At 34.6% G+C, this 112,956-nt stretch overlaps 4 protein-coding genes and 1 long non-coding RNA gene across 7 annotated transcripts; 4 read left to right on the top strand and 1 right to left on the bottom strand.

The window, feature by feature from the left end:
• Positions 1-5,147: 5,147 nt before the first annotated feature.
• Positions 5,148-6,131, top strand: LOC122292434. Its single transcript, XM_043100792.1, has 2 exons — positions 5,148-5,563; positions 5,656-6,131. The coding sequence occupies exons 1-2, from the start codon at positions 5,244-5,246 to the stop codon at positions 5,759-5,761; spliced, it is 426 nt and encodes a 141-aa protein (XP_042956726.1). The 5' UTR covers positions 5,148-5,243; the 3' UTR covers positions 5,762-6,131.
• A 22,633-nt stretch (positions 6,132-28,764) lies between these two features.
• On the top strand, positions 28,765-65,517 carry LOC122292847 (structural maintenance of chromosomes protein 3). Of its 2 annotated transcripts, none has more exons than XM_043101392.1 (30): positions 28,765-29,146; positions 30,180-30,220; positions 30,320-30,395; positions 34,192-34,230; positions 34,335-34,402; positions 34,507-34,578; positions 37,237-37,316; positions 37,434-37,512; positions 37,643-37,760; positions 37,837-38,012; positions 38,835-39,080; positions 39,272-39,393; positions 42,753-42,897; positions 46,802-46,974; positions 47,052-47,151; positions 49,606-49,742; positions 49,917-50,118; positions 57,349-57,436; positions 57,514-57,663; positions 58,132-58,283; positions 58,397-58,588; positions 58,732-58,915; positions 58,989-59,059; positions 59,163-59,314; positions 60,729-60,897; positions 61,365-61,511; positions 62,275-62,370; positions 63,566-63,740; positions 64,588-64,779; positions 65,205-65,517. In XM_043101392.1, exons 2-29 carry the CDS (start codon positions 30,206-30,208, stop codon positions 64,776-64,778), a joined length of 3,615 nt encoding a protein of 1,204 aa, XP_042957326.1. In that variant the 5' UTR covers positions 28,765-29,146; positions 30,180-30,205; the 3' UTR covers position 64,779; positions 65,205-65,517. The 2 variants fall into 2 exon arrangements, with proteins under 2 accessions (XP_042957326.1, XP_042957327.1); XM_043101393.1 differs by having other exon boundaries at positions 30,145-30,220.
• LOC122292849 lies at positions 65,456-66,309 on the bottom strand. Its single transcript, XR_006237044.1, has 2 exons — positions 65,968-66,309; positions 65,456-65,740 (listed from the first exon to the last, which is right to left on the bottom strand). It is a non-coding gene; the product is annotated as an uncharacterized LOC122292849 (long non-coding RNA).
• A 16,237-nt stretch (positions 66,310-82,546) lies between these two features.
• Positions 82,547-87,407, top strand: LOC122292476 (beta-glucosidase BoGH3B-like). Its single transcript, XM_043100855.1, has 10 exons — positions 82,547-82,704; positions 83,001-83,255; positions 83,398-83,602; positions 84,121-84,211; positions 84,308-84,453; positions 85,589-85,832; positions 85,920-86,024; positions 86,125-86,307; positions 86,407-86,611; positions 86,756-87,407. The coding sequence occupies exons 2-10, from the start codon at positions 83,036-83,038 to the stop codon at positions 87,238-87,240; spliced, it is 1,884 nt and encodes a 627-aa protein (XP_042956789.1). The 5' UTR covers positions 82,547-82,704; positions 83,001-83,035; the 3' UTR covers positions 87,241-87,407.
• Positions 87,408-97,116: 9,709 nt separating this feature from the next.
• Positions 97,117-101,496, top strand: LOC122290764 (beta-glucosidase BoGH3B-like). 2 transcript variants are annotated; one of them, XM_043098394.1, is made up of 10 exons: positions 97,117-97,239; positions 97,582-97,836; positions 97,972-98,176; positions 99,076-99,166; positions 99,252-99,397; positions 99,780-100,023; positions 100,111-100,203; positions 100,303-100,485; positions 100,588-100,792; positions 100,941-101,496. In XM_043098394.1, exons 2-10 carry the CDS (start codon positions 97,617-97,619, stop codon positions 101,423-101,425), a joined length of 1,872 nt encoding a protein of 623 aa, XP_042954328.1. In that variant the 5' UTR covers positions 97,117-97,239; positions 97,582-97,616; the 3' UTR covers positions 101,426-101,496. The 2 variants fall into 2 exon arrangements, with proteins under 2 accessions (XP_042954328.1, XP_042954330.1); XM_043098396.1 differs by lacking the exon at positions 97,117-97,239 and adding an exon at positions 97,253-97,422.
• The last annotated feature ends 11,460 nt before the right edge of the window (positions 101,497-112,956 follow it).

Below are 112,956 nucleotides of genomic sequence, written 5' to 3'. Positions count from 1 at the left end.
TCATAAAACTAGAAAGAGGTTATATCCAAACAAAATATTATGAATATTTAGAAAGCTTACAAATTAATATACATTTTTTCACTTGGTTTGAAATATATAAATCAAACCAATCATCAACAATAAATAAAACTACTAATCAATGGATTAAAGAAGATAATAATCAAATTATTCATGAAGAATACCATATATTAATAGACTAATAGTATTAGTGTATTACTAATTTATATACATACATAACTAATATTACTAATATAATGTAGCTATACTAAATTACTAATAGTCTAATACTTATACAATTATATAGTTATACTATTCATAAATTCATAGTAACTAAATCATTATAAGTCTATAACTATATATATTTAGTATCAATGTATTATTATATTCTTTCATGTATAACTATTAACTATAATATATAGTACTAGTATATATATATATATATATTAATATATTAACATATTATAAAAGTTATAATATAAATTATAATATAACATATATGTATATATATTAAATATATCATAATATAATTATATAAGAATTAAACAAAACGCCCTTAGATATTAAAAACAAAAAATCTAGGGCGGACCGAACTGACCGAGGGGACCGAACCAGTCCTTAGGGAGTTTGGTCTAGTCCAGGGTGGGAAAACCCTGGATTGAATAGATCCGGTCCGGTCCATAAAACCTCTCTCGACGTTTTATGGACCGGACCAAACTCTCCCATTGTTTTAAGTACATGTGTATCAAATAGTAAACAACTTTTTAATAGTAAAATTTTTTCAATGAAGGTTGGATATGACCGGACTAAAGAATGGCCTAATAAGAAATTTTTTTCAATGAATGGGTGGAGAAATGAAGGAAGAACAAAGCCAAAAATCTTTAGATTTGAAGCCATTTGGGCAAGGTCAGTGGAGTATGAGGATGCAGTGAATAAAAGTTGGTCTTGTTGTGATGGTGATGAATTAATCCAGGGTGATAAAAAAAAAAAAAAGTTGATGAATTCTCTCTTAAAAGTGCATATAGAAGAGTAGTAATGAGTTTGTGTACTAAAAGCAGTGGCGAATGCTCAAACATAGGAGATTGCAGAAAGCTCTAGAAAGAAACTTGGAATTGCATGTTCCAAATAAAACAAAAACTTTGTTTGGAAGGTCTATAATGATATCCTTCCTACAAAGAATTTACTAGTTCATAGAAAAGTATTACATAGTGATGTTTGTAGCTTTCTGCAAGGAGAAAGCATCGATGTCATGCTATAACTGACTGAATTGAGATCAAAGCAGTGTGGCATGCTTACTTCCCAAAAATGATTCCAGAAGGACATGCTGGACAAAGCTTTTGGAAGTTTTGTTTTGATACTAAAGCAAAATTATTCCATGTTAGATTTGGGAGAGTTCTTTGCAATAGCATGAAGCTTGTGGTATAGGAGAAATGTTTTTGTCCATCAAGATAAAATTGATAAAGCTTCGAAGTCTGTTGACGGAGCTCTCAGTCTTGTTCATAATTTTAGGAAAGGAAAATGATACTATGCCCCTTCAATTTGACTATTCATGTATTTTATTTTAATTTTTAATATATATTTTTACTTAATAGTTAAGAAAATGACTATTAGTATAGTGATATATTTTTTTAAATGTTTAAACATGTTTAAAAAATATTTGAAATAAAAAGTGAAAAGAAAAATTACAATTTGCACAAGAGGGTACACCAAGTGGGCAAATTGAGGAGGCATAGTAGCACTATCCAGTAGAAAATTGCATGCACAGACAAATAATGTGGAGAGGAAAATACTTGGTGCGGCAGATTCCTCCTGCAGGTCTTGTTAAAATAAATGGAGATGGTGCTATATTTAAGTTACGTTTGGATGTTAAGCTGAGTTATTTATGAATAGTAATAAGTTGAGATGGTTGAGTGAGATCTGTGGAGTCTACTTAAGATGAGTTTAGACGTATTTGGATGTTAAGATAAGTTTAGATATATTTATAAGAAATTGAAAAAAATATAGGTACCACCAATAAAAGTAATGTTCACTTGAAGCTGATGGGATCAATTTGTTGGCAAGGAAACAAAATAAATATCATGTGAGTTATTTATAGATGCAAACTCATCCAGTATTTGGATGTTAGAAGAGGCTAAAATTTTAACCGAACTCTTGTTCATTCAAGTTCTTAAGCATTTTACTTTGTTCTTGAGTGTTCATTATTTTGTTTTTGGTGTTCATGCTTCCATTGCTCATTGGATCCTTCCATACTCTCATTCTCAACCACTAAAGTGTTTGCCACTTTCCATAATTCCTTCCCTCCACAAAATCTTTCCTTCTAGGAGTCTTGACTCCCTCCCATTTCAAATCTCATAATTTAAGGAATTGACAATCACATTCAATCCCTTAAATCATTCTTCCTAAAATCTCACTAGTCAACTATTGACTTGCCATCCTAATCCAAATTCAAATTCCCCTCATCCATCAAAGATTCCCTCCATCTTGCAAACCTTCCATATCCATTTCCAAATCCCTAAAATCTAGGAACAACCCTAGACTCATTCAAACACTATCCAACCTAATCCTCTAACAATATCCAAATCCTACCTTCTTCATCTTACCTTAGCCAATCCCTAAAGTCAAGGGGCAATCTATCCTACACTCCAACCCTAATCCATCAATTCCCAATTTCGTAATCCCCTTAGCCACCACCCAAAACCCTAGCTACACTTCACCATACCCACCCTAAGCATCATCCAAGTGGCACCAATATCAAGGGCAACCATCAATTAATCATGTGTGGGTTTATGCATTGTGTATTTTTCTAATTTTCTTACATGTCTTTGTGTTATTGGAAGGTTGTTTTTCTCCCATTACCAGTTGGTTTGATCCAAAGCGTTTCACGGGTTTATATCCTGGGATCCAGGAGTTTGTCCAAATTTTGATCAATTTCCCATCACCTACTCACCACTAACATCCCTGATAGAGATCCTGCTTAGCATTCCATATTTTGAACAAAATGATTCATGAAAAAACATATTTTGAACCTAGATATGTGATTACTCATGATTGTCTTTGTAGAAATTTCACAAAGAGTTAGTGACTATACCTAGCTCAAACCCTGACACTGTAGTTGGAACCCTCCTCCTCATATTTTCCTCAAACTTAATGTCAATGGAGATATGTACTTTAATCAACATAAAGTAAGGGTGGGGGTAATACTCAGAGATGAGAAATATAATGTTGCTATGGCAGTTAGTAAAGCTGGATATGATGTTGTTGATTCTGAAACAATTAAACACTTATTTATGTTAACAGGATTTCGATTTTGCTTGCATGGTGGTATTTCTCAAATTATTATTGAAAGTGATTGCTTGATGATAATCAAAGAGCTACAAGCAGTTGCTGCTAGTTCTTTTTCAATGCTAGGGAATCTACTTAAAGAAACACAAAGACTAATGCAGTTGTTTAGTGTGTGCAAAGTTAAACATGTTCACGGGGTTAGGTAATGTTGATGATATTGTAATGTGGGGGCCTAATGTTCCAATGCTTGTTTCCCAAGTTGTCTGGGTTGATAAAAATTCTTTGTAATTCTTCTTACATTAATGCATGCAGTTTTCATATAAAAACAGAACACATATCTCAACCTATTTATATTCAATCATATTTCAATAGGACTCACAAAATATCACTATTCACATTATTAACTAAGATCATCTCAACATCTAAACACAGCCTGTTTCAGTATCTAATTTTAGGGTTGGTCAAGCAGTTGGACAATGGTACTATATGTAATAATTTGCAAGTTTTTAATTATGACTTAATTTTTCTAGGATGGACTTAGGCCTGATTTGGATAATAAATTGAAATAAGATAAATTGAGATGGTTTATAAAAAATAGTGAGATATTTGAGTTAAGATGGAATGAGTTATAAATTATTTGAGTTAAAATGTTTTATAAGATTTTTAGAAATGAAAGAGAAAATATTGAATAAAAATATTATAAAATTAAAATATTCACATTTCGGTTACGATTACATTTATGACCTAGAAACATGTTAGGTACATACTTTATAAATTTAGAATTGAAAGGCCGTGTAACTATGGGTTGCATGTTTGAAGCCATGACATCAAGTTCACGTTGGTAATGGGGAATTGGAGGCCTCATAGTAATCTTTCGCTATAAGTGAGACATCCTCAATAAAATACAAAAACTTTTGAGTATTAATATTCTAAATGACATATCACTTGACAATCTTTTTGACCGAAACAATAAAAATTATTAAATTTTTTTAATTTCAATACATGAATTTTAAAAAAATATATATAATAATTTGTATTCAATTGCATAAAAGAGAATGTCAAGTTGGATGCTAACTAGAATTTCTATTATTACCCCATCTAGTTTCCATCATTGTCGGGGGGACAAAAAGGGGGAAAGGAGTGCAAGAGTTATATAAAACGTACTTGATTGGAAAAAAAAATGTAAATGAAAGATCCCTTATTATTAATTTCAGTTACCATATATTATCACTATGTGGTTGAAGTCGTTAATGGCAAGATGGTGTCCACGGGTTGAAGCAAGCTTTTGAATACCGTTCTGTATCAGTTGGTATGCCCAGTATTTATCGTGTCGAAGTAATAACCGGTACAGTGGAGATATGTGTTTTATATTGGATTAAATACTGATCGTACATGTGCGTTTCGATTAATACTGGCAGATTTTCGATATACCGGCCAGTTTTTGATATACCGACTAAGATTGATATATTTTTATAATTAATTTAAAAATCTTTACTTTTTTATTATTTTCACTCAAATTCTTACATCTGAAAATTATTTTCTTAACTTTTTTGAATCCCCATTTCTCGAAGAATGGAAATTAAATTCCTAGCTACTCCCTTTTTCTTGACGAAGATAAGTGATTATTTTTTTTAATATTTAGATTCATAACTTAGAAGTATTATTAAGTTTCACTTACCAAAAAAATAAATATTATTAAATTTTATAAAAATGTATTTTAATTTTTTAAGACTTGCATTGATGTTATTTTAAAATATAATTTATGTATATATAATTAATTAATTTATATATAAACTATTCTAAAATGATACCAGTACTGTTATTTCTTCGTAAATAAAACTCCGGTAGAAAGTATAAAAAGGGTAAACCAACCCAAAGAACTTCGAAGTCGGGAGCCACACAAACAATATCCTTATTTCTAATACAGTACGTACGACAGTTAAGATCAGTACTACTGCTCGATCATGGCATCATATCTCTCTTCTACTACAAGAATTCCCTGCTTCTCCTCCTCCATCTCTCGTGGCACTACTCCTTCAACCTCGGTACCGTTAATCCGCCTAAGCATTCAGACTAGAATTCCAACATGTACGGTTACAGTGAAATGTGAATCGAAAGAGCCTCCAGCTGAGATAGGGTTACCTGCGGCAAAGAGTTCAAACTCAAAGCTTGAGATAGGGTCCCCCGTTATTGTCATCGAGGCTCCCCAAATGATAAAGACCGCAGCATCAGTTCCATGCCTTAGAGTGAATTCTGGGTTAGTCAAGCCTGGAGATGTGGGAAGGTACGTAATCCAACCTTCATCCATCTTAATTTCTCCATCCCCTTGCATATACATTGATTACATACTCGTACGTGTTGCAATTAATGGTGCAGAATTGTGTCGAGAAAGCCCAAGGATGTATGGGCAGTTCGTCTTGCCATTGGTACCTATCTCATAGATGGGAAATATTTCAAGCCTTTGGAGCTTGGTGATAAATGATTCGATCGGGAGGCTGTATATGGAGCTTTAATGGAGGGAGGACCATACACTATCTTCTTCAAAGCTTTACTATAAGAAAAATATTTATTTGTGATCAATTATTTCTTGAAAAATAATTTTTTTTTTTTTTAAATGAATCTGTCTTCTTTACAAATTGTATCATCGTTGCAAATAATCTATCACAAATACTCGTTTTTCTTCTAGCGTATAAGCTGTGAGATTTGAGATTTCTCAAAGACTGCATTTGGAAGTACTTTTGTATGTATTGTTTTCTTTAAGGCAACTTACATAATTTGTAGTATTTGCAAACAAATGGAGATCTACTTCTTACTCTCCACAAGCAGAAAAAGTTGGTTACTTTTCCAAGTAATTGTGGCTGATTTCACAAATATTGGAAAGGGAAATGCTTTTCGATTCCAGCTAACTAGCATTAGAATTTGAGCTAAGTACTCGACGACCGAACTTCGGCTCAGTAGGCAAAAGTCATCAACAATTACATATTCGCCAAAATTGGCACTGCCACCACAAAATTTGTTCCCCCAGCCTAAAAATAAGGAGGAGGTGGAACAGTGATAGAGATAAAAGTATTGGTAATGGTTTAGCCGTTATCAAATCTAAAGTTTGGCTAAAAGTTGAGGTTTTAGCTCCATTGAAAAAATTAGTACACATTTGACTATTCATCATAAAGTCAAAATAATAATATAATATTATATATTTTAATAATAAATTTTTTTATATATTTTACAAATACACTCTATATATTAATTAAGAATTTAATTTTTACTTAAAATTATTGTTTCCTAATTATTTTTTTTTCTCAACCAAATTATCTAACATAATATAGCAATTTTTACAAAAAATACATTTCCTCGACATAAATTTGGACTACATCTGTCCATTGTCAATAATTTCAACTTGTGAATAAAATTTGTGAATAATAAGGGACACAATCATTGTTGATTATTTGTGAATAAAATATAGATTTGATGGGTGAATAATAACTCTCCAAATTTGAAAATTCTTTTTAGAGTTACTGTAACTCAAAATCAAAGTTAAAAGATTTTAACTAATCTAATGCAGGTTATTTATACAAAATTTAACTATATTTTATATTTTACTAATATTTGACTAGTCTAATGCCAATGCTCTAGGGGATCTGAAGGGCTAGAGCACTAGCAAGCCCCTTTGAAAAATGATAAAATAGGCCAGGGATTTTGGGCTGGCCACTCTAAATTTATAGAAATATAAAAAAAACAAATTTATATGTTGTAGCCTCTTGCTTTTAATCATAATTAAAGGTAATCTTAGGCTACTTATAAGATAACTAAAGATTTTTATTCTTTTAGATATATTTTCTTTGCTTGCCATTTCAAAAGAAGAAAAAGTCTTTTTTTTTTTTTTTTTTCTCACAAAATAGGTCGGCAGTTTTGTTGAAGGGGAACAATTGAGTCACATGTAGAGCGTTAAAGAGAGAAATTCTTTTGATCTTTTAGATTATTTTAGAAATAAAAATAAAATAAAATAAAATAAAAGTTGCGACATCTTCTATTTGTAAAAAGATATAACTCTTTTTCTTCTTCTTCTTCATTTCTTTTTGAAATAATTCTTTAGAGCATTACATCCGCCTCTCCATAATTGCTCCTTAGCCAAATTATAAGAAGAAAAAAACAAGAAAAGTTGGCTACATTCGGCTCTCCAAACCAACTTGATTTTAAGAGAAAATATTTTAAAAAAAAATAGTTAAAATTTAGGAGAAAATTTACTCATTGGATGTGGAGACTTATTGACTTTTTATTTTTGGATTTTCTTCGACAGTAGTGGGAGTGCACGTGCAAGGCACGTCTCGATTTCCCTATACAGATTATTTAAAGTTTGAAGAAAAAAAAACTTATATTTTCAAAATGCAGACTGAAATTAAATCACCTATATGGCGAGTAGAAGTAGTACAAGTACAACCATGAGTTACATCAATATATACATACCAACAGTTTTCACACTTATTCTAGCCTAAGTTATATGTTACACTAATATTATTATAAAAATACACAATATTTTCTAAACATTAATTCAAGCCTTTTAATGTGAGTGTACAATAAAATTGTGATAAAAATAAAAAAATACCTTTATTAAATGTGCCTAGCTTTATTGGTTATATAGTTGTTTGCATAAACATGCTATTTTCTACAAATTGTTGCAATATCGTCGGCAAGCATAGTACAAAGGGAAAGTACTTGAAACTAGGGGGAGCACCTTAGATGAAACGCAATGCTCCTCATTGTGGCAAGTTTCATCCTTAATCATGAATGAGCATGAAACTTGCCACCTTGGCTCATAGAAAGGATTGAACTCAAACCCGAGGCCAACACCACAGAGAGCAAAAAGTGTTCTGCCTCTGAGTGAGTACTATGGAGAGCAAAAGTACTCACACCCGAAATAGACAGCATGGAGAGCAAAGCCTCTCACTATCCAAGCGAGCATCGTTGAAGCAAAAATGCTCATCACCTCAATGAGCATAATAGACAAAAGAAATGTTTCGAAAAGTCTAAACACAGGCATACGGGAGGAAGGCCCCATGAACAGTATCCTATGTGGAGAGAAACGCACCATTTTGGAGTAAATAAAACAGTGCATTTGATTGAAGTTGAAATTGTGAAAAGGCCAAGACGAAATAGTGCATTTCACATTTTGTTTCTCTCCCCATGCTCTCCCTCCCCTTCCCTCTCCCTGTGCGATCCCGTTCCCAACCCTAATCTTAGCAAAAACAGACCATTTCTCCTATATGCTGGAGGACTTTGCCCTTTCTTCGACGCCATCCTAGGTAACTCACAACTTCAATCTCATCTCATATGGCTTCTTTATTTTCAAATATTTTTCCCTTCATTTCATTTGATGCTTCGATGACTATGTATGTATTCTTATATGCATCTATGGTTGCTTGAAAATGGGGAGGGGATCTTGGAATCCTCTACTTAAGCATAGTCATAATAGTACCCATATCTGCTAGGAAACCTGCTTGTAATAGGCTTTTAAAGCAGGGTTGAATGACAGATTAATGATTATTGCTTCTACATTTTATGCATATATACTCAGCCATTAGGTTATTTGGAAACTTTTTAACCCCTTATAGTGCATCTCTTGTTCCAGCTATTATTTTCTTTTTATAAGTAATAATTCCACATTAATAAGCACAAAAGAAGTACACAGGAAGTATACTAAAGAGATGCCTATATAGAAGAAGATAAAGATACAAGAAAGCCACGTAGATTAGCCCATTAAAGTCTTTGGAGAAAGTGTAAGATAAAAGAGTACTGATAAAAAAATGTTTTCAGCTCAATCTGCTAATTACTGGTTAGGTGGTACAATTGTGGCATGTAGAGAGAAATCATGGGAAAATTCTTTTTTTGTTTGCACATTTGTAGTTATGTCATGTATTTTTCCTCTTTTCTGTGGTACTTCTATCTACAAGGTTTGTGGTTGGCAGTGTTGATTCGATGAAGAAGCTGTAGATCTTGGGAAGACTTGAAACACATGTTAGATATAACAATTGAACCTTAACACCTGAATGATAGAATGTTTAGATGGTTATCCACCTTAGATTTCATCATTAGTAGTCCACCTGAATGATATATTTCCACCCTTGCGATTCTGTCAATTTGGCTTGAGCAAGTCATTTGGGTGCTTTTCCCTCTTGGTTGTTCAACTAAATGTAATATTTTGATTTCTTTGCTTGTGTAGCAAAATTAGACTTCATCATTAGTTAGTAATATAAATGTCGTTCCTTATTAAGTTTTTGGTTTCATTATCATAGTTATTGTGTCACATACCCACGACCCCACGTCCTTATGAACATTAGTGGCAAGATCAAATAGTTACTTGCTTACAAATAAGCATAGGCATAAAATGCATCCCCCCACTTGACAACATATTCAATATGTCTTACTTCTTTTACCATATCATCAATTGTAATTGAATGTCACAGCTTCATATTTGTACGAATATATTCTATAATATGCATTGATGAATATGTAACACAACACACACCTACCCATACAGATAAAACTCTAACATTCATTGATAACACATCACAAAGGGTAAATAGCTTGTAACTGTTGTATGGTTTATTATTGACATTCATTTCAAATTTTATAAATTTCTTTCACCCATAACCAAGGCTCGTGGGACACTTTTTCTATTGGCTATTACAGTCTATCAAATTCGACTAGTTGTACTCGAGATATTGTACTAGTCTATAAACCGGCATTTTCACTCTATGAAGATGCTTTTGTATTTCGTTGACAGATTTAGAATGTCATTATCAGTTACTTCAACATCGCTCGTTAATCATATATTGAGTATCGATCTAATGTGCAGCTGTGGGAAAGAAGTTATACTTAGAATATTAAATGCTCCATGAAATCTAGGACGAGCATTCTATAGGTGTCCACTATACAACAAAAAGGTAGATACAATTAATTGTACTTGTGTGTTTTTGTTTACATATTAATGTTTTATTCAAAATTCTGACATCAAACATATTTGATTATTTATGTATAATCAGGGGTTACCACACTACAAATATTTCAAGCGGGCAGATAGTAATGAATACAGAGATCAAGCCTTTGTAAAGAGAGAAACGAAAATATTAAGAAAAGAGGACGAACTTCAAAAGAGAGAAAAATAGATTGGGAAGAAGGAGTTGGCACTCCACAATGATCAATCAATGCTTCGTAGGCAAAAAGTTGACTTGCAGCATGTATGCACACTACTTCGTGTGTGCTGGCTAATACCCATAGTTATTTATTTGAATTTGATACACTTAAAATAATGAGTACTTTGTATTTGTATTTGCTAGGAACTTAGAGTTTGTAAGTCGAGACTTTAAAATTATGTACTTGAGACTTTATTTTCGATTAGTGATCTTCAATCTCAAGACTTTATTGTACTTTAATGTGCCACTAGTTATTAACATAGTATATATATGAGTGAAATTAACTTTCCAATAACCCACCTTGGATTGATCGGAGTAGTGTTTTAGCTGAAAATAATTAGTCAAAATATTTGACAAGACTAAATTATAGGTTTATGGATTTACTTTTTTTCACTGGACAAATTGAGTAGTATCAAACTCATATTAATCACATTAAATCATAAACTCATACTAATCACATTAAATGAAATTTACATAAATTGAGTATTCGAATACAAAGTCAAATTTACATAAATAGAGTACTTGGATACAAAACGTGGGCTCAAATACTAGAATACAAAATGTGAGTTTAAACAACCTTTTATCCTTAAAACAACAATTTTTATATTCGCATTCATAAAGAAATCTTCTCGTGCTCCATGAAATGCCTCCAAGACACCCAAAACACACTTTTGTTGTACCTGATATGATCAAAAAAAAAAAAAAACTAGAGTTACATGTTTGCATAACAATTTGAACAAATTAATTCATGAGTAAATTAAAGAAGTAAAGAAAAAGCAATATTCCAAACCACAACACAGCATCTCAAACTACCATTAATACATAACATACTCCAACATACCACACCACTAACACGCAAATTCCAACAATCACCCCAAATACACATATTCCAGCAAACCACCACCAACACATAACATACTCCAATAAATAAACACACAAATTCCAACAAACCACCACTAATGCATGACATACTCAAACAAATCACCCCCAACACACAAATTTTAAAAAACCACCACCAACACATAACATACTCAAACAAACCATCACCAACATGCAAATAACAACAAACTACCACCAACACATAACATACTCAAATAATGGATCTCAAAGTCTTGCTACAAGATGCTATCTAATAATGGATCTCAAAGTCTTGCTACAAGATGCTATCTAGCTGCATTTCATCTATCGTCTCAGACTATGTTCCATCCATCCCTAATTGCATCAGTGAATGTAATAGCAAACATAGTAAAACCCACATAAAAAACATACGAATACAATAAATGAATTAAAGTGACAAATGTACACTTTCTTGTGTCCCTGTCACTAGAGTTTGTAAACTTTCTAGTGTCCCCATCACATCTTGGCCTCTAACAACATAAAAAATAAATAATTAGAGTTCACAAATAAGTGAAAATATAGTATATTATCAAACACCCAAAGATAAATATCAAGTAATAATGACAATAACTTGCATTCCATTCTCTCACCAATTTGCTTTTCCCTTATCTTTTTTTCGCAGCCTTAGTTTTTATTTTCTTCAATTGTTCCTCCATTGTTGACATCCTCCTCTTATACCAGAGTTTTCTCTTACCTCTGACAACGTGGGAATTTAGCAACTTTTTAGAAATTCCTTCCATGGTTGCATTCATAGTACTTACTCCAACGTTAGAATCTATATTGTGGGGCTTCAAGGTGCAGTATACCTGATTCATCGCAACCAACTTCGATACCATATCCTCAGTATGCCCATCACACGACGCTGCATTTGTTATTACCTCAACATAAATTTTAATAGACGTTTATACCTAACAGTTCCGGGCTCTGATCATCAATGTCATGACTACTTGAAATAATAGTATACCTACATTTTATGTCCTTTCTCCATCTGTCCAATATAGACTTTTTCAGTAACCCACAGACTTTTCTAGCCGAAAATATGGCAATAATATGTCAACATATTATCCCTCACATCTCAAACAACCCGCAAACACACTTCGCGTCACACTCGACCTCATTAAAGTAAATATTATAAGTAACCTCCTTGATGAAATCTTCAACCTTAACTTCATCATCGACCTAGTAAGTTGCGATTTTTCCATCCATTTGCTCGAAATGTCAATGATAATATATCATTCTCATTATCTCTTATTGAACCTCCCTAAATTTTGCATTTGTGTACACTTCTTGAAACTTCCTCTCAAGAGCCAAGTTTGATATGCAATGAATGGTGAAGTTAAAAGAATGAAAGTCTACTTGATCTGTAATAATAGTATTCGGTGTTTTTCCATCCATGCAATCAAGCCAAGATTTAAATAAGCAAACAAATGATGATGTATCCTCACTTGAAATAAGGCATGTACCTAAAAGGATTAATTGTTCATAGTGGTTTACACCCCCGAAAGGTGCAAATGGCATTCCATACCTATTTATTAGGTATGTGGTATCGAATGTTACCACATCTCCAAAGTAGTTATAAGCCCCTCTACTACTAGCATCCGCCCATAACATATTCATCATCATTCAAATCCATGATACCAAAAAAGTCATTATTCTTGTATTGCATTATTTTAAAATACTCAAACATCTCTTGAGCACCACCATTACCAAGACGCAGGCATCGTGTCTTATCAATATAGTTACAAGAATCTTTTTCTCCAAATGGTTCGTTCTCAAACTCACCCTTCTCAGTCACAAGAGCATGGATACTCTCGTTCATCCATATATCAGCCTGATTATTTGTATCCAACACCCTTCTAACGGACTCATAATTTCTCTATTGCATTTGAAGAACCTGAATTTTCTTGGACGGTGCTCATGATTGTGTGTGTTAAAAACTAATGTGATACAAAGCTTCCCATCTTTTAACATCACATTCATCATTGCCTTTCAATCAGTCTTGCTTGTTAGTTAAGGCTTGGAGACATTTGACATCTCATTAATTGCCTTGCCACCACAAGCACATCCCAAAGTGACATATTTAACAATCACATCCTTCTCCCTTTTACTCATTTGTGTCATAATTAGAAAACAACATCGTTTCCCATAATGTTTATAGTAAGTCATCAACTTATTCTCCGATTCAAAGCACATCCATGTTGGCTCTTCAGTGATATCACCCCCATCAGTAGACTCGACATGAAATGACCTGGAATTGCCAGCCTCTTTGGTATCAATTGTATTACCCAAAGAGGCAATAGATTGCACTTCAACTTTTATCGAGTATAATGTGACCTCACCAACTTCTTCAACAGAGTTATTATGCTGTTTTGGATAATGTAAAAGACAAAGCATGTGAAAAATCCAACACCACCTTTTCAACAGAGTTACTTTGGTACACTTTATTTTTCTGTAAATTAAGGAAAAAAACATTATATGACAATATATATTCTACATAATGTAAGGGAAAAAGAATGTGGAAAATCCAACACATCACCTCTTCAACAGAATTACTTTTCTACACTCTATTTTCCTACAAATTTGGAGAAAAAAAAGTATTATGTGACAATATATATTCTGGATAATGTAAAAGACAAAATATGTGAAAAATCTAACCCATCACCTCACTGCCACATAGATATGAGTTGGTATTTGTTGGAGGAACAAATACTAGTAAAGCCGAACAAGAGCTAGTGGCTACACTGCCTCTGGTTTGTACACTAGAATTGGTAGCTATATTAGGACTGGCAGCTACACAAGGACTGACAACTATACTAGAGATGACACTGGTTGCAGAACTAAATATAGGAGCGATTGTAGACGTGGCAACGGAAGTATCCATTACAACAAAAGTAGAGTTCTATGGTGTTGTTGTAGTTTTCCAAAAAATAAATTAAATATAAATACTTAGATCAAATATTCAAATTCAGAAAATTAAAGCACACTAACTACAATAAATACTCAGAGAAATTATTACCTAGTTGTTCTATGGATATGGTTAGGCACTTGGAGGATGTTCCATAATTGGTATGGCGGAACTATACAAGATAGCGGAACTACTCAAGGTAGTAGTACTTGAAGTGGCAGCAGAAGTAGAGTTCCATGGGTGTTGTTGCAGTTTTCCAAAAAAAAAAAAAAGATTAAAGCATATGAACTACTTTACCATCTAACAATCACCTGATTACTACATGGATATGGGTTGCCACTTGAAGGAGGCATAAAAGGTGGTAAGCATATATGAGGCACTGAACCATAGTAACTTGGCATGTAGTTTGAAAAGTTTGGATAAAGTGGTATTGATATATACTAACATGTAACAACATAATGTTAATCAACCAAAGTGGGCAATGGCTACATATAAAATAAACACACGCCAACTGTTGCAAGAAGTTTACAATACCTGGGTTGTTGGATTAGTGATGGGAGGTGTTATGTGGGTGCGTCTTCTTTCTTTTTCTCCATCTAAACAATTCCAAATAGAACTACCTCAACAATGAAAGCAAGTGGATGATTATCAATAATTAAATCAAGATGCATGTACACACAAGTAAAGATGCATGCATGAATTTTAGAATAAAGAAATGCTCAATGTAATTAATTGCATTCATCAAGCCTACCAAAACTTTTGGTATCAAGCCTACAAAAGCAGCATCTATGCTTCAAAAAAACCAAATAACCAAGTGCAAATAACCAAGTGCATGCTTTAATAGAGAGTTTTTTTTTTTTTTTTGTCTATAACAGAGCAGCTTTTAATTTTTTTTTCTTAACTTCTAAACATACAAAATTTCTAGCTTTTAACATTTTTGCTTCTTCATTAAAATTATATTATTTTAATATAAAAACACATCAACTAATTTTTAAAAAAATTATAAAACTTTGGCATCTTCATTAAATATATACTATTTAAACATATTTTGAAGGTTAGACACAAAACTTCCACAAAAACTTATAAACTTATAGTATTGAATTGTGAAGGACTCACGATGAAAGGGATTAGCTTGATTTGATATATAGGCTTGCACCTGAGAGGAGATTTAGCTAAATGCTAGATTATTTCATAGAGAAGCGAATGAAAGAATTATTCACTACCAGCAAAGGGCCATGGCATCATGTATATAGAGGAAAACAATGGGCCATTTGCAATGTCACTCAAGACACAGGTTCATTTATCTACCATATGTGGATTCAAATAGACGAGAATTTATTGTTGCCTTTCTATCATTTCAACCATATTGTTCTATGCAGTTGCCTTATAGAAGCCAAGCCAATCAAACTTGCCATTAATTCTCCTATGCCTCTCATTTACATAGTACAAGGAAGAATTAAATTGATAAAGCAAGTTCCAATAAGATGAAAAGGGCTAAAAAGATATTTTCCTGAATATTTCATGCATCTTTAAGTTAGCTAAATAAATCCAAAATTTTAAGATCGGAATAAGATTTAGAAACTTCATAATGGTACATACCCTGGATGGACTTGCAACAACTATCCGAGAGAGTAAGAGATCTCTATAATGTGAAACTACTTACCTCTAGGTTATTTTTCTTTGCCTTTTGTCGCATTTGGTCCCCTGATGAACACCTCCCCTCTCATCTCTGCCTCTTGAACCATACTGAAGATATTTATGAGATCTGAGAGAGAGGAAAAGATCTACGAGAGGATGCATGAGATCCCGCTTCTTTTTCTCCTTCCAAGCTTGAATGAGGATTCTTCTCGCTGTATTTTCCTTTTCCTCTATTTTTTAATATAAATCTAGCAGCATTGGGAACAAAAGAGCTCGCCAATGAGGCAAGCATCACAGGAGGCAAAGTGTTCCTCACCTTGGCGATCATTATCGAAAGGAAAAAAATGCATGTCTCCTCAGCGAGCACCCTCAATGAAGCATAATGTTACTCACCCCAGAGAGCACTGTGAACAAGTGTGAAGCTCACCACTATGTTGAGTATTATGGAAAGGGAAAGTGATTGCTCCCCAAGCAAGCACCATGGATAACAAAAGTGTACAATTGAGTGAACATTTGTCAAAGATAAAGTAATCATGCACATTCATCAACCAAATGCTCTACTGAGAGAACATTTAGAATTTGGAAAAATATATGGAAAATATTGAATCATATGCCTACTTTTTCTTACGATAAATAAGTTAAAATTGTGGTAACGTCTATGCCTATTCATAACTTTATTAGAAATCACACATTGAAGGATCTTCAGTTCCAGTCATACAATGATAATATGGATTATTTACCTATTAAATACATGGATGGCGAAGAAGCAAAAGAATATTCAAGTATGCAACAATAAGAGACATCCAATGTAAATGTTATGAATTTTGAGCATAATGGTTTTGCTATTTCACTTATGAGTTGATGAATGGATTTTTTTTTTTTTTTTACATTAAAAGTATTGTACTTGGACATTTCATTTTTGGGTGAAAATCCTATTAGACATTTTTGTTTCCTACCATACAGCATTGAAATCTAGCAATGTATAATATTGAAACTTAATGAAGGTGCCAATAAAGAGAAACTTAATATATAATATTGAGAATATACATGAATATTTAATAATAATAATAAAAATAAATGATGAAACTTTCAAAGTGTTCAATACAACATAAGGGGTGTATGACAAATGTTGCAGCTCATACCTTAGCAAGATATGCTAAGCATTTAAATAATTTGATAGTTTGGTGGGACTCATTCCCTGAATGTATCTTTCAAATTGTCTAGTCTAAATCTTTGATGTAATTTATAGCTGTTAATGAATATAAAGTATTATGTTATTATAAAAAATAATAATAATACATGTTATTATTATTGTATTATTAAGTAATCACATTTTGTATCTATTATTTGATTATAAGGGTAGTTATCTTAAAAAAAAAATGATATGATATTTTTTGTCATTTTCTATCCGAAAAGGCACTTCTTTTATGTTGGTACCAAACATATGTATCTATTTGTATTAAGTATAAAAACACTTTAAACATATGGTTATTAAAAATAATTTTTTAATAATGAAACTTATTAACAAAATTAATAACAAAAATCTCTCAAGCTAAAAGTCTTTATTTTCTAGCGCAATTCCAAACAGAACTTTAGCTAGTCTAAACTTTAATATCCAAAGATAAATATTTGCAATGCATTGTTTTCAGAGTGGTTACAACTCCGCACCATTTCTATAAAAAATTTTATGACTTTACATTGTTACGCTCGAATTTATTTTTCATGGTCAACCTTTTCACCTTTATCCTCTTTTGCAGCAGAGTGAATTGTACATGTAATAAAATTTGTGGTTCTATTTCATTGGCACTAGAGGTGGGCCTTTACAATAAGATTTGTTAGTAATGATAAAGAAAAGTAAAGAAAAAAAATGAAATCAATCACACACAAACATAGGAATTATGTGATTTAATAATGTACCTACGTCTATGTACTGAGTTGCATAAAATTTTATTTTTTTAAAATTCAAATACATAGTGCAGCAAATTCATTGAGTAGCCTTATAAAAGTACAATATATATGTGGCGAAACCCTAATTATAGTTATTAGCACAATGTAATAGTTTTATTTAAAACTTATGTCGCACACATCCATATCTAATGGATTTAGAATCTTATCACTTAATTTATTGAGTTACAGTGAGACTAGGATAACTATATACCTAATCACAGTGAGACACAAAGTCTTTAAATTTCATGATGGTCGGAAATCTATAAATAGTACTGAAAGATTAAAGAATTATCACCTACAACATTATTGTACCTCTAGTCATCGGAAGACACTCAGATGTAAAGCTGCTAGGGTAATCATTCTCTTATATCTAGTATCAAACTGATGGAGAAATGTTTGTATTTAATTATTTTTATTTTTATTATTATGGATCATAGAATATCAAAGATCCAGATTAAAAAATCCTAAAACCTCTAGCAAGAGTATATTCTAAACTTTCTAATTGTAAATATAATTTAATTGGTTCTAACACTTGGATGATAAATGTTCAATTTTAAAAAGGGAAAAATTATTGTTTAGGTAATTAGGATTTACATCTTTTCGAAAGTAGTACCTAGGGTTTAAAAAGTTTATATTTAAGGAATTGCTTCTCCCATAGAAGGTGGTCATCGATGGTGGCCACCAATTGTGGGTTGTTATTTTTTTTTACTTAACAGTTAAGTAAATATTTTTAAAAAATTTATGAATTTTATTTTTTTTAAATATTTAATGAGTTTAAAAAATATTTGAAAAAAAAACAAAAAAGAGATTAAAAAAGTTTTGCCTATTTGATGAGTGTTTTTATGGTCTCCCTAGGTAGAAGTAGCACTGTCCTTAGATTTAGCACTTGTAGTTAGGGTCCACTTTCAAAATGGCCCCTCCGTTGGTATGCCATCAATCTCCTAACCAAAAAAACTAGGGTGAGCACTGACTTAGTTGGAATTCAAATCCGAATTTCAACTCCAAGTCTAACTTGTGTAGGTTCTGATTCGACTCTAACTCTAATTTGTCAGAGCAAAGTTAAGTCAGAGATAAAGTCAGATTTAAGCTTTTAGTTTTGAAATTTTTTTAGTTTCATATTTAACCCATTTTTTTAAAAAAAAAAAAAAATTGGGCTTCCAAATTTCAATTTTTCGAAAAAATTAAAAACTAAAACTAAATTAGTTCACTCATATTTACTTTTATACTAATATCTAACTTATTTTTATATTTGAATTATACTATAGTATTTAATTATATGTTATTATAGTTTAATAAATTAGTAAATGTGTTATTAACTTATTATACTAAACTTGTTTAAATACTAGTGTTTGACATATTTCTATACTTGATTATATATGGTAGTAATACTATGATATTTACATATACTAAAATATCATTAGTCTATTCATATTATATATTCATATTATAGTATAAGTATATTATTTTATATTAATTAGCTCATACTTGTATATTATTGAATTTAATTATGTGAATTCTAGTTATTTAATTACACTAATATATATATATATGATAAATATATAAATAAATAAATACTTTTATAACATATTTACAATATCGGAGCCGGAGGTGTTGAGTCGGTCTAGCGACACTTTTGACTCTAACTAACAAATTAGAAAAGAAATCTGACTCAGATTCTCGGAATTGGAGCGGAACTGAATTTAGAATAAAATTTTCAGATTTTTGCCCAATCCTATAAAAAACTAACATGGCAATTATATGACATGTCATTACAAAAATGGATACATGTCATATTTATACAATCAACACAGAATGGTAAAGATTTAAAAAACATTAAAAGAGAAAAAAAGCTTCAAAATAAAATAAAGTTATAAAATCTGCGAAAATCAATAAAATGATTGATAAAACACATAAAATTTTAAAAAATATGAAATACTTATTAAATACATAAAATTATAAATTATAAGCAAAATTAAAAATAATTTCGTTAATTTGTTTGCCTCTGAACTTTATTTTAATTTGTCTTTATGTGATTTAATATATATATTATATAATATTAGAGATACTTTTGGAGCACATTTGGAAGGCAACCAAACATTTTTCTTCTCAGTTATATGCTTTTTAAATTATAGTTACCAATGTTAAAAAAATTACAAACCCAACAGACTTGAACAAATTTAAAAGATGTCAGAGATTTTTAAGACTGTTACGAGATATTCTGACACGAACAAATTTATATAATATATTTTTTTATTGAAAGAAATTGGAAAATGATAAATTTACAGTTACTCTACAATTAATTTATAACTCTACTTCAAATGAAAGGCAATTAAGTAAAATTAAAATGATTTTTTAATGAAATATTACAATTGCATTAGTTGATTTAAATGAATTGTAAATTAGTTGTAAACTAATTGTAGGTGAATCATTATTCAAAAAATTATTAGATTTAAATTACAAGAGTTATATGAGAGAGTAGGGTATAAAAAAAAGGGTGAACTGGTAAATCGGATCGGACCGGCCAAATTGGTGAGATCAGTCCAGTCTTAAGTTTGGTTTAGTCCGATATTGGTTTTATTTTTCCTAAAACAAGAGCGGACCAATTCATATATATATATATATATTTTAATTTTTTCTATTGTATATAATTGTTATATATGATATATAATTATATATAAAATAATTTTGTATTATATGATAAATTACTAATTAATATAATATTAAATTTTAAAATCTTATATCATTTTGTTTATTATATTAATAGTTATACTAATACTATATCACTATATATTATAATATATCACTATATTATATATTATAATATATCAATATAATCTATAATACAATTATAATACAATTATACTGAAGTTTCAATAAGGAGGCTTCAGTTGACCAACTAATCAACTCAGAGACCATGCAGTGGAACCTCGGCCTAGTTCATTCAATTTTTTCAGAAGAGGAGGTAAATCTAATCTGTAACATACCTATTAGTCCCTGCAGAAGCTGAGATGTCCTATCCTGGAGGTATTCAAATAATGGTAAATTTTCTGTAAAAAGTGTCTACCACCTGCAGAGCACTATGCGAGAGGATGGTATGGGACAACCTTCCAATAGCAACACGGGTTCTAAGGTATGGGAAAGGCTGTGGAGTATCGGGGTTCCTAATGGTACCAAATCCTTCCTGTGGAGAGCAGCTAAGGAATCACTTCCTACTAATCTCAACCTGCTAAAGAAGAAGGTAGTGACATCTCCCTTATGCCCCATCTGCCTCACTGAGAAGGAGACAGCTTCCCATGCTCTTTGGTCGTGCAAGTCAGCTCAAGACGTGTGGTATTTGGGCTCGAGACAATTGCAGAAGATGAGTAGCTTTGCTAAATCCTTCAGAGAGCTTCTGGAATCTATGCTTGAAAAATTTCCCTCAAATATATTGTGTGAGATGGCAGTGATAGCCAAACTCCTGTGGCATCGAAGAAACAAGTTAGTGTTTGAGGATTCATTCTCTTCACCTGCTAATCTCTCTAAAAAGATCCAAGCAGAACTGTCTCTTATTAGATCAGAAGCTGAGCTAAGAGCTGTTAAGCAGCCAGAGCAAGTCCTGAGTCCACAAACGTGGATACCTCCCCCTCTAGGAGTGCTCAAAGCAAAATAGGATGATGCTGTTGATAAGATCAACTCAAGGGTGGGACTTGGGGTAGTCATCAGAGACTCCAAGGGCCTATCGATAGCTACTATGTGGGCATGCAAGGCCATGCACCCGAATCCTATACTCGGGGAGGCAGCAGCTGCTCTTCGAGCTACATCTCTGTGTGCTGATCTGGATCTCACTCACATTGTGTTGGAAGGTGATTCGCTGGGAGTAGTAGAGGCAGTGCAGCAAGCAGAAGAAAGTTGATCTTCAGTTGGCCTTATGGTCAGAGACATAAAGTTTCTTCTCTCCAAGTTCAGTAGCTAGTCCATTAGACATGTACCAAGGAGGGGCAATGGCGTTGCTCATGTTCTGGCCAAGCACGCTCTGTCCCATCCAAATGAATGTATTTTGTTGGGGGATTATCCCCCATGTATTCAAAACTTGTTTCATTGAATGAAAGCAGGATCTTCCTTTCAAAAAAAATATATATAATTATAATATATATTATAATATACTACAATATATTATCATTATAATATTATATAATATAAGAGAAACCCTACTCGGCAGTCGGCTTAAATTTCCTACACCTCATACGTGATGTGGCGAACTCGGTCTATGCGCCACATCACAGTTCTTAGCTTGGATGAACCAACCTTTCTCTCACTCTCTATCGTGTTCCTTTCTCCTGTGCTCCTCTCTCCCTCTGTACTCCTCTCTTTCGCGCTCCTATTCTAGGGCAAAGTCATCCCTTGCAAAATGCAAACTCTAGTCGACATCGAAGAGAAGATCGTAGTCCCTGCATCCAGATCTGTGGCCACGCCACGGTAAGTTTCCTACCGAAACTTGGTTTTTGGTTCCCCAGTACAGTGACGCGGTAAATATCTCCCCCATGTCACAGCAAATATCTCTTCTCCGATTCACTCCCAAGATCGCCGGCAACTAAGTCATGGAGAGTCATCCTTCGAATTTACAGTTCCTTTTTTGTTGAGAAATCGCAAGAAAAGAACAAGAGGATCGAATTGAATTGGCTTCTTTTATTGTTTCTAACGCTACATTTTTTTTTTTCCATTCCTTCCATTGACTTCTCAGCACTACTTAATGCGAACTTCCACTTGACTAATTATCGAAAGTGCTACTATAATTTTTGTACCCTAGAAGTTAATACATTTTTTCATATATATTAATTTTTGTGGTTAGAGCTGAAGTGATTAGGAAAAATGGGTATCATCAAGAAATCGAAGTCGAGATGGCTCAGACCCTTATTGAGATTCGTAGTAATATTTTTTTACTTGGTAAAATGTATTTTGTTCAATTTTATATGCAGAGTGTCATCTTGGTTAGCTCAAAGCGAAGATGGCCATGCTAACGACACAATTGTTGGATTGTTAATAAGTTCAAGCCAAGCTAAGGACGCAATTTTCGTATCTTTCTTTCATATTTTAAAATTTCATGTACTCACAACCTTCCCATCAGTGTAGGCTTGTTAATAAATTCAAGGTGTGGTTTTTGTTGTTAGTTTGAGCTATGAAATAGGGTCTGGTAGTGGTGGAGAGGGTTTTGAAGTTACCAAATTTGGACATGGACGTGTTGCGCTAATAAGTAATAGGATTTCCAAGGTTTCCATCTCATGAATTGGGCATGCATGTAATCTTTTAATAAAGCCTGGCTTCGTAAAAGTAATGTAGGACCAACTTGTTGCCTTGTTACTTGTTAGTTTTGGCCAAAAGCTTAGTTGCCTCCCTCCCCCTTTCTCTCATGTACATGTATATATGCAGAACTTTCTACAACTCACCAAATGCATGTATGCGGAAGATAGCCAACTTTTTTTGCTATGTTTTGGTCGCCATATGCTTCTAGTGGATCTGACAACACTCAATAGACATTTCTCTATGAACTTATAAAAAAATATATGTATGTCTGAAGAACTTTCTGTTCCTAATATGTTTGCAGTGTGGGGAAGTCACCACTTTTAACCATGTTAATGGGCACTCTTTTAGAAGCTGCTTCTTATGAGTTCGCAATGCTAACTTGCATTCGTGGGATTGTTCACTATAGTCTGTAATGAAACTAAATTTCAGTTGATCGACCTTCCTGGAATTATTGAAGGTGCATCTGAAGGAACGTGGGAGGCAGTAAAACCCTTCAACTGCTTTTTATTTTGGATAATTATGAGTCATTTGTATATGCAAGTAATCTTATAAGCTACTAGAAAATGATGTTTGATAAGCTTTGTATGGTTGTCTTTTTGTCTTAAATCAAATGTAGATGATATTTTTAATGAGCACTTGATTCTTTCATTTACAATCTTCTACTTAACATATCTTGGGGTCATGATTATTAAAGACTTTGATAAGGCTGTTTCTCTCAAGTTATTGTTGTTGCCAAGTCCTTAGACATTGAGTTGAGCTATATGGTTTAGTATGGTTCAGTCATGAAAGTTCGTCCCTAGTGGGGGATATTCAAAACCATCTATTATGAACATGGGAGAAATCCATATATGTATTGCCAAAATTTGGGGATCTATTGGTTACCCATGTGTATTCTACCGAGTCCAACATACCTTTTTTTTTTTTGTTTTTTTCTGTGTTACTTGTTCATGACAAATACGACTAAGCTATTTGGTTCTTTTTCCTGCACTATTGCACTTTCCCAGCCTTTAATAGTACTGTCTAAATTGAACCGTTTCCTATTAATTTTCTTTATTTAAATTGGTTTCTTTTCTTTACCTTGTGAGCCGTTATTAGTTATTCTATTTTGCACTTACAATTTTGGATTATGTTAAAAATAAATGTTTCTGAGTGAGGACATCGGCAACTGGAAATTGTGAAATATCTCTCTAACTGATTAAAAAAAAAAAGGATGTTTATGGAATATCAACATTCTCAAGAGCTTTCATTTGAAACTTTATACCTGCATTGATTCTTTTCTTTGATTTGTTTGTTCATCTATTGGAACCTCGGTTGGCTTTATAATTTTTATTTTATTGAAAGATATACTTCAAAAAGAAAAAAGCTGGAGTCATTTCATTCAACAGCACTCTGTGAGAGAGATAAATGCTTATAAGGTTGAGGTCAAACAAAATGCTCAGAAGGGAAAATAACACACACAGAGAGAGAGAGAGAGAGAGAGAGAGAGAGAGAGAGAGAGAGAGAGATGCTCAAAAGGTTGAGGTCGAGCAAAATTTATGAAGGGTTGAGAATAGAAATGCGAGAATATTATTGTGTTTATACTGGATTGTATTAATTGTAATAGTTTTTTGCTAGTTCAAATAAACTATAGGGCACATGTAAATTTTTAGATATATATTTTTATTTTTATTTTTCTTGTATGGATCAAGTGTGTAATGGTACTCCTTGTATTAGGCAAAGCAAAGCTTGATTTGGTTCTTGATCAGGCATTTTGTTGTATCGGGGGAGGTATTATGAAAGCTATGAAAAATCTGCTATTTTTTGTCACTTCTCTAAATCTACTATTTTTTACTCCATTTTTAAAGTCTCTTTTGAGCTTATCTAGGACATTCTTCATAATATTTTGAATCAATCAATTATAAACACATGATGATAAGTGAAACATAACTCTATATCCTATATATAGATTTTTTTTTCCAAATCTATTATACACAGGATGATACCTAAACAAAAGTGCACAAGCTATGTAGATATTTTTCTAAACTCATGCACGCACAAATAATAATAAGCCGAATTAACATTGAACTATGATTGATTTCATATACGAATACACATTGTAGGCTTTACAACAAGTACTCCATGTTCCTGAGTTAGAACCAAAATCTAAACATCTCCACTATTAAAGATCTCCACAACCTAAAATATACAAAATTCATATACCAAAATCATGTACACAAATGCAACTGGACACAATCCATAACATTTATATACATGGATCGTATACACAACTAGCCACAAATAGCATATAAACAAGCCAATATTTATATTCACAAAAAATTTTGTACAAGTCCAGTCACATGATGCTGCCAAAAAATTAGCTGTCACCTATCTAGTCACACAATGCTGCCAAGAAACATGAGCAAGTCCAGTCAATAACATCGCACACTAATAGTTGACCAGCATGCTAATAATAATGAATTTCATGCATTGTCTGATATAAGCACCTATCTCCATGGAATTACATCGCATCAATATGGTCACACACCTGAAAAAACACAAATAATATTCAATACCACATGCATAATAACTTTCAAAATGAAGGTAGACTCAATTAAAACAATAAGCAAAACCTCACACCTCCTCATTGCCTGATGGCATCAGATGTGTGACTATTAAATTGAGATTCTGGAAGGTTGAGCAAATGTGATTGATTCATCATCAAATATTTTTCTTTTGGCATCACCATAAATGTCGGGTAATATAGATTTATAGGACCATGATAGCCCTATAATATAACAATAAAAAATATGTTAACTAAATAGAAATATTGGACACTCCAAGATATCCAAATGACCAATGTCTAACATACTTGGGTTGGTGAAATCGAAAATGGGCATTGGGCTCACATAGCTCATCAAAGAAAGGGTGTGCACATGCTTCTAACTTCAATATAAAAAACCAGCAAGACGGAAAATGATAGGTCAGATGTACATAGGACGTCAATAGGTTGCTACCAAAGAATATTGTAAGGAATAGATAGAATGGAACTTTGAATTGTAACAGCAACCTGTAGAAGTTGCAGCTCACACTATAGAAGACAGCAAACCAACATGGCTTAATTAAAAAAATTTTCCAAAAGCAAATGAAATAAAACTATTTCTTATGTCATTAGTCTTTATCTCGATGCTACAATTAATTTTCATTGAAAGATGTCCAACTCACCGACATGCATCGAAGGCTTGGTGAATATTGAAAAAGCCATGAATCAAGGTCAATTGCTTCAAGAGGCATTCGTTTGTGGAAAACCTAAACAAACCCAAGTCAGCATTACATAAATGGATCAAATCCAAGTATACTAAACCTCATACTCAACAGCAATTGATGACTATGCAAGAATACGTATACAGACAGACCGCTTGATTCGACCATTAGAAACAAGATGTTTTAAGAAAATAAAGCCAAAAGCTTTTAGAAAAATTGAAAAATAACAATAATGAAATAAAAATTATGCACTAAAAAAAAAAAAAACCAAACAGGCTCTTGGCTAGTCTCACATAAGAACAAAGGCATCTACCAAAAACAACTTCACAAATCTGAAAAATATCAATTTTATCTATAAACCTAGCATAAGCTTTTAAATTTTTAAATAACCAAACCATCCCTACAATAAATTCTGTTACAAACATAGCATTCAACCCGTAATTGGCAGATAAAGAACAGAGAGTGGAATAACAAGAAAAGAGAGGAGAATCACCTAAAGAAGGAGCAAAAGGAAGGAATTTAGAGAAATGAAAAAGAAGCTCAAAATTGACGCCAAACCCAATTCAGAAGGAAGGAAAAGAGCGAAGAAAACATACCCTTAAAAAAGGCTCTGGCATATATAGGGATTAAACTGTGCTTTATGAGAAACTCGTCGTTGGCTCATTACGAAAGGAAAAAAAAAAAAAAAGATTTTGAATCAAAAGCTAACAAAAGTAGATTTTGGACAATACCTTAAGAGAGAAAGCTGGGCTACAGATGCATTTTCAATCTGTAAAAAGTGAATAAAGAGCAACTCATTGGTGGCGATGAAGCTTTCGTCGGTGGTTTAGAGAGAACTCGAAAGGGGACATCGACACGACTGAGCACACATGAAGGGTGCTGACTCGCGTTGAAAGGTGCTGGGGGTAGGAGGAATTTCGAATGGGGGCTGGAATACAACACATGTTTTAGTGTTTTAGTTATATATATATTAAAAACAAAAAAAAAAAAGAAGAAGAGAAAAGCCATGTAAAGTGTGCGGTGTAGGATACCATATAGAAGAACTCATAATATAATATACTATATTATATATTATATAATAATTAATATACTACATTAAAACCAGAAAACTGGATTGAACCGGACCAGAAACCTAAAAGATCAGAGTATCGGTTTAAAAGGATAATTGGTGCATAATTGGTTTTAAAAAATAAAAAAGCGGTGCATACCAGTTCAGTTCTAAATTTTGTTCAAAACTGGATTAAATTAGACCAGTTACACTCCTATGAGAGAGAACCCAACCCACAACCCCCGGAACGAGAGAGAATGGTCCAACAACGAAATACTATGGCTTTGTTTGTTAATACAACTATTTTTGAGATGCGGATTGGATAATGAGATGAAATGAGATACTTTTAAATAAAAGTCGAAAATCGAATAAAATATTATTAGAATATTATTTTTTACTATTATTAATGTTTTGAGATTTAAAAAAGTTAAATTGTTTATTATATTTTATGTGAAAAATTAGGAAATTTGTAATGATGAGTTAATAAATTAAATTGGTCAAACTTTAAAACTCTAATACGACATATTTAAATAACGGGTCATGTTGTGTTATATGTTTTGATCTGTTTAATAATTAGTTAGAAACATTTCAACACTACACGACTTATTTCAATCCGTTTCAAATAACTAGGTTGAATTAATCCGCACAATTTATTCAACTTGATTAACATAATTTTATATAAAAATTAAAATATATATTTATTAGTTGGACAATATCTATACTAACAAAAAATATCAATATTTTTCAAATATTAACCAATAATAAAACTAATATTATAAGCTCAACAATAATAAATACGAGTATAGGTCCATAATTATGATTCCAACAAAAAAATCATAAACGTTTTGAGAAATATCAATATTATAATCCAATAATAATATAATTTTAATTTTAAAATAAAATTTGAACGAAATATTGTGTATTGATTTTGAATTAAGTGGATTAATTTACTATTGATTCGTTTATTAATCATGTCTAAAGACTTCAAATCCATTTAACTCGAAGTTATTTATATTAAGACCTCATTTGGTTATACAATACAAGTTATTTCATCTCATCTTATTATTATAATTTTTTAAACCTTCATACAAAAGATAATAAAAAATTTATTTTATTTTAATTTTAAAATAATAATAATATTAAAAACTTATACTTTAATAATATTTTATTTAATTTTTAAATTTTATTTGCATAACTAAACAAGTATGTTTTTTTCTAAGTAAAATAGAACTATAGAAGTCAATGGTGACCCACATAATAATCCTCTTTGAGCGTGACAACAGGTAACTTCTATCCCGATTCAAACTCCCGATGTGAAAGTCATCAAATGTCAAGTCGTAGCAACTGAGGTACCATCTCGGTGGTTAAACCAAACGAGGCATAAATTCAAATCCGAATTTCGTGTTGGTTTGGATTGGGATCTGTTCCGTATTGGCAAACCTTGCAAAATGGCGATACTTCCCGCATACCCCGTGTGTTTTTTAAGGCCAATGCAAAATCTATCGTTCTGTTTTGCCGCCTTTACATCCAACTCCAACCCTGCATTATCTGAATCTTTGGCGTTCTAATCCGCACCTACCTCTTAACTTTCCTTACCTTCCTGTTTTCGGAAGCTTCCTCAGAAGTCAGAACACTTGCCCTTCTTTCGACTCGGGTCCTTCATTTCTCTGTCTATTTCCCTCTCTCTCTGGAGTAGATGTGTTACGTTTCCAGCTTCATCTGGTAAGCATTTTCTGACATATTCCACTTCTACTACGAGTTTTAGCTTCAACTGTGCTCGGAAAAACTTAATAGAAATTTTGCTGTTAGTAAAACCCTAGAGTCAACTCCGACCAAGGTTTTCTCTCACTTCTGCGCCTTTGCCCTTTAATTTCGGACGCATACTTTGTTTTCAGCACGAGAAGTAGGCTAGCCTCGGAGCTCAATTAACCAGCTCTTGCTTTGAATTCAGTTATCCTACTGTGATTTTTACCTTCAAGTGTGCAAAGAAAAATATAATAGACATTTTGCAGTTTGTGAAACCCTAGAGTCATCTCCGACCAAGGTTTTCTCTCACTTCTGCGCCTTTGCCCTTTAATTTCGGACACGCACTTCGTTTTCAGCATGGGTAGTAGGCTAGCCTCGGAGTCCAATTAACCAGCTCTTGTTTTGGATTCAGAAACGTCACCTATGCGGGTGTTTTAGCTTTATATGGCTGTTTGTGGAGTTGGTCTTCTCGCTTCAGAAGCAGAAATCGCTTAGGTTTTAGGGTTTAGAAAGCATATGAAGTAATTCAGACACGCTGATTTGCGTAATCCTTGTTTCTTTAGCATTTAGGTAGTATGTCTGTGATTTGAATTCTATCATTGCCGTATTTTTTTTTTGTTTCAGAACAGCATGAAAAGTACTTCTGATACGCATCAGCGATTAATTTGGGCATTGCTTGGCTGGTATTTTGAAAGTACTGCACTGTATTGAAAAGAAATTTCAGTCAAATGGCATCTAAAGCCGTTGCAAAATAATTATCCCATAGTTCTTAACTTTTTTCTTGTATTTAGATAAGTAAGAAGACCTTTATTAATGAGTGCAAAGGTGCAATCCAATTCTACAGTTCTTAGCTTGGGAGTTGTTTAGTTAGCGTTTAGGAACTGCTTAACATTGTATCTTGTTTGTGGATATGCTAATTATATGGTTTATAAGGCTTGTACAATGTGTTTGACTTGTGCATTTAATATCGACAGCTGCCTGATAGTTTTTCATTCAAATTCTCATGCAGAGGTTGGATAATCTGCTAACTTCAGCATGTACATCAAGCAGGTAATAAGAAGACATTGGAAGTGTTGTCATGTGTTTTCTTGACGGTCCCTTTCAGTTAAATTACCAGATATCTTTTGACATCTGCGGTTTGAAATTTAGGTTATAATTGAAGGTTTTAAGAGCTACAGAGAACAGATTGCAACTGAGCCTTTCAGTTCTAAAATTAATTGTGTTGGTAATCCTTTTCTACCTTGGATATGATAATTTTCCTGCTTTTGCTCAATACTTTTTATTTCCTGATGAATTAGTATAAAAAATTTCATGTCTTTTCGTTTATTGCTGCTTTAGTTCCTTATGAAATGAGAAGTATAATTTCATTCTGGTTAATAGTGACAAATATCCCGTTTGAGCTTCTGAGGGTTTTGTGGGAGAAAATATGGGCGGTTCTTCCCTAAGCCTGTCAGCATACATTAGAAGTGTATGGCTGATGTTCGAAGAAATCTTTAGGTTTTCAATGAGAGAGATGGGTGCCAGGCTTATTGGGTATTATTAGAAGATGTGTTCAGTTTTTGAGAAGGGTTAGGTTCGGTTTGGTAAACAAAAATTTTCATCTCAAACTTAAAATTCTCATCTCATCATTATAACTTTCCCAAATCCCCATATAAAATATAATAAATAATTTAACTTTTTCTTAACTTTTTCAAATCCCAAAACAATAATAATATTAAAATATAATATTTTAATATTTCATCTTAAATTCAAAATTTTCATCTCACTTACCAAGCAGAACCTTAGGACTCCTAATTGATTTGAGATTGTCTCTTAGTCTCCTAATAATATTTGTAAATTGGTCAATTATTTGTACCCCAATTTTTGAGGGAGGATTGGGGATTCGTAATTTGATGAAGTTCAACCAAGCTTTGTTGGGTAAATGGTTGTGGTGGTACCAACATGAAAGGGGGACTTTATGAAAGTCTGTTATTGATTTGAAGTTTGGAGAGGCTTAGGGAGGATGGTTCTCGAATGAGGCATGCGGTCCATATGGGGTGGGTTTGTGGAAATACATTAGAAAAGGATGCGATATCTTCTTGAGACATGCACACATTGTGGTGGGTGATGGTTCTCGAGTCAAATTTTGGAACGACATATGGTGCGGTGAACAAAGCTTCCAAGACACATTCCCTACCATTTTTGAGCTTGAACGAGCAAAGGATGCAGCGATAGTTGACCTTTTGGTCTTCTCTAGTGCTCCCCTCAATGGAATGTAGACTTTATTAGGGTAGCCCAAGATTGGGAGTTGGAGGCTATCATAGAGTTCTATGCGTTACTGTAATCCGTAAACATGACCGAGGTTACCATAGATAAGATGAATTGGAGCCCCTCCAAGAAAGGTAGATTCACATTCAGATTGTTCTGCCAAGTTTTAACAAGCTTGGGAATGAACACCTTTCCATGGGAGAATATTTGGGAGATGAAAAATCCTCTAAAAGCAACTTTCTTTTGTTTGGACAACATCTTTGGGTAAGATTTTCACCATAGACAATCTAAGAAAACGACGGCTAATGGTGTTGGACTGGTGTTGCATGTGTAAGAAGAATGGTGAATCAGTAGATCATTTGTGTTTACATTGTGAGGTGGCCAGGACCATGTGGGATGGCTTTTTTGTGGGAATTGGATTATCATGGGTCATGCCTCTTAGGCCTCGTTTGGTTACACAAATGAGATGAGATAAGATGAAAAATCTGTGAATAATAGTGGAATAATTTGTGAATAGTAATAAAATGGTTTGAGTTAAGATTTTGATGGAGAAAAAGTTAAATAAAAAATTTTGTAAGTTAAAAAGATGGTTATAATATAATTTTTTAATATTATTTTTGTTTTGGGATTTTAACAAGTTGAATTGCTTTTTGTGTTTGATTTGGAAGTTTGGAAAAGTTGTAATGATTGGATGAAAAAGTTGAAAATTTGAAATTGAAAAAGTTTGGATTTGAATGGTGTTTAGACATTGAGTTGAGATGAGATGAGATAGTTTCAAAGGTTTATGAAACCAAACCACGCCTTAGGCTGGTGGATCTCCTAGCAAGCTGGAGAGGCCTCCTAGGTAATCCATAAGTGGCAGCAATCTGGAGAGCAGCTCCCATATGTATGTGTTGGTGCATTTGGCGGGAGAGAAATGATAGAAGTTTCAAGGATTGTGAGAGAACAATAGATGAGCTTAAAGTTTTATTTTGCAAAACATTGTTCTTATGGGGGGAGTCATTGACTTCAATGGACTAAATGTCTATGATTTTCTATGTTCGATTGTATACCCTAGTTAGGTACTTCTCATGTATACATCCTAAGTACTTGGGTTTGGCCTTCTATTATGAATAAAACTTCTTGATTATCGAATTGTAGTAAGTTCAAAGTAGGCTTGGCAGCTCAATTTCTTGGTGGTTCTTGGTTTTTAATTGGCTGTAGCAGCCAGGTTTTTGGGAGTCTCCTGTGGCTTCTTGGTTTCCTACTGACAGTTTTGTTGCAGGTTGATGGCAGCTTGCTGTTGAGATTCATGTTGATTGGACTTGCAATACCCAAGATTTTAATAGGACAAGTTCTTGGGATAAAGAAGGTCGGGAGCTTGGAGTTCTAAGGACTCCATTGGCTGCAGGATTCCTTGGCTTCCATGTAGATTTGGGACTCCTAACCTTTACAGAAATACCCTCCAGACTTGATCTAAGGTTTCTTGGGCCAAAATTAATAGAGCTCCTAAGCCCATAATCCACAAATGTTATACCAGCAAGGGATCATAGGTCCATGGGCTTAAAATCCAAAAATTTTAGCCCTTACGATAAGATTGAGGGCTCGGGTGTGACAAACTTGTATGATTCTTGAAGTTTGCTTTCTACATGGATTGATATTTGATTGGTTATGTTAGCATAGTAGTCAATACGTACAGTACTGCTTTTATGGTCATTACTTTATGGTAATTTTTTTTGAAAGAGGAATCTCAGAGACTATGGAAATGCAAAGTGTTTTTACCTGGTTAAATCTTGGACCTATGTAATGCTTCCCCATCACATGGATTAGGTAAATCATCAGCTTTACTCTGGTAGGATGTGGGCCTATTGATTGCACCCAAGGGTTCAAACCTTAGGCTTGGAAGGAGCATACCCACCAATACCAAGGCCCTTACCACTTGAGCCTACCCTAGGGATTAATTTTTATTGAACCATGTACTCTGTTTTGATTATGGCTGTCAAATTTCATAGATGTGTATGTAATAAAGCACAAGAGTGTTATATAACATGTTGTGTTTATATTTTTTATAATTAGTTGATTTCTTGATATTCATGTTGCGTGATACTCTAATAAATTGAGTTAATAGGGTAGGTTGTAAAACCTTTTTATTGTAGGTTATGGATGTTTGTAATTACATATCATTGTTAAAAATGTGCATTTTACTTCAATTAGGTGCGCCCTTGCACTTTACGCTCTGAGTCCTTGTGCTTTACACTTTGCACCTAGGCTCTAGACGATATTTGCACTTTTGTGTGCCTAGTGCTTTCACCAACACTGCTCTGCTTATAAAAAAAGGTCTATGCTCATTCCTTGTATGAGTGGAAACTCTACAACCATGCTTACTTTCCACATATGTAGAATCTCTGAATTCTTGTTACCCTTCCCTTAATTAGGTGTTTTCTTATTGTATGCATCCAACGTACCATGGTTGCACCCCCAGTGCTTTTGATAAAATCTGTGCCTTTACTTATAAAATTTCTATGTAAAAGACACTATGAGCTTCAACTCCAATGGTGCTTCCTACTGTTGTAAGAATAAGGTAGAGGGTGAAATTGTGGGTTCAAAACTCACTGGGGCACGTCTAACTCACCAATAAGGAGAAAAAAATATCTATATAAATAAATGTGTGTTCCTACTTAATATGGTATTGGAATATTAGTATATGCTTTAAATACTTAAAGTATTTAGCCGATCCTTATTGGTATTATTGTTATTATTGGTTTTAAATATGTTTATGACTCTGTCCTCTTCAGTTGGTGCCAATGGATCTGGAAAAACGAATTTTTTCCATGGTGAGTGACTACATGCTTTTGGTGATGTTTTTTTAATTTGATTACCGTTTATTTTTATTGCAAAAATAATAAATCTCCTTTTTGATACAAATTTGTCTTTACAGCGATTAGATTTGTACTTAGTGATCTCTTCCAGAACCTGCGTAGTGAAGATAGGCATGCCCTGCTTCATGTATGGTTCAACACATACTGTTCATTTTCAAGTAACCATGTTGAGTTGTTGTTTTGATATTACTTATTCTAGATTTAATGTTTTTTTTGTACCGTCATTAACAGGAAGGTGCAGGACATCAAGTTTTATCTGCATTCGTGGAGATTGTGTTTGACAATTCCGACAATCGCATCCCGGTAACGCATAACACTTTTTTTTTTCCCTTGATGCTTCTTTTAAATCCTAGGTAGCTTATTATTTTGTTTTTACATCAAGCTTGTGAATCAGAAAATTCTCCAAGTTTTACTACATTTATTTCCAGAAGCAGGTAGTACATGACACTGTTGCATTTATTGGATCTAGATGATTATCCTTGAGTCTGCTACTATACTTACTCTTATGCATATTGATTGGAAAATTGTTTTGGTTATTGAAATAACTTGGGGAAAAATGAAAACGATCAATGCAGGTTTAGTAAGGAAGCCATTTTTAAGGTTCTTTCTTTCCAGGGTTGTGACACAATCACATTACTTAGTGGAATGTGGGACCCTGATGGCCTCCTATAGTTTGAGTTCTACCAAAGATGAGAGTTTTTTTGTTTGCTTGAAGCCAGAATAAGGATTCCTTTGATTTCTTCACTCTCTGTTTGGGGATCGCTTATGAACAATTTAGAGTATTCTGTAGCAAATCATCATATGTCCTGGTTATTCTTTGCTAAATGATTGCGACTCTTTATTTTATTTTATTTATTTGATTTTTTATCTTGTCTTTGATTCATGGGTAAATAAAACATTGTTGGATGAAATCTTTAAATAACACTAGGCTTTTAATCCGTGTGTTGCATGTGAAATTAGAGCTTTGCATAATGAAATGAAAATTTAGTTCTAAGGCAAGTGTTGCTTCTGGTCAGAAAAAATGACAAGCTTGCATTTAAAACTTTTTGGCCATTTAAGGTGCTTCAAAAAGTGGGAAAGGTAACTTATAAAAAAAAAGGCAAAGGTAGTCTATAAAAAACTTATTCAGAAAAACATTTAAAAAAATGGAAAGGTAGTCAATCTGCTTGACTTGACGAGGATTAAAGGCACCACAGTTTTTCATCTGCCCTAAATTTTTTTTTTTTTTTGGGGCGGGGGGGGGGGGGGGGGGGGGGGGTTAGGGGAGAATGAGCGCATTTCACCTCAGCTGCCAGATGTTCATAGTACATACATTGAGCCACAAGCTATTACGGAGAGGCATAAAAGTTGGAACCAATCTGAAATTTTGGTGCATTGATTGGGTTGCTCTCCAGCCAATGCTACATGGGAAAATGAGTGCCTTGTCAAACAATTTACAGAAGCCAACCTTGAGGACAAGGGCCATGATTTGATGGGAAGAGCATTACCCTTGTATTGTGTGCGAGAAATGTGGTGAACTAGTAGTGTCGTGAACATATCTGAAGTTCGTATCCTTGTGGCAAAAAAGGAAGAGTGCTGCTGTCGTGTGTGCTTGCTGTTCAGTTTGTTTGCTAGAGAGGGGTTCTGATGTGTACCTGTTAATTTGGTATGAGGAGTGTTATTTGAAGAGTTAGAAGTAAATAAGGCTGTAAGGCCATAGGTAGGAAGTCTTATTGGAGTCAAACTTAGGAATCCTTAGAAGACTGCTGTTATTTTCTTAAGGTAGAAGTTATTTGTGGTACATGTTTTTTTTTTTATAAGTACTTTGTGGTACATGTTATGTGATTGGGATTTTGTTTTTAAACTGCTGATTTCTTTCTAAAAAGTTCATCCAGAAGTTTGATAATAAGTTTGTATCATTGGAGCTGGGATACCTCTATTACCTAAAACATCTACGAAAACAGATCCGCTAGTCTTCCTATTGACATGCCAAGTACCAGATCAATTAGTCAAGGTCATAGCATAAACATGTCTATTTTATCAATTAGCTCTCTCTCTCTCTCTCTCTCTCTCTCTCTCTCTCTCTTTTTATTTATTTAATATCAAATACACTTAAGTCATGTTGTGACTTAAATAGATGAAGCAATTTGTATAATCGAGAGCTTGGTTGCCAGACTAATGATTTGAAAGTTTAATTTCCTACCTCGCCAAGCCAAAGAGCAGAATATAGTTGATTGCTTTAATTGTCTAGTATAATTCATTGTATTATTTTCATGAGACCCAACTCTTGTATCCTTATCTTTGCATTCCATGTTTTGAATATTCGGTCAGACGCCTTGTCTTGACTTATATCTGCACTTGATACTTGTATTGGTGTCCATATAAAATGCTAGACTAGGGCATGCATGCAGGCCCTTGAAGTGATGGGATACATTTTTTTTATTTGATTGGCACCGGGTGTCTAGGAACAATGTCCCGACTAATTTCGGGATTGCACAAGCCCTCGGCAATGAGTTTTCTGCAAGTGCATGTCGAGTAATTCAAAGAGAAAATCTCACAGTCCGATGACCCCTAGAGATTGTTTGCACCTAAGGGGATTTGAACCTTAGACCTGGGGGATCATATCCCCAAGCCCAAGGCTTTTACCACTTGAGCCAACCTCTAGGGGTTAAAGTGATGAGATACATGACAAGGTTATCTTGGGGGAAGGTTTACAATCGTGGTTTTATCAGTTCTGAATTGTAGTTCGTGTATATAAAAACTATTCTCTCTCTCTCTCTCTCTCTCTCTCTCTCTATACTTTAAATAAGATAGCTTATGCCATATTTGATGGTACCATGAAATATTCCATGTCTGCAGTTGTAATCACTGGTACCCCATCCTATGTTTTTGTTCTTGAACACAAGTTGGGTATGCCGGATGCTTTCTTGTCTGGGCTGTTCTTGTTTGTCTACTATCTTAGTGCCCTTCACCACTTTTCAGGTTGACAAGGAGGAAGTTCGCTTGCGTCGAACAATTGGCTTGAAGAAGGATGAGTATTTCTTAGATGGAAAGCACATAACGTGAGTATTGACCATTGTTTGGGAAACTCATATTTTACATCATACATGGTTTTGTTTATAAGCATCTTTGACTTCCTGTTGAATGATGAAGCCTAACACGGGTAACAAGATTTGCAGGAAAACGGAAGTTATGAACTTATTGGAAAGTGCTGGGTTCTCTCGCTCAAACCCTTACTATGTTGTGCAGCAAGGAAAGGTACGAGCAATGTTTCAACTAAATTAAATCATTGTTTCTGCTGTATGATTCATGTTACACATTGTTATTTTATTTTATTATTGGATAGATTTTTTCCTTCTCTGATTGTATCTGGAACCTTCTCTTATAGATAGCATCATTGACATTGATGAAAGACTCTGAGAGATTGGATTTATTAAAGGAAATTGGTGGCACTCGAGTTTATGAGGAGAGACGACGTGAAAGTTTGAAAATTATGCAAGAAACTGGTGAGTCATTTCTTTCCTTTTTTCTTTTATGTATGTAAAGATGTATATATGACTTTATTTTATACTTGTGTATCAGGAAATAAAAGAAAGCAAATAATTCAAGTTGTTCAGTACTTGGATGAGAGATTAAAGGAGCTGGATGAAGAGAAAGAGGAACTGAGAAAATATCAGCAGCTTGACAAGCAGCGGAAATCTCTAGAGTATACTATTTATGATAAAGAACTTCATGATGCCCGACAAAAACTAGCAGAGGTCGGTTAGTTTTGGATGCTTGGATGTGGAGTATTATTGTCATTTCTGTTTTCATACTTGGATGAGCTCTAACAATTTTCTTTTTGCTGAATAATCTCCTCCTCTTTCTTCTCATCCATAAATAGCAAAAATAGATTACAAAGATATGAAATTCGAAATCTGACTTCCTACCTTAAAGGGATTCAAATCTTGGATAAGATATGTTTCCCATACTAATCTAAATTCGAAATCTGACTTCCTATCTTAAAGGGATTCAAATCTTGGATAAGATATGTTTCCCATACTTATCTACCCAATCTAAATATTCAAATTACAAATCCTATAAATCCTATACAGCTGTACAAATCTGTCTACACCCAAACTACATAGATAAACATAGGAATTAATTAGATAAACATTGGAATTAATTTAAATAAATATAATCCACTAATAGGATGAGCTCAAGAACCTTATCAACACTCTATTCCTTTGGACTGTATCTGTAGACTTTAACAGTCTCAGCTTGCATGAATGTTTAGCATCTTTTTCACCTTCTAGATAGGTGTCTCTCTTGTATCCTACTGTATACTTGGGTTGCACCTTTTGCACTTAAAATAAGTTTCTATGTCAAGGTGTAACATATGGTATTCAGTTCATTGTACTGAACATGGCTTTGCCTATTCTTTGATTAATACAACTTATTTACTTAAAAAAAAAACATATGGTATTCAGGATCTATGTTGTACAGTGAGTGAATTATTTGTTCATGTATAAATTTAAAATTTCTAAAAATTTTGTATAGCAATTGCTTTGATGCTGAAGGTTATACAATATTGGTTCCAGGTTGAAGAGGCACGGAACAAAGTTTCTGAAACATCAGCAAAGATGTATAACAGTGTGCTGGATGCCCATGAAAAGTCTAAGGACTTGGAGGAGACGTTGAAAGATCTAACAAAAGAAGTTCAAGGTTTAATCAAAGAGAAAGAAGCAGTGGAAAAGCGACGGACTGAAACAATAAAGAAGCACACAGAACTTGAGCTTGATGTCAAAGACCTACAAGAAAAGATCTCTGGAAATAACCGGGCTAAAGTATTGTTATGGTCAATTCTTCATAGTATATTAGTATATATATATACATACATATTTAAAAAAAAAAACATACCTATTTGTGTGTGTATATATATATAGGTTAGCATATATGTTGTGTAGATACATACGCATACACAATTGCATTTACATAAGAATTTGGCAAATGTTGATGCTGAAATTGTGCCCTTCAGGAGGATGCTATGAGACAGCTAGGGACTCTACAGAGAGAAATTCAGGACTCAATGGATGAGCTTGAAAAAATTCGTCCCTTTTATGAGAATCAAGTCATAATGGAAAAGGAGATAGCAAAAGGGTATGTCTATCCTGGTTGGTAGATACAAGTTTTTCATTGTGAAAAATCTATTTACAACTCCGATTAATGACACACCCAACATAGCAATGATGTAGAAGCTTTTCACATCAGCTAGCATTACAAAATATTGGTGTTTTAACTTTTTTTTTTTATAACTGTAATAGTTTCACAGCGAGTGGTGTGTTTACACAATGGCTTGTAAGTAGCCGAACTCTTTTCATTATATTTGTCAACTTTTTAATGCTGTAATCTGTGTTTTTTCTCCTTTTAGGATTCAATTTGTTTAGTTCTTTTATCTTAATATGGTGAGATATGTACACGTGTACATATATACCTATGTAATAATAAAACTACTAGTAGTAGTAGTAATAATAATAATAATATACTAAGGCAGTGGCATCCTATTGTTCAAACTGGGCTTGCTTGACCAACACATTGTATGGGAAATAAATCTCTGAACAGTTACACCACTCCCACCCATGTCACTTCTATTTCATTTATGTCATCGCCGATCATTTTGGATTGGTTTGGTTATTGCATTGCAGGTTGTTTCACTGAACAACATTTTAGATGAGTTGTGTTTACAATCACTAGAATTATTGCTTTTTTTCTTTTATCCCTTTTTATTTCTGTGGGTATTCCATTTTATTTATCTGAACTGTGTCCTGGCAATATTAACATGATAAGAGGGTTGGACAAAGATAAAGCTCCGGGACCAGATGGTTTTTTATGGCTTTTTTTCATACTTATTGGGACATTGTTCAGGAGGATGATATGAAGGTCTTTCTTGAATTCTACTCGTTTAAGAAATTTGAAAAAAGGCTTAGGCCCCGTTTGGACAGTGAAAGTGTCTCATCTCATCTCATGATTACAATTTTTTCAAATTTTCACACAAAATATAATAAAAAATTCAATTTTTTCAAATCTCAAAATCATAATAATATTAAAAAATAATATTTTAATAATATTTTATTTAATTTTCAACTTCCATATAAAATCATCTCACTATCCAACCTCACCTTAACACGACTTTTATTGCACTCATTCCCAAGAAGGCGGGTCAGTGGAAGTGAAGGATTTCCACCTCATTAATCTTGTGAATGGAGAAGATCATTTCGAAGACGCAAAATGCATTTGTAAAGGGGAGACAAATACTCGATTTAGTGCTTATTGCTAATGAATGCTTGGAAAGTAGAATCAGAGCTAGAGATCCATATTTCTTTGCAAATTGGATATGGAGAAGGTTTATGATCACGTTGATTGGGATTCTTGTTGTACTTGCACGAAAGGTATGGATTTGGGTGGAGGTGGTGGAAGTGGATGAAGTATTGTATTACCACTACTAGATTTTCAATTTTGGTGAATGGCACCCCCATGGGTTTTTTTAATAGTTCCCTTGGTTTGAGAGAAGGGGATCATTTGTCTCTTTTCCTCTTTGTTTTAATAATGGATGTTTTGAGTAGAATGTTGGAGGCGGCCGTGGATGAGAGTTTTCTTTCAGGTTTTTCGGTGGGCGTTACATCTTATTGCAGCATAAATGTATCGCATCTACTATTTGCTGATGACACATTTTTGTGAGCTGGATCATGAACAGATTCGTTCGCTATGGACCCTTTTACTTTGTTTTGAAGCTGTTTCAAGTCTAAAGGTGAATTTGACAAAATTTGAACTGGCACCTGTTGGCTCTGTACATAATATATGGGATTTGGCCAATATTCTAGGTTACAAGGTGTCATCTTTACCCATGAAGTATCTTGGTCTCCCCTTGGGGGCCCCTCATAAGTCAAAGGCGATGTGGGATGGTGTTATTGAAAATATTGAGAAGAGATTGGCAGGATAGAAAATGATGTACTTGTCTAAAGGGGGAAGAATCACCGTAATTAAGAGCACTTTATCTAACCTTCCTATATATTTTCTGTCTTTATCTCCTTCGCTGCAAGGGTGGCTAATAGAATTGAAAAGATTTTTCATGCTTTCTTGTGGGTCGGTATGGGGGATGAGAACAAGTTCCATTTATGTAATTGGGATAAGGTTTGCATCCCAATCTCAAGAGGAGGTTTAGGGGTTCAAAACCTGAGAATTTTAATAAGGCACTCCTAGGGAAATGATTATGGCGGTATCACTAAGACTGGGACGCCCTTTGGAGGGATGTAGTTGATGTCAAATATGGAAATGGGGGGGGGGGGGGGGGGGGGGACCATTTGGGGAGGTGTTCAAATGTAGCAAGGGTATGGTGTGGGTGTGTGGAAATTTATTCGAAATTGGGGGGGGGTGTTATTAGCAATTTTAGATTTGTGGTGGGTGAGGGATCTTGGATTAAATTTTGGCATGACATTTGGTGTGGCAACATTGCACTAAAGAATGCTTTTCCTTCTCTCTTTAGATCGGATTTGATCAGGGAGCTTCTGTGGCAGATTACATGGTCAACTCCAATGGCTCTTTGCAGTGGGATGTAAGGTTTGTTAGAGCTGTACATGATTGGGAGGTGGGTGACATCTAAGATTTTTTCAGCATGTTGTATGCCTTGAATATGGAACATGGTGGGGAGAATAGGTTGCTGTGGATCACCCCGGGAACAAGAAAGTTCTTGGTCAAATCTTTGTATAAGGCTATGCCATATCAACCCCCTAATGACTTTCGAAGTGCATGTGGAGGAGCAAAGTGGCTCGCAAGGTTGCTGTTTTAGGCTGGCTGGCTTCTCTTGGGGAAATTCTTACAACCGATAATTTGAGAAAGTGTGATCTCATTATTATGGATTGGTGCTTCATGTGTAAAAGGAATGGAGAATCTGTGGATCACTGACTTCTACATTGTGAAGTGGCAAAGGGTCTCTGGGACAAGATTTTTAATATGATTGGTATGGCTTGGGTGATGCCTAGGAGGGCGGTGGATCTTCTGGCTTGTTGGAGAGGAATTCAGGAATAATCGCCATATTGCTGCCATTTGGAAGATGGTTCCCCTATGTTTGATGTGGTGTATTTGGCTTGAGAGGATTGAGTGTTGTTTCGAAGATAGAGAACACTCGCTGGAAGGGATTAGAGATTTTTTCTACCATATGTTATTTCTGAGCATCGGCTATTGTATTGGATGGGACCTGTTTTCATAATTTCTTTGTTGCTTTCACTAGTTCTTAGCTTGTAACTAGGTGTTATCTCTTGTAATACCCCTATCTACTTGGGCTCTTCCTCTTTACGTGGTTTTAATAAATTTATTTTTACCTATAAAAAAAATATTATGCAAATGCATGTGTATTTTGTTTAGGGTGATATTCTTGCTAGAGTGATTGAGCTGTTTGTGTACTTTGCAGAAAACTTGCTACCAGTTGCTAATATCTGTTCCCCATCATAACTGTGCCACAGGATAATGGAGCGAGAAAAGCAGCTTAGCATTCTTTATCAAAAACAAGGCCGTGCTACCCAGTTTGCGAGTAAAGCTGCTCGTGATAAATGGCTTCAAAAGGAAATTGACGATCTTAACCGGGTGCTTTCTTCAAACTTGGCGCAGGTAGGAAATCACAACAATTTGTTTGAGGACATTGCAATATGGTTTTGGATGCAATATAGTGTTGCCTAGATATTCTATCTTGATAACACATTAGGCACTTAAATTTGTTTTGTTTGGTGAAGAACTACCTGGAAAAATACCATAGTAGAGAGGCACTTAAATTTGTTTTGTTTGGGGAAGAGCTACCTGGAAAAATACCATAGTGGAGATGTAAAGTGGAGTTCTAAAAGTTGAGAAGAGGTGTGGAAGAGGAGAAAAACAGGTGGAAATGTGAAAAAGGAGTCAGTTACCATTGACTGTCAGCGTACATGTTTTATACTAGAGTAACTATAACATAAATACAACAATACTCTTAATTTCTAAGAGTAACAAGTTCCTATATAAAATGTGACAGCTCTAACCCTACCCCTCAAGCTGGAGCATACAAATCAAATGCCCAGCTTGTTGGAGAATCACTGAAAGGAGGCATGAGATAATGGTTTGGTGAGAATATCACCCAGCTGATCTTTGGAGCGAATATAGTGAGTCACAATATGTTTCTGCATCAATAAATCTCAAATAAAATGACAACCAACTTTGATGTGGTTAGTACGATCATGTAAAGGATTGTTGGCAATAAAGATTGCAGCTTGATAGTCATAGTGAATCTGCATAGGAGTAGGAACATCAAAACCTAAGTCGCAAAGGAAGGAGCAAACCCATAACATCTTGGAACCAGTATAAGCCATAGCTCTATTATATTCAGCTTGAGCGCTAGAGCAGGCATCAACATTGTGCTTTTTACTATGCCATATAGCAAGTTACCACCAACAAAGGTACAAATAGCCAGAAGTGGACTGTCTATCAGACTGACTTCAAGCCCAATCAGCATCACTAAAACCTGTGATAGAAAATTTAATAGCTGGTTTGCATGACAAACCTCGACCAGCGGCCCCCTTTAGATAATGCAAGATATGACAAACATCATCAAATTGAGGTTGATGGGGAGCATGCATATACTGGCTAACCACTCCAACGACACAAGTAATGTTAGAGCGAGTCACAGTAAAATAAATTAACTCCCCAACCAAGTGTTGGTATCAATTGATATCTATAAACAAAGCACCTTGCTCACCAAGTTCATTAGTAGAGTTCTTAGGAGTATCGTAGGTCAAGTTCCCAAGAGACAAGTCTCAAACAAAAGATCAACAACATATTTTCATTGAGACAGAGATATCCTGAGAAGAATGAGCAACTTCAATCCGAAGAAAATAGCGAAGACCACCCAAGTCCTTGGTATGAAATTGCTTACTAAAATATCATTTCAAATTGATAAATATGTCGTCCACATAAACAATCAAGACAATGATGCCAATGGAAGAGTGTCGAACAAGGACAGAATGGTCAGCATTGGAATGCTATATTCCATAAGTACAATGGCACCGAATCTATCAAACCAGGCACAGGGAGATTGCTTAAAACCTTATGAGGCTTTCCTTAATTGACATACAAGGTGTTCACTACCATCAACAATATATTGAGGGGGTTGATTCATGTACACTTCCTCTTGGAGATCTCCATGAAGGAAGGCATTCTTATATCAAGTTGGTATAAGGGCCAAGAACGACTAATAGCAATTGAAAGTAGATTCCGAACAAAGTTGAGATGGACATTGGGGGAGAAAGTCTCTAGATAATTAATACCATATGTTTGAGTGTACTCTTTTGCAACCAATTGCGCCTTGAGGCGCTCGATAGAACCGTCAGGAAGATATTTAGTGGTATAAACCCAATGACAATGAACTGATTGCTTCCCTAGGAGAAGAGTAGCAAACTCCCAGGCCGATTCTTGTGAAGTGCACTCATTTTCTCATTCATGCATGCTTCCTTCCAGATGAAGCCAAGGCCTACTTATAAATAAGATAAGAGAATGGAGATAAAGTGTGATACTCCATACTAATTGATGAGTTTAGGTGATGTATGAGATCCTACATTGCATGAGAGGGAGAAGTTCTTGCTCTTTATAATGATCTCAATGGGCTCCAATTGTACCATTGACTAATCCTTTAGGAATATGGGCCTACATGTGGCTAGGGCCTATCGTAGTTACAAATGGTATCAAAGCCTATCCAAACTAGAAGTGTGGGACTTGAGTCGTGACACCTACGATGGATTGGCTTGATGAGAATGCAAGGAATTTAAAAGGGGGAGATTGTGGTACTTCATAGTGAGTGATTGGCATAGGTGGTGTATGGGATCCCACATTGTTTGGGAGAGAGGTTCATGCTCTTTATAAGGATCTCAATGGGGCTCCCAATTGTACCATTGACTAATAATTTTGGAATATGGGCCTAGATAGTAGATGTGGCTATGGCCTCCCATGGGTTGTTGCATAGAGGATAGGGCATATGCAAAAAACACAAGCAAGGAGAAATATGATCATATGAAACAAAATGAGCAACAGATGTTGAGTACTAGTATGCTTACGTTGTTGTAAGGCAATGGGTAATTCATTGATATCCAAGGGAGAGGAGAATGGAGCAGGGACCTCTAACAAAAAAGATGTAGTGTTTGGGGTTACAAGAAACACAAACCTATCTTGAGATTATTGATAAACCTGAAACAGAGAATCAGGACAAGAATTTGAGGGTATGGGAGGAGGAGAGGATGGTAAAGGTAACGGAAGAATTGAAGAAGATAATGAAGACTCCCCCTCATGACTAGAGATACGGTCAGAAGACAAACTCTGACCAGATGAGATTTGCCACACATGCAACATTACCTGAATCAGCTAATGTAGCAATGGAAGAAGGAAGTGCAGTGCTTAGGCGCTGAATAAGCTCACTAATTTGAGTGGTGAGTGCATCACGAATCACAAGAATCAAAGCCAGAAGGTATATTCCCAAAAAAAGTAGAAGTAGATTGTGACTAGGAGCTCCATCGATGACTTGATTTACATAATCTGGCTTGCCATACTTCACCCAAGAATATGGCTTAGTATGATTAGTACTACCACCACAATGATCACACTTCTTGTTACCATGTTCACCATGACGGGGACCATGGCCTCTATGGCCACCACAAAAACCCCAAGGTGGCTTTCACAACCACCACTATTTAAAACTAAAGCAGAAGACTCTGAGGAGGTGACAGCCGAGTTTTCCCCAAGTATGGGCACAACAATTGAGAATATGCATTAGCCGCTGTAGGTAAGGTCTGACTAGCAAGAATTTGATCTTTGAACCCATGTAGATTAGTGAATAATCTCTGTAATGAGGCTTCTGGCATCTATTTTTCCATTTGTCTATGAAATGTACGCTTTAGTCTTTTGCTTGGTTTGATAGTATAAACATGTTGTAGTTATCCAAGACCCCAGATCAAGAAGTGAGACTGCTACTTTAAATGTGCAGTGATGCTTGCTATTCTGTTCTATAACTTTTAGTATAATTTTGCATCTATAAATGTATTATGAATTTCTGAAGTAGTTGAATACGGAGAAGTAGTGGAAAGTTGCCATTTTATTTTCTGAGACAAAAGTTGGCCCATTGGTTTGTAGGGTTATTTGCAATTTTTCTATCATGGGAAATTTTCCATTTTCTGTGCAATTGTCTTAAAATTTTGATTACTACATCTTCCTGATTGCTGGTGGTCTGGTTCTTCTGCCTTTTGGTCATTTGGACTATGATAATGATGCTTTTTATTGTTTAGAGAAGCAGAGATCAGACATACGTGATTTATTAGTTTACTTCTCTATACCACCTCCCTTCCAGCTCTCAAATTGTTTCCTATCCTTGTATTTCATTTTCAAGTTCGTTTCTTTCCTAGATTAATTACTGTCATTGAAATATTTTGTAATTTATAGATGACTTTGCAATCATAGATAACTTTAAAATGTTTTATTGTTTTCTCTTTTATTTTGGCTGCAGGAGGAAAAACTTCAGGATGAAATTCATCGGCTTGACAGTGAGTTAAAAGAGCGGGATGTCTACATTGATGCTCGCAAAACTGAAATTGCTGCTGTAGAATCCCTTATCTCTCAGTCGCGTGAAGGGTTTAGTCATTATAAAGTTCAGAGAGACAAGTTGCAAAATGAGCGGAAGTATGGTCTTTTGCTCCTTTGATTTTGATTAAGGCTATTCAAATATTCCGAGATGCTTAAGGTGGTTAATTTTGTAGGAGCTTATGGGGCAAAGAGAGTGAACTTTCTGCAGAAATTGATAAGCTGAGAACAGAAGTTGAGAAGGGAGAAAAGAGCCTTGATCATGCAACTCCTGGTGTGAGTAATTGCAACTTGAGTTGTTTTACTTTCTTGTTTGTGAAACATGGTTGTCAAAATGCCTTGGGAAACCTACATAAAAGTGACACAATCAAAAGTGTACATCTTGGCTCAAATTTTATCTGCACAGTTGCGGTAGCATTGAATGATAAGTCACCATGCATTTTGCAAGTTTAAATTTCTATTTTTGATAAATAAATCTATCAAAAGCACAGATGGCCGCTACCTATGTTCATACGAAGCACACAAGATGAAACACTCAACTAGGGAGAAGAAGAGAAAGAACAAAATTAAAAAAAAAAAAAAAATTCTAGAAAATTACAGAAATGGGAGCTGTTGTGAGGAGCCAACTAACCATACAAGGGATAAAACATATGGATTTTAAGTTTTAATCCTTATCACTGTTCTTTCGCAATATTCACAGGCTTGAGCATTACAATCTTGACAAATTCAACACATTAAGCACAAAAGAATCGTCTTCCAAACTTCTAATTGCAATAACCTCCAAATGGAATTTTCCAACAAGCCATAGTTCCACCACCTGTTGAGGCACGAGCCACTTGATCCCAAACAAACAGAAAATCAATATTAGTAAGTCCCTACTTATGTCACAGTGAAGAAGAAGGCAATCAATTGTTTCACGATCTACAAATATGTACAACACCATTCTGTTATCATGAGTTGTCAAGTGATGTGAAAGTGTTGAAACTTGGATTTTGCACAATTTCAAACTATCAATGAATGATCTAATGAAGGCATGACCCAAGTACTAAGGAAGCATACAAGAGGACACCTAATTAGAAATAGAAAAAGAAATAAGAAAATCATGGAAGCTTAGCACATTAAAATCTATAATAGCTGCCCAAAGGAACAAAGTATTGAAAAAGAAAGTTCTAAGTTCTCAGTTTCCTCTTTTTACAGATTATTAACCTGTCACAGGAGATGTGAATTTCCCTGGAAAAACATTTGGAAAGTGAAAGTTCCTTGCAAGGTTGCTTTTTTCTGTTGAGTGGTTTCCTTAGGCAAAGTGTTGACTACTGAAAATCTTAGAAGGGGAGGTATGTTCATGCTGATTGGTGTGTTATGTGTAAGAAGGATGGGGAATCTGTAAATCACCTCTTTCTTCATTGTGAAGTGGCTAGGTTCTTGTGGATTGAGGTTTTGAATCGGGCTGGTTTTCTTTGGGTAATGCCCAAGGAAGTGATGGATTTATTGGTAGGGTGGAAAGGTTTGAAGGGTAGTAAGAATGCTGTTCATGTTTGGAAGATTATTCATTCTTGTCTCATGTGGTGTCTATGGCTTGAAAGGAATGGGAGATGCTTCGAAGACAAAGAACGATCATTGGGAGATCTTGGGGATTTCTTCTTTAGTACTGATAAAGTTTTTGTAATGGAAGACCTTTTCCAGTTTCTGTTTTAGTTTTCCTTTTGTTCTTGGAAAGTAGTAGGTATTTCCTTTGTATACATCCTGTGTACTTGGGCTTATGCCTCTTTCTTGGGAATAAAATCTTTTATTACTTATATAAAAAAAAGCTCCTCTATCAGCCACTCTTGATCTGCAAAATTTGTACCATTCATTTCCCTTCAAATGCACCACACTAGACAACTATCCTCTTCTACTGTGTTTCAATTTGTGGGCTGCTATATTACGCTCTCCCATTGGCAAAGAGATTTACAATTATTCTCGGCATTGCCCAAGCCAGTCCAATTAGAGTAAAAAGATCATTCCACTAGGTATTGCAATCTCACAATGGAGTAAAAGATTTTGTACATAATCCACGCTCTTTCTGCACACATATGGCATCACTATGTCATGTGATAGACTTTTCCTTAGCCACCACTGAAAGGCCAGATAGAAAACCTCCATCAACTGCAGCTGATGAAATTTTGCTGAGAGCCTCTCTGATAAAAACAAAAAGTTAGAACGACAATGGATCTCCGTCTCGAACCACATGAAATAATCTGTTGGCAATAGATAGCATTACAATGGCAGTTGACTTCAAATAGTTGAAACAAGATCCATAAAGTTGACTATGATTCCAATTGGATAAAGGTTGACAAGAGTGATCTTAGCCTTTATCCTAAAATATAATGAAATATAAATTTGTCATCTGCTTCTCAATTTTGAAAGTGATAGATTATCATAATTAAGAAAGTGACAAATAATGCCAGAGTTCCTGTAATGCTTATACTTCAGATATCATAAATTATACACAATAAGTGATGAAGGCTTTTGAGTTAATTTGTCTAATTATTTTGTAATTTTCTACAGAATGTTAATTTGTGTAATTATGTAGTAATTATGTTTTTTTTTTAATTATTCTCTCTCTCTCTCTCTCTCTCTCTCATTTGACTCTTCCAAGCGGTTAGATGAATAACTTGGAACAAAGTTCTTCATTAAGGCGGTGTTGTATCTACTCAATTGGTTTTTCAATTACACTGTATCAATGCACAGGATGTGAGGAGAGGGCTGAAAACAGTTAAATATATCTGCAAAGAGTATGACATTCGTGGGGTGTTTGGTCCAATTATTGAGTTGCTTGATTGTGATGAAAGGTTTTTCACTGCGGTTGAAGTTACTGCTGGAAACAGGTATATGCAATCTTTGGTTGTTTGTTTGTTTGTTTTTATTTCTGGCCTTTTCTTTCTTGGAGCTGCATGTACCGTAATATGCAGTTGGGCACCTAATCTAGCTAGTGGTGTCATGAGCTTCTGTTTTATTCCATGTTTGATTTATTTATTTTTACATATTTGTTGTCTCTACAGCTTATTTCACGTGGTGGTCGAAAATGATGAAATATCAACGAAGATAATTAAGCACCTTAATTCATTGAAAGGGGGACGAGTTACTTTTATACCTCTGAACAGGGTGAGGGCTCCTCATGTATCTTATCCACAGAGTTCTGATGTGGTTCCGCTGTTGAAGAAATTGAAGTTTTCTTCCAATTATACTCCAGCATTTGCACAGGTTAACATTTGCATACTTATAGACTTTGGCTACACATGGTGTATGATGCTATTTCTGAGTACACCCACGTGTATGTATACACAAGTGAAATGGAGATTGTAAAAGGAATATAATATATATTTAGTGTTTATATATCTATCAGATGTAGGAGTGCAAATATGTAGTTAAATCTTTGTATATGATGTTTATCTTTTTTTTTTTTTTATTATTTAATATTATCTGGTCCAAAGCTTCTTTCTATATCACATTCCTAATATTCATAGTCACTTGAAATCCAAGAGCCATCATGCTTTAGAAGGGGATGGGGAACTATTTCTAGCCGCACTAGATTCAAGGTGGGTGGTAGCTCTCAGACTAAATTTTGGTAAGACTTATGGTGTGGAGACAGGACATTCATGGAAGCTTTCCCAATAGTATATGTTAGAATATATTGTCTATTGTCTATAATGTGTTTGTATAGGGGTATATGTGTCTCTTGCTTTTAGGGTATATATATATGCTTGTGTGTACACTGTGGAAATAAGAAAGAGAGTAATATTTTCTCCCCATTTTCGTCTTCATGGTATCAGAGCCGATTCTCATGAATCCGAGCTCTGTATGGGTTGAGAGTATTTTTCAAGTGTAGCTCGTGTGGTGTTTGTGCTCGCCGGCGTGTTTCCGTGTGGTTTCCGTGTGGTGTTTGTGCTCGCCGGCGCCGTGTAGTGGTTGAAGCATTTTCCGGCCACTTTCCGTCATCATCTCGGGTCGTCGACACCAGGGTTGAACTCGCCGGCAGCTTCTGTGGGTACCGAGGTGGTTGTCGTCGTCTCCAGCCGCCGGAAGGGGTCACCGTCGCCGAGATCCAACTCTGTTTGGTTGCAGGTAAGCTCGTATTCCAGTTCTGGAGTAGGAATAACCCTGAACCTGTATAAGGTTTTATTCCGGGTTGGAATAAAAAGCGTTTGGTAACACGGATAGCGTAAACCTATCCTAGGTTAGGATAGGCTTATCCGAGATATACCCAAACAAGCCAGGCCTGGATTCGACCCGGTTCTGACCCGTTCCGACTTGAGACCGACCCGGATCCGAACCGGGACAGGTCCATATCGGCCGAGACAAAGCCGATCCGAGACAGAGCCGATTCCGGCCGATACAAAGCCGATTTCGGCTGAAACATTCCGGTTTCGGCCGATACAGAGCCGATTTCGGCCGAAACAGTTCGGTTCCGGCCACTTTCAGGCCGATACATACTCGTTCCAAACCGGTACAACCCTTTTTTGACCGGTTCCGACTTATTTCACCCGATACAGATCCGAGATTTGGGGTTTTAATCTGTTTCTAAGTGAAATATCTGTTTCTAAGTGGATTGTTGTGATATATTGGTATCTTTTCCATGGCAAATAAATTTGAGTCAATGTCACTTGCACCAAATATCAGTATGCCTATGACTTCGGTGAAGTTAAATGGAAAGAATTACATGTTGTGGTCAAGATCCGTTGAAATTTTTTTGAAAGGCAAGGGTCTTCGTCGTACTCATCTGATTGATCCTATTCCTGCTTCGACTAGTCCTACATTTGCTCAATGGGAGCAGGAAGATGCTCAAATATTATCCCTGATGTTGACTAGTATTGAACCTAGTATATGTTCAAGTTTAATACATTTTGACACTGCTCAAGAGGTGTGGGGGCATCTTAAACAGATGTATTCAGGTGCTGGAAACATAACTCGTATTTATGAGTTGTGTAAACAATTCTTCGTGTTGGAACATAATGCTTTGGGCCTGGAAGAATATTATTCTCAAGTGATGGGCATATGTGAAGAACTCAAAATGTATCAACCCGTCACTTCTGATGTTCCAAGTATGCTAAAACAACGAGAAGATTTTAATATTGTTCGCTTTCTTGTTGGCTTAAAACCGGAATATGAGTCATTGCGTTCTCAGATTTTGGCAAGTCCACAGCTTCCGTCATTTCCTGATGTATTCTCTCGACTTCAACGAGCTACATTATCTTCTGATCAGAGTAACGAGAGATCTGCTTTAACTGCTTCCTATGTTGCTCCTGCTGGACGTGGAGGTCAGAGTGGAAGAGGTGCACGTGGGGGTGCACGTGGGGGAAGAGATAATCGCACTCGAGGTCGTGAATTTCGTAAGTGCACCCATTGTGGTCGCACTAACCACTCAGTGGATTATTGTTGGGATCTACATGGTAGACCATCTGGGTCTGCTAATCAAGCCACTGTTCAAGATGATCCACAGTCAACGAGCTCCAACAGATCTTCAGAGATGATTAGTATATCAAAGGATGAGTATGAGCGGTTTTTGGGTCACACAGGGGCTTCATCTTCCATAGCTACTCTTACCCACTCAGGTATAGCATCTGCATGTCTTGTCTCACCCACTCAAGGTCCATGGATCATTGATTCAGGAGCTAACGAACATTTGACCGGTTTGTCTTCTGTCCTGTCTAAGTTAAATACTGTACCATCTGTAAAAAGTGTCACCCTTGCTAATGGTTCTCTTGCTAAAGTTACAGGCATGGGATCCACTAAACTCACTGATTCCATATCCTTGTCATCTGTGCTACATGCTCCGAGTTTTCCTTTTAGTTTGTTGTCTATTAGTAGGATTACTCAAAGTCTACAATGTTCAGTGACTTTTTATCCCTCTTCATGTGTTTTTCAGGATCTCAAGACGGGGAACAAGATTGGTACGGGGCATGAAGCTGGTGGTCTGTATTATCTTGATGTTCAACAGTCACCCACTCGAGCTCTTACAACCCCCTCATCATCTGCTTTTGAATGGCACTGTCGCCTGGGTCATCCCTCACTTTCTCTTTTGAAGTGTCAAATTAAGAACTTGGGGAGTGTGTCTCCCTTTTCTTGTGAAGCGTGTCAACTTAGTAAACACCATCGTGTGTCTTTTGTTCCTCGTGTTGATAAACGTGCATCGAGTCCTTTTGAATTGGTTCACTCTGATATATGGGGACCAATCAACATTGAATCAAACAAGTTTCAATATTTTGTTACATTTGTTGATGACTACTCTCGTGTGACATGGTTGTTTTTGATAAAGGCCAGATCTGAACTTCTTTCTATATTTCAAATGTTCTGGAAACAAATTAAAACTCAGTTTAATAAAAAAGTTCAGATTTTGCGTTCTGATAATGGTAGGGAATATCTATCTGGTGCCTTTGCTACTTACCTAAGTGACAAAGGAATTGTTCATCAAACATCATGTTCATATACACCCCAACAGAATGGGGTGGCAGAACGCAAAAATCGGCATTTGTTAGATGTAACCCGAGCACTATTGCTACATATGCATGTTCCTAAACGGTTTTGGAGTGATGGTGTTCTTACTGCTTGTCATCTTATTAATCGTATGCCATCATCTGTTCTTAATGGTTCATCTCCCTTCTCCGTCTTGTTTCCGTCATCTTCACCTTTTTCTCTTCCACCAAAAATCTTTGGATGTGTTTGCTTTGTTCATAACCTTGATCCAGGCTTTGATAAACTTGACCCCCGTTCTACCAAGTGTCTCTTTGTTGGTTATTCTCGGACTCAAAAAGGATATCGCTGCTATAGTCCTACTCTTAGACGCTATTTCACAAGTGCTGATGTTACCTTCTTTGAGTCCATACCTTTTTTTTCAAATACATCTTCGAGTGTTGAGTGTGACCCTCTACCATTACCTACTCTTACATTATCTCCCTCACAACCGCAGGTTTACTCACGTCGCTTGCGGCCGCCAGCTCCCATGCCCCAACCAGTCGTGCCTCCATCTTCAGATCTTGAGTTGCCCAGTACTTCAGACTCTACCTATTGCTCTTCGCAAAGGTAGTCGTTCTTGTGTTACTCAACATCCTATTAGTCAATTTGTTTCATATCATGCCTTATCCCCTTCATTCTCATGTTTTACATCTCAAGTTTCAAAACTCTCTATTCCTAAGACACTTCAGGATGCATTATCTGATCCGGGATGGAGGACAGCTATGGAAAGTGAAATGGATGCTCTTCATCATAATGGCACATGGGATCTTGTTTCACTACCACCTAGTAAACAACCTGTTGGCTGTAAATGGGTATACACTATCAAATTTCATCCTAATGGTTCTGTGGAACGTCTGAAAGCCCGCCTGGTTGCAAAGGGCTATACTCAAACCTATGGCATTGACTACGAAGAGACATTCTCTCCAGTTGCCAAAATCTCTTCTGTCCGCGTGCTAATCTCTCTTGCTGCTAATTTAGACTGGCCCTTATTTCAGCTGGATGTAAAAAATGCATTCCTCCATGGTTACTTGCATGAGGAAGTTTATATGGAGCAACCACTTGGGTTTGTTGCTCAGGGGGAGTATCGAGGTACTGTATGCAGGTTGAAAAAGGCATTATACGGCTTGAAACAATCTCCTCGAGCATGGTTTGGAAGGTTCTCTGATGCTGTATTGAACTTTGGCCTTCACAGATGCCAAACAGACCACTCGGTATTTCACTTGCATAGTGATGCAGGTCACATTTTGTTGGTTGTATATGTGGATGATATTGTAATTACTGGGAGTGAGACTGCTGGAATTATTAGACTAAAGCAATTTTTACATGATCAGTTTCAGACGAAAGACTTGGGCAAGCTTAGATATTTCCTTGGAATTGAAGTCAGTAGATCTAAAGAGGGCATCAACCTATCTCAGAGGAAATATGTACTCGATCTGTTAGAAGAAACCGGCATGTTGGGTGCACGACCTATTGACACCCCTATGGATCCCAATCGTAAATTCTTGAAAGAAGAAGGGGAGCTGTTTAGAGATCCAAGTATGTATCAAAGACTTGTTGGGAAATTGAACTATCTTACCATCACTAGACCAGACATCTCTTATGCAGTGAGTGTACTGAGTCAGTTTTTACAAACGCCTAGGATCTCACATTGGGATGCTGTAGTTCATATTCTTCGTTATCTCAAGCGAGCACCTGGTCTTGGAATACTATATCGACCAAATGGACATCTTAGAGTTGAAGCATTTTCAGATGCTGATTGGGCAGGATCTCTTTCAGATAGAAGATCTACTACTGGATATTGTACCTTTGTAGGAGGTAACTTGGTTACATGGAAGAGTAAGAAACAAACAGTAGTAGCTCGTTCTAGTGCGGAAGCGGAATACAGGGCAATGGCACATACTACTAGTGAGCTGACATGGTTACAACACTTTCTTCAAGAGATTGGGTTTCCAGCTCCTATCCCTCTCCAACTATTTTGTGATAATCAAGCTGCACTGCATATTGCCTCTAACCCGGTATTTCATGAGAGGACTAAACATATAGAGATTGATTGTCACTTCATTCGAGATAAGATACTAAGTGGTGACATTGCTACGCCTTTTGTGAAGTCCGCAGATCAACTCGCAGATGTGTTTACTAAATCCTTGTGTTGGAGTCGATTAAAACCTATTTGTTTCAAACTGGGTTTATATGATGTATATGCCCCAGCTTGAGGGGGAGTGTTAGAATATATTGTCTATTGTCTATAATGTGTTTGTATAGGGGTATATGTGTCTCTTGCTTTTAGGGTATATATATATGCTTGTGTGTACACTGTGGAAATAAGAAAGAGAGTAATATTTTCTCCCCATTTTCGTCTTCAGTATATAATTTAGCAACAATGCAACAGGCTTTATGAGTCAAATTGTTGGATTCTTCCAATGGGTCCCCTCTTTGGAATATTAGTTTCTTCAGAGCAACTCGTGACTGGGAAGTGGAAGTTTTAAAGATTTTTTGAACTCTTATGATCTACTAGATCATGTTTTGGAGGTGTAGGTAAGATCCTCTGGACCCCTTCTATGAAAGGGAAGTTTACTGCCCCTTCAAGCTATCAGGTTCTTATTTCTCTGGATAGTAACCTTTCTCCATGGAAGAATATTTGGCAGATCGAAGCACCTCTAAAAGCAGCTTTTTTGGGGTTGGACAGCTGCGTTAGGATAATCCTCACTATGGACAACTTAAGGAACACCATATCATTGTGGTTGATTTGTGCAGAATGAGTGGAGAATCTGTAGACCTTCTCTTACTCCATTGTGAGGTTGCTAGAACCTTGTGAACTTCCTTGGTAGAGTTGGGTTGTCTTTGCTAATTGGAGAGGGTTATATTGCAGTCCCGAAATTGCTACAGTTTTGAAGGTGTCTCCTATGTGCTTAGTGTGGTGTATTTGGTGGGAAAGAAATGATTGAAATTTTGAAGACCACGAGCAGATGATGGATGAGCTTAAAACCTTCGTCATCAATACTTTCTTTCTTTGGGCGTCTGTTACAGATTTTAATGGGCTGAGTCTTCATGATTTACATTCCTGTGAAAGAGTATTTGGAAGACAAAGGTTCCCCTAAAGGCAGCCTCTTTCATATGGACAGCTTCCTTGGGAAATATCTTCACTTTAGACAACTTAAGGAAATGCTGAGTCATTATCATGGATTGGTGTTGCATGTGCAAAAAGAGTGGGGAGTCCATTGATCATCTACTACTTCACTTTGAGATTGCCAAAACCTTATGGAATGAAATCTTTGCTAAGGGGGTTTGGCTTGGGTGATGCTGAGAAGGGTGCTCTTGGGGCAATTCACATATTGCAACAATATGGAATATGGTTCCTATATGCCTATGCTGGTGTGTTTGGAGGGAGAGGAATGACTGAAGCTTTGAAGATTGTGAGCAGTCAGTGGATGAGCTTAGAACTTCCCTTTTTATTACTTTATTCCATTGGACGATCATAATTGATTTTAATGGCATGAACTTTCATGAATTTCTTGTATCGCTAGATTATCATGCATAGGTGATGCTCTTGTATATGCCTATCATGATTATCAATAAATTTTTGTTTACCGATAAAAAAAAAAAAATGATTTCCTTCTATCTTTTTTTGTCGCTAATTAGGAATTTCTCATGTATATACAATGCATCTTGACAGTTTTCAGTTATAAAGAGAGATTTATCATTTATGATTATTGCATACACTTTTGGCTGAAATGTACATTGAAAGATGATGGTCTATGGTAACAGTTTTGTGTATGATCATTATCATTATAATAAGATTAAATAATTGAGAAGTTTTAATTTCTTTGTATCATTCGATAGAGTTCACTAAAAGGGTAAGTTTTTTAAGTACATTAGAATTGTTTGCTGGATAGCTTCTCTCACTGGTTCGAAAGCAGTACATGTGAGTAACATATGCAGATATATGTGGATGTATTTTGACCTTGCTTTTTTTTCACCTAGGTTTTTGCTAGGACAGTGATTTGCCGAGACTTGGATGTGGCCACCAGGGTTGCTCGTAGTGAAGGTCTGGACTGCATAACTTTGGAAGGTTAGTTAAGAAATGCTCTGTAAAAATTGTTGCCCAAACTTTGGTCAGTCTTTACAATTTAATTAATCCTATAACAGGTGATCAAGTCAGCAAGAAAGGTGGTATGACTGGTGGATTTTATGATCACAGACGCTCAAAATTGAAGTTTATGAATATAGTTGTGCAAAATAAAAAATCTATCAACGTGAAGGAAAGGGAGCTGGAAGAAGTCAGAAATATGCTTCAAGATATCCTTCTAGCATATACTTCTTCTTATTTTTAGCTGCTTTGATTTTATTCTTTCTTTTTCTTGTCTTCAATTTAATGCATGTTGCTATTATTACTCCATTTAACTTTCTATGAGTTACAATGCATTATTATGTCATGGCCTATATTCTTCTTGTGATTAAACCATAATCGGTTGAATTCTTAATGATGATGGTTGAATGCCTGTTACGTTTATAAGGAGTGGCAAGTTTCCATAAAGTTGAAGAAGAATATTAATGGAGGTTATTGTGTGTAATTTATTTATTTATATTTTTCTGCAGACATCTTATTCATAAAATATTGCTGCAAAAATTAAAGCTGTCAAATTGTAATGGTTAAAATCAGTTGGAAATCTGACTATCAGTAGATGATATTCCCAATGTTGGTGTTCTTCATGATTGTGATAATTTCCTATCTTCTATGCTTTGTTTTTGCTTAGTTAATCTTACAGATAGATCAAAAGATTACAGAACTTGTTTCTGAGCAGCAGAAGACTGATGCCAAGCGTTCTCATGACAAGTCAGAATTAGAACAGCTTAAGCAGGACATTACTAATGCCAGTAAGCAGAAACAGTTGATTTCTAAAGCTCTTGAAAATAAGGTATTTAAGACCTTTCGATTGCTTATCTGCCTTGCATTGTTTGGCACTTAATGTTTTTCCTTACATAATTTTCAGTTTGCTTTACTCAGCAGATTCCTGTAAATATTTTGTAGGAGAAGTCGCTTGCAGATGTCCGAACTCAGATTGATCAGCTTAGAGCTAGTATGGCAATGAAACGGGCTGAAATGGGCACAGAGCTTATTGATCACTTGACGCCTGAAGAAAAAGATCTTTTATCACGACTGAACCCTGAAATTGCAGATCTTAAGGAGAAGCTTATTGCCTGCAAGACAGACCGTCTTGAGGTTAGCAAAATGCATATTAATGATTTCTTATTTATTTATTTTTTCTTTTTGTTCTTTCCTTGATTGGTGGGCAGCTTTACTGGTGTCAACATGGAGCATGAATTTTGATTTAAGTCACCATCTATGTGCATTTGTATTAATAGACTGAATCGAGAAAGGCAGAGCTTGAGACTAATCTAACGACTAACCTTAAGAGGCGGAAGCAAGAGTTGGAGGCTATAATATCGTCTGCAGAAACTGAGACTTTGCTTGGCGAAGCTGAATTGAAGAGGCAGGAGTTAAGTGATGCTAAACTATTGGTCGAAGATGCCACGCAGCAGCTTAAAAGTGAGGGCTTCAAATTTCATCCTATTTCCTATCTTAATTTAGTGTTTCGTGTTTTGACTGACACTCTGCTCAGGAGTTTCGGAACGCATTGATGAACAAACAAAGCAACTCCGGATGAAAAAAGATGAAAAGAATAAGTTGAAGGTTGCCCTCTTAAGTTGATTATCGGTTAAAGTTTCAAGTTTTATTTATGAAGTGGTTATCACTTGTCTGTTCCTGTTGCTAAGATGATCACTTTTCGATGCAGACTTTGGAGGATGAGTATGAGAGAACACTTCAGGATGAAGCCAAAGAATTAGAACAACTATTAAGTAAAAGAAATATTCTTCTTGCTAAACAAGAAGAGTACTCAAAGAAGATCAGGGAATTGGGTCCATTATCATCGGATGCTTTTGAAATGTATTACTCTTGTGATTGTTCCTTTTTTTCCTTGAGCATATATTTGATCACCAAAAAAACTGAAATTTCATCTTCCTCCCTTAAGATTTGGGTCAAATTAAAAACACCTAGTCAGCAAAACAAAAGCATGCATGGAGACCAACAAAAGAAAGGAAAAAAATAAAAAATAAAAAGTGCAAGAAATATATTGTGCGGTTTTTTTTTCTGTGTTTATGTTTGCATTATATTGTCCTGTTATTCAGTCTCCAATTGCGTTTTTGTTCTAATGATTAAACTTTTAATGTTCAAAATTGAACGATATTTTTTAAAAAATAGTGATTTCAGCCAATCCCATGTCTCCAATAGACATTTAGGGGATGTAGATTGAAATGAAGCTTTTTGGAAAACATAGACCAATTTGACATGCAAGATTTTCTATGGATGAACTTAAAATTTAAGTGATTTTTCAAGGATCATAGCTTTATTTCAACATGTTTTCCCTTTCCAGCTGGTGTTATTGCTTGTGGCTTTAATTTGAGTGTTTTCTGACCCAAGATCTTTGACATTTGAAATTCAATCCTTGTCGCAGATTTTCCATCAATTTCTTGACGGAAGTTGTTGATGTGGCCGATGAGTGTCTTTTACCTTCTATGTCCTAACAAAAAAACGAAAAATGGAAAACCTTGAGGGTGGTGAGGCCATGCTGTCACCCTCATTTTCAGCCTCCGCGAGGGGTTGGCAGTAGGCCCTCTTACGAGTGGTCTGGATGTCCCTGATCAGTGGGGAGGGGATCCATCCACCACAAGACAGCTGGCACACCTGCAGAGGGGTTTTTGGCCCTGGGGGGTTAAACCCATAGTGCTGGATTGTTTTCTGAGTTTTTTTTTTTTTTTTTTGTGTCACCAATTTCCGTTTAGATGGAAAATTGGCCAAAGGTTTAAATTTCAAATGTTACAAAACTTGGGTCTTAATTTTTGAAAATGAAGTTTTTGCACTTAATGTCAGAAGATAAAAAAGAACAGTGGTTTGTTGTCATAATTTGCCCCCTTTTTTAAATTATACCTTATATTTCTTTATGATCATCTTGACCAAAAAATAGAGAGCTTGCATTTCCTTTCCAAACATGAATGTACTTAAATCATTTTACTTTTCATATTACTTTTAAATTTAACTCACATTTCTTAAATTTGAAGAGTCTTCTTTCATATTTGACTTCACTTTTTTTATCCCTATTACATCATTTTACAGTGATTGTGATATTTGTTATGTTTTGGTAAATGTTTGTTTTGCAAACTTCCATATATTTTGAGATGTGTGCAGTATGCATTATTAGAGTATGATGTTTATTGGTTGGTGCTAAGGATGTATGGGTATGCATTCAGCTAGGTGTTGGTCATGTTGGCATCTTTATTACTTTTGAAAATGATAATGATAGGTATAAGCGGAGGAGTATCAAAGAATTGCACAAGATGCTGCACAGGTGCAATGAACAGCTGCAACAGTTCAGTCATGTAAACAAGAAAGCACTTGACCAATATGTAAATTTTACTGAGCAACGAGAAGAACTCCAGAAAAGGCAAGCTGAACTGGATGCAGGTGATGAGGTATATTTTTCTGGGACTTCTATCACATGAATATCTTAAATTTGAGTGAACGGAGTTGAGTAAAGAAATGATACTCAATATGCTGACATGACATATTTGAGTAGAGAAAAATAATCCCCATGAAACAAAAAAAAGAGGAAGATTTTTCCCTCTCCTGCTACCCCTCTGAGTCTAACAATTTTCTACCCAATCTCACATCTCCCATGGCCAGCGAGCCACCCCCACCACCAGCTCCTGCCTAAAGAAGCCTGTCATGTCTTGCATGCGAAGTAACTGTTAATTTGAACAGATTATAAGGAAAGATGAGATTGAAGCAAAGTTAAAACTTAAAGCGCAACCTATTGTAATGGAATAATGGAGCAGAGTAGAGAATTTGTTGAAAGTTGGACGATCACAAGTGTACTTTACCATCTCTTTGGCTTATTTCTGTAGGTGGATTTAAGATATGCTTTTATTTACTTCTGCAGAAAATTAGAGAACTTATATCTGTTTTAGATCAGCGGAAAGATGAATCGATAGAACGTACCTTTAAAGGCGTTGCTAGGCACTTCCGAGAAGTCTTTTCTGAACTCGTGCAAGGGGGCCATGGTCATTTGGTTATGATGAAGAAAAAGGTTTGTTTGCATCTTTCAGCTCTTGCTGCTTTTATATTAACTCCATCTTTGTGCTAGGGAATTGAGTGTTGTCTTTGTCCTTGGACTTTTCTGCTTCTGGGAAGAAAATCTGCTAGGTGCTACTTGCTTTCTGATTATCAGTCTCACAAGCTTGAGCTATGCCATGCATCTCAGATTGAGCTCTACCTGACACAAAACACCACAGATCCTCACTAGTCAATTCAGAAGAGCCAGTACTCAGATGCATCGTGCTTATTTATCATCTATTTTGTATTTTGTGCTTGTTTATTACCTTTGTATTTTTTTTTCTTTTGTTTTGCAATATATTTATTTGTATATTTTCTACTTTTTTAAGCACAGGTAAATTTGATACAGTTTCAAAAGTTACTGTCGTTCCAGCTTCATTATATTGTCTCCTTGAAGTTTCCATCTATTTTGTTGGCCTGAATTGACCGTCAAAATGTGTGAAGATATATTTTAGAAAGGGTTTTTGTAGGAGTTGTCTGTGCTACAAGAGCTGTACCTTTCTTCATTCATGCCTCACCATAATTGTTACTCCCTTTTCTCTTTAGAAGACAAGAAAGTTTTTTTTTTGGTCATATTATTAGTTTTTCCCTGCCTTTTTCTAAGAATAAAAATAAGAAAATGAAGGAAACCTTGTCTATTATGATCTACTCAGTTTCCTCGTTTTCCCTTTTCTTATAACAAAAGGAGGGCATTCACTGTACTCAACATCGATTGTTATGATTATAATTTCTTATAGGATGGTGATCATGGTGATGATGATCTTGATGAGGATGGGCCTCGTGAAGCTGACTTGGAGGGAAGGGTCGAAAAATACATTGGTGTGAAAGTGAAGGCATGTATCTTCTTGCATTTATTTCCATTTCCTAGACAAATAGTAGTAGATAGATGGATTACATAAATAAATAAAATAGTGGTGCAATCTTCAAGCTTGCGGTATGCTTGAACTAGTGGCAATGTTGGTAAAAGTGTGCTTAAAGTGCCAATGCCGAAACACTTCCCTTACTAAAAGTGAAGTGCATTTACAAAACTGCGCTCTAAGAGCCCTTTTGGTGCTTTTTCTGTGAGTTTATAGCTCATAGGGGCGCACTTTTGTAATTTTCTGTAAAAATAGAAAAATATAATCAGTTCAAGACCCATACAATGATGTAAAATCATATTCTTAAGTATTTAGTTGATATTGACAAACATTTATGTGTTGTCATGTGTTGTATATGATTGGAACCCAATAAAATAGTCCGCGCTGGCTTTCTAGATGGATTAATATTTGATTGCTTATGTTAGCGTAGAATTTAATATCTACAAGTCATGGTCTCTTTAATGTACCTTGATTGAACCATGTACTTTGATAACCAATTTAGTTAGGCACAAGAGAATTAAATAAAACGTTTAGTTTAAATTTTATGTAATTAGTTTATTACTTGTTTTCATGTTGCATAATGTCCTAATAAATTGAGTTAATAAGCTAAGTATATTACCATCTTGCTTTTAAAAGCTTATTTTATATATTTCTTGGACGTTTTGTTGTTATCCATATTCAAAAATGCTTCAATCAGGCGCATGATTGTGCTTTGGTCCTAGGCTTTTGCCGGCATTTGCACTTTAAGTGCCCCTAACCAACACTGACCATTGGGTGACATTAGCTCCATGTGTAACATTCTCCCAATATGATTTATTAAGCAAATGTTGGAGATCAATTTTTGAGACTATAATCGTATTCAAATAATCCAAATAAATATTTTTTTTACCACCGTATATTAGATACAATCGTATCGAAGACTACAACTGAAGGATTTAAAATTAGGATACAATGGTACCCTTTACTTTATGCTTTAATAAGAAGTTCCTTTCCTAATTTAGGTATCTGTGTAGTGAGCGTATTAAAGAAATAACAAATGTCAAAAATAGATTTATTTGGATTATTTGAATACGATTATTTGGAAGTTAAACACCGTTGAAGGAAAAACTCATTCATGTTTATGTGATGGGCAAGGTATAATTTAAAATTATGATGCCTTTTGATTTGCCAGGTTTCTTTTACCGGGCAAGGGGAGACACAGTCAATGAAGCAATTATCGGGGGGCCAGAAAACTGTTGTTGCCCTGACACTTATATTCGCCATTCAGCGATGTGATCCCGCTCCCTTTTATCTTTTTGATGAGATAGATGCGGCATTGGATCCTCAGTATCGAACCGCAGTTGGAAGTATCCTCCTTATTATGTTAACTATATACCTCCTCGCCCTCATTTAATTGTTTAAACCCTCTGATATGATTTTTTTTTTTTAAATGGTTGGTCTCTTGAACTTGTATACGCTTTTCATTCTGCCATTAAGCTTATGTTCCTCTGCTTTGTGGTCAAAAGGATATAATCCGTGGGTCCCTCCTTGGAGAGTAATGCTTTCAGCCTCTTTTGTAGAGAGTTCTTCTTGGTATGAATAGTTTAGCTTTGCTTGTGTCTAATGGGTTGGCATGAATGCATAGCTGTGTATAAATGTGTCCAGGGAATCAGGTTTACATATGCATAAGATAAATGTATCACAACTCATGGTCTTCTAAGGTGCACCTGAAGGGAAATTTTGGGATCACTTCATCAAAGCAAATGGAACATAAATCGGTGTACTTGGTTTGACTTTTCTTTTTTTTGGGTTTCAGTAAAATCTTAAAAAAATGTGGACAAAATTGATTTCCAGATTTTATCATTGTGAAGAAAAAAGTACCCTTCAGTTTTACCCTCTTTCATTTCCTTTTTTATGGAGTTGTTGCTTCATTGGATTGAGTTTCTGTTTGTGCTATTGGATTACCAGATTGCCTCCAGAAAGCAATAACTAAACCCTTCACGCTTTCTGATTGCAGTAAGTTTCCCTTGTGGTCGGTCAATATTGTTGTCATTCCTTCTGTATAATGGCATATGGCCATGCATTTATATTAGAGAAACTAAATACTGTTTTTACATGCTCTTTGTACCTTCTCTCTTTCAGCTTGATTTTAGCCAATAATACGGTTACTTTAAGCTATTATGCTGCTAGATCCTTAAATCACTTGTTTGGTAGATATGATACGTCGTCTGGCAGACATGGCAAATACTCAATTTATAACAACAACATTTCGGCAAGAGCTTGTGAAGGTTTCTGACAAGATATATGGGGTGACACATAAAAACAGAGTAAGCCGTGTCAATGTTGTCTCCAAAGAAGACGCACTGGATTTTATCGAGCATGACCAATCTCACAATACTGATTAAGGTCTGACTGCTATTAAATTTTGCAATCTTTTTGATTCTCCATTTAAATGAGTTAGATGGAACCCCTAGGGGTTGGCTCAAGTGGTAAGGGCCTTGATCTTGGCAGAATGCTTTCAATTCGAATCCAAGGTTTAACAAGGTAAAAGACGTGGTGTTTGCACAATCTTCGGGATTCCTCATCATAAAAAAAAAGAGTTCAATGAGATGACTACCCAATATTTGCACTTAAAGAAATAATGACGATGCTATGTTTATTTGTTGCATGTGAGGTGATTGTTTTAGCTTTTTCTTTTTTCATGGAATTGACTGGTACGGTAATTTAATGAACTTATTGGGGGTAAACCAGTTTCCTAGGAGTGTCCACGTCATAAAATAATTAATTTGTGTTTGTTTGTAGCCCTTAATATAAAACTTGCATGTTGGTAGGTCAATTGGTCATAGGTGCACCAAAGTTGTATGAAGTGTAGAAGCTATATATATTTGGAAGCTACAAAGGCTATTTTTGCTGCTGACATATTCGGGACAAACAGTGGGCAGGTCGAAGCACTCCAGACTCTGATATAGATTTGCTAGTTGAGCAGCAAAAGGCTGTGTAAAGCTAAAACAAAAACTACTGACTCGCGTAGGACAGACTCTTCCAGAAGTTGTAAACCATGGAATGGTATTAGAATTTGGAGAAAAATATTTGAATGCTCTTGAGTTATTAATACTAATGTAATTATTAGTTATGGTTTTCATAGCTTTATCTTCTTGTATTAATTTTTCATTTTGTTGGAAAACTCTCAATTCATGTTCAGTTGTGATCAGTAGAACTTGTGTGATGCTCGTGGTGTTGGACGAATGTTGCTCCGGACGCTGCAAGCAGGAACCGTATATAATTGAAGGTTTAACAATTCTGCCTGTGGATGCAAAAACACTGGATTGGTGTTTGGTTTTACGTTTATGTTGACCATTCTCCATTCCTGTCGTAATATATAAATAAATAAATAATTAAAACCGCATACTAAAAAGAAACAATTGTTACTACTACATATGCGTGTGAAGAAATTATGACAAGAGCCCAGTAAATAGTGGCATATATGTACGTATTATGTGAGTATGTATGGGCGCTATTGAGATTGATACCAAGAAACTTTCATCACGCCAAAATAAGAAGCCAGCAAGCAAGATGAGATGCATATACGAGAACCTGTTTATTCGAAGCTGATCACCAGAAAATACAAATGCGTGGCTTTATACACTCTCCTGTACGAAGACAGCCCAGGTGCCATTTTATGGTTTTTGGGACACACAACGGTAGGCTCTACGAGGACTGCCACACCGCACCAGTGACACTGGTTACCCATGCGCGTAGCTGGTCGGGATCGCTCAGGAATAATCTCAGCTCACTCTCAGTCACGATACTTTCTTGTCTGGGGCTTGTGTACCCGACTGTTCAATAAATCCGTTCCTATATATATATATATATATATATATGTGAATGAAGCATTCTACGTGGGGAGGCAGGTATGATCCGCAATCATAGTAGAGAAATTAGGTAAAAGACTGAATCAATACGCTGCCCTCTGAATATCTCGGCCTGTTATGATTAGGGGGGAGATCGGTCCGGTCCGGTCCGGTTCCGGGGGGTTTGATGGACCGGACCGGACCTATTCGGTCCAGGGATTCCCTACCCTGGACCGGACCGAATCTCAATGGAACCGGGCGGTCCGGTCCCATTCGGGACGGTCCGGTCCGGTCGGTCCAATCGGTCCGACCGGACTCCAAATGGGCCAATGGCCCAATTTTTTTCTTACATCAATTTCGGCCCAACAGTTAAAATCCACTAATAATTTATCTAATTTGAAGCCCAAAATACCAAAAAAATACTTAGAAAGAAAAATAAAAATAACCATTAAAAAAAATTATCTATATACAATAAATTTGAATAAAATATTTTACTACCAAATGAAGAAAAATTTCTATATACGTTCTAAACAATTTAAAGATCAATCAATTATAGTATATACTATTTAATATTTATCATATATCTAAAAAAGGAAAGAAAGCTCTTCTAACAAGAGAAAAATATAGCAAAAATCGATTTTCATGTATCTTACTTTACATACATGATACATGGTACATCAAATTATTACAATCTGCATTCTAAAAGGCCAGAAAAATAAAAATCCATTCCCAAGCAATCTGCAAGCATATTTAAAAAATTCAAACCTGCAAGCATATTTAAAAACTAAAAATTAAAAAGTCTTAAAAAAAAGAACTATCAAAGATTAGAAGTTATATTTAATAATTTACATCAAAAGCACTGATGCACAGTGCACTATAACAGACTAACACTAGCATAAATTACGTAAAAAATAAAAAAAAGACCAACAGTAGCATCTAAAAGTTAACATAATTACATCAAAACAAAATACAAATTATACAATTAGGTAATTGTTTAATCAGTCCCTGACTATTAGCAAATTCCTCACGATCAATTTCTCCATCAAGGTTGAGATCACGATTCACAGATCTGCAGATAAAAAAGTAAAAAACCAAGGCGTTAACCTATTGGTGAACATAATAAAAATCAACCTTTAAACATTAGGTTAGTCTGTTATAAAATAAATCAACTCAGTTGGTGCAGCATTTGAGTTGGTACAAAACAAGATGATATTGGTGAACATAAAATAAATCAACCTTTAGTTAGCCTTTTACACAAGCTGTAACTGAGTCTTTTTACCATGCACTTCTTCAAAGTGCAGCAATTAATGACACAAGGCCTAGATAAGATGGTTTTAGGAGAGGATTAATGACACAAGGCCTTGATATGTACAGAATCACTATAAAACAAGATGTTTATTGAGTTTAACTTGTGAATTTTTCAAGTATTAAAGTCCAAATATAATAGAGAAGCAGATTTTACAAACAAATCACATCTAGAAAGAAATAAAATTGGGAAAAATAAATATAGATTTTAAACAGAATTCATGTCTTACATGATTACATCAACATTGGGTTAAGACTCGGTAGCCATTTCATTTGATCCTTCTGCAGAATAAGCCAATTCCCCAACAAGTTCTCCTTCAATCCATAAAAATTTAATACAAAACAAATGAAATAAAGTTAAAATAATATAGAAGATAAAACAAAATATACCACAAAATAAATCAAAGTTAATTGATTACATACCCATATCTATCTGCTTCTCAAATTCCTCCACTTCATCCATTAAAGTCCTAAGGCTTATTGGAGTAGAGGAAGAACGGAGCCAATTTTGTGCACATATGAGAGCCTCAACCATCATCGGATTTAAACTACTTCGGAAAGGGTCAAGTACACGACCTGCAGTGCTGAATGTAGATTCAGAGGCCACAGTAGATACCGGTATTGCAAGTACATCACGTGCAACCTTTGAAAGTATGCGATATCTAACTGAATTCACCTTCCACCAATTTAGTAGGTCAAAATTATCACCTTCATCCTCACATTTTTCAGCTAGATATCTATCAACCTCTGACCTGCTTTCCAAAGAGTCTTCTGACTGTAACTCTTGCTTAAATTGGGCCATCAATGCAGCATGTCTATTCGTAGACTGAGTTGTGGAAGGACTCGCATCTTCACGTGGGGAACTTGTGCGTTGAGGAGAACTCCCTTCTTCATTTTGGATGTATGCCTCATACATGCGGATAAATGCATTTTTCACCTTCCAACTCATATCAATGATTTTTGATTGATCATATGCATACATTTTTCTCAACCCAAAGTCAAGATATCGCATCTTGTAACGAGGATCAAGAACAATCCCAACGTACAACAGCATATTCTGATTATCCATATTCTCCCAATACTTTTCAAACTTTCTCTTCATATTTGAGGCCATTAATCCCACCATGGGACTTCCTTCTTCACACTCTATGTTAATGGCATTTTTAATATTCACCAACTCCGAAAAAAATGTATTGCAAGTTACATACTCACCCCCCGAGAAGCGTAAAGTTGCATCATGAAATAATGCAAGAAACTTCTCAAACAACCGTACCTTATCCCAATCGGATGCATTGGGAGGCCCTAACTTCTTTGACTTTCTTCTAGTTACCACATCACCTTCATCATCGTCATCATCATCATCTCCAATACTACTTAAAAAGCACATATCTTCTTCCTCCAACCGATCAAAAGCTTTTCTAAATTTCCCAGCCCTCTCCAACATAAGATAGGTGGAGTTCCACCTAGTTGGTACATCTAGGCAAACATGACTTTTGCATTTAATCTCTTCCAATGCCACACACTTCTTAAATGTATCCCACCTTTGAGGGGAGGATTTAACATACTTCACAACACCCCTCACCTTCGCAATAGACTCCTCATACTCTTTCAATCCCTCACGCACAATTAAATTTAGAATGTGTGCACAACATCGAACATGCAAGAATTCATGTTCCAAGACCGTATCCCTCCTATACTTGGTTTTTTTTTTCAAATAAGAAATGGCCCCATTATTGGAACTTGCATTATCAAGAGTGATAGCAAGTATTTTCGGTCGCCCCCAATCATGCAAACACAACTCTATGCCCTTACCAAGTGTATCACCCTTGTGATTTTCAACCAAAGAAAAGGAAAGAATCCTCTTATGTAGCTTCCAGTCATCATCAATAAAATGTGCTGTCAGACACATATAATTAAGATTTTGCACGGATGTCCATGTATCCGTGGTGAGGGAAATTCGTTGCCCTCGAAGAGCACTTTTTAATTTTATTTTTTCACTGATAAACAAATTAAAACAATCCTTCGCAATCGTCCAACGGGATGGAATCCCTACCCACTTAGGGCAAACCACAAGCATAAACTTTCTAAAACCCTCCCCTTCAACAAACCTAAATGGCAACTCATCAACAATAATCATCTCTGTCAAGGCTTGTCGGCAAGCCTCAACACTAAATGAAATGGGCACAAGTCCCCCACCACCACTACCTCCCTCCATTTTCCAACCTAGAGTCGTCTGGGACTTATCCGTATTCTTAAATGGACCTTTCTTACATTGCTTCTCAATGTGATGCTTCATAGACTTTGTACCATTGATCTTTGTATCACACGCATACGAAGCACCACAGTAATTACATGCAGCCCTAGGTTTAGTGGGATCCCCTTTTGATATTCTTGTAAAGTGATCCCAAACCATTGACCTAACTCTACCACTTTGTGACCCACCAATGTTAGATTTATCACTTACATTGGGTGGGGGTGGGGGTGGGGGCGGAGGCATACCAGGGCTTTGTATTGACTCTTGCACCTCATTGGTTGAAGTTGACGAATCCATCTAGAAAAATAAACAACCAACAATTAGTGTAATAAGTTTTTCTAGAACAATTGGCTGTTCGTAGCCTGGAAACAACCCTAATATCCACCACTATCCAACACACAAACAACCCTAATATCCATCCAGGCATCCACATTGGCTTCATCAAAGCCATCTTCAAAAATTGATGAAAAGTACAAGTTTTCCATAAATATAAGACCTTTCTATCCATAATCCCACATTGGATTAGCCATTTGATTCATCAAAATGATAATATAAATTTATTTTTATAATAATAATTTTATAAAAAAAATAAGATTTTTCAGTTCGCTCGAGCGGAATGTCGAGCGAGAGTCGAGCGCTCAACTCTGCCTGAGTTCGCTCGAGCGGAATGTCGAGCGAGAGTCGAGCGCTCAACTCTGCCTGAGTTCGCTCGAGCGGAATGTCGAGCGAGAGTCGAGCGCTCAACTCTGCCTGATTTCGCTCGAGCGGAATGTCGAGCGAGAGTCGAGCGCTCAACTCTGCCTGATTTCGCTCGAGCAGAATGTCGAGCGAGAGTCGAGCGCTCAACTCTGCCTGAGTTCGCTCGAGCTGAAAGTCGAGCGAGCGTCGAGCGCTCCACTCTGCCTGGGTTCGCTCGAGCGGCAAGTACGCGAGGCTCGAGCGAACCCATCTGTTTTCCAGAAATGGGCACAAGTCGCCAATGCTCTAAAATCCACAACTATCCAGCACACAAACAAGCCTAATATCCACAACTATCAAGCAAATTAACAAAAATAATAACTAATAGGTAAGATATAAAAATAATAGAGAGAGAGAGAGAGAGAGAGAGAGAGAGAGAGAGAGAGAGAGAGAGAGAGAGAGAGAGAGAGGCACCTCGTTTGAGATGCGACGGAGGGGCAAGTGGGCAACGGCACAGCGTCGGCAATGGGTTACGGCTTGGAGGGGATGCGCACGGCACGGGGCTAGGATCTGTAGAATCAAGTGAGCGTCGACTGAGAGTTGAGAGAGAAAGTGAAGAGTGAAGACTGAAGGAGGAGTGGAGGGAATCGGGGGGGAGGGGGGGAAAGGGAAATTATGTGCTGAAACGGCGCCGTTTCAGCACATAATTTCAGAAAAAAATATATGGGTTGCGTGAAACGGCGCCGTTTCACCCAACCCATATAACTTCTTCTAAAATCTAATTCTAAACAATAAAAAAAAATTAATAAGTTGGTAAAAATATATTTAAGTTAGTAAAAATAAAATTAGGTAAACTATTTAATGTGTATTATTTAATTAAATCATTAAAAAAATCACTAGTTAATTGTTAATTTAGTTAATTATTAGTTATTACTAACTTAGAGAGTTTTTTTTTGTTTTTGAAATTTACTAACTTAGTAATAGTAATTTACTATTATACTAATACTATTAGTCTATTAGTAATTTAGTATATAGTAAATTAGTAATATTTATTAACTTATTTACTATAGTCTAATAACTAGATAGTCTAGATGTAATAACTAGTAACTAATAATATTAATATGTAATAACACTAGTTAGTAGTTACACTAGTACTAATAGATAATAACTTAAATATATTAATTTAATATATAACTAATAGTATACTATAATTACTATTATATATATTAGTAATTTACTATATACTAAATTACTAATAGACTATTATACTAATATAGTAATACTATTAGTCTATTAATATATAGTAAATTAGTAATATTTATTAACTTATTTATTATAAGTTTATAAATTATAACTAATAACTAGATGTAAATATCATGTAATACTAATAACTAGTAGTCATTTATTAATATAGACGGTTAGTGATTTAGTCTTAGTCTTAGTAAGTTAGTATAAATATTATTATATTAGTATTATTGTATTAGTATAAAATTATATATATTAATAATTAGTATGATAAATATTAGCCTATTAGGTAAGATAAAAATTATAAATAATTATAGATTATATACAATTATAAATAATTATATACAATTATAAAAATTATAAATAATTATATATAATTATAATTATTATATAAATAATAAAATATATTAATATTCATTCGGTTCGGTTCGGTCCGGTCCGGGGCAAAACCCCCCTGAACCGGGACCGAACCGAAACCTGTCGGTCCAGAGAAAATAGGACCGAAACCGACCGGACATTCTACCGGTTCGGTTCGGTCCGGACCGAAACTGCCGGTCCGGTCGGTTTTGCCGGTCCGGACCGTCCGATACTCTCCCCTAGTTATGATAATGTGTTTTCCCAGTGTTCCGCGAAATCCCTTATCTGAGCAAGAGTTTTCAAGATTTTCAAATAAAGTTTTCATATAATATAGTTTAGCTTTTATCACTTCAGTATATATTATTTAGGACCAAAATAGCACCCTCAAAAATATATTATGCCCAATCCACCCCACAAAGCTATCATAAAAATGTATGGGAAGCTATCATAAAAATGTACGAGAGAAAAGAAAAGGAGGACAAGACAAGACGAGCTGAGGGAGAAAATGAAATCATGCACTTAAAGAAGAAGGATGAAGTGATTTAAAGCTGACACTCCTCACCAATCACCCCCAAGACCCAAATAAAAGGGGATCTGGAAGCTGATATAAGGGAGACCTCTGGGTAGACATCATATAACTCTTGGAGGGATCTTTCGAAAATTTCTTCTACCTCAACCCAGAGATTCCATAATGATTATTTTCTCTAGGCAAAGGGGTCATCCATCTCCATTGTGCTGTAAGATATGAGAGATTGTACAAATCTCTCGTTACAGTGGATTTGTTCTTCAAACATCCTGTAGACGAATGTTTTATGTTGAATCATATAAATTTGTGTCTCCCTCTCATTTACATTTCTTTTATTATTTATTGCTATGGATGAACTCAAGCAGGCCGTACCGACACATGAGCAACCATAGGGCCACTATCGGGGATGACTCTTTCTTTCATCCGGCCTGATAGTGCTAATTTATGCATCAACATATATCACTTTTATTAATTATGTATTTATTCATTACTTATCACGTTTTATTTTTATCATATTGTAAAACCGATACTACATGCAGCATGGTAGTATCTTTGTGAAAATTACCATTAACAGTCCGTGAGGCTCATGACTCATGTAAGTTAAAAAAAAATGATCCTTGGGATAACCTCCATGATTAATTATATTCATACAATTATTTTTGTCATCTCATATAAAAAACATTAGAATAAAGTTTTTTATTTGAGTTGTTTTGAAAGGAAAAACATCTACATCTATGTACTATATAATTTTCAGAGCATAAAGCTTTGTTCTCCTGAAGTCACATTATTCAATGTCCACTATCTCATTATGTTACTATTAAATGATTAGGCAACACCTTCCTTTCTCCAATTGTATTACTATTAAATTGAAAATTAAATCATATATGCCGTTAAGTTTTAAACTTATTGAGTAAAAACGAATGTAATTAAGTTACTAACTATTCTTTGAAATTAGTAGCTTTTAATTTTTGATAAATGATAGTTATAGTCGTGAATGTGAAAGTATCACACAATCATTTTAAAAAAAGTTGATACACACAGAACCTATATGAAAAGAAAATTAATTTTTTAATAGTGGATCTTACTCTTTTTCAAGACGATCGACTGCATGGCACTTGGGCACTCCATAACTGTATGGAACATTATTCTTAATTTTTATAACGTGTGGCTTTTTGGTTTGATCAATTTATATATTTTTAATCAAAGGGTTCTTAGATGTTAATGATTTTAAAAAAGTCAAGAAAAAAACGAATATGAGAAAGAGAATAGATACTTGTATGACTAAATTCATTGTTCGGTGGTATTGCATAGGAAAAAAATGTATCCACAGAAATTTTTTTTTCTTGATTTTTAATGTAGATGGTATTAATGAATATATAGCATATGATATACTTTAAAATATTTATAAATATATATTTAAACATTTAAAAAAACAAAATTCAACAATTATATATATTATTTTTAATAATATATTTAAATGATTCACGCAAATTAATCACAAGGGTCTGCGGCTAGTCAACTAGTATGCGAGCAACAATTAACAGATACACATGCCATGTCTTCTAATGTGTTAACATATCCTAAATGCTATCCTTCAGACTTCTCGTTACAATCCTTCAGATGATCAGGACAAGGAAGATGAACATATGAAGTTATTTCGCACATGGTACAGCTTACGTATATAGTAAAGATAATGAGAAGTTTCTTTCACTATGTCAAGTTGGCGGGAGATATATGGGGTCCAAAGTCGTACGTGTTGTGAAGCAAGCCATGCATGATCAGAAATATGATATATGCAAATCCTCTATTTCTTGCCAAAGTGATTTAAGCCTGTTTGGATACTTAGCTAGCATATCTCAGTATATATGTGAATAGTCACGAAATAGTTTGAATTAAAATGTTTTATTAGGTTTTGAAAAATGAGTGAAAAAAAGTTAAATAAAAAGTAATATTATTTTTTGTGCTTTATACGGATTTAAGAAAATGTGTAATGATTAGGTAATTAATTAAATGGAAAAATTATAAACTGAAAATTTGAAATTAAAAATATTGTGTTTGAGTGATGTTTGGGAAGAAAATATTTAAGAATATTTGAAAAAGCTTGAGATATATTGTGTTGCCAAACGGGGCCTTAGTATGTACAAACTGGATTATACTATAATTGAAAAAAATCGTATCATCTGTCTATACCAATGTATAAAGGAGCTCACGGTGGTAGGAGTCAATCAATATAAGGGCTAAAGATTGCATCAATATTGCACATGATTGTTCATATTCACTTTAATATGAACTCCTCTAATATTGTCCCTATCACTTTAACAAGTACTATATCTAGCATAATCAGATTTTTCAAGAATGGCAGGGAGGATTACTTGTATGAGAAGGAACGTGATTCATTTAAGATATGGTGAGGTCCACGATGAGTTAATCTACACGCACTCTTCCCCCTTCCGTTTCGGGATATATATGCTTAGGAAAAAATGATGCACTTAAGTGAATCTAGTTCCATCTAAGTCTATTTCTGAGAAACTTGTCAAATTGTGGATAGGATGAAAGCCCAGTATGAGATAAAACCACATGTGGGGTTGTCTAGTACATGTACTAAAAGGAAAAACTGATAATGAATGGGAACCTAAGACAAAAGTCTATATGTTTGTAGGATATCCTAAAGGAACTAGGGGAGGTTTGTTCTATGGTCGAACAAATAACAAGATATTTGTGAACACGATGCAAAGCTAGTACTTGAAGATGACTATACGAACAATTTTAAACAAAAGAGTACTAGATTTGTTCTAGAGGAGATGACAAATGGTGCCAATATTGGACAAATCCCTGAAACATCTAGGGATGAAGAGGTTGTATTTGATACATCACATATTACTACTGAGCAGACATATTCTATACTGGTGCCAAGCCATTGTGAGAGGGCTATCAGGCTCCCGATCAACTCAGTCTTTTAGAAGAAACTTATGAAGTCATCAAAAGGGCCAAAAATTGATTGTCGGTCTTGTGAAGAGGCAATCAAAGTATAGAATAAAAGTTGGAGTCAAATTCATTCCAATAAGGTCTGGGAGCTCCTAAAGTTACCTTAAGGGTTAAAATCCATTGAGTGTAAATGGGTCTACAAGAGGTAAAACCGAGTAGATGGAAAGGCTGAAACGTTCAAGACACAACTAGTAGATAAAAGGTTTACTCGGTAAGAAGGAATAATTGATTATAAGGAAACCTTTTCGCCAGTAGCCTGCATGCTTAAGTCTATTTGGGTTATACTCTTATCCATTGTAGCCCATTTTCTAGTATGAGATATGGCATGTAGACGCCAAGATGACATTTCTTAGTGGCCATCTTGATGAGAACATGATCAACATGAAGCAACCCGATGGACTCATAGCTAAGAGCCAAGAAAACATTGTTTGTAAGCTGCATTATGGACTTAGGCATGTGTCTAGATCTTGAACATCATATTTTATCAAGCAATCAAATTGTTTGGTTTTGATAAAAACCTTGATGAACTTATGTATGAAATATGTTAGGACAAGGTAGTAACATTCTTAGTGCTACATTGCGCGCTTTCTAAACAGTTTGATATCTAGGACTTAATTGGGATAAGCTAGCTACATCCTAGGGGTCAAGTTTTTGTGTGATTGGAAAAATAGGATTTTAGGTTTATCTCATATTGTAGATATAGATAGAGAAATTTTATTTGCAATCCTGAGTGGGTGATTGCGTGTGCAATCCCATTGATAAATGAAGAAAAAAAGGAAAAAGAAAAAACATCATTTTAAAAAAGATATTATTATAATTTAAAAATTTTTTTAAACATAACTATATGGCTTACATGAATAGTCCATATTTAGGAACTGTATGTAGACTAACTCGTCATGTGGAGAGCTTCTAGTAGCTAAGGTTGCATTTGCGAAACCTAGCAACCCATTCACCTAGACTTTGCCACATAAGACTTTTGAGTGTCACGTAGAGGATAATGGGATCAGATGTATGCCACATTATATTTAGGGCGATTGAGAGATTGTTAGGATTAATGCCATAATAATCCAATTTGAATGGCATTTTGCAATAATATTTTGTTTTATAAAATACCAGGTTTGACAAGTGGGACGAGATACAAAATTTTCATTTTATCATTATAATTTTTTCAAATTTTCACACAAAATATAACAAATAATTTAATTTTTTCAAATTTTAAAACAATAATAATATTAAAAAAATAATATTTTAAACTTTTATCTAAAATAAAAAATTTTCATCTCACTATCTAAATTAGTTCCATGAAAACTAGATAAACGTCAAACATAGCATTTATTTAGTCTATAAGTTATATTGTATGTGATTTATGTATATTCATGAGATTTATAAATTGTTAATTGCATTTGATTCTTAATAATGAGAAGATCGTAAACTCAAAATGTGACTTATATTTTACTAATCTTCAAGATGAAATGTAAAATCTCTTTGGAAACATAAAATATTCCATCAAGATAGATTTAATGGAAATTGATTATTCTAAATTTCAAACCTGAATATTTCACTGAGGAGTCACAAAAATCAATTTACTCTATAGATTCTGATTTTATGAATAAAATAATAATTTGTAAACCTTGATACAATTTAGAGAATTATTAATAATATTATTCATTTATTATTATTGTTGTTGATATGATTTTATGTGTGAAAGTAGGTTATTATTTTATGTTAGTTAACTAGTTAGCCACACTCATTTCACGTAAGGATTGTGGCTGACTAGTCTGCATGCCCTATTTCTTGTATTGCGTAGTCTAGTTGATAATTAGGTGTTGGATTCAAGGGTTTTGTTCCATAGCACCTCACACTGAGAGATCATGCAGAATTATGTTGTTGATGACTCTAGGAAGATGTACACAGCTGATGGAAAAGCACTAGATGTTGTGGGAGTGGATGATGTGCACATCGCACTCTTGAATAGAAGTGTGTGGACTTTGCAGCAAGTTAGAGACGTTCCATATCTAAAGAAAGCTGGATCTCTTTGGGATAGGTTGATGATGATGGTCATACACTAGCATTTTTTGGAAGAGTTTAAAAGGTCGCAAAGGGTTGCAATAGATCAGGCTTAGTCGTGCGAACTAGATGGGAAAGTAAAAGGGAGTCAGTTTTGCTATTCCTTAGAGAAATATCTTAAGACTACAATATAGAGTAGATGTGTGAAAGACGGGAATAGAGCGTCTAGTGTTCCAGGGACGTCTACAACTATAGTTGGTGCTCGCATAACTGCCAGGACGACCAGACCTCCATAGTGGTCACCTATGTTGAACTATGTCCAGTTGACTGAAGATGGAGAACTACGGTACAAAAGAAAAGTTTTGCAAGACGTGAGATACAGCAAATGAGAGTTAGTTGAGAGGAAGCTGGTTGGACTTTTAGGGAGGAATCAGAAACTACGTAAAAATGGGCACATTGACTGAAGACAAAACATGCTAGCAGTAGGAGATGGGATCAGTTGCCCAGATTAGAGAAGGGGACGTCAACAATAGGTTCTCTGATGTATGCCAAGGTCGGTTTGAGACTAGATATTCTCATTGTAGTGGGAGTTGTGAGTTGCCTAGTAGATGTGCTAATTGAGGGTGATGTACATGAGAGACTAAAGTCAGGCTCAACTTCTGTGCCTCTTCTAGCATGAAGACAGGAGCTATGAGCTGTAGAGGTGATAGGGCAGGGATTGTGCTGGAGACAATGACTAGCATGTGGAGAACCAATCCCCAAGTTAGAGATTGTTGGATTATAGAGCATGATCTTGAGTTGAGAAGACGTCAAGCCGAGAGTTCGCTCGACTTTCACTTGACAAGGCGCTCGAGCAAGACTTAGGTAGAAAATTTGCTCGAGGTATGATAGACAGTTGGCTCGAGTGAAGTTTAGACAAATTGTTCATTCAAGGCACGTGTGGCGGTAGGCTTTAGCAAAGCACAACCCTAGTGTTCGCTTGAGTTGCACTTGATGGTTAGTCAAGCTAGTGTTGGATAGGCTATTTGCTTGAGGTGTGCCAACACTCTGCTCGAGCAAATAACCTTGTTATTCGCCTTAGGGTTTGGGACGTCGTGCACCATATATATGTTATGTTTATGGTCAGAATATGTAAGATTGAACTGTGAAAAACAAAAGAGAGGCAAAAGGTGTCTTGTGAGAGAAAAAAGCCCTAGAGAGAGACAGAGTTGAGATTGTGAGTAAAAGAAAACTCTTGTAACTCAGTGTGTTTGTCATCTCATCTGAATAAAATTCATTACAACTTTATAAACATAAACACGTTGTTGAACTATTTAAATCTTGTGTCATGTGTGCACGCTTAATTTTTGTGTTTTTGCATTATTGTTTTAACTATCTATCTCGATATCGTTATTGAGTGTGGGTGTATTGCTTTCACAACAACTTCTCATACTCCTTGCTCGAGGAGTTAGGAAGTGTGGGGTTGTAGCACGTCCCACAAATTTATTACTATATTCTTGTTTTCTTCTACTTTTGTTTCTAAAGTTGTAGCACGTCCCACACATTTAGTACTATATTCTTGTTTTCTTCCACTTTTGTTTTTTAAAATTTTTTAGACAAACTTTTTTTTCGTTAAAAAAATTCTTTTGAGCACAAATTGAATTGGATTTGATTTTTCTTCTTCACAAAGTGATTAAAGAGATGTTTGTGGTAAAAAAAACATTAGATTTGATTTTTTTTTAAGTATTTATGAAAATCTAAATTCGTTCGATTCTCTATATATGATCATGGTTGCAAATTTACGTAAAACTGAAATTTTACGAGTTTGTTAATTTTCTTGCACATATGCTTTGTAAATCCTTTTATTTTGGTCTCGTTTTGTTACACAGAGAAGATGTGATGAGATTAAAATTAAAAGTTGAATAAAATATTATTAAAATTTAATTTATTAATATTACTTTTGTTTTAGAATTTAAAAAAGTTAAATTATTTCTTATATTTTATGTAGGAAATGTGTAATGATTACATTAAATTAAATGAGATGAGATGATTAGGTATAACTAAACCAATCACAAACATCTTAAAATCCTTTTTTTTTTACAAGAAAAAATTGAGTATTATATTTATTTGTTTTTTTAAGTATGTAAAAACACCTATGAATCTAGGGAATGAAAACTAATTACTTGCAAGAGAATTTTCGTGACTACTTTAGGTGCACATGGTTTTATAATTATGCCACGTAAAAATATTTTAAAAAAAAATTTTAGGGAGATAAAAAAAAGGACATAAAGTTATAATTATTGATGAATAATTTTTATTTGAAAACTTTTACACCGCATACTATTTATGTGATATAATTTGATGTAAAAGAGAAATTTTAAAATTTAAATATTATAAATTAAATTATATCACGTGAATAATGTATAGTATAATATTATTTTGTAAAATTTTCATACATGAAAAAATAGTATAATGGAAAACGAGGATTAGTCACAAAATAAGAACAGGGCAATCGCAAAGTAATATTAAAATTTGTTTTAATATATATATGAGAAATAGTTTAATTATAAATAAATTTTATAAATATTAAATTTATATATTAATATGATTCGATAGGATACATTAAAAGTAAAAGTTAGTTTACATTTTAAATTATATCGCTACAGTATATCACTGGGAAAATATTTTTTTTTACTTAATGATAAAAAAAGTGATTTTAAAATATTTTTGTATTTTCTAAAAATATTTAAAAAATAAAAAAATATATCTAAACAGCATGTCCAGCAATAAAAGCTGGGTCGCATAGTAGTCCATCCTTATGTTTTTTTTTGTTTTCGAAAATGTATCCTTATATTAAATTATATAATTATATAAAATAAATTTAATAAATTATATCAATTTAATTTAAATAAAATATTTTTGTTTGATAGGAATTTAAATAAAATATCTAGGTGACTAATAAAGTAAAAAGTTGAAAGACACAGGAATTCAAATTAGGTGGAAAGGGAAATCTCAGGATGGCATGTGATGTTGTCCCCCCGCCCGTACTATGTCTGGTTATCAATTTCAAAAATTAAGCATGTTCCTAACGTTAATATCATTACTTTTTCAGAAAGAGCCGTAAAAAATGACCGTTTGAAACGGGCTTGTAGGTATTTATCCAGATGTTGTCTGTCTTTATCACATTGTTATGCGTGCCACTGCAGGATTGTTGTATCCAGCCCCTCACCACATAATTAACACTTATTTGACACCCCTCCATAATTTGAATCCTTTATAACTATTAGGGTGAGGCTATTATGCCGCTGATCATGCCGTTGGCGTGACGCCCAGTGATTTTTTATTTATTTATTTATATTTTTTTAATTATTAAATAAAAAAATTATATCAGTATACTTAAAATTATTATCTTAATTATTAAATAAAAAAAATTACCCAAGGGTACACTGTAGCGATACAAAGGAAACGAGAGACCAGTTTTTTCCTATATATTAGGAAAAATATAGTTACAAGCACAATTATATATTAATCTGTGTATCAATATGATGTGATTAGTCAAAAAATAAATTTTATTAAAAATATTATTAATTTAAATTTTAAATATGAATAAATTAATATTTATACACAGATTAGTACGCGACTATACTTGTATATAGCAAAATCCTAAATATTAATGCAACGCATATTCGTGGACTCCATAAGAGTTTTATATTAAATAAAATAAATTAGATTATTAAAAAATTAATTTTTTATTATATCAATCTCATATTTTTTATTATTTTTAAATAATTATACATACTTATGACCATAATTGATGGCAAATAGTATCATCTCACCTTTCTTATCATTTAAATTATTCTTAAACTTTATTCACGTGGACTCATAACACGTAGTTCTTTGGCAATCATTCTCATCCAAACTCCACCGACTCACTTTCTCAACTCTTCTCCCAATTTCATTCTTAAACGTACAAAAATCAACATGGTCACTTTCACCTTTTCAATTAAAATAATATTAATAATAAAATGAATATATAACTTAAAAATAAGAATAATACGAGTCAAATTAGAACTTTTCATCTAGTTGTATTTATAGTCACGGACAACTATCCAAAAATAATTCTCTGTGTTTTTTTTTATTTGGAAAAAATTCTCAATTTTTGAAATGGAAGGAAAAAAAATAATAATTTAGAAGAAAAATCTTTATACTATATATTTATTTTTATTTTTTATTTTTTATCTTTTTATTTTTCTTTCCTTATTAAGTAGAATAATGCTAGGCTTCCTGCTGGGAATTTTTTTTTTTTTTTACTTAGGGCGTCCTCTTTAGATTATGTAAATGTAAAGTCATAATTTATATAATATTATATGATTTTACATTTGACTATTTTATTCAAAACTTAATTTCAGATTGGATTATCTATTTATTAGTTAAAATAATATTAAAATTTTAATAATTTAATAATAATAAATCTTTTTCTTATTTTATAATTCTACCACTTATATGTTAATTAATAATAAAATTATAATTAAGATGACTGGTAGAGACAAACTTTTAAGTACCAGAACCATATGAGCTTCATAATTTTTTTTTTTTTTTTGCATAATTCAATGCCATACATTTTTACTCTATTAGCCAAAATCCTCATTGTATTTGCATTTATATAATTTCATAAGAATGCTCCTAATGATTAAAGAAGTAATTTTTTAATAATGTTATAATTTTTTTTAAAACATATTTAAAAGTGTTAAAAAAATATATAAAAAAAAAAGATAAAAAAAAATCTGAAATTGTAGTAACCAGAGGCCAACAGTAACTTTCAGCAGTGAGAGTAGCAACTGTGTACCACCCTATTAAGTATGTGGGGATAAAATAATTTAATTAATTTAGTAGAAATAATATTTAAAAAATATAATTAAAAAATGTGTAATGTGAAGCGAAGGAAGTTGTGTAACAATTCTTGCAAAAACTTCCCATATAAACTGGCGGAACGCAGGCTTCCTGCTAACACACTAGTAAAGGCTAGCAAAGGAAAGGAGGGACTGGAAGAGTGAAACATCTCCTGCTCCAACTTCCTCTGTGTCTCCCTTCGTCTGTTGGACGAGTGTGAGGCTGTTTACAGTATCTCTGTTGTTGTTTGGCGAGTAAGTTCAAAGCTTTCTTCTCCTAATCTCTCTGTGTCTCATTCTATCCCTGTTACACTGTCGGTCCCTCCCCACCCTTCCCCTTCTCCCACCACCCCCATCCCCAAAAAATAGTACATTGGGTTTTGCAGCCTTTTTTTTCTTATTCCTTTTTCTTGTCAGTGGTTTTCCCAGTTTTGGGAATTAGTATTACTTGTTATTAATCAGTCTCTTATAGCTATTGCATTCTCTACATATTCCATATTACTATTGCCTTTTAAGTGTATCAACTGGATATCTGGCTGCTCAATCTACAGATACAAAGAACTAAGATCGACTTGGGTCTGCCAAGATGGGGAGATTTTCAATACCCATGATGCTTTTCATGCTATTATGCTGCTTGGCAGCTCGTACTGAAGCAGTTTACGTGAAATACAAAGACCCAAAACAGCCTTTGGGCGCTAGAGTCAAGGACCTCATGAGTCGCATGACTCTTGCCGAAAAGATTGGCCAAATGGTGCAGATCGAGCGCACCGTTGCCACGCCCGATGCGATGAAGAAGTATTTCATTGGTAACCAAATGTCCCTGAACAATCTATATTTTTTTTACCCATTCTGTTTCACCTGTACATGTACATGATCTGTATATTACCTTTTTTGTACGCAAGATGCGATTTTGAATAGTATGTGCAATATGTGATGGGCATTGGACAGGGAGTGTTTTGAGTGGTGGAGGGAGTGTACCGGCTCCGGAGGCCTCTGCCGAAGCTTGGGTCAACCTGGTGAATGAGATCCAAAAGGAGTCTTTATCAACCCGCCTTGGGATTCCGATGATTTACGGGATTGATGCTGTCCACGGTCATAACAACGTCTACAAGGCCACTATTTTCCCCCACAATGTTGGGCTTGGAGTGACCAGGCAAGTATAAAGATGCATCTTTATACAGACGTCCTTTTGGTTTAGTCCGAGCGTTTGTTGTAGAAAAGATACTTTTTTTATTGAATTCCAAGTAGCACCAACTCATTTAACGGAAGTGTTTTAAGTTTGATGGATATTTTATTATTAATATTTTTGGCCTTAATCCATTTCAGAATTTCAGATCTTTTGAATCGTTAAACAGTTTTAAGTCTTAAGTCTTACCTCGAGGTTTTACATGTTGAGTTTTTTGTAATGATCGTCTACGATGGTTGAAGAAAGGGTGTTATGATCCTGACTTGGATAGTGAATTACTGGGGAACTGGGATTACAAAACTCGATTTTGTTATCTTAAACATCAGAGGGTTGGAAGCAGAGATGCCTTAAGGTTTTATTAGAAATTCTTTGAGCCATGTTTTAAATTCATTTGTTCCATATATAAAAAAAAATGTTCCTATGTGCTTTAAATCAGCAGTTCCGAGGTTCACTTGTCTGGATTTATTATGATATCATTCTTTCAGGGATCCTCAACTTATCAAGAAGATTGGAGATGCAACGGCCCTTGAAGTTAGAGCTACAGGAATTCCTTATGTTTTTGCTCCATGTATTGCGGTAAATACACATTGTATACGATTTTATTTGAAAATCCTAAAAAAAAAGAAACCTTAATGACTTATGCTAACAATTTTCATCTATATTTATTTACAGGTATGCAGGGACCCAAGATGGGGTCGGTGCTACGAAAGTTATAGTGAGGACCCAAAAATTGTTCAAGCAATGACTGAGATCATACCTGGTTTGCAAGGAGATATCCCTGCAAATTCTCGAAAGGGTGTTCCCTTTGTTGCTGGAAAGTAAGAGCCGTTTGATAAAACTGCTGCGCTGTGTGTTTTGTTACTCTGGGTTGATTAGTAGATGCCAATGTTATTGTTCTTGGATAATTTTTGACAAATGTCTTAGCATGTTTTCAACTGTAATAACTGCATGAGCTCCTAATTCAGCAAAAAAGAAAAATGCATGAGCTCCTAAATAGACCATACTTGAATACTATTACTGCAGAATGTCTTAAAAATTGATTTAAACTTTAAAGAAAAAAACGTTGTTGTATCTTGCCTTGCTAGTGATCTACTTTTTAACACCCATTCAAGATTACATTAATTTTGCTCATATGATCAAGGTCTCTTTTCCCTTTTCCAGATGCATAGCTACAGTAACACATATCTATACATTCTTTGAGGAAATAACTTAAAAGTCTTTTGAAACTTCCATGCATTATTTAGCAAAAAAATGTTTGCTTTGTCTAAGTTGTTGTTGTCTAGGGTTGAAAAACTTCCTGTGGTTATATTACTGTTTGTTCCATGTTATGCATGAATAGTTTCTTTGGGACAATTTTATGTCTCATTCCAGTGGAGGACAATGCTTCTCTAAATATCAAGCTTAAATGAAAAAATTAGTATAGCTTGCATTATTGGATATGATATACTTTCTGACTTTCAGTTTCATAAGTACGCTCCTTCTTTCGGACTCTTTTTAGCTGGTCTAGACAAGTGGTGGATCTATGTGGTCCAAACTACAACATAAAGTTAGGTCCCCTAAGAACTTCCCATGTTCCTACATTGTTTATTTGGCTTCATGAGAGGCGTTGCCTAGTTCAGTCTAAAATGTTGGGAGAACTGTTTGGTAATCTTGCACATTTTTCCCTAAACCTTGGTGTGATTGCAAAGCAAGAGCTTGACTTTGTTCTTATCGTAGGACCAGTTTGCCCTTTGTGTTGCTACTACAAGCACCTTTTGAGGAAAGATTGAATCATCATCTTTTGACTACTTTAGATGATAGCAGCTGAGAATAATACCTCACAAAACCATTCCAGTGCTAGATTACCTTTCTAAATTATCATGTTACCCGGTTCTTTGTTGAGCATATCAAATGCACTGAAATTTGAAACCTGGCTGTAACAAGTTCACTTGATTTATTTATTACTATGGCTAGACAAAAGGTTGCGGCCTGTGCCAAGCACTTTGTGGGAGATGGTGGCACAACCAAAGGCATTGATGAGAATAATACTGTGATCAATGGAAACGGATTGTTCAGTATTCACATGCCTGCTTACGCTAACTCCATCAGCAAGGGTGTTGCAACAGTCATGATATCGTACTCAAGCTGGAATGGGAAGAAGATGCATGCTAATGGTGATCTTGTCTCTGGTTTCCTAAAGGGAAAACTAAAGTTCAAGGTAACAAAAACCAATTCAACACTTAGCTTGGTTGTCAAATTGTTCAGTTGATATGAAACATTGAAGGTGCAAGTGGCTGTGTTTCAGGGTTTTGTCATCTCAGATTGGCAGGGTATTGACAGGATTACCTCCCCTCCTCATGCTAACTATTCATACTCTGTTCAAGCTGGAGTTAGTGCTGGAATTGACATGGTCAGTCAACGTTAGTATTATGTTCCTTGATCTCAAGCATGTGAGGGGGGAATATATGTTTTTCTTTTTTCATTCTCAAATGTTTGTACCTGTTTTGCAGATCATGGTCCCATACGACTTTACAGTGTTCATTGATGAGCTAACCAATCAGGTGAAGAACAATATTATCCCAATGAGCAGGATCGATGATGCTGTGAAGAGAATCTTGAGGGTTAAATTTGTCATGGGACTCTTTGAGAATCCACTAGCTGATCTCAGTCTTGTCAGCCAACTCGGTAATAAGGTCTGTTCTCAGATTTATTGTCTTAAGATGACTTGAATACTCTTCATCTGTGTTTTGTCAAATACTTTTGGTGTCTAATCAAAAGTCTCACTTGGGCAGGAACATAGAGAATTGGCAAGGGAGGCTGTACGAAAATCACTTGTACTATTAAAGAATGGAAAATCTGCTGACAAGCCCTTGCTTCCCCTCCCCAAGAAAACGCTAAAGATACTAGTTGCCGGTAGTCATGCTGACAACTTGGGCTATCAATGCGGAGGCTGGACGATTGAGTGGCAGGGCCGTAGTGGCAATGAACTCACTATTGGTATGATTTTGTAAATATCTATACATTCCGCATGCTTCTGTGATTTTTGACAGAAGTAAGATTTTCTGTTGGTGGGGTGTTATTTGACAGAAGTAAGATTTTTGACCAGTCCGTTTGAGAAGCTATTTACATTTGCATAAACAGGTACGACAATTCTGAATGCCTTGAAAAATACAGTTGATCCTACTACCCAGGTTGTCTACAGTGAGAACCCTGATGCAGGATTTGTCCAGTCCAACAAATTTTCAGTCGCCATTGTTGTTGTGGGTGAGCCCTCGTATGCAGAAATGTATGGCGATAGCTTCAATCTAACTATACCAGAACCAGGGCCAAGCACTATAAACAATGTGTGTGGGGCTGTCAAGTGCGTTGTGGTAGTGATCTCTGGCCGCCCTGTTGTGATCCAGCCCTACCTGGCAAAGATTGATGCACTTGTTGCTGCTTGGCTTCCTGGAACTGAAGGTCAAGGCGTTGCTGACTTATTATTTGGTGACTATGGATTCACTGGCAAGCTCGCTCGTACGTGGTTCAAGACAGTGGACCAGCTCCCAATGAATATTGGTGACTCACATTATGACCCTTTATTTCCTTTTGGATTTGGCTTGACAACTAAAGCTACCAATACCTAGGATTTTTCACAAGTCCTGTATGAAATTATCTACAAAGAAAACTAGGGTTTAATTTGCCCAATTTTCTTAATCAATCCAAGCTTCTTCTCTCTTGTAGTGGTTGGGTTTTACTCAATTCTTCCAACCTATTTCCGTCATATCAGCTTGAATGCAACCAAAATTTTTTAGTTGGGTTTGTTGATCATGCTCAATTTGAATTGAAGACTTGAATATTTAGGAATTGGTTATGAATATAAATGGGGTGGTCAGGGAAAATGATTGGCGATATTTTGAATTGAGAAATGTTTTGAACCACATGGTTTTTACAAAAGTCAACTTGCGAACCGATGTAGTTAATGTGGTACGTTAAATATTAAATTTCCTCTTATTGTAAAGGAGACTAGATCATATGAAAATAAAGTTAGTTTGTAGGTTTATTTTTGTATCACTTCTCTTCTTAATAATGGCTCCGTTTGTAAGTTTATAAATGAATGATGGAAATTGAAGGGATGAAATAATAAAAGAAAATGCAATGGAAATGAATGGAATGAGACCGATAGAATTGTTGTGTACTCCACGAGTGGGAATGATAATTGATTCATAACGACATATATTTTAATTATACTCGCTATGAAATAATTATACTCGCTGGTAAAGATAATGATGAGTTACTTTCATTGTGTCAAGTTGGACTATAAAACATTCCCTTGAGATAAATTTAATGGAAATTGATTATTCGAAATGTCAGACCCGAGTAAGGAGTTACAAAAGTTAATTTACTCTATAGAATCTGATTCTATGAATAAAAAGATTACTCTGTAACCCTCATTACAATTTAGAGAATTATTAATATTATTCATTTATTATCAGTTCTTCTTCTTCTTCTTTTTTTTTTTTTTTTCTTAATACAAAATGCATGGGAAAATCTTCTCCTCCATTTTAGTCTCCCCTGATGCACTAGAAACCATGCAGTACACTTTGTCTCAATCTTTCGATCTCATCAACCAAACAAAAGTCTAGAAACAGTTGGCTTTTTACAAACATTGAACTTTACTTGTTACGGCTGGGGAAAAAAAAAAAAAAAAAAAAACCTAATACCAGAATTTAATTTGTTTCCCAATTTCTAAGAAGCTAAACAAGTACACTGTTTCTCTCAATTTGTCTTAGCAACCAAACAAAATTGAGAGAAACAAACATTGTGTAGAAACCGTTCCTTGACCTTTTGGAGGTGATGCATCGGCTTGGGCTCAACCTCTCAATCCTGATACTGAAAGCAAAGCTTCCGGAGATAGCCAATGGTGAGGCCAAGAATAATGTATTTTTGGAGGTGGTTGGATGGAGCAAGAGATGTAGGAATATTCGGAGGGAGCGAAGAGAGCGTAGGGACTGGATTAGTTCATGTAGGCGGTGGAGTAGAAAAGAGAGGGTGCGGCAGTGGTGAGCTCGTTGAAGTCGAGATGGGAGAGGATCGAAGAAGGAGAGATGTATGGAAGATATAACTGGTCTTGTGGTAATGTTAGTGTTCTGGATCAGCTGAACTGTGACAGGAACCAAATTACATTGTGAGGTAGAAAATCAAATCGTATGTTGTTTAGAATTTTTCTTAAATTATTGGGTTTATAATTGGTTGGGATGAAATTGGGCTAGAATAGTAACCTAAGACCCATACGTCAAACCCAATCGTAAATATTTGGGGGAACTAGAACCAAGACCCGTGGAAGTAAAATCTCAAATCGTCATCCATCCACATGAGAATGATTCTTGAACCTAACCCTAGGATCCAACTTGACCAACACCAATATTAGTATGTATCTATAGCCTTCTCAATTATGAAGTCTCATGCTTCATTGCTGCTCTCGGTTTTTTGACGCAGCACATAGCCCCACTCTGGCACCATCGTTGAGCCTGTGCAGTGGTGGACCAGCAATTTCTTTTGGGGGTGACTTTTTTTATTGTGTGACATATTTTATATTTATATAAAATAAAAGGAGATTAAAAAATCATAAAAATATTACCATATATAAAATTAGAGCTAGATAATTTGCTACAACAACTTAATATATGTTTCATATTTTTGAAAATAATTTTTTATAAAATAATACTAGTATATTGTTATTTGTATAATGAAATATTTAGAATTTAATTTCTTCATAATAACTATTAAGTGATTTTTTAGAATTTCATCTTTAATTATAATATGTACGATAGTTTATTATATTTTATGTAAAATCTAGATATTTTTGTGTCACATTAAACATATAATATTACAATTGAGATCTTAAATAAATAAAAAAAAATATTTTATCTCTTGTATTATATTGCTTTTCCTCTTTCTCGCGAAAATCCCATACCCAAACTTTTGAAGGATGCGGAGTGAAAACTTCAGTTCTAAAGGTTATCATTTTCCTTGATCATCAAAATGTAACCAATGCCACGAAAATAGAATTCTTTCTTCCGTCTTCTTATTTTGCTTGGGAAATACTTTTGCTTTGTTGAAAAAGCTAAAACTTTTCATTACTTTATTTACTGGGTCCATTTTCATTTGTATGGTCTGTATATTCTATATTGGCATTTAGAGCTGCCATCAAATATCAAAAGAAAGGATTTAGATAAAGCTATGAGCATGGTTAGGTGATGGAGAAGAAGTTGATATCAAGGATTTTGAGCTTGAGAAACTCTATGCAAGATTGCAGAAAGAGGGGAAAGTGGGGAAGGAATTTTTGGGTTAGGGTTTCAACAGAAAAATTCAAAATTAAAGGAGAAAAAAGATGATGTCATTGCAATGAAATGGAGTTTTGAGTGGCCCAAGATTTACATTGGTTTGTCGAGAAAGGAGAGAGAAGATTATATCCTTGCCATGAAAGGCACAAAACTGCCCAGAGACCCAAGAAAAGAGCCAACAACATTTATAAAGAATATGCGTTTTAAGTTACCTTGGCATGTTGAGATAAATTGAGTTGAATTATAAATAATAATATTTTGTAAATCTTATTAAGATATATTTAAATTTTTTAGATTAAGATGAATTTAATTTTTTAAGTTAAAATATATAAAATAGGCTGAAATGAGTTTAATATTTTTTTATATGAAGTTGAAAAAGTAATAATGAGTCTCATTAATGATTGGTTTGATATGAGTTGAGTTTGGTCTAAGAACCAAACACAACCTTACTTTAGTTGGAAAAAAATACAAATTTGATGCTTGGTAAAAGATCTTTTTTTTTTTTTTTTTAATGGAAACTGTTATCATTCATTCATCAGAGAAATTTACATTCATGACTGAACACATTTTGGGATGTCCACATATCAAATATGATATAATAAACTAAAATAATGCATTTGGAACTCCAACAGTACACAATTTTATTTTGTGATTGGTTTGGTCTTCGCTATTGTTGATACTCTCTATAGACAAATGCCCATGAGACGATACTGTTTGCCTAAACAGAGATTCAATCTCACCCTTCGTAGAAAGATCAGACTTAACCTTTATAAACAAATATTTGAGAGACGAATTTTTTTTTTTAAAAATTAAAAATAAGGAAACCAAAATGAAAACAGTAAGATATATGCGAAAAAGGACGGATTACCGTTTGAACCAACTCTAATGCACTTCAAAATCTGTGACGAAATGTGAAGGCAACACACTTATCTCTTTTCACTCACAAAGGTTAGATCTGAAAGGTTTAATGGTGGCAAGTTCGATGATCTAGCGTGTGTGTTGAGAAGGGGTGGCGCGTGAGAATCATGTGTAGTGATTTTTGCAAAACTACAACTTTTCTCTCAACGATTTTTTATCTGTGAATCTGCTTGTACTGTGTGTGTATCTCATAAGTTGTCGGAAAGCTGTAGACCTGTCTTTTTCTTTTCTTTTTTTACTTTGAAGAAAGTAAAATAAAACTAAGGAAAAGAAACCTTGATTGGAAAGGTGGGTGAATAGAGGATGAAGGGAAGGACAGGGAGGAGGAAAAAGCCGATGCCTTCTCCCCTTCTAGTGAAAATCAAGTCTAAAATCCTTAATTTTTTACAAGAGAGAGAAAAAAGGAGGCGCAACCAAGTTTGCATCTTGGCAAAAGACTTCTACGTGTGGTGTAATGCTATTATAGAAGAACCCATACATTTAAGAGAGGAATTCAAATTTGGCGTAAAGGAAAATATGTGATATTGTCACTACAAGAAAAATGACCATTTGTAATAAATTATATGCAACGAGAATTATTATTTGTAACCAAAACAAACTCATTTGAGTAAAAAGTAATCATTTTTGTAAGAAATAATTAGTCAAAACTAAGAAGTTTTCTTATGGTGTGTCCCCATCTAGGTGTAAGTGTAGTTATCGATTTCAAAAGGTGCGCATGCTCCTAACGTTAAAATCTTTTAACCATTTTTAGAAATGTGAAAAATGACCGTTCGAATCACGGAATCAAGCTTGTAGGTTTATTTTATCCCATATGTTGTCTTTATCACCTTTTTTTTTTTTTTTTTTTTTTTTTTTTTTTTTTTTTTATGTGTGCCACTTCAATCCGCCGGCCGGATTGTTATAGCTACACCCTTATATCCAGCATCTGATGACATAAATAACATATAATTTATACCTCTTCATTTATATCATTTACTTTACCATATGTCACGTGACATATTAAAAGAATTAAAAATATAAAAAAGGATAGAGAAAATCTCGAATTTTAGTATGAGTTTTGCTATATACAAATACATTCGTGTACTAATCTGTGCACCAATACTGATTCATTCATACTTAAATTTAAATTAACACTGTTTTCAATAAAATCTACTTTTTAACCAATTACATCACATTGGTGCACAGAGTAGTATACAATTGTGCTTGCATCTATATTTTTCCTTTTAGTATTTCTTTTTTTTAGTTTTTGTACATCATTTTATTTTAAATATATATTCTTTTAATTTTTTTAATAAGCCACGAGGCACTAGATTTTGGTGCCACGTCAATGGGACAAAATGAAGGGACATAGTAACTTAAGGCCATGTTTAGGTTGACTTATATAATACAATATACATATCTTAACACTGCACAAATATGATTCATTAATACGATTTGACAATTTTAATGTTAAGTATAATAATTTGTAAAATTACAAGCATCTCTTCTAAAAAAATGGTAGACAAATCTAGAATTCCCATAAAAGAAATCTATTTTTTATATATTAATGATTTCCATTTTTAATAACAAAAATATGCTAAATTTTAATAGTATATATGAGTTTCGATCTATACATTTTCTATACACTTATCTGCTATTTTCACTTTAAAAAAGTGATTTTATCTAATCTCATCACTCGCATCAATCAATTAAATTTAAATTCATTCATACATTTTAAGGTGTTATCCACAGCTTTATACATGTGGATCGACTCATATGTCAAATCTCTTTCCAGTTCTTTCTTGTTGGCTTCAAGTGTACGTATGTATTGCAGCTGTTCACTCCAAATTCCAGCAATATGAGCTCAGTCACGCAACCTTTGTGTTAGTCCATCTTTGGCAATCAATCTCATTCAAACTACACTGATCACTCAATTACTCAACTTTTTTCACTCCTTATCTCAACATTGTTTCACTTTTTAAATTAAAATATTATTAAAATTAAAAAGAATACATAACTTTAAAATAATAATAATAATAATAAGTGGGGTGGCAAGTAATAGACAAGCGGATTATTATTTTTCAAAATGTATAGACAAGATGTCTTAAAAAAAAAAAAAGATTTCTCACATACTATTCAAATATATATATTTTGAAGTGGGATAGATAGTTTTTGTAAAACACCTATAATACTTCATTTCCTCACAATTTCAAGATCTTTAACATGTAAATAAGAGTTTAGTAGTGTAAATGAGTCGAGCCGAGTTCAAGCCAGTAGTCCTTATTCGTTTGACTTTTGTTTAAGCATAAGTCAAGCTGGAACTTTTCATTTAGTTGTATTTATGTTTATGAACAATTCATTTAATATTCGATTGATTCGAAATTTGTTTAAGAGTTGCTTCATAAGTCGAGTTGAAGCTTTTCATCTAATTGTATTTATAGTCACGAACAAATAATTCAATATTTGATCGATTTTGATCTTGTTTATAACTCGCTTCATCATGATAAAATAGATTATCTAATCCACAATTTTTGATAAACATATTTTGACTTTTTACTAAAATCTTTAGAGAGTTATGTATGAATAGATTATGTTTACAAGGATTCAAGTAACATTTGGGTAGTACTAGGAATGCGATTTTTTCATTTAATCAGTTTAAATATTAAAAATGTTCTCATTTTGAATATAGAGATAATATTGTAAAATAATAAATATGACCTAACATCTTAAGTTTATATAATGAATCTAGCCAAATTTTATATGAATTGTATTATTTAATAATTGATTATAATAATTAATTTAATAAATAAATGGAGCCAAATTTATGTTTGACCAAATTGATATGAGTTAAAATCGCCGCTTTCTTTAGAAAAAAAATTATATTTAAAGGTTTTTACACTATACACCATCTACGTATCATAATTTGATTTGAAAAATAAATATTAAAATTTGAATCTTAGCGATCAGATTATATCATATAGATGATCAACTATGTATGGTGTAAGAATCAATGTTTTGAATACCGTACTGGTCAAGGCAATGGAATGAAATATTTCGGTACTAGTACCGTTTCGTGTATCGTTTCGAAAAATTCAATATATGAATAAATTATATACAGAAATATATATATTAATTATATTCCAAAATAATAATCTATATATAAATAAATTATGCATAAATACATATATATAAATTATAAATGGACTGGTTTGAATTGGGGGTCAAAAAATGAGCTTGAAGTTTGAAGAAATAAAAAAAACAGGTAAAGGCCAAAATACTAGACGGTACGGGCCGGTACGTAGTCTAATATAAGCCGAAATATCGGCCGGTACGGGCCGGTATTTGGACTGGTACCAAACATGTACAATTTCTATACCGAACCAGTGACCGGTACGGCATATTTCGACTGTACCGGCCGGTATGGTACAAAATTAAAAATATTGATAAGAATAATGATAGCCTTCTCACTTGATGACAACCTGTTTACAATTTAGATAAAAAAAATATAAAAAATAAACAAAAAATGATATAAAAAATATCTTATAATTCTATTAAATAATTTTATTATCTTGATTGTAAACCGGTTGTTAACCAGTTGGAAGGGTATCATTGCCTGTGATGTAAACGTCTTCAAATAACACTACTATTCTCGTATAAATAGATAATTACCGTTTGAATCGGGCCTTCAGGTTTATTAATCCATATCTTGTCTTCATTACGTCTTCATTCTAGTGGTTTCATCTCATGTCTCAAATCAGACTTAAAATCATTCTTATATTTTAAGATAGGTATGGGCTTTTACTTCAATTGGATTATTCCCTTGCCCCAAGCGGGGGTATATGCTTTTTCTCCTTCCCTTCCCGTAATCGATCAGATGACAGATGGATAAGCACTGGACTCATCCAAATATTACCACAAAAACTGAACAATGCAGACAACAACAATTAAATAGGGTTTTTAAAAAGAGTTTTGCTATATACAAGCACAATCATATACTAATCTGTGTATCAATACTGATTCATTCATACTTAAAATTTAAATTAACACTGTTTTCAATAAAAATCTACTTTTTAACCAATCACATCACATTGGTGCATAATTGTACTTGCAACTATATTTTTCCTTTTAAAAATAGATCACAAAATAGACCACAAGTTTATATATATATATATATATATATATAAAGAGTTATTTAGTATATATGTTTATGTGATGATAAATATTTTAACTATAAAGAAATTTTATAAAAGTATATTTATAAATTGACGTAAATTGATGTGCTACGTCAAATTATAAAATTATTTTTATTATAAAATAGATCTAACGTATCACATAAAAACACATCATTTGATAAATTTACTTGTATCAAATTTCTTAATGTATGTAATACTACTATTGTATAAGATCCACAAGTCTAGAATAAGAGGCATTTCCCTCGTTACCTTAATTTGCAAGCCAAGGGGACCGCAGAGCACTCCCCACTCAATCTTTGATATTTTTAAGAAAAAAAAAAAAATAATCTAACCATAAAAAGATTACATAAAATTAATCATACAAATCGATATAGTTTGATGTGGTTCGTTAAACTATAAAATTGCTTTTATTATAAAATAAATTTAACAAATCAGATAAAATCAGGTCATCAATTTGTGAGATTGTTTTGTATAATTCCATTGTAAATGTAACAATATTCTTTTAAGATATTAATAGTTTCTCTTTCAAGACCCTACGATGAAATATAAAATTCAATAAATTAATAATTATATTTGGGAAATTTGCAGATTAAAAGAATAAAAGTTACATTAAAAAGTAACCGCACATGATGACTGGCAATTCAAAAATAAATTTAAGGGATTGATTGAAAAACCATCTATTAAAGCACTCATGTATGATAGGTAGCTCATAAAGAGATTTGTCATACGTATGACAAATCTCTTTCCAATTCTTCCTCGTTGTATGCATGTATTGCTCCTGGTTACTCCAAAGGATAATGATATATACAATCTTTAAATATTGTACAAGTTTAGTAAAGATCGTTAATAAAAGAATAATGTTATATACAGTTGTAGAGTATATAACTGCTAAATAGTTTTATAAAATGGTGGAGTCTACTAATTTGTTTTAAAGAGATTACATGACACTTACACATTTCATGACTGTAAATATTATTTCTCTTAATAAAAAAGTGAAAAACTTAATTTTTCTTGATGGAATTTACTTTTTAAACAAAAGACGTAGGCAAAACTTGTACAGTTGGGATTTGTTATTGATATTAGTCTACTCCAAATTCTACCAATATGACATTATATGAGCTCAGTCACGCAACCTTTGTGATGGTCCATCTTTGGCAATTAATTTAATTCAAACTCCACTTGTCACTCAATTTCTCAACTTTTTTCCAAACTTCATTCTATACAAAAATTAAAAATATTTCCTTCAAAAAATTTTTTCACTCCTTATCTCAACATATATAGTTTTACTATTTCAATTAAAATAATATTAAAAATAAAAAGAATACATAACTTAAAAGGAAAAAGTGAGGGGTTAGGTGGCAATTAAGCAACGGGCACGTCGATTATTATTTTTCAAAATTCAAATGATTTCTTCAAAAAAAAAAAAAAAATATTTTGAAGTGGTACCATTTAAATATATTTGAAGTGGGATCCATAATATTTTGTACAAAAACCATAAAACTTCATTTCCACACATTTTCAAGATCTTTACATGTAAACAAGAGTCTGGTAGGGCAAACGAATCGAGTTACATAATATGAGTCAAGTTAGAGCTTTTCATCTTGTTGTATTTATCTCTACGAACAACTCATTTAATATTCGATTAATTCCGAACATTTTTTTATAAGTTATTTCATAAATCGAGTTGGAGTTCTTCATCTAATTGTATTTATATAGTCATGAACAACAAATTAATTTAATATTCGATCGATTTCAAGTTTGTTTTTAAGCCGCTTCTTCTTGATAAATTAGATTATCTAATCTACAAGTTTTTATAAACATATTTTAAAGTTTTACTAAAATCTTTATCAACCTACATATAAATAGACTATATTTATAAAGATTTAAGTAACTTGTTTAGTACTAAGAACGCGATTTTTTCATTAGTCACAACCATAATAACTAATTTAGTAAACAAATCCAGCGGAATTTGTGTTTGACCAAATTGATTTTGAGGGACTTCTTGAGTTACATTATTTATTTACCAGAGTTTTTGAGTGACCAAATTGCATTAGACTCTAATTTAAAGAGTATTTAAAAATGACTGCACGTAAAATTTTTAAACTTGTAATAATCCAGAGACTTCCTATATATCTAGCAGCCCATTGGTCACATTTCCCAGAGTCTTCCCATCGAAGCCGAAGGTTCTTGCATTCCTGCTAACACACTGGTAAAGACTAGTAAAGGAAGGGCGGGAGAGGGAGACAGAAATATCTCCTCCTCCAATTTCTTCTCTTTCTCCCTTGGTCTGTTTGAGTGCGTGAGGCTGTTTACAGTATCTCGTGTTTGGCGAGCAGCAATGGGTTTTCCAGCCCCCCCTTTTTTTTTTGGGCAGTGGTTTTCCCAGTTCAATGTACCATTTTTATGATCACTCTCCCCTTAAGTTTATTTATTTATTATTATTATTATTTTTTTTTGGGAATTAGTATTACTTGTTATGATATCAGTCTCTTATAGCCGTTGCATTCTCTACATATTCCATATTACTATTGTCTATAAGTTCAATCTCCAGATACAAACAACTAAGATCGACTTGGGTCTGCCAAGATGCGGAGATTCTCAATCCCCATGATGGGTTTCATGCTATTATGCTACTTGGCAACTTCTACTGAAGCAGTTTACGTGAAATACAAAGACCCAAGGCAGCCTTTGGGCGCTAGAGTCAAAGACCTCATGAGACGCATGACTCTTGCCGAAAAGATTGGCCAAATGGTGCAGATTGAGCGCAGCGTTGCCAAGCCCGATGTGATGAAGAAGTACTTCATTGGTAACCAAATGTCACTGAACAATCTATATTTTTTTTTTCACCTGTGTACATGATCTATTTGTCAATATTAGCTGTTTTGAACACAAGAATATGCGAGTTTGATTAAATGTATGTGCAATATCATGTGATGGGCAGGGAGTGTTTTGAGTGGTGGAGGGAGTGTACCGGCTCCGGAGGCCTCTGCAGAAACTTGGGTCAACCTGGTGAATGAGATCCAAAAGGGCTCTCTATCGACCCGCCTTGGGATTCCGATGATTTACGGGATTGATGCTGTCCACGGTCATAACAACGTCTACAAGGCCACTATTTTCCCCCACAATGTTGGGCTTGGAGTGACCAGGCAAGTGTATAAAGATGCATGTTGATACAGACAAGCCCTTCGGTTTAGTCCGAGTGTTAGTTGTAGAAAGATACTTTTTTATTTAATTCCACGTAGACACCAAGTCATTTAACGAAAGTGATTTTAAGTTTTGGAAATGCTACTTTATCCTCTAGGTTTGACCGTCATATAATTTAATTTTTTTTAAATATTTTAAAAATATTACTACTACAGAATTTGTATGTTTAAAAAAAAAATTTTAAATGTTTAAAATATATTTATTTAAAATGAAAAAGAAATGGACTAACAGTCACGGCAACAGAAAAAGCTGGATGACCGACTAGCATGATCCTTAAATTTTAAGTTTGATGGATATTTTGTTATGGAAAATGATTGGTTGCCCTCTAAATGTGCCCCTAAAACTGCCTCATAGTGCAATTTTTTAATGTTTGAAAAAATTACTACTAGTAAATTTGTGTATGTCATGTACTTTTAACATTTAAAAAAAAAATGCACTAAGGTAATTTCGGGAGCAGATTTAGAGGGCAACCTAGTATCACCCTTTTACTATTAATACTTTTGTACTTAATCCATTTCAGAATTTCAGATCTTTTGAATCGTTAACACTTTTAAGTTTAAAGACTTACCTCGAGATTTTACATTTCAAGTATTTTGTAATGATCGTCTACGATGGTTGAAGAAAGCATGTTATGATCCTGACTTGGATGGTGAATTATTACTGAGAAACTCATGGGAAGCTGGGATTACAAAACTCGATTTTTATCATCTTAAACATGATCAGCGGGTTGGAAGAAGAGATGCATTAAGAATTTATTAGATAGTCCCTGTGTTCTTTAAATCAGTATGTACGTAGTTCCGAGTTTCACTTATCTGGATTTATTGTGATATTATTCTTTCAGGGATCCTCGACTTATCAAGAAGATTGGAGCTGCAACGGCCCTTGAAGTTAGAGCTACAGGAATTCCTTATGTTTTTGCTCCATGTATTGCGGTAAATACACATTTATTTCAAAATTTTCAAAAAAATACCTTAACGACTTATGCTAACAATTTTCATCTATATTTTTAATTAACAGGTATGCAGGGACCCGAGATGGGGTCGGTGCTACGAAAGTTATAGTGAAGACCACAAAATTGTTCAAGCAATGACTGAGATCATACCTGGTTTGCAAGGAGATATTCCTGCAAAATCTCGAAAGGGTGTTCCCTTTGTTGGTGGAAAGTAAGAGCCCTTTGATAAAACTTCTGCTGTATTTTAGTTACTCTGGGTTGATTAGTAGACAGTACTGATGTTATTATTCTTGAATGATTTTTTACAATTGTTTTCATTAGCATGTTTCATTTATACATGCACGAGCTCTTAAAAATTGATTTGCTCAAACTATTTTACTACTATTCATAGATCATCTGAGATAATCTTAGTATCCACGTACTGACTAGTTCTTTAGATGATAGCAGCTTAGAATAAATACCTCACAAAATCATTCTAGTTCAAGATCATCTTTCTAAATTAACGTCAGCCGGTTCTTTGTTGAGCATATCAAATGAACTGAAATTTGAAACCTGGCTGTAACAACTTCACTTGATTTATTGGTTATGGCTAGACAAAAGGTTGCGGCCTGTGCCAAGCACTTTGTGGGAGATGGTGGCACAACCAATGGCATTGATGAGAATAATACTGTGATCAACGCAAATGGATTGTTCAGTATTCACATGCCTGCTTACCCTACCTCCATCATCAAGGGTGTTGCAACAGTCATGGTATCGTACTCAAGCTGGAATGGGAAGAAGATGCATGCTAATGGTGATCTTATCTCTGGTCTCCTAAAGGGAAAACTAAAGTTCAAGGTAACAAAAACCAATTCAACACTTAGTTTGGTTGACAAATTGGTCAGCTGATATGAAACATTGAAGGTGCAAATGTTTGTGTTTCAGGGCTTTGTCATATCAGATTGGTATGGTATTGAAAAGATCGATGCTAACTATTCATGCTCTGTTCAAGCTGGAGTTAGTGCTGGAATTGACATGGTCAGTCAAAATTTAGTATTATGTTCCTTGATCTCAAGCATGTGAGGGGGACATATGTTTTTCTTTTTCTATTCTCAAATGTTTCTACCTATTTTGCAGATCATGGTCCCATTTAACTATACAGACTTCATTCACGAGCTAACCAATCAGGTGAAGAACAATATTATCCCAATGAGCAGGATCGATGATGCTGTGAAGAGAATCTTGAGGGTTAAATTTATCATGGGACTCTTCGAGAATCCACTAGCTGATCTCAGTCTTGTCAGCCAACTCGGTAATAAGGTCTGTTCTCAGATTTATTGTCTTAAGATGACTTGAATACTCTTCATCTGTGTTTTGTCAAATCCCTTTGGTGTCCTATAATCGAGAGTGTCACTTGGGCAGAAACATAGAGAATTGGCAAGGGAGGCTGTACGAAAATCACTTGTACTATTAAAGAACGGAAAATCTGCTGACAAGCCCTTGCTTCCCCTCCCCAAGAAAACGCTGAAGATACTAGTTGCAGGAAGTCATGCTGACAATTTGGGCTATCAATGCGGAGGCTTCACGATTACGTGGCAGGGTCTTAGTGGCAATGATCTCACTATCGGTACGATCGATTTGTAAATATCTATACATTCCGCATGCTTTTGTGTTTTTTTTGCAGAAGTAAGATTTTCTATTGGTGGGGTGTTTTGTTTTCCTTTTTGCCTATCAAATCTGGTGCATTACAATAGAGGACATACATGCTTTAACAGGTACAACAATCCTGAATGCCGTGAAAAATACAGTTGATCCTACCACCCAGGTTGTCTATAGTGAGAACCCTGATGCAGGATTTGTCAAGTCCAACAAATTTTCAGTCGCCATTGTTGTTGTGGGTGAGCCCTCGTATGCAGAAATGATTGGCGATAGCTTCAATCTAACTATACTAGAACCAGGGCCAAGCACTATAAACAACGTGTGTGGGGCTGTCAAGTGCGTTGTGGTAGTGATCTCTGGCCGCCCTGTTGTGATCCAGCCCTACCTGGCAAAGATTGATGCACTTGTTGCTGCTTGGCTTCCTGGAACTGAAGGCCAAGGCGTTGCTGACATATTGTTCGGTGACTATGGATTCACTGGCAAGCTCGCTTGTACGTGGTTCAAGACAGTGGACCAGCTCCCGATGAATGTTGGTGATTCACATTATGACCCTCTATTTCCTTTTGGATTTGGCTTGACAACTAGAGCTACCAATAACTAGGATTTTTCGCAAGTCCTGTATGAAATTATCAACTAAGAAAACTAGAGTTTAATCTGCCCCATTTTCTTCTATCCAAGCTTCTCTCTTGTAGTGTTTGGTTTGCGTTCAGGGAAAATCATTGGCAATATTTTGAATGATGGCTCCGTTTTTAAGTTATAAATGAATGGAATGGATGAAACAATAAAGAAAATATAATGGAAATGAATGGACCGAAAAGAATGGAATCGTTGAGAGACATCAATTATACTCGTATGGGCACGAATGATAATTGATTCACAGTAACTTATATTTCAGTTATATTCGATATGAAATTTCAATTAATTCACATCAGCATATATTTATGACAATTGATTCTTCCCAAACTTCTATAAGATTATCTACAAATCAATCATATAAGATATTATCGTTAAAACCATTTTTTTATCCATCCAAGTGATGATTTGATTTAAATTTTTAACCTAAATATGAACTGAGCATTCAATTAATTAAGATTATTTTAGATCATGAGAAAAATATGATTAAACTCATATTTATAAAATCTTATCTCTATTAATTTATGTGAAGTAAGAACATGTAATCACTAAACGTACACAAAAATACTTGAGAAAAAATACGTCTCATAAATAATATTCCTCATCTTCAATGAAGTTTTATCTTCAACCTTAGTTTATAATATAGCTCAACATAGTCATAAAAATAAAATTCGAAATCTAAACGTAATTAAATTAAAACAATATTTTTTCAAGAAATATGAGGGGGTCCTTCTTCACTTACACCTAGCTATGTTAATGTTTTGAAAGCATTATACTTTTACTCATCCTCCGGAGCTCAACTACTTATAGGTATAACCTTTTAACCTATTACTTATGGTTTGCACTCTTCTCTTCATACACTCATGGAATCATAACATTAGATCTCAAACATCTCACCAACTCAACCTTGTTTGGCCTAGAGCCATTCACATCATATAATGAAACGTACCCGTAGTTTCCAAAACTTCGATCTCCAACCCTAATGACCAAAGCTTAACCTTCCAAGTCTACTACCCGAAACCTCAAGTGGTCCACATCCCTTGGTTACAATACCCTTAAGAGACTCATATCCAACTATTTGGATCAACAAATAGCCTTACTAAAGCTCCTACCCTTACTCTTAACCTAGCATCAGAATAACATAGTTTGCACCATGATGAGTGTGCGAAAGTGCACTTTAAAGACCCTGTTATTGGATTAAAATGTTAAATTATGAATAAAAATAATAGAAATTAATGTGTATTCTTGAACTGAGTTTTTATTTACGTTGGGATACTTCTAAACAGTTTTTTATGTTTAATTTCAGAGTTTATAAAAGAGTAAGTCAAAATCCAGTCAAATTCAAAAGAAGACTTTTATTAGGTTTGAGAACAATTTGGATCATGAAAAAAAAGAAAAAAAATCACAAAAGGAAACTGCAAGAAGTCCAAATCCAGAATTTGCTAGGAGACAGTCTGGACATATTTTAGTATTTTGACCATCACATTCTACTCACAAATCGGATTGATACGATTCTTGATGCATTATAAAGATATCTTAAAGGGATATAAATTTGTCTCTAATAAGGATTTTCAAATTAGAACTCCTGAAGCAAGTACGTGGCTACCAAGATTAGTTCTAAAATTTAGGCGATTTTTTTTTATGCAGGAATTATGAAAACACTAGGATTTTTTTCCTACCCTATATAAGCATATCGTTAGTACGAAATAGAGGAGGAGGGGAGGCACAAGAGGTAGATTTGAAGAAAGGAAAAAATCACTTCTATGACCGCCGTTTGCTTTATTTTTCTCTAGAAATTTTTGCTATCCATTATATTTATAGGTAACTAAATTCTCAAGTAAGGCTGATGATGAAATTGTATATTAGATGGTATTTCTAATTTAGTTTTAATTTATGTATTTAATTTTTAATTAATAAAACTCTTTTATTTTATCATTTTTAATTCATTGTTAATATTTTCTTCTCCGAATAATCATAGAATTTATTCTGTTTATGGATTCAGTCATGCTTTTTCTATTGAATGGATTGATCCTTTGATTATGTTTGGATCAATTATTTATCTATGTTGATTTAGTTTTTTGCTGCAATATCGCTACCTGAATATACTGTCGTTGTTAGATTTTTTTCAATAGAAATAATAATTTACATATTTCAAAAGTGGTGAATGATTTTTCAAAGGGTTACATTTGGTTTAATTTTAGTTTATAAATCTATATATTCTAATTGGAAATTTTGGGAATTGAGTTATTTAATGAATTAAGAATAATTAAAATACCGGATTTGTGCAAGAGATTCTCGACGCTTTACTGTTCGTCAATTTGATTACTTCTTCCGTTAGTAACTTTGCTTCACTTTAATTTGCATTTAAAATTAATCTTTATTTTCCATCAATCATTTAATATTTTTTTTAGTTTCTTTGTTCAATTTGATATTTTTTAATTTGTCTCCTTATAAAATCGATACCCAAAGCTGTGCTACAATTACCACGTTATTCTTTGGGCATAATCATACCACCTAATAGCCAAATCCCTCTTTCTTGCCTATTTACCTCTCACTTAATTTAATCTATCTCAAGGACATGATTATCATACCATTGCACTTTACGTACCATCATCAAACTTGTTGCCCAGATGACTAACACAAGAAGGGGGGTGAATTGAGTTGTATTAAAAAAAAATAATAATTATAAATCAAATATACAATATAAAATATAAACAAAATACGAAATAGCAATAAATATAAAGAGTAAGGGTAAGAGAGAAGCAAACTCAGTATGTTAACGAGGTTCGTTCCCACTGCCTACGTCCTCGCCTCAAGCTACCCTTTGAGGATTCTCAAATTCACTATTCAGCCTCCTTTAGGTGGAGATAGAAACTGTGATGACCCGCTTTTACGTGTATTTTCACTGAAGGGTTGTTTTTAATTTAATTAATATATTAGTTTATTTATTTTAAATTAATGTGATTTAATTGGTTTTTAATTTATTTGAGGTGGTGTTTAATTTATTTTAGTCGTTTTACGGTTTTTAATATCGTTTTCGGCGGATCTATTTTTGGTTTCCGGAGTGAGGATTGAACCTCATTTATTTTCTTTTCTCTTTTTCTTTTTCCCTTTTTCCTTTTTCTTTTTCTTCTTTTCTTCCTTTTTCTTCCTCTTTCCTTCCCGGTTTCTCTCTCCCCGCGCAGCTCTTCTCTCTTTTCTCCTTCCCGTCGCCGCCACTTTGACCGCCCAGTTCTCCACCGTCCGGCCACCGTTTAGTGCACCACCACTACCATTCTCTTCCCCTTCCACCAGAGATCATCCCCACCAATTTTCAGAGCCATCGGACCAGCCCTTAGCCACCGCAAGCTGCTGGAAGTCACTGCACCTGCTCTGTTTTTGCCCCTGTCACCGGTTGCTTTCGTAGCCCAGAACCACTGCTCGCCGGCGGCGTGGTCTACACCACTCACCCAGTTTTCTTCCCCTCTCACCGGTGAACATCCCCACCAAGTTTCACCTCCATCCGAGCCACCGTTAGCCGCCACGAGCTTTTCCAAGCCATAAAGTTTTTCACCGTTTTCGGCATCGTCGCACCACCTCCGGCCACCATCTCTTCACAGCTTCTTCTCCTACCTCTTGCCGACCTAAAACATCCATTTTCAGCCTCGATCCATTGCCGGAGCAGCTCCCATGAGCTCAACTCTGTTCAGCCCCTTTTTGGCCTTCGACCGCCATTTCCACCACCACCCACGGCCAAAACTCATTTCCCTTAGCTTCATAAATATCTCAAGGCCATTCCCTATCAATCCCGAGCCTTGGTTTGTTCCGGTTCAAAAGTGGATATTTTACAACCCACGGCCACAGTGAATTTGCACTGTTACGTTGCTTTCCTTCTGCCGTTTGCAACGCCGCGTGTTTTCTAAAAATACCATATAGCGCTGTAAGTATTTTCCAAACTCTACTTTTAGATTTAAATATATTTTGCTCATTCAATAATTATTTATCTGTTGGTTGGCTGATTCCAGACTGAGTCCGAGGAGTTCGGGGGTCGGATGGATGGAGGACGGAGTTGCTTGTTTTATTGATTTATGGATGGTTGTTTATTTTTCTGCATTGATATCGCATTTACATGGTGCATGCACATGCATTTTTATTTAATTGAGAAAAGCCTGTTTTATTGGCGTAAGTGGATTTTCGGGTGCGTGTGTATCACGACCCCAAGCCGGGATGAGGTATTATCTCGGTGGAGCTCCTCTGGTCACTCGGGAGCGGAATAAACTGAGTGATGTCCCTTGAGTTGTCGCTGGGCGATGACGGGAGCGGGGGCTAGGGGATGCTTGGCTACGAACTCGCCGGGCGTGGAACCGGACATCGCTCTACGTACCAACTCCGTGACCCTTCGCTGGCGAGGGCTAGAGGATGCTTAGCTACGAACGCGTGGGGCGCCGAACTGGGCATCGCTCGTTAGGTGTCATATGCGTGGTCTTAACCTGCGATGTGGCACTGGAGCTAGGGTGTGCGGATGACCCCTAGGGGAGGTCATGGTGCATATGGATTAATTGGATAATGGTTTGAGATGGATATGGGCCAAATGTGACTTTTGGCATGATATTTGGAAAGAATATGTTTTTGGGCCAAATGGGATTTTTGGCGTGCGTGGAAAATAATATGTTTTTATGGGTTTTGAGATGTGATTTATGAGACATGTGCATTGGGCATACTTCATGCATATTGTTTAAGTTTTATATGTTTTTATCTGGTGGTGTTTGGATTTTACTTACTTGCGGCGCCATTTTTGGTTTCGTAGATTTTGGTGCAGGGTTCGAGGAGGAGGAGGAGGCTGAGTCCCAGGATGCGGCTCCGCCGGAGTTTTGAGTTGAAGTTGTGCTTTGTAGCTGTTTTTAAAACTATATTTGTGTTATGTAATATTTTATTTATGCATGTTTTAAACAGCTTGTATTATAGTAAGAAAAATTCTGGTACTTAGTTATATGACTTTCGTTATCCGCTGCATTTTCTTTTGCACATTTGTTGCTCTTACACACACTTGGCACTCGTTGTTAGGGTAGTGACCCGGGTTGTCATCATCCGGACATCTCGATTTTCCCGTATCCGTGTGTGGGGATTTGGGGGCGTTACAGGTGGTATTAGAGCGGTTTGGCTCTGGGTAAAACCACATGTCCCGTAAGTAGTACCAGAATGTTTTTTTTTTCTTTTAAAGTTGTGTTTTAAATTATGTTAAGTAAAGTTATTATTTGATTTGTTTTATTTGTTTAAACTTGTTTGCTTGTTTTTATTTATTTAGTTATGTTTTTGCATGCTGGTTTCTTTTGTTTCTTGCTGTGTAGTGTTGGTTTTGGTTTTTAGTTTTATGATGCTTTTATTTGTTTTCTTAAAGGAGGGTCAAGATTTGTGTTGTGGCAGGAAAAATGGTGAGACCAAGGAAATTTACTCAGGAGCCACGGGACAATACGTCAAGAGATGACTCCATAGCCCAAGCCATACGGCAGATGACGGAGTTTATGCAGCAAAATTTTAGGCCACAGCAGACAGGGCCTTGGCCACAAGCAGGAGGACCTTGGCCACAACAAGGGGGTCCCTGGTCGCCACAAGGAGGGCCTTGTCCGCAACAAGTCATATAAATGTCATATGACTTTCGTTATCCGCTGCGTTTCCTTTTGTACATTTGTTGCTCTTACACACACTTGGCACTCGTCGTTAAGGTGGTGACCCGGGTTGTCATCATCCGGACGTCTCGATTTCCCCGTGTCCGTGCGTGGGGATTTGGGGGCGTCACAGAAACCTATTACACCTTTGAACAACACCGCCACAAAAGATCCATACAGAACACCCTCTACACTTACAATCACCTTATACGTGGTGATTCAACTATTCCCTGTTTAGAATTCTTTCTATACGCACAAGGGTTATACACACCCTTTTACTTATACAAGAGCTGATAGTAGGTAGGTTAGCAGAAAACACTCCTCAATGAGTAGAATAAGAACAATACAGCGCAAACTATATCTCTCAAAATGAACAAGAATTAAGACTCAATGCTTAGAGAAGAGAGAATGAAAGCTTTGAATGAATGTTGTATACTCTGCATGTTGTAAATGTAAAGCTCTTAAATGATCCATTTATAGGCATATGAGACTTTATATTCAAATTTAAAAAGATTCACATGTCAAATACAACATCATTCACTTTTTCAAAAAATTCAAATAAAAGGTTCTTCCTTTTCAATTATCAAAGATAACATCATTCATTTTTCAAAAATTTCAAACCTAATCTTTTACTGTTGACATATTACAAAAGGAGCACACTTTACTTTTTGAATATTTCAAAACTAATCTTTTACTTTTTGCATATGACAAAAGGAGCACACTTTACTTTTCAAAATTTTCAAATCTAATCTTTTCATTTTTTGCATATGACAAAAAGAGTACACTTTACTTTTCAAATATTTCAAACAAAAACATCTACCTTTTGCATAAGTAAAAAAAAGCATCAATCACTTTTGAAAATATTCAAATAAAACATGCACATGTGAAAAATGACAATTAATCATCTTTAATATTTTCAAAATTCAATCCTTTAATCAAGGTATGCACATGTGAAAGATGACAATCAATCATCTTTCAAAATTTTCAAATTTAATTTCAAAATATTCATGCACATGTAAAAAATGTATTTTAATGCTTTATGATAAAATATTAATTTTGATCCTTAATCCTAATTTTGAATTTTTAAGATATTTACACCATTACTCTATAACTTTAATGTGAACTTGTTCCCTTCTTGCTCATGCTTGTTTCCTTGATGTGCTTGACTCCAATGTGTAGACAACTTGAATTTGAAACTCCTTTATTCTTTGAATTCATTTGTTATCATCAAAATTTATGTGTAGATATATAATTACACAAAACTTGAAATCTTGGGTTCAACAATCTCCTCCTTTTTTATGATGACAAATGATAGAACTTAAAACCTGTATTAATACTTAAGCTCCCCTTAGGAATGTGCGTTAGTTTTTCAAGCAAAAGTATGAATATAATTCCAAGCATATATAACAAGTTTAGCAATTCAAACAATGTTAATGTTCTAGTTTAACACTTCTCCCCCTTTTGGCATCATTAAAAAAGATCCGCAACAAGTAAATGAACTGAAGAAAACGGCGCGTTAGTAAAAACTGTTGATAGTTGAAAAAAACAGATCCGTCCGTGACCCAACAAGTGTGGCTGGAGATTTGAAAAAATTGCCTGATGTTGTTGACAAATGAGATCGAAGGCTTCGAGTTTCTAAAAAAAATATCATTTTCACCGATCGGTAAAAAAAATCAATTACTCTTTGACTTGAATGATAGCTCATTTTGTTCTTTATGCTATCTCTATAAAATTAGTCCTAAAGTTCATCCAATCCGCATCAAATTTTCTTCTCATCTCTATAACTCATTTGCATTTTTTCAACATTCTCGTTTTAAGCATTCTATTCTTTTCTCAATGGTTCATTCTTCTAACATTTCTCTAAATCCATCCATGAGGCATTCTGCACCTCAACCTGATGTCATTTCTACAGCTGCCATTGGTGCCATGTTGCAGCAAGAAAATAATAATTTGGCCCATAAGTCAAATTCCGATACGATCTATGACTTGGTGACTCTTGGGACTCACTACTCTTCCTCTATTGTTGCTTTTTCCCAGCGGCTAAAAGTTAGAAATCATGAAGTTGAAAAGCTCAAAGAACAAATTGTTGTACTTTAATGAATTGTTCAAGAGTCTCACACAAGGGAATGAATCATTCGGCAGAAGAATAAACAGTTGAAATCTTTATTAGATTCTTCATTCCGCTTGCCGGTTCCCATGAATAAGAATGACATGATATTGTATAAAGAGAATGAGCATCTCAAACATGAGGCTAAGAATTTCAAGTTTATGTAAAAGTATTTAAAAAATCTATCTATATTTTTATTGACTATGGTCTATCTTTTAAGAGATATTCATAGCATACATCATACATATTTCCCTTCTGATCATACATAATTTATCTTCTGGTAAAGGTTTTATGAAAATATCTGCTTACTGATCGTGTGTGTTTGTGAGAACTCTAGTACTATATCGCCTTTCTGCACATAATTTCGAAGAAAATGATATCTTATTTCAATATGCTTAGTTCTAGAATGTTGTATTGGATTCTTTGAAAGATTTATAGCACTTGTATTATCACATTTGATTGGAATGTGATTATACATGAGTTTAAAATCTTCGAGTTGTTGATTCATGTAGAGAACTTGAGCACAATAACTACCTGCAGCAACATATTCTGCCTCAGCAGGAGATAGTATAACAGAATTTTATTTTTTACTAAACCAGGAAACTAATGCATGACCTAAGAAATGACATGCTCCACTAATGCTTTTTCGATCTATTTTACAACCAGCATAATTTGCATCTGTGTAGATGATTAGATCGAAATATGTGTGTTTAGGGTACCATAACTTTAGGTTAATTGTACTACTAAGATATCTAAGAATGTGCTTAACTGCAATTAAATGTGATTCTTTTGGAGATGATTGAAAGTGTGCACATAAGCACACACTAAATATAATATCTGGTCTACTGGCTGTTAAATATAATAAGCTACCAATCATACCTCGATATATTTTCGAGTCAACTGACTTACCGGATTCATCTTTATCAAGTTTAGTTGATGGACTCATTGGTATTCCAATTTTCTTAGCACCTTTCATCTCAAACTTCTTCAATAATTCCTTAATATATTTTGATTGATTGATGGAAGTCCCACTTTTTGCTTACTTAATTTGCAATCCGAAAAAGAATGTAAGTTCTCCTATCATACTCATCTCAAATTCTTCCTGCATAGTCTTAGCAAAAATTTGACACATATTTTTATTAGTAGCACCGAATATCATCTCATCAACATAAATTTGAATCAAAAAAATATCATCATTTTCATATTTAATGAAAAGAGTTGTGTCGATTTTTCCTCTTGAAAAACCTTTTCAATCAAGAAACCACTGAGTCTCTTGTACCAAGTTCTAGGAGCTTGTTTGAGTCTATATAGTGTTTTTGTGAGTTTGATAACATGATTTTCAAAACCTGGAGGTTACTCAACATATATCTCTTCATTTATAAAACTATTCAAGAAAGCACTTTTAACATCTATTTGAAAAAAATTTGAAATCTTTATAACAAGCATATGCAAGTAGCATTCGAATAATTTCTAATCTTGCGACTGGTGTATATGTCTCATCATAATCGATTCCTTCTTCTTGATTAAAATCTTGGGCTACAAGTCGAGCCTTATTTCTAGTAATGATTCCGGACTCATCTTTCTTGTTTCTAAAAATCTATTTTGTTCCAATAATAGTATGATTTTTGGGTTTAGGAATAAGTATCCAAACATCATTTCTTTCAAATTGATTCAACTCTTCTTACATAGCTAGAATATAAGATTCATCAAAAAGTGTTTCATTAATATTTTTGGGTTCAATCTGAGATAGAAAAGCAGTATGATTGCAAATATTTCTAAAAGATGATCGAGTACTTACACCTCGTGAAGATTCTCCCAAAATTTGTTCCACAGGATGATCTTTTACAAATTTTCACTGTTTGGTTGCATCATATATTAAATTTTGTTGATTTTTCTTGATGGCTCCATGTTGAACTTCCTCTATTGTGTTCTCTTTGTTGAGATTGAGACTTTCCGTGTTATTTATACCTCATGTTTCTTCATCAATAAATTTCTTGGAGAGTGGAGAATTAGATTCATCAAATACTAAATGCATAGATTCTTGTACAATCAAAGTCTTTTTATTGAATACTTTATAAGCTTTACTATTAGTAGAATACTCGAGAAAGATACCTTCATCAGATTTTGCATCAAACTTATCTAAATTATTCCTGTCATTCAAAATAAAACATTTGCATCCAAATATATAAAAGTAACTAATGTTGGGCTTTTTCTCATTCCAAAGCTCATAGGGAGTTTTATCTAATTTAGATCTGAGCATAACTCTATTTATAACATAACATGCAGTACTTAGCACTTCGGCCCAAAAATAACTAGGCAAGTTGTTCTTATGGAGAATTGTTCTTACCATCTCTTGAAGAGATCTATTTTCCTCTCTACTACCCCATTTTTTTGAGGAGTTTGAGGAGCAGAAAAATTATACACAAAACCATTTTCATCACAAAATATTTCAATATTTTTATTAACAAACTTTTTTTCCAATCACTTCGGATACTTGAAATAGTATAGCCCTTTTCATTTTGAACTCTCTTGCATAACTTAGTAAAGACATTATGTGTCGAGTTCTTCTAGACAACCTCCTCCTGTAGCTCAACCTTCGCACTCCGACCGACATGGCTGCTTCTTTTTTCTTTTCTTTTTTTTTTCTTTTAATCTAAAAACGTGCATTTTTGTCCTTCTTGGTTGATTTCAAATTCTCACCCCCCCACCCCGCGTGTTGTTTCACTTTTTCATTCCCTTCCTCGGCATTCTCTCCCCAACTCCCTCTGCTCATCTCCTTTCGCCGACCTGACCATCTGCAGGCACCATGTGGCTCAATCACTCCGAAACTGTGTGGCTCCATCATTCCGGCACAATGTAAGAAAATTCCTCTAGGTTCACTATTCCGTACAAGGTTCGCGGTGGCAAGGTGGTCCAGATCTATCGTTGAACGTGGGTCATACACATCGAGCGTATCACTGGCGAGAAGGTGAACGGGTCCACTATCAACATCGGCATCAATCCATCCAAGGTTGTAATCACCAAGCTCTGCCTCGACAAGGACCGTAAGTCCCCCCTCAATTGTCGATAATTCAATATATCAAGGAAACATTTTCCTGGGACCGTCGATACCCACTGCCCAGCTCATCGTCTCTTCTGCCCAGCATTGTTCTTTGCTTGGTGCTTTGCCGACAAGGGTAAGAAATTAAAGAAAGGATTTTTATTTTTCTCTTTTCATTTTGTCTCTCCTTTTCTAGCATATTGTTTTTGTATTTAATGGATATTTGAGTTTGTGTTTGTTTTTTGATCTGTGTTTTGTGTGGTTTTCGGTTGATTTCTGAGTGTCTCCGATCGGCGTTAAAAGTGAGCGATTCTTGCATTCATTTTAAAGGTGGGTGGGTGTTCCTTTTTTCGCTTGTCCAGCACTACATATGGAAGTATATACGTCTAAAAAGGAGTGAGCTTGTTGAAAAGATGCTCACAAAGGAACTATTGAGAGGGTTCAAGGAAGGGAATTGGGCGCAAAAGTGACTCTAAAGTGAATCAACCTTCATTTAAATCCTTTTTTTAATTTCCTAGCTGTTATCTTTTGCTTTGCTATTTAAGCTCCAAGTGCTGTACATGATCAAAGTGGAATATTTCCAATTTCTATGGGGTTTTTGGTTGATCTGTGATTTTTGTTCATTATCTATTTATGGGCTTTTTGTGTTCTATTTTGGTTTTGTGGGGGTTTTGATTGGGTTGATTTAGATGTGTTCTGAATAAGTT

The sequence above is a fragment of the Carya illinoinensis genome, chromosome 13, assembly GCF_018687715.1.
Source record: "Carya illinoinensis cultivar Pawnee chromosome 13, C.illinoinensisPawnee_v1, whole genome shotgun sequence".
In the NCBI taxonomy this organism is placed as follows: domain Eukaryota; kingdom Viridiplantae; phylum Streptophyta; class Magnoliopsida; order Fagales; family Juglandaceae; genus Carya; species Carya illinoinensis.
Note: the sequence above shows the minus strand (reverse complement) of the source record. Positions and strands in the feature narration are given on the sequence as shown.

Coding starts and splice junctions, on each gene's coding strand:
- LOC122292434 (XM_043100792.1), top strand. CDS start 5,244: ATGGCATCATATCTCTCTTCTACTACAAGAATTCCCTGCTTCTCCTCC. Junction 5,564..5,655: donor AAGCCTGGAGATGTGGGAAG/GTACGTAATCCA, acceptor TTAATGGTGCAG/AATTGTGTCGAGAAAGCCCA.
- LOC122292847 (XM_043101392.1), top strand. Junction 34,231..34,334: donor AAAAACGAATTTTTTCCATG/GTGAGTGACTAC, acceptor TTGTCTTTACAG/CGATTAGATTTGTACTTAGT. Junction 37,761..37,836: donor GAAAATTATGCAAGAAACTG/GTGAGTCATTTC, acceptor CTTGTGTATCAG/GAAATAAAAGAAAGCAAATA.
- LOC122292476 (XM_043100855.1), top strand. CDS start 83,036: ATGGGGAGATTTTCAATACCCATGATGCTTTTCATGCTATTATGCTGC. Junction 86,025..86,124: donor TTAGTGCTGGAATTGACATG/GTCAGTCAACGT, acceptor CCTGTTTTGCAG/ATCATGGTCCCATACGACTT. Junction 86,308..86,406: donor TCAGCCAACTCGGTAATAAG/GTCTGTTCTCAG, acceptor TCACTTGGGCAG/GAACATAGAGAATTGGCAAG.
- LOC122290764 (XM_043098394.1), top strand. CDS start 97,617: ATGCGGAGATTCTCAATCCCCATGATGGGTTTCATGCTATTATGCTAC. Junction 99,398..99,779: donor GTTCCCTTTGTTGGTGGAAA/GTAAGAGCCCTT, acceptor GGTTATGGCTAG/ACAAAAGGTTGCGGCCTGTG. Junction 100,486..100,587: donor TCAGCCAACTCGGTAATAAG/GTCTGTTCTCAG, acceptor TCACTTGGGCAG/AAACATAGAGAATTGGCAAG.